Source organism: Bos taurus, chromosome 2 (genome assembly GCF_002263795.3).
Source record: "Bos taurus isolate L1 Dominette 01449 registration number 42190680 breed Hereford chromosome 2, ARS-UCD2.0, whole genome shotgun sequence".
Classification (NCBI taxonomy): domain Eukaryota; kingdom Metazoa; phylum Chordata; class Mammalia; order Artiodactyla; family Bovidae; genus Bos; species Bos taurus.
The window spans coordinates 118,775,842-118,919,288 of record NC_037329.1 but is presented as its reverse complement, the minus strand read 5'-3'; the positions used below and the strand labels follow the sequence as shown (position 1 = coordinate 118,919,288).

Below are 143,447 nucleotides of genomic sequence, written 5' to 3'. Positions count from 1 at the left end.
GCACAGCAGATGCCCAGGGCCATGGCAGCTCCATAACGCACGTGAGGATTGTAACTCTCTGACAACAATGAAACAACGCTAGGGCACTGTTCAGGGGTCCTGATGAGAAACAGAGACATATTTTAAATCAAGATGGAACAACTTTAATCAATTTTGTGAAAGTTATGGGAAACAAGAGAGTTATATTCATCACAGAAGTTGCCGAATTAAAAATCTCCAACAGAATTCTAATATTGATATTAGAAATCTATCATCAACGTTCAGAGACTGTAAGCAAAGACAGGAAAGTATCAGGTGATCCCTCGACCACAGCTCTGCATCCCAGCATCTGTCATTCCTTGTCTCCTCCAGGGTGGGAAACAGTCATGGGTGGAGGGGGTGGGGGCAAACGCCGCTCTGCATCCTCTCATTACTCCTGCTTACTCTGGGTCTTGCTTCAGAAGACAAATGTCACATACAGAGACTCCAACATGATTCCAAATGATTTAAATCTTCCAGTTATTACTCTGATGGAATATTACATTGGTAAATAGGAGTCAGTTTGAAAAGAATTGATTTTTGTTTTTTGCCTTCAGCAATTATTTTTGTGTTGATAAGAAAAGAGAAGTTGTTCTTTTCTTATCTTCTTCATATTTGCAGCAAATAGAGAAAAGAGGACAACCCTGACAAATGAAGTATCTGATCTCCTCTCTGAAAGACTATCCTGTTAGGATGGTTACTTGTGAGGGGCAACCTGATGCGTATAATAACTGGAAGAGAGTGTAAGGGGGATTCTGAAAGGCTGGTGCTGATGTTGAACTAGGTCTGGTTACACAGGCTGTTCAGCTGTGACAATTCACCAAGCTGTAGGCTAATTATGCGCTCGTTTTTAGATGTATATTATACTTCAATAAAAACTTAAAAAAGAGACTATTCATATATTACATTTCAATAGAAAGTTAAAAAAAGTATCTTGTTGTGAATGAAAGCAGTTATTACATACAGACCAATTCAAACCTATAATTCTATGCTGAAACTGTCCTCTAGCCTCAAACCCCAATGAATGGTAAATTCAAATTTCCAATGAAGTAGAGCCAAATTTATGAAAACGTCTATAAAGGTGAATTTGTGGGGAGAGGCAAGACAGGGGTAGAGGATTAAGAGTACAAACTACCATGTATAAAGTAAATAAGCTATGAAGATACATTCTACAACACAGGGGATATAGCCAATATATTATGGTAACTATATATGGAACACAGTCTTTTAAAATTGTGAATCAGTATGTTGTACATCTAAGACTTATACAATATTATACATCAACCATACCTCAAAAAGGTGGGGTGGGGGGGAAGAACTTTGATGAAAGGGAAGGTTGGATTATTTACTAACTTTATTATTTTAAAAAAAAGTAACTCATACCCAAAAGTTCACTCAAAACAATGTAAAAACCAGTTGGATATCAAACCCAGGAAACTGATTATACCTAGGATTCTTGACATCCAGATCTCTTCACTGACTTTTCAGAGAGTTGGTGGTACAGAGAACACTCCGCCCACTTTGCCCCTTAGCTGCAGCAAGGACAGGACAGTCCAGGGAAAAGTGACTCACAAAGACTTTATCTGAAACGTATCAAAATCTTATTTTATGACTCTCCCCTTGTTAAAAGTATTATGCCTTAAAAAAAAGTATTAACTATTTCATGAGGTTTAGAAAAAAATTTGCCTGTGAACACAAACACAGACCTTTGTTTGGGAGCTTAATCAGAGAGCTTTACTTAGTTTATTACCATAATGACTGAGACAGGCTGTGAGGGCTAGAAACTCAAAAAAGCACATAAAAAAATCCTTATATGTCTCTCAGTCTAATAATAATTATTCCAACTCTGACACATTCTTCAGAAAATTTTTTAAGACAAGGAACGACAAACTCATTAATAAATTAGCTTAGACATTCAACTTCTTCAAGAGCAAAATAAAATAATGCAAGAGTGCTAAGTCGCTTCAGTCGTGTCTGACTCTATGCAACCCTATGGACTGTAGCCTGCCAAGTTCCTCTGTCCATGGGATTCTCCAGGCAAGCATATTGGAGTGGGTTGCCTTTTTCTTCTCCAGGGGATCTTCTTGACCCAGAGACTGAACCTGTGCCTCTTATGCCTCCTGCACTGGCAGGCGAATACTTTACCACTAGCGCCGCCTGGGAAGCCCCCAAATCATAATATTCTAGGTTTACTTTAATTTTTCGATAGGCAGCTCTCAAAGTACAAATGAATTTTTCCAAGCAATGATCGCAATGCAAACATTCACTGAAAGCAAAACTTCCTTATGTTAATCTTTATCCAAACACATACATACATGCTATTATTATTGTTTAGTTGCTAAGTCATGTCCAACTCTTGTGACCCCATTGACTGTAGCCCACCAGGCTCCTCTGTTCATGGGATTTCCCAGGCAAGAACATTAGAGGGGGTTGCCATTTCCTTCTCCAGGGGATCTTCGAGACCCAGGGATGGAACCTGTGTCTCCTGCATTGGCAGGAGGATTCTTTCCACACAGCCATCAGGGAACCCCACACACACATGCTGGTAAATATACAATTTTTAAAACTAAGCTAATAAATGAATAAATGACAAAATGATATCAATATAGTCAATATTTTGCAACATGTAATGAAATTAATGGATATCAGCATCATTATCAGACTGCTAACATCATGAAAAGAAAAACAACTAGACCTTATGCCTTATGCACACTGCCAGCCTCTCCTTAAATTTAAAAAAAAAAAAAAGAGAGAGAGAGAAAAGAAGAAATGAGTGAAAAACTGACTCTGAATTAGACCAAGTCTTTACATGTATCAATTTATAGGAAATACAGAAGAGCAAAAAACATGTTATATTACACAGAGATGCAATGAGGGTGGGGAGGGCTAGGCAAGATATGGAGGAAGAACCTGAAAATTAGTAGAAAATACACTAACTCTTTAATAACAGTTCATAAGACTTTCATTCAGTTGTTTTAGCTAATTCTGACATTCCTTGAATGTTAGTTTTTCTATGTAAACATTTATCTCTTAAGATAACATCATCAAATAATTTCTGTATCTTGTTTTAATGCCTTTGGATCAGTATAATTAAGTATTTAAATGACTAATCCCTAATCAGAAATAAAAGTTCATCTGTCTCCATGAACATTTCCTGCTCTATTTTTTGGCTAGTTTATAAAAGTTTAGAAAGTGAATATGAGATTTAGAGATTAAAAGAGGGGTGATAGTATACACTTTGAATTTTGTTTTCATCTCAATATAAAAAATATATAAAATATTATCAGAAAAATAACTGAAAAAGAAAACAGTTTCATCTCCAAAAGACAGTGTCCCTTGAGATTCTGGATCCTAAGCTACTGCTATTTGCAGTTTTTAAATTAGTTTTTACTGCAGTTTTTTACCATCAATTTAGTATTTAAAGAATTATCCATCTACTACATGTAAAGTACCATAAGGAAAACAAAACCACACAGACCCTGCCTCAAACCTTATGATTTTAGTCCTATCTTTAATATTTCTTTTTTATCATCTTAGTGTATTTTGAAAAACTAAAAATTATTATAGTTTTAGATAAGCTTGTGGTATGTTTCCAAACAGATTAATTGCTTTCAGGTGATGCCAAAATGGAATGAAATCTTCTCAAAGAGGTGAGAAGAAAGTAGATTCATAAGATTTATATAAAGAAATTGCTACTTCACTATAAGAAGTGAAAGTGAAAGTCACTCAGTTGTGTCCGACTCTTTGCGACCCCATGGACTATACAGTCCATGGAATTCTCCAGGCCAGAATACTGGAGTGGGTAGCCTTTCCCTTCTCCAGGGGATCTTCCCAACCCAGGAATCAAACCCAGGTCTCCCACATTGGAGGCAGATTTTTTATCAGCTGAGCCACAAGGGAAGCCCAACAATACTGGAGTGGGTAGCCTATCCCTTCTCCATGGGATCTTCCCAACCCAGGAATCAAACCAGGGTCTCCTGCACTGCAGGCAGATTCTTTACCAACTGAGCTATCAGGGAAGCCCGTGATAAGCAACAAAGCTCTTAAAAATCTCAGAGTGCATTTCTGAACCTAGAGTAACATTCAAAAAGTTACAGCATTATCAGCATGTTTCTGAGCCCTGCCCTTTAAATGAGTAAACTAAGAAATGAAAAATTCACTAGAGGGGGCTCAACAGCAGAACAGGCAGAGATAATATCATCTTTCTTAGGTTAATTGAGAATTGAAGTTAGGTTGGCTGAGACAATCCAATCTGAGGAGTAGAAAAAGAAAAGAATGAAGAAATGCGAACACAGCCTAAGAGACCTGTGGGCATCACAAAACATACAAACATATGCATAATAGGAGTCCCAATGGGAGAAGAAAAAGAGAAGGCTGAAAGAATACTTAAAGAAATAACAGACAGAAACATCCCAAATTTTGATGAAAGACTAGAAACTTAACAAACTCCAAGCAGGATAAACTCAGAGAATGGTACACAAAAAAGACAAAGACTACACTCTAGTAGGAGACAGACAATAATAAGTGATAAAGTAAGTAAAAAGCTGAAGCTCTATGAATAACAAAAAAACTAAATCATGGTAAAGGGCCTTGGAAGAGCCAAGAGAATGGGGCATTTTGCACCATTCATTGGTGCAGTCAGGGCACCTTCAGTGATGAAGTGACATTTAAGCTAAGACAAGAAGGCAGTGAAGAAGTGAGCCAAGTAGCTACCCAGAGGAAGAATACAGGTAGTGGAAACAGCTCATGCAAGTGCCCTGTGGCAGAATGACACCCAGCATGTTCGAGGAGGGGCAAAGACACCAAGAGTTTGACGGTAGTGAAGAGGGAAGAGCAGATGAAAAGAGCGGCAGGTTATAGGAAACGGGCTTTTACTATGAGTGAAATGAAGGGCTATCAGGATTCTAAGCGAAGGAATGATATGATCTGACTTGTTTAAAAACAGTCATTTTGGCTGCTCTACTGAGACAAGAGGTAAAGGTAGAAAAAAGGCCAATTAAGAGGCTACCTCAGAAATCTGGTTAAGATATAATAACCAGATATAATAAGATATAATAACCAGTGACTTGGAAAAGGTTGTAGTCATGAACATAGAGGGGAAAAGTTTGAAATTTGTCACCTGATGTGAAGAGCCAACTCATTAGAAAAGACTCTGATACGAGGGCAGTAGGAGAAGGAGACAACAGAGGACGAGATGGTTGGACGGCATCAATGACTCAATGGACATAAGTTTGAGCAAGCTCAGGGAGATGGTGAAGGACAGGGAAGCCTGGCATGCTGCAGTCCATGGGGTCGCAAAGAGTTGGACACAACTAAGCAACTGAACAACAAAGAGTTATTTTAGTAGAGTGCTGGGGATAAAAATCTGATTGCAAGGTTACAGACTAGGTAGGTAGTAAGAAGGAAAGTGGAGTAAAAGTCGCTCAGTTGTGTCCAACTCTTTGCGACCCCATGGACTATACAGTCCATGGAATTCTCCAGGCCAGAATCCTGGAGTGAGTAGCCTTTCCCTTCTCCAGGGGATCTTCCCAACCCAGGAATCAAACCAGGTTCTCCTGCATTGCAGGCAGATTCTTTATCAACTGAGCTATCAGGTAAGCCCAGTAAGAAGGAAAAAGGATAGGCAATTATCTAAAGTCAAATGATGAAGGAAAGAGACTGAAGGGATAAAGAAAGGTTTTATTTTTCATTAAGTGGTAAACCTGAGCACGTCTGCAAGAAAGAAGTTAAAGCTGAGAAAACGAATATTTAAGGCATGGATTCTATGTGTGAAAAAGATACTTTATTTAGCAAGATTGCAAATAATATCATAAAGAGTTGGGATTAAGAACTTAGGTAGAAGTTAGTTATGGAAAAGAGGGATGACAACATGATCCCAAAGAATAGGATGGATGGAAAGACATTTTAAGAAGTTAAAAGCTGACTGAGCTTTCAGATTGGTTTAAGCCTTTCATGAAAATAAGCGGTAAATTCAGTCATCAGGGGAATATGAGCACAAAGAGTCTAAGGAGAACAGACTAAGTCTAAAACAGCTACTCTTACTAAAGTTCAGTTATTTCACTGATCTCATCAAAAAAGAATGAATAAGAAAGAAATTTTTAAAAAAATGTCAAGATGTTTTTGGGCTGCAGTGCAGGCCCTGTTGAAGCGAGCTAGTCTTACCTCTACCATACCTATATTGTGAGTGAGTGAGTGGAGTCGCTCAGTCGTGTCTTTGCGACCCCATGGACTGCAGCCCACCAGGCTCCTCCGTCCGTGGGATTCTCCAGGCAAGAGCACTGGAGTGGGGTGCCACTGCCTTCACTATCAGTATACTGTTTCCACCCTTTTTGCCCCCCACCTCCCTCCTCTTCTTTCAACCTGGCTTCCTGTCCTCCCTTTGAAATCTTTGAAGACCTGAGAGATTTTCATTTACTCTGTTAGTACTTGGATCTGAAGTTATGTGTCTCTATAGGAGGTTTTCTGAGAGACTGTAATCTTGTATTTAAGAGAGTGTCTGATTAGGAGAATCAGATTGGAGCATCTGATTAGAGAAGGAAATGGCAACCCACTCCAGTATTTTTGCCTGGAAAATTCCATGGACAAAGGAGCTTGGCGGGCTATACAATCCATGGGGTCGCAAAGAGTTGGACACAACTGAGCGACTATCACTCACTCACTCACACTGTTTGCATCCGCCATAGATTATAAATTCTATATAAAGGCAAAACATGCTTATTCTGTTCTTCACTGTATCTCCACAAGCAAATGGAACTCAACAACTGCTTTACACATGAATGAATATGTAATGAACACAATCCACATATTGTCAAAGATTCATTAAGGTGTTAAGTGTTTGAAAGGTATCATGACTGAGAGGTATAGACTATCCAACTAGCCAACCATCTTGGCTGATATTTAAATTGCCTTCCTAGACCTATAAAAGATACTACATTGCCCCTTTAAGTAGAAGACAGATTCTGTTCAACAAAACAAAAGGCATCAGGGATAAAATTCAGTATTTTAGGAAAAAAGGCACCAATTAGGTGTTTTGGTTATAGTCAGATTAGAGTTTGAAACTGACCTTTAAGCTACTTAAGTAAGAATTAATTTATCTGGAGTTCTTGATAAATTAATTTAAGTTAATTAAATAAACTTATCTAGTTCTCTAAATAAAATATTCTACACAAAGTTTCCAGATATTTGAAATCTCAAAAAAATGCATTTCACTTATTCCAGTCACCCAGAACAGAGCTGAATAAAGATGATTTAAGCTCTCAGCTGGTAAAGACTCTGCCTGCAATGCAGGAGACCCCGGTTCAATTCCTGGGTTGAGAAGATCCACTTCCTGGAAAAGGGATAGGCTACCCACTCTAGTATTCTTGGGCTTCTCTGGTGGCTCAGATGGTAAAGAATCTACCTGCAACAAGGAAGACCTGGGTTTGACCCCTAGGTTGGGAAGATGCCCTGGAGAAGGGAAAGGCTACCCACTTCAGTATTCTGGCCTGGAGAATTCCATGGACAGAGGAGCCTGGCAGGCTACAGTCCATGGGGTCGCAAATAGTTGGACACGACTGAGCGACTTTCACTTTCATTTGAAGATTAAATATGTGATAGCCATCACTATATCAATTACCATACCACACAAGAGTTGTGGAGGGCTGAGTTATGAGAGCTACAAGTCTCTATTTTGAACAGAACTACATGCCTGTTCTTTGTAATTCTTGTTTTTTCAGTTGGCCCTATTCGCTATTACCAAAGAGCCATCCACCTTTTAATCTGTTACTCTATTTTGGAGAAGAGACGGAAATGTGTTTGTTAAAACTGTCTCAAGAGTGAATTTATCACTGAATATTCTTTTGTACTGCTTAGATTTACTACCATGGGCAAATGGTTTTTTTCATTCAAGACAGGGGAAAGACAAGTTTTTGTGTGTGTTTAGTGTAAAAAAGATTTGAAGTGGTGACTTACAGACAGTCTTCTACCTAATGTGCATGAGGTTTTAGAGCACAGATTTAGTTATTTGTCAATTAGATTCATCTACTCTTTTATTTAGTATTATTATTTTGCTTTCTCTCTGATTGTCAGCTATGCTTCTGATAACTCAAAGTTGTTGTTAACTACAACAATAAGTAGTTGTTCTAACTTCTTATGGTCCCTAGCCATTAAGCTAATTAAAAATATAAATATAAAATAAAAACATTCTAGGAACCAATTTTAACTATTTTTAGTTAAGGTTTAAAAAAAGAAATGAGTCAATGTGGGTAGAAGGGTTAGTATTGACACAGAATTATATAATAATAATGGTCGGTATTTTTATAACATACTCAATGAATATTTTTAAAAACTTATCTGTAAACACAAATTGATGAAGGTTTACTTCATACATGTCTTTTCATTAAATATAATGGTGCTATTTCCAATCTGACATTACTTGTTTTGCAGATACCTACCTGCCTGCATGAGCACAGAAGCCAAACTGTGGTTCAGAATAAAGCACTATTATAAGGTATTTCCATATTCCTGAAAAGAAATTCTGGCACATTAAAATTTATTTGATTGTTCTTGAGGATTATTTTGTCTTCACCCAAAATTATTAGTAAATATTTTTTTCTAAAATATTTAAGTTTGAGTTAAAATAAAGCAGCAAATATTGAATAAAATCTGAAGTGCTCAGTAGAACTGAACAAAATATTTTCTGGTAACTTTCACACAAGCTAAGGAACATAAATTTGAAATGGCATAAATGCTATTGTCAACAGAGAAGTAATTAAATAACTTAAAAATATGAGTGATGTATGATGATCTTTTATCTATTTCTGTGTAGCATGTGGGATCTTTAGTTCCCCAACCAGGGATTGAACCTGCACTCCCTGCACTGGAAGCGTGGACTCTTAACCACTGGACCAATAGGCAAGTCCCCTATTACATAATCTTTTAAAGGGAAGCTCTGAAAATGCCGAAGTTCTAATACAAAGCTAGTCTTTTAGTTTAAGGATGCTTAGATAGCATAGCTGTTAAGACTTCTACACTAATTTTCTAAAATAAGGCAGAAATATATTTTCATTACCTATCATACACTTTTCCCAATATATCCATAGGGGGGGAAAAAAACCCCAAAAAACTGCCAATGAATCAACTGCCAAATCCAGAGGTCATCTTTTTAAAAATAAGCAATGAAAAAGTCTCTTCTAAAACTTATACGGTGCTGGTGCTAAGTCGCTTCAGTCGTGTCCGACTCTGTGCGACCCCATAGACGGCAGCCCACCAGGCTCCCCCATCCCTGGGATTCTCCAGGCAAGAACACCGGAGTGGGTTGCCATTTCCTTCTCCAATGCATGAAAGTGAAAAGTGAAAGTGAAGTCGCTCAGTCGTGTCCGACTCTTTGTGACCCCATGGACTGCAGCGTACCAGGCTCCTCCATCCATGGGATTTTCCAGGCAAGAGTACTGGAGAGGGGTATACGCATGTACAATTCAAACCTTCCTGTGTTCTTCTATATAAGGTTGCAATCAGAGCAAATTAATTATGTTCCACAACAAAGGCATGAAAGCTACATAAGACACATGTTTCACTGGTAGAAATTAAAACTCTGGAAATCACTTTAAGGCTCACTGGGCAGAATCTCCACAGAATTAAAGCTCCAGTATCTCTAGACTGTATCTTATTTTTTCTCAATTAGGAAAAACAGCCTAGGGTTAATTGAAAACGAAACTATCTTAAGCTATAATGACAGAGTTTATCATAGTCCCCCAAATTAAAGACAGCTCTTAAGAATATAACTTGAATAAGGATCATGAATTGGTTCAACATATTTAACTGGTGATTTTATGAATTATAATAAATGCTGCTACTCTCTAAAAACGAGTGTATCGAAGATGAAACAACCTCCTTGGCACGCTTACAGCTACACAACACATTTGTATGATTTGAAGCACCAGTGCTGGAGGCTCAGAATAAGTCAACGGGAGGAGGACTCCCACCACAGCAGCAAGCAGGTCTCCTGAGTAGATCATATGACACGCTTAGGAGAGTAACCCGCAAATAAGAGGTAAGTACCCATAGATAAATATAGAGTTAATCTAAAGGCTTTTCCTTTTCTTTCTTACAAAACTCTGCTACCATAATTTTTTATTTCTACTCAGTGCTTGAAAAACCAAAATGAAAAATTTACAAATGTTAAAGGGAAGATTTTAATGTGGGATTTGTAAGGCTTTATGAAAAAATGATTTAATCTTCCTCCTAGCCTCCTCTCCTTGCCTCAGAAACTGGGAAGGTTAAGAAAAAAAGAAATTACTACTTAAAAAAATAACTGGTTCAAACTTGGCATAAAGTGATAAATTTGGAAAATATCTGTACAGAAACATGCTTTCTTTGAAAGATGAAACAAGTAAAAACAGTTATTTGGATCCTAGGAATACTTTCTCCTCTTCTTTCAAACTATAAAGGAGTTCTAGAAACCCCAGTTTTTTAGAATGAGTTATAAAAATGTTTTATAAAAATGGCATTTATATGAGTATTAAAATAAACTTGATCCGACCAAATCTAATTACAAATAAGGATTCCTATGCTGGTAAATCATGGTGGGGCGGGGGGGTGGGGGTGGGGGCTTGGAGTGTTTCTGGGTAGAAGGCCAGTGTGTATGAAAAGTTCTGTTTGGTGTTTGGATGTTTCTAATCTTCTGTACATATTCTAAAGTAAAGGTAAAATGACAATCAAGGGTCAGGAAGCACCTAGGTTTTCATTATACCACTGAAAAAAATTAATGTATCTCCCACTTCACTAATTGGAACATATCAGGCATATATATGATTTTAGAACTGGTTGTATTGTCACAAATGCACAAGAGACCTATGGAGAAGGGAGGGGCTACTAATAAATTCAACTGCTTTTTTAAACTGGGTTTTATTAAGAAATAAAGAAAATAATGCAATTGATATATTTTATATCTAGGGAGAACTCTTTGGCATTCAAATTCAAACTCGATTCTGCCACAACAAGAAAAAAAAAGGGAGAGAGAGAAACCAAAAAATAGCCTTTCTTCCCCACAGCTATCAGTTTCTTTCACTAAGCCTTCCGAAACCTGAGCCTCTGCAGAACACTAACCACTCGGGCCTCACCTACAGACATGGACAGATGTACTTACACTTTCATTTTATAGAACTTGAAATTCTCTTTTTAAGGAAGGAGTCAACTTTGGCCTTGAGTGTTTGGCATGGGTACAAAGCCTTAAAAAAGCAGATGACCAGCTTAGCTACTGACCATGCTGATCAGTGTCTGGAATCAGATCAAATCAAAGAAAAACAGCGAATGGCTTTCTCTTTTAGAATATTCGAGCAACGCACAAGTCCTGGGCATGTTTTGCTGAGCTCATTTGACCACTTAATCTCTTCTAACTGGTCTGGATTACAGACAGAATCAATAACAGAGAAAATGAAACAGACTGGTGAGGAACAGGGAAATAAACCGCGATGGGCAGCTCTTCTGATACTCATGGTGATAATACCCACAATTGGTGGCAACATCCTTGTTATTCTGGCTGTTTCACTGGAGAAAAAGTTGCAGTATGCTACCAATTATTTCCTAATGTCCCTGGCAGTGGCCGACTTGCTGGTTGGATTGTTTGTGATGCCGATTGCCCTCTTAACAATAATGTTTGGTAAGTATTTCACTTTGTTCTTGCCATCAAACCACAGAACTATGATATACTATTAGAGAAATGGATACTCATTCAGGGTTTAAATATGAATTTGGACTATTTAAAGATACAGGGAGTAAAGAGTCCCTCATTTTTCATCATTTTCTATGGTTGATAATCAGTTTTAAAGAGCAAAAAATAATTTCTTAAACAATTCTATTCCCTCTCAGTCACCTAAAACAATCATTAAGAAGTCATCCAAGTTAGCAATATTCATATATTCTGAATGTATTACCTAAAACTTATTGTGAAGAAGAGACGACTCTATACTTTATCCCATTACTAGTACTTTTTTTTCTTGATAAAGCAATAGCTAGAACACTACTGTGACAGTTAATGTGCTGGGTTAATTATTAATAATGAGATCTCTGAATCACTAAATGCTGAAATAAATCTCTAAACTCAAATTTCAATTGGAATTGTTCTGAAAAGTCTTGCTATAGCTCTTTATAGTTTGTGTACTTAAACTGAAGTGTTACACATGTGTTGTGTTAACAAAAAATTATGTTTAGTTGCTAAGGAATGGTCTGGCTCAGAAAATCCCAAGAGATGATCCATCTGTTTAATTTTTATAATTTCTGACCATTCATGTCCTTGATGTATGTTAGAGGAATAAGACCTCTAAGTTATTAAAATAAATGACCAAATCTGAGTTATTACAAGAATTTAAAACATAATTAGAACTAAAATTTTAGTTTGTCATAATAAAACAGAAAACGATATTAAAATGATGCAAGTAGTTTATGATTCATGCATAACATCTCTAGTTATATAATTTGGGTAAATACAATTCTGATGATGAATTATGAAGGCTTTCAAGAATCAGCATTAAAAGGGTATATAACTTATTTAATGCTTGACATAAATTGATAGTCCATTCATTAATTGCTGAAGAAGATGATTATTTACAGCAAATAGAGCTTTTTAGAGTTGCTTATATGGTGAAGATAAAAATATTTCAGGTTATAGAAGTAAAATTTATTAACTAGAATTAGATTGCATGTTTCATTGTATTCAGGTTAAATGTTACATTTTTATAAGTAATTATAGAAAGGTATCTAATATTAATACTTGATCCCTCAAATACAATTACATGGTGACAGGCTAAAACTTTCCATTCTTAGCTAGGTGTTAAATTCTTTGGTGGGACAAATAGTAATGTCTTTTCTGCTTTAAAAGACTCTCTCTTCATTAGTATTCTCTATCTATCCCCTCTCTGGTAAGTTTGTAAAAATCCAGTGCAACACACAACCAGGGAAATGATTGAGAAATCTACTCTATAGGTCAGCCTAAACAATCTTAATTCTGAATAAAGTTTAAAAGAAGTAAATGAGGATTATATAGGAACATTTATGCATATTTGGTAAAGATTGTACAGACACCAATTCAAATTCTTATCTCCATGTGCACAACAGTTTAATGTGTGAAGTTACTCTTTAAACTGTGCTGTTAGGCATACGGAAAATGTTAAAATGCTCATCCCAACTACAAAACAAAATTTAATTGACATGTTACACTGAATAAATGAGATTGAAATGTATTTTAACTTTAAAATCCATGAGTTTATAAGTATCAATCATCTATTGGTATTTGCAAAACACTGTTGTAGACACTTAACCAACAGTTAGACAGTTAAGGAATCTTAAAAGGCAAAGTTTCATGACATTAAAGTAAGCTGATAAACAAAATATAAGAGCAGGTAACAGTGATAATCCCATGTATTTCACAGGAAAACAGCAGGCATACAGCAGCTGAAAACTAAGTTTATATTTAAATATTTGGGGCCCAAGATATTCTTAGCTATAAGAGCAAAAAATCCAACATATTTTAACATACAATATGTAGAACATCTTCCTATCTATGTTCAAAAAATTATTATGTATACACACTTTTAACTTCATTTTGTTCTTTCAAATGTAAATTTTTAATTACAAAATAAACTTTCATAGCCCAAAACATTTCTGCTATCAGTAACTAAGCTGCATAGAAAGGTTAGTAGATTTTTAAAAACAAGCTAAATTGAGAACCACTATTTATTACTGCATTAATTCATTATTGAAAACATTCTACTTCTACGAGAAAATGCATGTTGCCCTCTTAAAAGCTTCAAAAGGATGCATTCATAAACTTGGAACTGCGTATATTATAAATGGGGACCTGAGTTCAAATACTGTTGAGTTTTTAAATGACCTTTCATGTGTTAACTAAATCAATGCATTTATAAGAATTTCTGTAACTTTAAAATGCAGGGGTAGATTTTGTGCATTTTTCTTTCATTATAGGAAAAATCTTCAGAATTTCTGAAGTCTGTACAAACAAAAGTATCCCTGGTTATTGAAATTAAAAAAAATTAACTACCACTATTAGTGATAAGAGTTATTTCAGTTATCTTAGGGAAATTTAAAGAAAGTAACACTGAAACTTTATATTCTAACAAAATTAAATTAAAAAAAAAAAGGACAGCACTGACAATTTTAAAGTGGCTTTTACACTGAGTAACATTTTATCGAAGCAATAATTTGCATATTTGATTATACAGTATTTGAATTTCTATTTTACCAAGATTATGATGACTGATATAACATGGTTTTTCAAATAAATTGTGCTACATTAACTTTTCTGTCACTTCTTCCTCCTTGGGAGCATTGGACTTAACCTTTACTTTCTAGTTTTTTCACTGTCTTGTCTATAATTCTTAAAAACTATGATCATGAATTAGTAGCGTATAATTTAAGGCTTGAAGATGCTTAGGTTAGACATATTTGAGTAGAACGCAAAGGAAAAAAGAGTATCATATGCCAGTATAAAAAAGACAGGTTATTTACAGTTTAAGAATGTCTCTGAACTTTCCCTTCTCCCATTAAACAAATTATTTAAAATGTAAAGGGACACATTTGGTCATCCATTGGTCATTACTGGCTTCTTTATAACAAATTTAAAACAATGTTTCATGATCTGTAAGTTGAAACAGTATCTGTGGTGCAGCTGAAAGTGGGCATATAAAATGGCTGAAATATGGGGGTTCATTTGAAGCAAGATACCATATGCTTTGAATCCTGGTTCTCTTGTATTGGCTTAGGCAAGTCACTTAACAACATATCAGAGCTCAAGCACCCCGTGTGTAAAATGGCTATGCTGAATCTTCCACTGCCACTATCCTGTGAAATTGTCAAGTAGGTCCCAGCACATATTATACACTAATATTTGGCAAGTATTTGTACAACATGCAAAAGGTTTATATACTTAAATACAATATTTAGTTTAGATATGAGTTTGACCAGAGATGAAATAAATGTATAGCAGTAAAAGAGAAAAAAATCAGTTATTCATTTATACAGTGAAAAAACAAGGGAGCAAAGCAATTAAAGGCACTTCTTTCTGAAAAATGGAAATTTTAAAAAACCAATGTAAAATTTTCACAAGTATTAAATCACTCGAAACATTTATAACACTATATTAGACATTTAACCCTATGATCCTTCATATGCTCAAATACAGTGAAAAAACAACAATAACAAAAACAAAGAAGCTTTGTAATAAAAATTTAAGCACTGATCTAGCTGTCTTTTCCAGAAGATAAATATAGAAACAAGAATTTCTGAGATTTAAAAAAAAAAAACATACTTGAAAACTATGTCCTTTCTGGACATTAGGGCAATTTAGGACTTGTCCTGCTCCAGTATCTTCAAGAACTACATACCTCAATGAACAGAGTCCCCTTGGAATGGCTTTAAAAATAGTCTTTAAATCTTCAAGAGGGAAATCTTTTATGTCCCAGATTCAGAGATTAATGTCAATTACTTTCCAAACTAACAGCATAACTCAGCTTTTCAAACTAAAAACTTGCCCCAAGGATAAGCAAGTTTCAGATGAAAATTAGTCTATGTCATCAAGAAGCCAAGTTTGTGGTTTAAAAATTCAGGTTTCTATACCAGTTAAAAAGAAAGCCAAACAAACAACTCACCCAAAAGAAAACAAAACAAAAAAGGCATGGCAATGCACACAGGTTATTTATGCTTCTTAGCCATATTTGATATAAATAGTTAAAATTCAACTTTAGTAAAAGCATACTTTCATGACAAATTTAGTTAAGAGTTGAACAGTTAAATATGTTCTCATGCCCTTTTTCTGAAGTAGAGTTTTCATTTTAATTGGATGCATTTTGCTACCGAAGGCAAGAAGACAAACACTGATTTTATACTGATGATACAGCTCATTGTTTATAAGTGGGAGGGTTTTAATGGCTGGATTAGTTGGCTAGTTTCTGCCAAACAATAAGAGTAATAAGAACTAACATTTATTGGGTGCTTTCTGTATGCCAGACGTTGTTCTAAACACTTTACACGCATCACTGTATTTAATCCTCAAAGCAGCTCTATAAAATGGTATTATTGTCATCCTCATTTTACAAGGGAAGACATAGGAATAAATAAATGATATTATCTGAACCTAGGAGAACTAATTCTAGAATTCACACTCTTAACCTCTTTTACTCTGCTTTCTCAAATGAAATGAGAAATTGTATCAACCAAAACTGTTGTATTTGGCAAGCAGGCAACATTTTATCTTAAATAACTTGATCTTAACAGGAGGGCCACAGAATTTTATCTAGAGACAAGGCAGAACCCAATATTATTTTAAGTTATATTTCATACTAAATGATACATACTATATAATTTAAATGTTTTTTCTTCTGTAACAGTTTTTATTAAAAAAAATAGAGCCTCAGGAATTAATTTAGTTTAAGTATCTGATAACTTATTTCCCTTAGATTCTTAGATACACTTTTCTGTTTATGTAAATCTTAACTTCCATTTGAAATAATACATTACATTCTTATGGAAATAAGTTAGACATAATACATTGCAACAAATAAATGAAATTATAAATCTTTAAAACCTTTCCAGTTACTCTGAGTAGTAACAAACTTTTCTGACCTCAAGCCTGTCAAATTCATACTAACTGAGAAAACAATTTTAGAATGAAAATATCTGGACTAGGAAAAGTCCTTTTATAAACTGAGAATGTCTAGAGCTGTTTTTAACTTGCATAAATTATTATATTACATGAATTCTACTTAAGCAATTATTTTGGCTTTGTATAAAAGATTCCTATAATATAATCCAATCATCTGTTACTTTTGTTAGTTTCATAAAAACAGCCTACTCACTAATATCTCATGAAACCTGGAATCATAAAGGTTAAACAAAAAGATCTATCACTCTTAATCCTAAATCTCAGTCTCTTTCTTTCTTAAAGAAAATTCTCTATCACGCTTCAACATTTCTACTGTTATTGATTAAGAAAGCACTGACTAAAGCAAAATATTCTAATGATCTGCATTAATTTTAGTAACCCCTTTCTGCTCCAAAATTGTAGAGTTTATAAATTCTTTTTGCTGGAAAACAAAGCTAACAAGGCTTCTAGGCTTAGCTAAAATCAAGACTAAAGAGCGTTCCCTCTTAGTTCACAATCAGAAGTATGTAGGTCAAACAATTCAATTCCAGAGATATGTACTTTTAATATGAGAGTTCTATTGTGGCCTGCTGCTCGCGGCTACTAGATTTCTGACCACAATTTTCCAGACGAGAACTGAAAAGAATACAATCCAAAATTAGAATAGCTAAATAGGCAAATGTAAATTATTAGCAACCCATTTAAAAGATGATAGAGAGCAGGCATTTTACAAGAGGAAGCCTAAGACATAAGACCTTAATTAACTGCCTTTTAAAATCTTTAACTATGATTAGAATCTCTGGCTGTAGCTCTAGATTTAAGTATTTTCCTGTTTGCTGCTCAGTTCTAAACCTGAACTTCAGGAGAGTTTAAAATGCAGCCTCACTTTTAAATAGTTTCCACTGCAAAACTCAGTCATAGATGATTCTTTTCACTCTATTTAGGCCATTAATTTCCTTAAGCTCAGGTCAAAGAATACACTGCTGCCTTTGACTGTTCAAGGTCCTTTCCTGCTAATTAAAAAGAAAACTGAACACCACAGCTAAGAGGGAGAAAATCTAACTGATTAGATTCTTCCTAAACACAAGTATCTCTGCCATATTTTATTTCTTTTGTTTATTTTGAGCAGTCTCCCATTAAGTTTTTTATGTGGAATTCTGAGTGCCTATCCTATGCCAGCAAACTCAATAAACAACCTTTTCAAGAAAGCAGGGCTTCTCAAACACTAATCTGCATACAAATCACCTAAGGTTATTTCCTTCACCTGCAGTCTGATTCAGCAGGTAGGGAGCCTGCAGTTCTAAAAAGTTCCCAGGTGATGTTGATACTTGCAGATCTGAAGAGCGTATCTTGAGTAGCAAGGTCCTAAAGAACACTTTCAATTAACATTTACATTTTAGTAAATTTTGATAAATAAATGCTCCCCCTCACACTTAAAGACTTAATTATACCTGATTTTACCCATCTGCAAAATCAGGATATAATCTCTAAGGTCCCTTCCAGCTCAGTGATTAAATTTTATTATCTCCATCCCTTATCCCCACCCCAATTCAATGAAGTAGGAAAAGCCTGATTAAAGTAATTTACTTAAAAGTATGAATTACTCCCTCCATCTGATGCTTTAAAGCCTTTTTAAAGAATCTGCTGAAGATGCAACCAAGTACAAAGGAATCATTTATTCTTTTTCAATAAAAAAAAAACTCAATACTGATTTAAAAAATATTTTAATATTCCTGTTGGGAATGCCACATACCAACTGCGGAAGCAGAAGGCACCAATGGGAATATTTGTCAACTTTGCTAGCTTTTTTGGTGAAATATCCAAGTATTTTTCACTGAGATCCTACTTGATTCTTAAAAAAAAAAAAAGAAATTCAAGTCTATCTAAAACATCTTTCCCTAAATTATAGTCTTTATTTTGGTGGGGTGGGGCTGGGGTGGGGTCTAACCTCTCTCCACCCCTAAGACTTCCTGAATTTAAACAGTTTACAACTAAAGGGTCTCTTGGTGCTCTGAAATCCTGAGGTAATCTTCGTTCCCCCTCCAATTACCTCAATTATTTTATACCTGTCAAAGGCAGATACACTTGCAAAAACCAAGAAAAGTAGTTTACATTTCGTCAGTGGACATACAACAATTAAACCATAAAAAGGGTTTAGATAATCTCATATGTATGGCATTTGTTCTACACAGAAGCAATGTGCCTTTATAGAAAGTTCTAAAATTTATGTGTTTATAAAATGGATTCAAACTGAAATACTCTAGGGAAAATGCTATAATAAATTTTAGTTGTTTTAAAACTGCAAAAAAATATAGTAGTGAGTATATATGTACAATGTATAGTCTATCAAATTCATATATGTATGGATACTCTTCTAAGTAAGTTTATTGGAAAACTACATAGAATATTCAATAGCATATCCTAAACCTGAAATTTTTTAAAAAATTTAATATTCTAAAGTGTTTAAGACTGTATGAGGTATAGGTATGAGGTATAAATGCTTTTTAAATACTCTGTTAAATTAATCACCATGCCTAATAATGAGATGTTCTTTTTAAACCAAAAATCTGTATTACATCTCAAGTGCTTAGAGTGAAGGATGGACTTTTGGAAGGGTAACAATCCACTTTTCTCTGGAATAACCTAAAGCCATTCCTACTGCAAACTTTATTTCAGAACTCCTTCTGTCAAAAGGAAAACTCAAGTCATTCCACTTAGTTATTTCACCAAACTAGAGTTTGCTATCAACAAGGCTCATGCTGCTCCTGCTAGTTAATGCTAGAAATGAGCCCAAATCCCAAGCCTGAGACTCCCATGCTAATATTATTTTTGCCACATTACACTGCTTCCTCTATCTGGCAAAAGGTGTTGTTGTTGTTTTTAAATAGCAGCTTAAAAATAAATTTTATCAGAATAGCAAAATTAAGCTGTAACACTATATACATTTCTAAAAAATTACAAAAGAAATAGACAAAGAGTAAAGGTCAAAATCATGCTAAAAATGCTAAACTGATTTAGAAAGAGTTGTAATTACTATACAAAACAAAATCTATTTAAAAGGTGCCATCTACAGAAATGTATATATTGTCAACTTTATTATCTGAAGTTTTCTTGGAAGTTAAGTTGTAAAATTTCAGATGAATATTGAAAAAGGTTAAAAAATATTTATCAGTTAAAAAAGAAACTGCAGGAGAATATGTTTTTGTTTTTTCCTTTCTTTCAGAGGCTATGTGGCCCCTCCCACTTGTTCTATGCCCTGCCTGGTTATTTCTTGATGTTCTTTTTTCTACTGCATCCATTCTGCATCTCTGCGCCATTTCAGTGGATCGTTACATAGCCATCAAAAAGCCAATCCAGGCCAATCAATATAACTCACGAGCTACAGCATTCATCAAGATTATCGTGGTGTGGTTAATTTCAATAGGTATGTGGGGAATGCCAGGGTGTGGGGTGGGGTATACATGCCTTTGGTTCCTTTTGGCTAGGAGATTATCAGGCCTGGTAGACAGTGATACATCAAAACAAACTCCTCATAACATTACACTCATCATATAGCTTCTAAACCATTGTATCACAAAAAAGGTGAAAAAGCAGAAAAGTTCATGGCTTGTTGTTGACATGCAGGAAGACTAAATCTGAAAAGGTTTTCATATTTGTCAACCAATCATTAAGGCCTAGGTAGCATACAGAATCTTGAAATGTTATTAAAGTAACACCAAAAAATGCCATGCATCTTAAATAACACCTAAGAAAATAAATAGGAAATGAGAAAAAAGAATCAAAACATTTTATGTCAATATCAAAGTTCATATAGTCACCTTGGAAATTAATACGTATATAGACTAGACACATCAGTGTCTGTTTAAGTGTTTTGAACATGTTTATAAATTTTTTTTTTGGCTATACTGCATGGCATGTGAGATCTTAGATCGCCAACCAAGGGATTGAACCTGTACTCCTTGCAGTGGAAGTGTGGGGTCTTAACCACTGGACCACCAAGGAAGTCCTTGAATGTGTTTAATTAGAAATGTTAAGAGAGATATAAATGATATTCAGAAATAATTTCTGGAAAAAATTATATTTCTTAACTGTTTTATGCCCCTGTGCCCATCTTTAATACTCAAAGATAGCTGCTATATTAGAGTATCTGAGAATGAAGTAAAGCATAAATGGTAACTCAAATCTTTTATAAGCTAATATCACAAACACAAACAGATTCACAACAGTTACAATGATCATTAACAGATTGACCACTATGTTCACTTCTCCCAGTACGGAAAATTCAAAGAGGAAAAAAATCAAGAGAGACTTGAAATAATCGAGAGACTTGAAATGCTAGAAAGAAATCAAGTAAAGATGTGACTTCTTTCTCTAATGAGAAAAAAAAAGACACTGGGGATTAGGGGAAAAAAGAAAGCAAGACATTGAAAATGACCTACATATTCTTGGAATACAGATACCAAGACCAACTCTCTTTTGAAAACTTTGGAGGTTAAAGTAAGGAGTGTTACTACTCTGGCTTGGGAAGACATTAAGAGTCAAGGAGAAGTCTATTTATCTGCAAGCAGTGAGAAAAAGCTAATTTTGGGGAAAGAGGCTGATTGATAGAACAGAAGAGGCCCCTAAAAAAGAAGCTATGGAAAGGGCATTAGAGATAATGGGTGACAACTGCCAAAATTTAAAGTGGAGAGAAAGAAAACTGAAGTTCATGTCAAAAACCCCATATCTTTTTGGTAAGCTCAGGGCAAAGAGAGGAAAGGAAAGGGAAACAGTGTGTGTTGCAGTAGGGTGGAAGCGAGGGGTGGAATGGGGGACAGGGCAAAGGTAGAGGGAAAATAGGAGAAACGGCTCCTTAAGAATTAAAACATGTGAAACTGAAATATATATTCAAGCCAATATAGAGCCTGTTGGTAGAAGCTGTACCTCGATTAAGCCTGGATGACATGAATTTACATTGATAAAACTGATCAAATTTATAGAGTGCTTATATGTTAGACACTAAGAATACAAAAATAAGAAAAAGAATCTTTTCACTCAGGAAGATGGTCTCATAGTAAGTACTAAGTATACAGAAGAAAAGAATAAAAAGATGACCTCAGATTTACAGCTTACAAGGGATCTTACAAACCTATTTTTTCCTTCTATAGATGAGAAAAGAAACCTAGAGGATTTAAATAGTTGGCTTAAAGACCTATGGTTTTTAGCACAAAGGCCAAGATCAATGCCATTTTCATTTTATCACACTCTATGCTGTAGAACCAATGACAATTTAACAAATTTGTAAAAGAAAAGGCAGATAATGATGTTAGTTCAGTTTTTAAACTCTGAAAGTGCTGAAAAGAGCTCACTTTCTTCTTCTGGATTTACAGTTATCCCAGGTAATACCTGACAACAGTAAGGTTGAAAGGAGAGTAACAGGGTAAGGTATACAAAATACCAGAGAAGACAAAGGTTACTGACCAACAAGCTGGTTGAGAAGATAACATGAGCCTTGATGGGAGTTAATGGAATGTGGGAAAAAGAGAAGGATGAACTAGAGGTCAAGATAACTGTGAAAAGAAGTTCTACAGTAATGAAGAGCAGCAGGACAAGAAAGGGAAATAACCGTTCATGATTTTAGATATGGGATAATTTTAAGTGGGCTTATGGATGGCTTCTTGGACTGCAAGGAGATCCAACCAGTCCATTCTGAAGGAGATCAGCCTTGGGATTTCTTTAGAAGGAATGATGCTAAGGCTGAAACTCCAGTACTTTGGCCACCTTATGCGAAGAGTTGACTCATTGGAAAAGACTCCGATGCTGGGAGGGATTGGGGGCAGGAGGAGAAGGGGACAACAGAGGATGAGATGGCTGGATGGCATCACTGACTTGATGGACATGAGTCTGAGTGAACTCTGGGAGTTGGTAATGGACAGGGAGCCCCGGCGTGCTGCGATTCATGAGGTTGCAAAGAGTCGGACACGACTGAGCGACTGAACTGAACTGATGGATGGCTTCAGGAATGCAAACAAATAACTGGAGGTGAAGAGTTCAAGAAATATAACCTTAGGCATTAGAAGAGTCATCAATGGGATGAAATTATGGAAGATGATAGAATGGAACAGGGGATAGAAAACTATAGCAAAGGGCTAAACCCATTAAGGAAGACAGACAATATATCCTGGAGGTTGGTAGAGGATCCAGATGGAGAACAGTGTAAGTAGCTTACACAGGCTTTGAAAGAGATGTGCTTTTGAGGGGGTGGGGGTATAGTGGGGAGAACAGTGTAATGGTTACTGGAAGTAATAGGACAGAAGGACCAGCGAAAGTTTTCTGCAAAGGGCAAGATAGTAAATGTTTTGGTCTTACAGATTCTGTATGATTTCTGTCAAAACTACTCAGCTCAGCAGCAGGAGAACAAAAGCAGCCACAGACCATATATTAACAACGGGTATGGCTGTGTTCCAACACAATTTTATTTACAAAAATGGAAGACAGGCCAGATTTGGCCACTGAGCCACAGTTTGTTGACCCCTAGTGTAGAACAGAAAGTATACAGATGATCTTTCTGGTGATGTACCTGAGAAAAAGCAGACAAGGCAGCAGCCTTCATTAGAAAGGGTTTGAGGAATACATTCTTGTCAAGGTCTCCATGCTACAATAAAAAGGCGATGTAGATGACAGGAATATGTTCAGATTCAGAGAAGTGAATCCTTCTATGATACCTCAAGAATCCTAGAGATGTCTAAAGATCAATTAACTCAGACTTACTTTAAAATATCTGCTGTTTCAAAGGGAAAAGATTAGGGCCAACCCTTGTGTTCTCTTCCTAATAAGCTATTTTACTAATAAGCAAGATCATATTTAAATACCTACTTCATAATATTTAAAGTATAAGAAAATTAGCATGAAATGTATTGCTTTCATTTCTAATGGAGGAAAATGCAATCCTGAAAATAAATTTCATGACCACAAACTCTTAAGTAACATTTAATAAAAAACAATGAACCCTTAGTTTTCCCTAAGAAGTCAGAAAGAAGAAGTTAAAAGACATTCACAAATATCAAAAGATAAACTGTCTGTTAAATGAAACTGTGTAAGCTCAGAGATTAAAAAATAGGTATCAACTCAGAACTAAGATACTGCATGAATGTATTCTTAAGTCTTTTGAGCTCAATCACATGGGATATTAAGATAAAAGCAGCTTCTCTCCTATATTCCTTTCCTTAACCCGGGATAGCTCAAGAAACAAAAATAGATACTGTGAAGTGGAGAATAAATGAAGACATTCTCTATGTCATGGGTACAATATAGTTTCAGCGACGCTTTAATTATACAATTGAAACCACTAACGTGTCTCTTTAAAAACAGCAGGTTTGCCTACTTAGATTCTGTTTGTCAAATCTTCCATTGATTAAGTGCTTTGATTCTGCCTTCGGGTACCAGGAATTAACATATACTAACAGTGAAATGTCAGTAAGACAAACTTTAAAAGGATCTAATCAAAGGTCATAACTCAGTTTATCTTGTTTTCCTTAGGCATTGCCCTTCCAGTTCCTATTAAAGGGATAGAAACTGATGTGGCTAACCCAAACAACATCACCTGCGGGCTGACAAAGGATCGTTTTGGCAGTTTCATGCTCTTTGGCTCACTGGCTTCCTTCTTCACACCTCTGGCCATCATGATTGTCACCTACTTTCTCACTATCCATGCTTTACAGAAGAAAGCTTACTTGGTCAAAAACAAGCCACCTCAACGCCTAACATGGTTGACTGTGTCCACAGTTTTCCAAAGGGATGAAACACCTTGCTCATCACCAGAAAAAGTGGCAATGCTGGATGGCTTTCACAAGGACAAAACTCTGCCCAATGCAAGTGCTGACATACTTATGCGAAGAATGTCCACAGTAGGGAAAAAGTCAGTGCAGACCATTTCCAATGAACAGAGAGCCTCAAAGGTTCTCGGGATTGTATTTTTCCTCTTTTTACTTATGTGGTGCCCCTTTTTTATTACAAATGTAACTTTAGTTTTATGTGACTCATGCAACCAGACGACTCTCAACATGCTCCTGGAGATATTTGTGTGGATAGGCTATGTTTCCTCAGGAGTGAATCCTCTGGTCTACACTCTCTTCAACAAGACATTTCGGGATGCATTTGGCCGGTACCTCACCTGCAATTACCGAGCCCCCACATCAGTAAAAGCCCTTGGAAAATGCTCCAGTAATATCTACTTCCAGAATCCAATGGCAGAGAATTCTATATTTTTTATGAAACATGGAATGCGAAATGGCATTAATCCTGCCATGTACCAGAGTCCAATGAGGCTCCGAGGTTCAACCGTTCAGTCTTCATCCATCATTTTACTAGATACACTTCTCCTCACCGAAAATGAAGGTGACAAAACTGAAGAGCAAATCAGTTACGTATAGTAGAAATGGCACAATTTTAATATAATGATGAGTAAGATGATGAAGAAAATATAAATATACCAGAATTATATAAAGAACTTTATATCATGTATCAAAAATCATCTCTTAATAAATTAAGAATTATGTATTAAGATTATCCAATTTTCTTTATTTGGGCAAAACTATTCTACTACTAATAAAAAATCATTTTTGTAGAGTTGAAAATTAAAACAATCCAGCACACTGGTTAAATGTTAAGACAGTCAAATGAAATAAAATTAATAAATCAATAAACTTGTGGTTTAGAAAAATACAATGTCACCATACAAAAAAACAATGCTACCATAAGAATTTATTTAGTTCCTAACTGCATGTTAAGCTATGCCAAGAATGAAATAAACAAAACAAACAAGCATTAACCTTGTCTTCAAGGCAGAACAACAGTGATATGAGGTCTAAAAATAAGAGTATCAAATAATGATCACATCTGAAGATAAGCTAAGACTGCCATTTACAGTTTGGCTTAGTTAAATGTGGGCTTCCCTGGTGCTTCCCATGGTAAACAATCTGCCTGCAATGCAGGAGACCCAGGTTCAATCCCTGGGTTGGGAGGATCCCCTGGAGGAGGGCATGGCAACCCACTCCAGTATTCTTGCCTGGAGAATACCATGGACAAAGGAGCCTGGTGGGCTATAGACCACCGGGCCACAGACATGACTGAGTAACTAACACTTTCACTTTCACTTTAGTTAAATGCAGCCACAATTTTGCACTGATCAGGAAACTGTCTTGATGAAAGGGGGTCGGGAAGAGACTATCTGGATATCACACAAAAGAACTGGATCTTGGAATTACAGCTCTTTGTTAAATGGCTCATACCAGGCATTTACTGAGCAGAGGCAGGTTTCCTAGAGGAAGAAAAAGCAAATGAAAACAGTCTTGGGTACATGAACCTTGTGTTTCTCAAAGAGCATGTGTAAACTAGAGGCATGGGACTTTAATCCAGGAACCTAAACTTTAATGAATTTGTAAATAAGATCATGGCTGCCCAAGCTTGCTCAAAGAGTTGGTTGAACTTCTGGCACAGAATTTTTTATTCATCGGTTTGTCATTTTAACTTGCACTGCCAGACGTGGAACAAATCCAGTCTGTGTCATTTACTAGTTATTAATAATTTGAGAACTTGGTTTTAACTGCAGCACCTTAGACAAGTTGATTACGTTTAATTTTCTTCATCCATGAAGTTTTAGATAAAAGCATTCCTAACATCTTTTATAGTTTCTACTTCTTATAAGAATCATATTATGAAGGAAACACACACACAACAAAACCCTGAATGGCCTTTTAGAAATAAAAAACACATAATTCATTAGCTGGATCTGAGAATTCTTAGCAAAGCCTAAAAGCAGCTCAGGGAAGACATCTGCTGCTGAAACTGGGAATTGAGCACATGTGTGAGCTACAGTAAATACAAGAGCAGAAATGAATTTTGTTAATTAGAGATCAAAGCATGCTCAGGTTAAAAAAGGGAGAAAAAAAACAGTTTTCATGAAAACTCAACTTCCTGTGTGGCAGAATATACACACGAGGTGACTGAGTTACATGATATAAAATATAAAGTGACTAATAGGAAGAATTAGTAGCCGATAATGAATAAATAAAGGAAGAGACCTTGATGAGTAAGATTCTTTATAAGTTACTAAGGGTAACCAATAGTTACTAAGGGTACACCTAAAAGAATATATTTCTCATATGAAAATTATCTTTTCATAAAAAAACCCTCCCTGAAAGGCAAAAGTAAAACCATTAATTTTTGTTTTTAAATTGTGTCTAAGCTTAGAGCAAAAATAAGGAAAGGTTAGCATCACAGATTGGCTACAATGATATGCCAAAGACAACAGGAAGGAAACAGTACTACACAGCTTCTATTCTGCTTCCATCTTTTGTCTCAAGAGAATGATTTTTAGACCAGAAAAAGTAATGTTAAAACTGATCAAAATGTAAAATAGGTGAAGAGACTGGCTACCTTAAATGGGTTCAAGTCTCTAAGCTAAATGACTCACATCCCTGAAACAGAACCTGTGAATATAATTATAGAACCATCGCTGACAAATCTGAGGAAAAACAGAAAATGGCAAAGGTACAAAAGGACTGTAAGTGGCAAATATCCTAACGTTCAAAAAGAGAAAAAAGGGATGGGAATCAAGAAATTTAAACTGTGGAGTCTGTTGTAGATCTTCTGAAAAAACGTGGAATAGCTTAATACAAATAGGTTTTATCAGATCTTAGAAAAGAAATCAATGAACACCTGATACTTCTATGAATCTACTAAAATCAGTAATAACCAATTAACCACATACTCTGTTTTAGAGGTACCAGACTAGTTGTTTTGTCACTAAGTTGTATCCAACTCTTTTGCGACCCCATGTACTGTAGCCCTCCAGGCTCCTCTGTGCATGGAATTTCCCAGGCAAGAAAACCAGATCTGTATAAATACCACAGGATTTAGTGAAATCTCTCCAGTGTTTTTGTGAACAAGCTGGACAAATGAGGGTTAGAGGATAATACACTGAAGGAGATTAGTATTTTGTTAAACAACCTCCTTCAACAAACTGACTGGTGAAAGGAGAAACCTATTAGCATGCTTATATGGATCTGAGCTTTGCTGTTTTAGCCAACATTTTTATCCAAAATAGGAAAAAAGTATTTAGTGTCTACACTAAATGGCTAACTTTCTATCTTGCATCTTAGAGAAGGTCCTCTAACCAGTTCAATGGATGCTGAACGAATATTTGTTGGAAAAAATATATATGTATAAATATTATTTGTTGAATTACATTACAATCTTTACAACAAAGGTTTATTCCAGGAACTTGGGGTAGAAAATCTGTACCAGAGATTAAAAGAACACGAAACTCATCTTACTTGTTCCTTCAGATTCCCATCCCTACATTATGGTGCAATTTCATCACAATATCCAAAAAAAGAATATCCAATATCCAGCCAAAAAAAGAGCTGAAAGAAGTACTTTTAATCTTCCTGTGTTGCACTTTAAAGTACCTTAGTGAAAAGAAACTATGTGAGATCAGACAGCAGAACTATTTTAAGAGGTGTTATTGCACCTACTGCCACTATTACAATTGCTACTACCCACACCCACTTGACTAGCACTTACTAGTGCCAGATACCATTCTAAGGGCTTTAGATATATTAACTCACTTAGTTGTCAAAAAACAGTCTTAGATACTATTACTCTACCTCTTTTACAGAATTTTACAGATGAGGAGTCTGAAATTCAAAGAGGCTAAGTAACAAGCTCTAAGTCACTCAGACTTTGAGTGACTCAGTAAGTGGCAGAGCCAAGATTCAATTCTGGCAGGTTGGTTTCAGAGTGTGTCCCCCGGATCACAACCATACTATAATGCCACGGGCATCTCCACATCTGCAAATTGTTCACTCTTCTGCATTTTAACGAAGCCTATTACTTTTCAGTCTCATTAAAGAGCTTCAAGAACTCTACAAGCCTGTGTGAAAGACAGCATCCCATTTGAATTACCAAATGAGAAGAGGACTGCTACTTCTCAAATAGCATCCCAATCTCTCAAAACATACTGGCTTCTTTTTCAGAGGAACAACACTAACTTTATTATTAAATGGTCCACATTCTGAACCTAGATAGATTTCTCAGAGTCAGTTACTGTGTAACTACCAATTACAAATAGAAATGGAATATAAACAGAATCAAAACTTAGAAATTACCTGAAGAGAATGAACCCAAGTGATTCTACTGCTGCCCTCCTGACGTCATCATTAACATCGCTTACCTAGGAAAAATTTCAAAGGATGATTATATACTACATGCATTCTATTACTACAGTCATTGTATTGCATGCATTCTATTACTAGAATAAACTGATATGAGTGGCCCACATCATTTAAATGTAAATTAGATCTCATTTGTATATTACCCTAGCTATCTTCCTATTCACAGTTTCACTTTCAGCAGTTTCAGTTACCCACAATCAACTGTGGTCTGAATTTATTTATCTGGAATGGAAATTTCCAGAAATAAACAACTCACAAGTTTTAAACTGCATGCATTCTCAGTATCGAGATGAATTCTCATGCTGTCCCACTCTGTCCCAACTGGGATATAACCCTTTGGTCAGTGTATCCAAGCTGTATTTGTTATTCACACACCAGTCACTTAGTTACCCACTCATTTATCAGATCCACAGGGTTTTACAGTGCTTATATTCAAACAGGGTTTCCTGGTAGCTCAGCTGGTAAAGAATCTGCCTGCAATGCAAGAGACCCTGGTTCGATTCCTGGGTTGGGAAGATCCCATGAAGAAAGGATAGGCTACCCACTCTAGTATTCTTGGGCTTCCCAGGTGGCTCAGCTGGTAAAGAATCCACCTGGGTTCGATCCCTGGGTTGGGAAAATCCCCTGGAGGAGGGCATAGCAATCCACTCCAGTATTCTTGCTTGGAGAATTCCTAGGGACAGAGGGGTCTAGTGGGCTGCAGTTCATAGGATCACAAATAACCTCTAGTTTACTTAATAATGGTTACTTAAAAGTTTATTATTGTTTACTTAATAATGGCTAAGTTTATTTAGTTCTTACATTATTTAATTTACTTAATAATGGTTTACTTAATAAAGGTTATATTAGTTTACTTAATACTGGCCCCAAAGCACAGAAGTAGTGATACTGGCAATTCAAGTATTCTCTTACTATGCCTAATTTATAAATTAAACTTTATTACAAGTATGGATATATATCTGTATATGAAAAAACATAGTATGTTTCAGTACTATCCATGGTTTCAGGCATTCATTGGTTGTTTAAGAACATATATCCATGTATAAGGCAGGCAGACTACTATATTCCTCTATTAGAATGTCTTACCCAAATTTAGAAAGATTCATCTGAGAATTTCTTCATTTCAAGACTTAAAATCCTTTACAGCTTGGTGAAGTTTAAGATTCAGGGATAGTTTTAAAGATTATTTCAGCTGTACTATAGCATTTGTGGCCCACACCAAAAATCTAATCGTTTCTTCATTGTTGTTTAAAAAAAAATATGCCCTAAACTTAAGCAAAAGACAAACATCTAGAACATACCACATGTTGCACTGATAAATAATAAATTGCTAATAAATACTGTGTGATGTGAACATCTCTAGGAAGAAAAAAATATTAACAGTATTAAACCCTTTCTTGCATGGGAAGGTGACCTTGGGTCTACCTTCTCCCAGCACCAAGATGGTAGAAACATCCTGCGTGAAGACATAGGGAATGTCCACTGTGTCATCAGACAACATTATTGGAAAACTACACCTGAATTGGGTGACTATGAGTGGAAAAAGCCTACTGGAAAACATGGACATTGGCTCTCCTGTGCAGTGTGTCTCCTGTCACAGAGCATGTCCCTCAGGGTTACCTGGAAGCTAACTTCACAGGTAAAAAGAAGTTGTCTCTATTGTTCATCAGATTTCCCTACCCTGGGGTGGCTGCACACATTCACATGGTCTTGTTTCTTACTAACGAGGGTTTCCCTCGGAACAGAGTTCCAGAAGTTGCCCTGAATGACTTTAAGGACTTCTACTCAAATAAGACACACCATTATCTGGAAAAGCTAAGTGACCCTGGTGCTCAGTTATGGCTGACTGTATTCAATGGAAGAGAATATGAATCTGAGACCACTGGTGGTGATTATGTGGTGTGGGTGTTACAGTCATCAACACATTGAGGGTCCATCTGCAAACTTTCCCTTTCATCTCTATACAACAAAGGATTAGAATACTTACAGCAACATGTAGCAGGCGTCGGATAGCTTTGTTGTTACCTGAGCCACAATAAGCCATGGCTACAGTATACATTCCAGATCGTCGAAGAATTGGATCCTAAGAAATAATTCAACATCATCAACTTATTTCAAATAGTAACTTCTTACAGGCTTAGTTGCATCCATAAGGGGAGCTGGTTTTAGGCAGAAAATGAACTAAAAGAGAACCATTTTGTGGTTGGTAGTTTTCTAAATGAATGGGAAAATTAAAGGCTCTAACACAGGAATAACTAACTACTTTTAATTCCCAGTATTCTGTACAACATACCTATGCTGCCTCACACTTTTTAGTATGTATAAACTCAAGCCAACTGCCTTATGTCTTTCATTTGTCAAACAAAGAAGCTTGCTATTCTAATTTGCTTTTTACCTTATCACTTAATTCTTGGGCACTGAGCTATGAGTGGAAGAGATATGGAGTTTGACAGCTGAGCAAAATAATTAGTAGTTTTATCAATGAACTGTAGCAGTGGATTTTTTTTTTATCAGATTACAGAGGACAGTACTGTTTACCACTGTCTACTTACTATATGCAATACAGTAAAAATCGTTTCACTGTTGTAAAAACAAGACACACACACACACACACACACACATCTTGTTTTTTGTTTTTACAACAGTAAAACCATTTTTACTATATTGTATATGGTAGGTAGACAAGACAGGGGCTTTCCTCGTGACTCAGTTGGTAAAGAATCTGCCTGCAGTGCAGGAGACCTGGGTTTGATCCCCAGGTCAGGAAGATCCCCTGGAGAAGGAAATGGCAACCCACTCTAGTACTCTTGCCTGGAGAATTCCATGGATAGAGGAGCTGGGCAGGCTATAGTCCATGGGATCGTGAAGAGTCAGACACGATTGTGTGACTTTCACTTTCCAGTTTTTCAAAAACAAGACAAAAGGCAAAGGAAAAAAAAACTCATCCAAATAAAAAAGTCCAGAGATGGGCACTGTTTTGTGATGAAAAAACAATGAAGTAAACTTTGTATCCTATTAAATGTTTATGAAATCATGCCCAAAACATTATTTCTAAAATAAATCAACTTACAATTTCTAAAGATCTTTTCTAAATCTGCTTATTTGAAAACCACTGAAGTCTTAATCTCAAATTAGCTCTGCTCACCTCTTCTAATCAGTGTTTTTCTTGCCTAAATTTTATTAGGCTTTATATATCTTTCGAGAAGTTTCATCAATAAATGTACCTAGGAGTTCTGATGGGAATAGAGATAATTTCTAGTCAAGGTTAAGTGTTTCTGTAAATGTTAGATATAATAACTGAAGGGTGAGGAAAAGGAGGGAGAAAAGGATGAATAATATGTGATCTCACCTTATCACGGCAGAGAGATTCAATGAGAGCATCAGCCTCTTCCATCCTCCCGTACATCACTAACGCAATGCCAACTGCAAGACCACGGAGAATCTTCTCATGTTGAGTTTCCTGTGCATAGCCAACCATGTCCTCAATAGCCTGGGCATTTTTAGAGCCCAACATAACCAAACCTAGGGCCAGGCCAGCTGCTTCGCCTAGTGAGTAGGAAGCAAAACATTAAATAATAAGAGTTAAGTATGTAAATAAAACATATTCTACTGGAAGTGCTAACTATTAACAGCTATCAAAATAACCACCAGCTTCTGTAGCATTTTTTCCAAGCCATCAGATATAAAGGAGGATAGTTTATATGGAAGTCCATCCATATATTTATAGCTATTTTCCTTTTAGATTGTGATAGGATATACCATGAAATCCTGCAGTGATTTCAAATGAGATACTATGGCAATATTTTTTTTTCATTATCACCAAGCAGTATAGATAGTCCCAAGATACAAGGAGATCACTCTAATAAATTTCTATTTGCAAAAGTCAGTAATCAGACATACACACAAGATATACTATTTTTAGAAGCCTATATATCATAAAACATATTTTTATACAATGAATTTAATAAATGTGGCAAAAATTAACGCCCTTTACAAGTAGAGAAATCTATTAGATTTTTAAGAGACCACAAAATACAAGCAGAAAACAAATGTTACAGTTACATTACTTAATCCTACAGTATGTCATCTTTGGAAAGAATCACTTACCTGTCACAGCATCATCCTGATAGAGGTTTGTTTTTAGCAAATCATACACATCCTGGCGTGCGGTCCCCATGGCAGCCAAACCAAGGCCTAGACTGCCACCATGTCTAACGATCTAGAGAAAAAGCATGGGCTCCATTTATCTGGTACACAGTACTTAAAATCCAACCTTTCATTTTACTTTCAAAATATATTGTGCTGTTGGCATGGAGAGCATTTGGCCTAGTGGATATTATCAAAGGATACAGAGGGTCAGTGGTAACCTCACAATTTCAGTTTCGAAAGAATGCTGCCTGCTGATATAAACTAATGGGGAGTTAAGGAAATGAAAACAAAGTGGAGACAGTACAGCTCTCTTTTAATAAGTTTACACAAGAAGGGAGGAGACAGATGACAACAACTAAGAGAGAGAAGCAACTGCAAGAAAAGAGTCTTTTTAGGATAGGTGAATATGCTTATGAACTGAGGGAGGAAGCACAGAGGAGAAGGAACCTAATGGAACATGGTTATGAAGAAAGTGGGAGAAAATGGTGTCAAGAGCAAAAGTTTGTCTTTATTTGGAGAATATTTGTGTGATGATCTGTTACTTTTGAATGTACAGTATCCTTTTATTAGTGACAGTACCCCAGTCCTGCTTGGGGAATTTTCCTCCCTACTGGTTCAAATCTTGGTGAGACTGTCATTGAAAATAAACTCTCATATTCCCCTGGGGAAAGTGTGGGCCTGTGACTCTAGACAGGCCAATCAGATGCTCCTCTGGAATTTTAATCTTTCTTAAGTGGAAGGACCCAAGGACCAAAAACATTTCAAGTTTATTCATCCTGACAGCAGAGTCCCGACGAGACCATTCCATTAGTTCCTATTACCAAGATTCCCAGAATCACCCTGCTTTAACCTTTGTGAGAACTAGTTCACCAGCTTTTCCTTTAATTATATAAGCTAGTTCCAATAAACTCCTTGTTTAAGCTGGTCAGCAGAGGTTTTTGTTGATGGTAATCAAAAAGCTTTATCTGGTAAGAAAATTTTTACCTGAGATCACCAGAAATTTAAGGCAGTGATATCTATAAATTATGTAAGATTTGTGGATAGGGGCATATTAGCTGAGACAGACCATCCTACTTATCTCAGTCTTTTCGCTAAAGTAGGACAAAGTTTTCTGGCTCACTGAGCTATTCTCCCGATAGCTTTCTAATAGAGACTACCCTAACATAAAACTTTAAAAAGTCTAAAATCCTGTCATGGCTCCTCAAAATAAAAACAGGGATGCTTAATAAGTTTTTCTAAAAGAGTTACATTTAAAAATCACCAAAAAGATTACACAAGCAAGAATTCTGACTCCCAAAAGAGTACAGGCAATTTTGGAGGGGCTTTGGTTTCCTATAAAATAACAGAAAATCACTTATGTAACATAACAAGACTCTAAAGTGTCTTACAATGCATACAATGTACATTTTATAAATATCTGATACTTAATTTCACTTTTCACACATAAGGTTTAAGGGACTACAAACACAATTTTAGCTTACAGAGGAGGAGAGGAAATTACCTTTAAAAGATAATATTCTATGAAAACAGTACTTTAGATCTGGGAATGTAGATTTGGGAATCCTACAAGATTTCTTCTATTCACTGAAATAATTTGGCAAATATAATGTTTCCCTCATTCTTAAGTAATGGGAATTTAGTTGTGCATTATAATACTTACGTCATTGCTGGCATTCTTAAGCTGGTTAAGCAGATAGTCAATTATATCACCACCATGATTGGCATGAATGAGACCTAATGCATAGAGACCTCCACCTTCCTGATAGGCTGACCCTGGAGAGGTGTCCTTGGGAAGGTATGTTGCCATTAACTGTAATGCTTCCTTCTCATGACCCTGTAAATGTGAGCCACCACAGAGGTGTCAGTAAAAGAAAGTGAGAGAAACATTTTCTATGACTATTGCTTTTTCTCCAGAGTGAAGGAGGAAGTGGAGTTCTCTTCTAAGCAACTTTATCACTCACAGAAGACAGATTTAAGTGATCCTAAATCACATCTTAGTTAGAAACAAATGCTTCCATTCCCCTCCTCTTTGTTTCATAACATTTCCCCAAATTTATCTTAGACTCTGCAAATAATTATTTCAATTCATCTTTTAAGAAAGGGCTTACTCTTCACACACAAAAGATTTCTACTTATTAAAAAAAAAACCCACACATTTCTTATTTACTTCATCCTTCCCTGTATAAGGACTGATCTAATATAACAAAAGGTACTTGTCAATGCATTATAGTAAACATGTTTCTCTATTTTTTGTTGTTGTTGCACTACGTGGCATGTGGGATCTTAATTCCCTGGTCTGTCCACTGAATTGGATGCTCCGAGTCTCAAGCACTGGACTGCCAGGGAAGTCCCGATTTTTTTGTTCCTTAACTCGAGAAAAATTGTTTCTGTTCTGATGCCTGCTCACAGAGACCAGTATATATTACCTTATGAATCACACCCAAACTGGCTGTAGCTGTAAATTTTGCCCAATTAGTGGCTCTGGCTAACCATTCCAAGTTATCTCTGTAAGAAAACAAAATTTAGCAATATTATTAAAATGAATTTCATAAAGCTTTTTATAATACTAAAGTCAAAGCTCTAACATTTTTACCTTGAACTGTTAAAAATCATTTTACTTTATGGATTTCAAGTTACTGATGATTCTGTTTTACCTCTTAAGGCCTCTTAATATTCTAAGGACTTTCTAAAAACACATATGTAATTATACTATGAGCAAAAGCAAAATTGTATCAAACTTCAGAGGTTAATATATTTCATTAAAAAATCTGTATTCAAGGCAACTAATGAAGAAAATTAATTTTACCTCAAAACACGTAGATAAATGCAATTAAAAAAATTTATAAAATAGCAAAAGTAGAATTTAAAATTTAGGACTGACAAGCAGGTAAAGTTCCTCACATCCATGTAATAGTGACAACAGAGTCTCTGTCAGAGACACTTTTAAACTGAAGTGGGAGCCTACGAGTACATTTACCTAAGAAACTGGTCACTGGTAGTGCCGCAGTGCATAAAAGAGTTTGCTATGACAGTTGCTGTATGACAGACAGAATTCCTTACTGCATCCTAAAAAACAAACACAGATATTTATCATTTGTATTCATACAAATGCAAGCTTGCATGTAAACACACAATAAGAAGCACTATTTTGTAGTGAAAACATGAGTAAACTGAATCAGCATTTAAAATATGAATCTTGGAAATTTCTTTATAAAGATTAAATAGCTAGCTTATTAAAAAACAGCAAATCAAAAGTTTTATTTGTGGTCTTAACTTGAGGTCAATAGATTTCAAGTAAGAATTTAATAGTAGATATTCTAATTGTTAGTTTCTAAATAGTTTGCCATTTCTCTCTGATATCCTGCTCAAGGTCTCCAAGAATGGATGTAACTTGAGGAACAATGGTGTACCTCTTCTGGCACTGTACCTCTGGCAGCACCAGAGCAATTCTGTTTAATTCAACTGCACTATAAAGATAAACATCAGAAAACTGTCATAGATGCAAATTTTTCTCTTGCACACTTGTAAAAATTATTTTAAAAATCCAGAGAAGAATGATTACATACACCTCAATCAAACAACTTCATATTAATGAAATAATATATGACTATGTAAAATGACTTTGGGAAAGGATTTGGGTAAATAACACAGGCAAGGCAGGAAGATTTTTCACAGTATGTATCTTTTCATACTAAAATTTTTTTGGAACCAGATGAATAGATTATCTGTTCAAAAATTAAAGTGAACGATTATCAGGATGAATATCTCAGCAAAGGTTACAATACCAAGGTTAAGAACCCCTGTTCTCAAGGAGTCTGCAGTTCACTGGGAAAAACAAACACACAACCTGTATTAATGCTCTGATTGTGCTATCTGTCCAAATGCCACATGTACACATTCAAATAAAAGTTAGCTATTACCATATGTAAAGTAGATAGCCAATAGGAATTTGCTATATGTCTCAGGAAACTCAAACGGGGGCTCTATATCAACCTAGAGGAATGGGATGGGGAGGGAGGTTCAAAAGAGAGGGGATATATGTATACCTTGAAGAAGGAAATGGCAACCCACTCCAGTATTCTTGCCTGGAGAATCCCATGGACAGAGAAGCCTGGCAGGCTACAGTCCATGGGGTCGCAAGAGTCGGACACAACTTAGCAACTAAAACCAAACCATATGTATACCTATGGCTGATTCATATTGAGGTTTGACAGAAAACAACAAAATTCTGTAGAGCAATTATCCTTCAATTAAAAAATAAACAAATTAAAAAAAAAAAAAAAACACTAAACTTCCCAGTGACAGACTAACACAAAAAACAGTTCAATCAGTATTAATTCCCTTTCTTCTTCAGTAAGATCAAGTGTCTCTCCCATTGTTTTTTCAAAAATGTATTTCCTTCACAAAATGCAACAAATTATTCAATAAGAAGTATTAAGTACTTATAATCAACAAAGAAATAAATATAAGAAAAAAGCCTCCATTACAGATAAATTTTCTACCTTTGTGTTTTTTAGAATCATGAGATCTGTATTATTGTTTCGTATTAAAAACTGTAGATGTAACTCAATAGCCATTTCACCACTTAGAATTTTAATCATTTTCAAAGTCTGGTCCTTGGGCTCTGGACTCTGCCAAAACAAACAAGAATGAAAATTATTATATTACTGAAATCCAGTAAGCTAATTTCAATAGCCTTAAACCAGTGAAATTCAGTCATACACATAAAAAAACTTAAGCACGCTTCCAATACAAAAAATTTTTAAAAAATCTGTAAGAGTAATGATGATATGCAGGAAGAACTATTTTATACTTAGTCAACTCATAGTTTAGGTGAGAAACTCTCTCTTCAAAATTCAGAAAAAGCACTTTTAATCAACACATATATATGATCTCATGAATTATACCAAGCCACCAACACAACTTGTTCCAACCACAAGAAGAGTTGAAATTTATATACCTGATAACCAGAAACCAAAAATTCTGATGTAGGACACATTACATCCAACAGACTACTGCTCTAATCCTTGCCTCACTCGTAAGTACACTATGAATATTAAAAATAAAGACAACTAAATTGTCCTCTGTCTCTACAAGTTGCCATTTATTTGTTAGAGGCCATAGTTTTTTTCTCACGCTATGACATATAATTCAGAGTTATTCTGAACAGAGTTCATTCTTTGGTATGGATCTGGGGACTTGATTTCTTCTAAGGCAAGTGTTTTCTGGGATCAATCTTTTGCTTTTTGCCTGTGCTGTGCAGCTTGTGGGATTTTAGTTCCCCACTCAAGCAGGGAATGAACTCAGGCCCTCAGCAGTGAAAGCGCCAAGGCCTAACCTTGGACCACCAAGGAATTTCCTGAGATTAATTTTTAAAATTTTACTTTTTATACAAAGTCTATTTTTATAAAATAACTTTGATATCAAACTTATTAATAAACCTCCATAAAAACAGGTATGTAACACTTTTAAGTAATTTACAATATAGTGTGGAAATCTATGTTTAAATGGAAACCTCAACTTCAAAAAGCACACTTACCACTTCTGGCGTCTTTCCTACAAGTACACTACCTGTCTTTTCTTCCGTTTCCATCGAGTCACTAAAACGAAGAGAACCAACAGTTATCAGTATGATAAATCTTTTCTGAATGGTATGTGTGGGTGACTTTTTCTCTTTCCTTTTAATCAAACGGAAGATCTGAACCATGTCCATAAGAAGTATTTTGCAAGGAAAAAACACTAAATAACTTTTAAAGTACTGCTGTTAAGAAACAGAAAAGACTGTAAAATAAGATGGAGGCACTTCAGTTACCAAATTTCCGCCAGATAATTTCATAAAACACGCAAAGCAACTAACTAGGTTAGCAAATAAAAAGGACAATAAATACAACGAAACCAGGGGACAAAGTATCTCCCAGATTCCCAAAACAGAGCCACCACCACCGGCCACAAAACCAGTCTGAAGTAAAGCAGTCAGAGCTCCAACAACTCTTAAAACCGACCGGCCAACACTCTCTTCTAGGTCAAAGCAAAACACAAAAGAGAAAATGCTGGGCATAGAATTCAAATTAAGAAAGCAGAAACGAGGGAAAAAGAAGGCCAAAATGAACGTGAGAAAGGAAACAGAGCCAGGAGATCTCACAACATAAGACACCATTCTGTTTAAAACTCCACAACACAACAGAACAGGAAGTTCTAGAAACTATGCTAAACAAGCCTCCTTTGTAAATACTTAGGAAAACTAATTTCAGTACAGATAAACTACAGGTTATAAAAGAATATTACTATAAAAAAATTTACTCGACCCACTAAATGACTTAAGTAAGGTTGTGGGATTCAATTTTAATATACAACAATCAAGTATAATTCTACATATTAGCAATAAGCAATTTAAATTGAATTGAAACTTAAACATAGCACTTACAATAGTATCAAAAGACATAATATACTTAGGAATAACTTTAGGGGAAAATGTACAAAAGTCCTGTACCAAAATCTACAAAATAATGTTGAGAAAAATTTTTTAAAAACCTAGATAAATGAAGATTACTGGATTATAATAATTTTTATCAGTTCTAATAAAAGCATAAAAAAGCTAAGGATGTTTCTACCTGTAAAATATCTAACCAAACACCTAAAATCTAGCCCAACCTACCCTACCTGAGATTTTTAAATTTACTTGATAAGAAAGCATGCAGGACCCACACCCGCCCCATCAGACAACCACTTTCATTGTTTCCAGGAGGGTCCATTTTTTTTTCATTTTCCTTAATGTGCCCAGCAGAGTGCAAAACACAGCAATAGTCTTCTTAAGAGTTTACAATCTATGAAACCTAATGGTATTTATTCTTAGACTATGTTGACTAGAAATACTCTCTCTACTCCCCAAATAAGATAAAGATAGCTGGATTAGTTCTATGCAGAAACAGATAGGCGTACCTTTCTCTCTCTGATCCTGGAACAGTGCCTGTGTTGGTGGACCCAGGCACAGAAGCAAGAGGGGTGCCAACAGTTCGAAGATTCTGGATTACGGATGACAAAAACTGCTGGCTAGCACTTTCATACAAATCAAAACAAATCTGATAGGCCATCAGGAGGTTGTCTTCCTTTACCAGTTTTTCTAAGATATCACTCACGGCCTGAGGATCATCTAAGAAAATTAGGCACTGAAACACAGATAGAGAACAATTACATAGTAATCGAAAATTTTGCTCTGTAAGATACTTAAAGAGTTACAGTCAACAACACGGGAAACCATAAATAAAAGTGAAGGCAAACTGCAGCAAACTAACTATCTAGTCTAATAACAGCATTCCACTTTTCATCCTGGCACCAGAATTTTCCTGAAAGTAGAATCTGCCTCCTATAAGAAAGTCCATACAAGTTATGCTCACGGCTCCTAATACTGTGCCTGGCAATTAGCAATACTTAATAACTGGTTGGTGAATGAATCCTGACTTCTTTAAAACTTACTCATAAATCACTATCAAGTGCTCTTGATAGTGATTTAGAAGCAAACAAAACTTCTAATTTCTGCTTTACCATAAACTGTAGGAGCCATTCATTTATTCATTCATAACGCAGCACTGCATTGTGCTGGGCTAGGACAAGAGGCACTAACATGAACATTCAGAAGCATTTCTCTTACTACTCTTATGATCTGCCACATGTTTTAACAAAAGCCATCCAATAAACCTAGGATATTTAAGAGTTCAATTTAAAATTTGTTTTAAATAGCAAGTAACTCAATTTCAAAATGAACACATTAATCAAAATTATTATAAACTAAGAACAGGAAATTATGGAAACAAAATAAATGACCAATAACACAAGACTGGATAAAAAAGGCAAAGAACACCCACTGAATGACTACTGCATAATCAAGAAAGAGTTCGTACAAGAGTTTGTGAAGAGTTAAAACATGGAAAAAACATTAAACTGAAGGACATATATAATTGATAGTTTGCTTCCAGGTAAGGGAACTTGGAAGCCAAAGGGAGAAGTGGCAGGAAGACTTTTAACTATATACCCCTTGGTCCTTCATGAATTTTGAGTCATGTGAACGTAATATCATCTGTTCAAAAATAAATTTTAAAAACGTAAAATTCAAAAAATATTTTTTCAGGGACAAGGAATAAAATACTAAAATAAATAAAATTACTTCTGGGAAATAAAACTGAAATACACTGAGAAAAGAAGGCAAAGGACTATCGTTTTTCATGTAACTTTTAAAAAAACACGTAAGAAACTATTAAAAACTATTTAGAAGCAAACAAAACTCAAAAAAAAAACTATATAGAGAAAAGTGAAAGGAAATATACTAAAATGTTAGTAGACTTCAAGTGACATAAAGGTGGATATTTTTCTTCCAACTTTTTCTGTGTTTCACACTTGCTTTAAAAAGCATCAAAAGGTATACATAAAATCGATGAGCAACAGAGTTCAGAGAACTATATTCACTATCTTGTAATAGCCTATAATGATTTTTTTTTAAAAAGCATTCAAAAAAGAATGCATTAATCTAAATTTTAAATATGTATAGAGGATAGAAACACATATTGAGAATACATTATAGTGAACAAATAAAAAAATGTGTGATAAAATGCTATGCTCTAAGCAGAATACAGAAATTTACAGTGTGGTAACTGTTGAAAAGCAAACTGAGCATTTCCAGTCAATAAAAATACAATCCAGTCATTGAGAAGAATGACGTAGCTCCATATGTTTTTGGAGGAAAACATCTATGAATCTTTTAACTGGGAAAATGCCCAGGGAAAGGGATAGATACAGATTTCATTTTATATATTTTCTGTACTGTCTTAATTTCTTTTTAATTAGGCAAGGAAATCCATACATTAAAAGAGAGAAAGAAAATACTCAAAGGTCCTGGTTGTGTTTGGGAAATGAAACCAATGATAATTTTTATATGTGAAATTCTTTTAGAATGACATAACATAGGTACTGTTTTTATCTTTATTTTTTCTTCTATTTATTTTTTTTTAACCTCATTTCCAAAAACTTCCTTAAATGCCTGGATTATTTTCAAAATAAAAAAAAGAACACAAGGAATACATTATAACAAAATAGCTTTTTAGTTTTGAGAACTTCAGGTTTTTTAATCAGTAAAGCAGAACATAAATACACAACTTATCTTCACAGGGCTGTTGTAAAGATCAATTGACAGATATATGTATGAAATTACAGTGATGTGATGAGGTACACACATGAGGTAGTGAGGCATTACCCAGCAATACAGTGTAAAATAATACAATGTTATTACCTGACAAACATTGATGAAATCAGGTTTCTCTAAATTCATGTAGATTTTAACTAGGACTCTCAGTACTTTATTCCGAAACTGTTTATTCTGCATTAAAGACATGCAGAGCTTCAAGCTATAAGCCAGCATTCCTGGGACATCATTCTGAAAGACATAATTTGAAGAGACATCATTATCTAGTTACTGAAGCATGTTTATTTAGAAATCAAATTATTTAAATCAATATTCTTTAGTCATTCTAGGCAGCTAAAGCTTTATTTGCTACTTAAATAAAATTTAAAATTTTTAACTATTTTAGATGAAAATCTTAAAAGAAAATTACCTATTTCCCCGTCTTCATGAAAAAATGGGTTGAAAACAAATATTTAGTGCTCATCCAGAATCATCACTATATGAACACAGTATACTATAACAGAGTGGTGCTGTTAATTATTATAAAAAGATCTACACAACTGTCCATATACCAAGCAGACAACCTAGCTAATCCTCAGGATTTATCGCCTATATTCAATGACCAGGAACACAAGACGATAGAACTGTTCTCTAGCTCTGAGTGACTCAAGCTTTGAGTGCCGTCACATCTAACTGGCACTCTCCTGAGGAAGTTTTGACTCCTGATTATTTATGTTTACCTTGTGGTTCTTCAAAGCATGCCTGAATTTTGAGATACCAACCTATAAAAGTTCTTCAGCATAAACAAGAATGCTGAAGAGCTACAGGAGTATTTCTCAAAAATGGAGTTGAGAAATGTAAAATTCAAAAAAATTCACTAATTCAGAAAGACTTCCGTTGTGCATCCCAATATTCATAGCAGTGTTATTAATAATAGCCAAGATATGGAAGCAACTTAAGTATCCATCAACAGATGAATGGATAAAGATATGTGTGTGTACATACATATGCATACACACACACATATATATGCACACACACATATGTATATATACAAGGGAATGCTACTCAGTCATAAAAAAGAATGAAATTTTGCCATTTGCAGCAACATGGATGGATGTGGAGGGCACTATGCCAAGTAAAATAAAGTCAGATAGAGAAAGACAAATACCATATGGTATCACTTATACGTGGAATCTAAAAAACACAACAAAATAGTGAATAAAATAAAAAACAAAAGCAGACTCACAGATATAGGGAACAAACTAGTAGTTATCAGAGGGGACAGGGAAGGGGGAGGGGTGGTAGAAGAGTAGGGGATTAAAAAGGGTTAATACAGGATTATATAAAAAGCATGCAAAACTTTTGAAAAGCTGTAAATTGCTATAGAATTTAAAGAAAGTTAACATTCAATGATAAAATTTATTTTGTAAGCAAGTTGTGACAAATCTGCACACATAATGAAATCAACTTAATAGACTAACATTTTTCAAAAAAATGAAGTACAATTTTTAAAATACCATGATTATATCACAAGCAGAAAAAGTAGGTATTATTTCATCTTATGGGCTTCCCTGGTGGCTCAGACAAAAAGAATCTGCCTGCAATGAGGGAGACCTGGGTTCTGTCCCTGGTTTGGGAAGATCCCCTAGAGGAGGGCATGGCAACCCACTCTAGTATTCTTGCCTGGAGAATCCCCATGGACAGAGGAGCCTGGAGGGATACAGTCCATGGGGTCACAGAGAGTCGGACACAACTGAGTGACTAAGCACAGCACATTTCATCTTAAGTTACATCTATTAATATATGTCGGAGGAGGCGATGGTACCCCACTCCAGTACTTTTGCCTGGAAAATCCCATGGACGGAGGAGCCTGGTAGGCTGCAGTCCATGGGTCGCTAAGAGTCGGACATGACTGAGTGACTTCCCTTTTACTTTTCACTTTCACGCACTGGAGAAGGAAATGGCAACCCACTCCAGCATTCTTGCCTGGAGAATCCCAGGGACGAGGGAGCCTGGTGGGCTTCCGTCTATGGGGTCGCACGAAGTCGGACACGACTGTAGTGACTTAGCAGCATTAATATATGTATATGAGCATTGGGAGACAAAGTAAGATGTACTTCTTACTTTGCTTTACTCTTTTTTTAAACACTTATCACCTCTTTACCTTACAGGGAATAGGTGTCACTGCCGGTTCCCCTAGTGGATTATTCCATTTGAGCAGGAACTTTGTTCCTTGCTTCCCACTGTTATCTCCATTGCCGAGAACAGTGTTGAATGAATAAAAACAAGTATTTTAGTTCTAGTCACCTGAAGACAAGGAGTAACTGCACAAAAATCAAACAGCAAAATAAGGGCCATTCTATGACACTGGGCCATTCATATATTTACACTTATTTAAACAAATCTTACCACTGCTGCTAAATGCTGCCTTAGGCTTTAGGGACCCAGTGGTAAAAGCACCTGTCCTCAAGTAGGTTCTGATCTGGTGGACCTAGTTGGATCTAGGGGTTGTGGAGGATATGGCTGGCAGGGAGTGACAGAAGGATCTGTAAACAAATGACAGGTGAACTGAACTATGAATCTTGAACAGGAATAAAGCAGGTAAGGAAAAGAAAAGGATGTTTTCCGGAGGGACAATGTTTTTGGTAAGGGGAATGAGGCACCGTCCATCTAGAAGAAGAGACAAAGTCAAGATGGCTGGAGTACAGAGAGCTAGCTCGTGGAGAAGGAAAGAGGGTGAGGCAGGCTAAGTGGGCACTTAACAGATCAATCTTCATTTAACTCAGGCTTGCACCTCTCTGACCACATTGGTTGGTGACTTACAATTGTCATAATTATTGCAAAACACCCCCAAACTAGGAAAGTATAGTTTTAGCCGTAATAAAGGGACTACAATAGTAGCTATCATTATAGTCTTCTTTAAAAGGGCAGAGGACTTCTCTGATGGTCCAGTGGTTAAGAATCTGCCTGCTAATGCAAGGGTCACAGGTTCAATCCCTGGCCTGGGAAGATTCCCCGTGCCTTAGGAGAGCCACGGCCACATGCCATACTACTGAAGCCTGCACCCTAGAGCCCATGCGCTATAGTAAGAGAAGCCACGGCAATGAGAAGCCCAAGCACAGCAACTAGAGAAAGCCTAATTAAGACAACTTCCCCATGCAAGACCTCAAAGGAATAAAAGTGGTAAGACAAAAGAGGCTATTCAACAAGCACAGCCAAAATTCCTTTAAAATACATTAAAAATATAAAAAAGCATATTTTAAAATCATAAAAATAAACTTTTTTCAAAAGAGCATTGCATTTTATTCTAAGCTAGAGTTTCTTCTCACTATAATTTTCAGTTTTAATAATTTGCTCTGCTGATTCTTCATCAATAACAATCTCTAAAGTTGCACCCTCTACCTACCGACTCAAGTATAGTCTTCTCAAAGACGTCCAGTCTTCGTGTTTCCAGAGCAATGCCGATAGCTTGCTTATACTTGTGATCATCCAGACATCTTTGAAACATTTTATTCACAATGCCTTCCAATCTCTGGTCAATTGGTTTTTTTTCTCCTTCGGGCAAATCTGCATTTTCCACACATTGTTTGGTGTAGTGATCAATGCACTTTGCTACAGAGAAAATAAAATAACTGATTACTTTGTAAATTGGGCTGATACTACTAGAAAGGACAATACCTACAGTTATCACCATGAAAACTTACGGGATGACTGTGGAGTAATAAGTAAATTTCAAATATTTTAAATGCTAGAAGTTATACCTTCAAACAATACCTCCCTTCATAACAGTTATACTAATTCCATAAGTTGACATTATTTAAAACATTACTATCTTTTTACTGTACTTTGACCAAAATTACATTATTCAACTTGGCCAAGCTGCTTATTTTACAGAGTTGGCTACAAATAGCTGACTGTTTCACTTTTCAAAAAACAAACACTTGCCATTGAGAATATTAACAAAAACCTATTGTAGCAATTATCACGTGGCAATAAATTATCAGTCTTCACATTAATGAAACTATTAGTTCCTTGAAAGTAGAGCCTGCCTTAATCATCTTTGTAGAATAATGGTGAAATGACCTGAAATGTGTCACTGGTCCCAAAGGCAATCCTAAAGAAGATTTCCAAAACCCTTTCCAGCAATCAACTAAAATATTCACTGCCTCAATGTGAGGTAGGGAGAACTTTTCACACATATTTCCCCTCTCCCCTAGAGTATGAAAATTCATGCAGTGGTGCACATGCACTATTTGGCTTTCACATTTCACAATGATTTGGATGAAAGGGGAGGAAGTATCATGTTTACAACTTACACTACTTTACCATCATACCATAAACTTGTTAAGAGCAACCAAAAAGGGAAATTACCCTAAGACTTCTTCCACCTTCATAAGGAAGATAGCCACTCAAGCTAAATGAGATATATAACAGCTGTCCTCTCTATAACTCACTGGCTTGTCACTCTCCATTTCAAAGAGAAAGGTACAAGGACAAGATTAATGAGTTGCAAACTACAGCCTTAGCAAACAGAAATGATTGAACTAGCAGGAAGAACTGCCGATCGACTACAAGGCCCATGTCAATGGGGCTATATTCGGGGGAAGCAGAACACTTTCCTAAACTGGAATATACCAGGTTCAGGATCGATCCAGGAAGAATTAGACAGGTTCAGGTACAGTTAGTAAGAACAAAGTGGCAGTCACAACACAGACCTTAAACAATTTTCATTGCAGAAAATCTTTACCAGGCCCCAACAGGAGCTTTTTGAACCAAATGTAGTTGCGAGGAAACATTACCCCTGTCTCACCAGAGAGGAATCTCAGATTTAATAATGGAGAAAGAAAAATGTTACCTCCTAGTTTCAAATGAGACTCGTGCTCTCACTTACCAGGTATATACTAACTGTAGCCTCATTTCTAGCTAAAGTCTTATTACAATTGGGAGAAAATTTTTAGCCTTGAGTTTTCTGAGTGTACTGTTTATGACATTCATTTAAGGTCCTACGAAGGTGTTCCTAAATTCTATTTTATGTATCTTTTCACAGATCTCACTGATATTATGAAAAAAAAAAAATCCATTCTAATAGTCCCAAGAAAACTAGAAGGGTGAACCCCATTTCTACCTAAAGAAGAGCAAACAGAACTGGTCTACCAATCAACAATCACCTCTTACAAGCTAAGATTAAGATGATACACAGGAAGGAAGCTGCCACCTCATGGACCAACTGTCCTGATTAAAATCATTTGTAAAATGGTAACATTACAAGCACCTGCAGATCAATGCTGGATAAAATTATCAACACTCATCAAAATAAATCCTTCAAATAAAAGAAAAGAGATAAAAGTATTTAACTCCCCATTCCTAACAATGCAGGGGAAGTGTTCTGGTTTCAAATGATATGGTCTATTCTTTAAAATAATCTGTTCTTCCCACAGGATTCACAGATGAAAACTCCAATTTAATGAATCCCCAATAACAATAAAGCTTGAAACATCCTCGCACCATCATGGCAAAAAATTTTTAAATGTGAACACAAAATCTTACTACAAACTTCAGGGACATTTGAAAAGTACCCCTTTGGACTCCCTAGTACAGCATTTCCCAATTTCTGAAAGAGAATACCAATTTTCTCCCTTTAAAAGTGCAGGGGAATAATACAGATCTCCTCTTAATCAGGAATTAAAAAAACTAGCTATACTATACACATTTCCAGAAAACACTCTTGGGCTATCTGTAATTATGACCTAAAGCTTGATATTCCTAAAGACATGTCTGAAGGGTACACAATCTCTTCTTTCATCTATTAGAGCAAGTGTTTTCTAACATTTTTAAAGCTACAAAAGCTCAGAACAAAATCTTACAGAGCTGATTCAACTTGCAAGATGGAGAACCCAGAGGCTTGCCTGTGTGCTACCTTCTCACTTCAAAAATACAGAAAAAAATAAGACAACAACGGTTACTAGTAGAAACAATATGGATTTCGTAGAGATTAAGCCTAGATTTTAAATTCTGACCCTCCTATTTAATAACCATGTGTCTTTATCATCTTGAAACCCAAGTTTTCTCATCTTTACAACAGGGTGAGCTCCCCCTTCACAGGAAAGCTATGAATAAACCATGAAATGAAGAATGACCAAGACAGTGCCTAGCACAGTAGAAATACTGAATAATGTTTGTGCTAGAAACAGTTCTATAAATTGCTATCATTTAATTTCTGTTATTCACAATAACCTGATTAAATTTTTTTGTATAAGCATATGCCCACTGGAAAAGAGATGACCATAACCACCGAGATAACTAACTTTGCCTTAAGTCAGCTGTTTCTGAATAATTTCTTAGTCACTCTTAAAATATTTTGTGAGGTGAGTGCTTTCATTAATAATTACTGTTATTGATGTTACTGTTTATTATGATAAATAACAGCACAGAATTCTAAGGCAGATCTAAAAACTCAAGTCTGCATAAGATTACTGTAGAAAGATTATGAACTTTCATTAAAATGGAACGTGCCAACATCAAAGAGTAATTCAGGGGGGAAAAATGCTATATGTAGGAGAGCAAGAAAGAGGCCAACAATATAAAGCCTTACTAGATGGAAGATAATTACCTATAATAGTTTCCACATATTCAGAGTTATCATTGACATTGAAGAGGTCACCTGCTCCAAGTGCATAATTCAGAGACTCCTCAAAAGCCCCCAGGTGATAAAATACTTTAGATGCCACTAAGGCCGCAAACTGCCGACTCCGGAACCCTTCATCTTCATACAAAACTTCTCTGAAAGAAATTAGGAAGTATAGGCCTAGTTCAAACTGTGGTTCTCTTTAAAAATTCCAAATCTATATACTCAAGTCACAATTTAGTGGCAGCAAATTTCTAAATGAATTTATAAATCACAAGACCCACATCCATGGATAATTAAGGTTGATCTACTTTATTCCAATTAATAGAAACAAATTCTTACATTTTGTCTACAGACTCAGAAATTTCTGCCCAGAAGTCATTGACAACTGCATTCAATTTGTGTAGTGCAAATTCCTGTAGAAGATAAAACCAAAATTCGATTTTGAGACAGGCTTATCATTATATTTCCTTAAAAAAAAAAAGCAAACAAATCAATGGCCAAATTTTAAGTCATATTTACTAAAAGTTTTAATCTATGACAAATATAAAAGTTTACCAACTAACTTACATTTTCTCTTTGGCTTACATACTTCCTTTCTGTTTTCAGTCATAGAACATGAGACTAGCCATATAATGTCACTCCTTATCATACTGAACATTTTTATTCTTTGACAGTATGTGTAAGATTGACTCTAGGTTGCTGGTTTGGATATAAATGAATTCAGGTGCCTAGAGCCAACTAAAGTATATTTAAAATTCTTGTCGTATCAAAAAAGCTTTAAAATATGTGATTTCTGTTGATATAGAAAATTGGAGGGGGGTTGGTTTCTAGGTACCATACTGAGATTTATTTGCCTCAGCTTTGCTAAACTCTAGGGAAAACCAACTGTTGTTGCCAAAACACTGTCTTCTGGGTCTAGATTTCAATGAGTGGTTATAGACTGGGTACGATGCTATTTTAAATGATGGAATATACACAAATATCAATATAGCCAAACAGTTTCAAAGCACAAATATTAAGCCCAGTTAATTTTCTTCAACTCATACCTTAAGCTGTGGTTCTTCTTCATCCAGAAGAGAAATAATTCCAGCTACAAGACAAAAGGTAGACTGTGATTAATTTAGTTGCTCAGCTGTGTCCAACTCTTGTGACCTGATAGACTGTAGCCCGCCAAGCTCCTCTATCTATGGGATTCCCCAAGAAAAAATACTGAAGTGGGTTGCCATCTTCCAAACCCAAGGATCGAACTGGGGTCTCCTGCATTGCAGGCAGATTCTTTACCAACTAAGCCACCAGGGAGGCTATATATTGTGATTATGCAATATATATGCTAAGATAAACTAATGCTTAATGAAAAATATATCACAGTTGGAAAATAAGCATTTTTTGAGGGGTGACTTCATTATAGGAATGATTATTTTTCTTTAAAACCAAAAAGTTTCTATTTCAAAGTTCAAGAGTTAACTGTTATCAAACTCTCACGATACCACATATATCACATTATGTGCCTAATTCAACAGTTTTCAAAGTATGGCTCCTGGATCAATTGGTACAAACATTACCTGGGAACTTGTTAAAAATAAAAATTCTTGGCCCCATTACAGATCTAGTGAATCAAAAATTGTGGGGGTGGGGTCCAGTAATGGGGCCACAAGCCTTCCTTACAATACTGATATTCATTATAGTTTGAAAATCACTGGCCTAATTGACTGACCAAAATGAGAAACTTGCCTACACAATTTTAGAATAAAATTATTCACACGAAATAAACCAAGAGTCATAAAATTATTTACAGAAGCAGGAATATTTACTTGTCAACTCAATGGAGTAAAATAATTTGACTATTTCAAGATGCTTATATTAAGGCACCTCTGTTGTATTACAAGTAACCTACAAGGTTTCACTAAATGATGAGCAATCTCACTTGTTCTGACATGTTACTGAAGCAAAGCAATCCTCATGCGAGCCTGAGGTGTTGGCACCAACAGTGAAGAGTAGAGGAAATAACTGTTCTCTCCCAAAAATGCACCCTGAAATACAGTCACATATCAAAGGGATTATTAAGGGGGGGAAAAAAGTGGGAAATTATTGTCCTTGAACCATAAAGGAAACTAAAATGTTTCTCAGATGTTTTCCATGTAGGTCCTAAAAATCATTCTGCAACAGTGAGTTGAAACTGTAAGCTGATACAAAAAGTGTCAAGGCAACTTTCCTTAGTAGATGTAGTCATTTCTAAGTGTTAAGTGTAGGTTTGCCAAACAGCTTCAGGAGTCTTTAAAGAGTCATATGGGAAAAGACACAAAATTCAGCGAAGGAAACTATGCCATGGTTCTAGCTAGGGCATATTACTATTCTAAAACTTTAAATGCAAATAAAAGGAACCTCTTGGTGCTATAGGTTGGTATAACAAATTCAGAAGAGAGAGGCTGAATTGAAAGCATGAAGAGAAAACAGATTAAAGAATCCAATGTGGGGGGTGGGGGGAGATTGGGAACTAGTGACAATGAAGAGCTAATAGAGAAGAGTGCCTTAAATCTGGAACAGATGGTAAACAGCAGAACGCTTTATCAAAATACTAAAAATGCTACCCATTCCCTTATCAACAATCAACAGTATGCCTGAACTGCTTTTACCAAAAGACGTGATGAAAATTTTTGTACACTCTCCTGTTTGGTTTCACTTATGACTAACGTGTTACATGGTTGTCCTGGCTTAGAAATGCTGCCATTGTCCATGGAACACAATGAAATCAAATACCTACACTTCATACACAAATATTTCCCATCTTAAAAGCAGGAGAACTCACCTTTAGATGGGGGATGGGTGCACTGGGGAATGGGAAAGGTTTCAGGATGCTAAAAAATCTCCTGTGCCGTAATACGAAGTCAGCAAGTACTATCTAAGTTGCTGTATCAACTTATAGCATTATTTAAAATAGCATATTATTCATAAACATGAAGCTATGCTCCAGAAGACACAGCCTGAAGTTGAAACAGTTGCCTCAAAGAATTTCATTCTAACATCTCCCTTTTAATAACCCCCTATCTCTCTCTCTCCACTCCCTTTCACAGCCAAAACTCTTGAAAAACTTAACAGTACATGCTGACCTTTTATTCACCACTGTGTCTGTAGTGTCCTGCAAGTGCCTAGACCATAAATGAACAAATAAACCGACTAATTCAAACTGGAACCTGTTAGCTTCTCTTTAGCACCAGGGACAGATCCTAAACCACAGCCAGCCAAAGAACAGGAAATCAGGTGACAAAAAGGTTTGGAGCAGAAGCTGATTAAGTAATCCTGTAAATGTAACCAATGAGTAACAAAATAAGTACTATTCTACCATCACTGAGCCTCAGAGCAGGACTTCAGAAATCATCAGGTTTAAATTCTATTAAGTTCCATACAAGTGTTTTCTTTTTAGCCTCTACTTCAAATACTCTAGTGACTGATTTATTGATTCGATTAGTTAACTGATTTCTTCATTCGAGATACACTTTTGAAGTTCTGCCATCTGCTTGGCAGTTCTAGGAATTATGAAAGGTTTCCCGCCCCAAATTCTACCACAGACAGAAAGACAGTAGTCAGGTAAGTAAACAAAGTAATTACAGGACTGTAATGAAGGAAGGGGATGGATCAGGGGGAGAGACCCAGCATGTTTTAATAGGATGATCAGGAAAGACTAAAATGTGATCAGAAACTAAGGACTGAGAAGCTAAGGGAAAACTTGAGGAAGAAGAGTTTAGAAAGGGGGAAGAGAATGTGACAGGGCCCATAGGAAAGAAACTGACATATTCAAGGAACAGAAAGGCCAGTATGATTATGTAAAACCGAAGGAGAGAGTAGTACAAGACAAAGCAGGAATCAAATCATGTAGGTCTTTAAATTTGTATTTTATTATAAACACAACAGAGAGCACTGAAGGATTTTAAGCAAAAGAATATTATGTGATTAAAGTTTAAGAAAGAATACTCTGACTACAACAAGAAGAATAAACTATATGGAGGTAATGTCGGAAAAACAGAATCTTAGGGCTCTCAAAGCAACCCAGGCAAGAGATGAAGGTACTTTGGGCTAAGAAGATGAATCTGAAAAATAATGAGTCCTACATTTACAAGTGGTAAGAAATTTAATGCTAATTTTATCTTTACAGAATTCTGACTGGAAAAGCTTTTACTTATACTGAACTAAAACAAAAGTCTATGTACCGGTGGCATTTCTTCAAGTGTAAAATTATGCCTTCCAGGGTCCCGCCAATTTAAGCAATCTTTAGAAACACAAGTTCCTTAAAAGTGCAAGTCACTGTCTTCTGATCATCAGTTTGTTTACAACAAAACACTTGCGGGACAAGTGTAGAGTAAAGCAGGACGAGAAAAAGGTCTGTGAGCCGGCAAAAAAAAAAAAAAAAAAAAAGGCACCAAGACTGTGGACAACTTTGTGCAGATCGATCTGTAGTGAGGGGCTTAAAAATCTCCACTTGAAAACTGACTTCGGAGCTGATACCACTGCAAACGTCATTCCACGAATCCACGCGCTCAAGGGTTAAGTAGAGGAAACCCGCCCGCACACCCAGGAGTTCCTTCTTCAAGGTAGCAGAGTTACCGCGCATCCAGCCTCAAAACCTTAGGCTGATTCTCAGTACACAGGAAAAGTTCTCGGGGTGCCTAATTAAAATATCCTTGGAATAAACTCAGAAACGACCTGCCCCAGCCCTCGTTTAATTTAGATTTCACTCCAAAGAAGATAAGAGCTGGGTCAGGTCGGGAAGTAGTGTGTAGCATGGGCTGCCTTACTGTCCGGCTGCACAGAGGGAACCATCCCACCCTAACCACCCGCGAGAAAGGGCTGGGATCGGACGGCCCCACACGCTCAACCTCGGGAGGGAGGGAATTAAGGAAAAGCCGTTGGGGTCGCAGACCGGCCCGGGAAGCCCCTAGGGTGCGGGCACGGGTCGGGGGGAGTGGCTGGGGAGGGACGACGAGCCGGTCCACTCAGCGCGATTTTCCCCCCGAGCCGGAGGTGGTCGCGGGGCCCCCCTCGGAGAGGCCGGGCCGCACGGCCAGCTCCCGCCCGGAGGTGGGCTTCGGACAGCGAGGCGCGCCGCGCCTCCGCCGAGGTGCCCAGTCACCGGCCCTGACTCAGCTAAAAGCCGGCGTGGCGGCTCCTCCCTGGCGGCGCCGGCGGCGGCCCCACTCACCGGCCGAAGTGATCATGGCTGCGCCCCGCACTCGCCCGCCCGCTCGCTCGCCGCCCGGGCCGCGCCGTGTATCTGTCAGCTCAGGGCCCGCTCGCTTCGCCGAGCCTCCTGGCTCCCCCCGGTGCCCTGCTCGAGTCAGTCGCCGCCTCAGGCCGCCGGCTCACTTCTCACCCAGGACCCTGCCCGCCCCGGAGCTGCCCGCGACGCCGCCTGCCGCCCGGCGCGAATTCTGCCCCCTGGGCCAGTGTCTCCCCGGGCCGCCGCTGCCGCCCCGCCTCGCGCGGGATGGGGGTGCACGAAGAGCTCCATGGTCTTCTCTAACCCTCCTCGAGGCCACAGCTCCCACGGGGACAGGAACTCGCGTCCGCACCTGGGGTCAGGCTTCAGAATAGCCACCCCTAGGAAAAGGACCCCACCGTCACCCGCCATTGATGAGAAAAGGGAGGTTGAGGGGAGGTTGCTCGCGGTGTTGGCAGCGCCACCTGCTGCCTGGGCGGTCTCCCTGCAGCGCCCCCCAGCCAAGCCTTTGAGGGTCTGGGTAGTGCAAAGAGCATTTTCTTAGAAAAGTGATTTTCAAAATTTTTAAAAAGTGGAGCCCAGCTTTAAAAGAAATTCTCACATCAGTGCTCTATTATCGTATCACAGTGAATGCCTAAGTAATCACTGGTTTATCATAAAGTTGAACAAGGAAAGTTTTAATTTACATTTGGAATAGTGAATATTGTAAATGGTTTAAAAATCAGAAATATACAAAGATATACAGTGAAAAGTGTTCCAAAGGAAAAAAAATGTCGTTGTTGCCTTCCCTCTGCCCAGTTCCTCTCAGCCTCCATAGCAGCGGGTTCCTGTTTTTTAGTATATCTAATTTGAAATGGCAGTTATGATCGCCATCCGCGGTTTTATTCCAGCTTTAGTAGACAATTTACTTCAATAGTCAGTACTGAGAAAGTCTTGACAAACATGAGTGACAAATGGTGGCATTTTAAAGCTTCTAGCCTCGCACTATCAAGCTAGTCTTCAACAGGCTAGTTATTACTAAAGCTTATTTCTGAGGCCTTTTCAAAACAGTTTAACCTAGTTCCACAAACCATTGTTTCTCACTGGAAATAAAATTTGATTGATGACACACTTGAGTGTCATCAACTAAAAAAAATTAGTATTCTTAAAGCTATGTGTTAAAATATATTAAATGTAATTATTAAACACTTTTGAAGAATCTAGCTCAGATTAAAAGGCACTGCCCTCAGAAGTGTGCATGAAAAACAAACAGGCTGAGTACTGATCAGTACTCTGACTGATCACTCACATAAAGACTCTTGTGTGCCCCAAAGTCCTAAAAGAATCAGATACAAACGCTAACAGGTAGTGGAAATGAGTGAAGCACGTCTAGTGTAAGAAAACACCGGCTCAGCAGGATAGTGCATGGAAACTGATACTAGTGTGTGAGGGGCAGTAGGGGGTAGCGGCGACTGGGACAAAGTGAAGAGTGATGCCCCGATTCAGGGCTTTCCTGATGGCTCTGTGGGTAAAGAATCCACCTGCAATACAGGAGACACAGGAGACACAGGTTCAATCTCTGGGTCAAGAAGATCCCCTGGAGGAGGAAAATGGCAACCCACTCCAGTATTCTTGCCTCAAAACTCCCATGGACAGAGGAGTCTGGCAAGCTGCAGTCCAAAGGTCGAAAAGAGTTGGACTGAGCGATTGCGAATGCTTGCCCACCCCATTTAAAGAGAGCAGTGGCTGCTTGCTCCTACTGTGGTGGTCGGCCAAGATGCGGGCTACTGTCATGAGGGCTTATGACTTTTTTCCAAGAAAAACCAGAAACCAGAATTTTTTGTGAAATCCTTGGAATTTTTAAAGTTGGTAACTTGGGTGAAATGGGTGAAGAGGGTAGAAAGGTATAAACTTATATTTATAAGAAAAATAAATTTCCCCTCTTTCTTTTTTCGCTGCAGCAGCTCCCAACAGCCTTGACTTCCTGCTCACCATCTCACAATTCTGCGGGCCATTCTTCACAGCCAGCCTAGAGCACTACTCAAAACAAGGAAGACAGGGACTGTCTCCTCCGAGCTCCTCCAGGACTTTCACCCAACCCTGCTTACCCTCCACCTGCATGCCCCACTCCTCTGCCCTGTGGGCCACACTCCTGCCATCCTGAGCAGCTGTGCAGCTGTGCACCTTGTCTCTGACCGCCCTTCTACCTTCAAGGCCTTCTCCCTCTCATACCCAGCTAATCAGACTTGTCCTGAGTTCCGGTCAAGCCACACCTCCTCCAGGAAGCCTTCCATGACCACCTTACGATGTGTCCCCTTACAGCCTTTACCCCACACAGCTATAATCTTATCTCCTTGCCTATGTTCCAAGTAGACAAGGAACTACTCAAGGGCACAGCCACATCTCATTCATCTGTGTCCCCTATGGTAACTAGCACAGGGTCACGCAGGTAACAGATGATCAATAAATGTTTATTAGACCAATGGCACAAGGGTGGAACTCAGACCTATATCTTAGAAACCCCTGCCTCTCCAAGACTCTAAAGTGATTTCTTTTCAAAGGACACAGCAAGACCACAGAAAGGATTCTTACCCAGTGCTCTGTTCATAAAAACAATCTCCCTCCAGATTTAGGGGTAACACAAAAGATCTCAAAGCCCCAACGAGGTCAGTTGTTGTCTCACACTCGTATGGGCTGGGCCGGGGTCTCTGTCAGAGTGAAAGGAGGAAACCATGATTCTGATTTTTATTTGCACATATACCCATCTTGGTGCTTCCCTGAAGCTCAGTGGGTAAAGAATCCGCCTGCAATGCAGGAGATCCCCGTTGGATCCCTGGTTTGGGAAGATTCCCTGGAGAAGGGAAAGGCTACCCACATTCCAGTATTCTGGCCTGGAGAATTCCATGGACTGTATAGTCCATGGGGTCGCAAAGAGTCCGACACTACCGAGCGACTTTCACTTTCACTTTCATACCCACCTGGAGCAGGATTCAGTCCGAAGCGTAGTGGGAGCATCTCCGTGGCCCGCGCAGCGCCCTCTAGTGGTTGCAGCGCCTCCCAGAAGGCGGAGAAAATGGGAAGGGGCGAGCTCTCCAAAGCGAGCACCGTCTATCCGCTGCCCCAGCCTCCCATCCGCCCCCGCCCAGTCCGTAAGCCTTCTGGCATTTAAATCCTGGGTCTTCGGAGGGCCCGGTCCTCCTGTGAAGAACTGGATTTGATTGCTTTCCACCTCCCCACCCCCCGCTACTTTTTTAAAAATTTGGGGATTTTTGAAAAAAAAATTTTTTTTTTGGCCTCCGTTTGGCATGCGGGATCGTAGTTCCCCAACCACGGATGGAAGCCCTGCCCCCTCTAGTGGAAGCCCTGGGAGTTTTTCTTTAAAAAAAAAAAAAAATTATTGATTAATTGAGTTTTACAACAGGTATTTTAAGCGAATTGAATCTACGTATTTGATTTTTACAACAGATATTTTAAGCGAATTGAATCTACTTATTTATTTTTGGCCTTGTCACCTGGAATGCGGGATCTTGGTTCTCCCGCCGGGGATTTAAAACACCACCAAAGGACACCATCCACTCCAATCAAGGGCAGGGGCAGAACTCAAGGGATAGCTCCTCTACTTAGACGTATTAGACACATATACTTAAGCGTTGTCCGATGACTGAATTGGGTGTCGGTTTTTAAATTTCAATGAAATAAAATTTTAATTTAATTTAAAATCAATTCCTGGGTTACACTAGCCACCTTTCAAGTGGCCCCCTGGGGCTGCCAAAGACAAGTGCTGGTGGCTGAGGTGAGGGTGGCAGATCCACTTTTCTTTTTTAAAAATTTATTTATTTTAATTGGAGGCTAATTACTTTACAGTATTGTGGTGGTTTTTGCCATACATTGACATGAATCAGCCACGGGTGTACATATGTTCCCCATCCTGAACCCCCCTCCCACCTCGCTCCCATCCCATCCCTCAGGGTCATCCCAGTGCACCAGCCCTGAGCACCCTGTCTCATGCATTGAACCTGGACTGACAGTCTATTTCACATATGGTAATATACATGTTTCAGTGCTATTCTTTCAAATCATCCCACCCTCGCCTTCTCCCACAGAGTCCAAAAGTCTGTTCTTTACATGTGTCTCTTCTGCTGTCTTGCATATAGGGTCATTGTTACCATCTTTCTAAATTCCATATATATTGTTAATATACTGTATTGGTGTTTTTCTTTCTGACTTACTTTGCTCTGCATAATAGGCTCCAGTTTCATCCACCTCATTAGAACTGATTCAAATGCATACTTTTTAATGGCTGAGTAACATTCTATTGTGTATATGTACCACAGCTTCCTTATCCATTCGTCTGCCAGTGGACATCTAGGTTGCTTCCATGTCCTGGCTATTGTAAACAGTGCTGCGATGAACACTGGAGTACATGTCAGACCCACTTTTCATGGGAGTGATCTTGATCTCCACAGAGGTGATGAGCTCAGCAAACACAGGCAAATTTTCAGAAGACCTCCGTGCACGTGCCCTTTGCCTGGCTCTGCCTCTCTGTCTCTTTCTGTGTCCCTGTCTCTGTCTTTCTCTTTCCCTTCCTCTCTCTTTCTTCCTTTCTCCTTTCTCCCTCTTTTCCAGCCATGTGTCTTTAATCACTGACTGCCAGGGATTGCTTCCTAAGCTGCCGAGTGATAAGGTGCAAAGGGCCGCTGTCGGTTCCAGGACACCAGGGATCAGATCCCTGTTGCACAGTAGTTCTGCTGTATAGAGGGTGGGTCCACCTACGTGGCAGCCGGGCTCGTGCCGGGAGGTGCTGTCATCAAGGGCTTGGCAGAGGACAGCGGGCAGTAAAACTGGTCACGTGGCTACTGGTTGCTTCACGTATAGCCCGCAGGCCACATGCTTTTTGACAGAAAGCACTTATTCATGGAGCAGAAACGGGAAATGCAGATGGGGACTTGGGCCTCCAGGGGGTAGGTGCTCCGTTGGAGGGAAATGCCCGGCTGGGGCTGGAATTGGCCTGGATGGACTAAAGCATGAGAGAACCCTGGAAGCCATTGAAGATGTTAGGGTCTCTTTCCTCGAAGGACAGTGACCAGGAAGGCAATGCCTATCTTGGGAAACTGGAAGTCTGCCATGGACGAGCTGATGCTGGAAGCCACTGTCCCCTCGTGGGGTGGGGGAAGGGTGTAGGGAGAGGGCATGGTGGGTATAGGGTCCGGAGTAGGGGCTAGGGTGGCTGAGAGAGTGAAAGGTCTAAGAGGACGAGCCAGCTCTGGGCTAGTGGCCAGGGGTGGGAGGAGTCACAATGTGCCCTCAGGAGAGGTCTCCTGCACTCTGGCTGTTCTATCCGAGGGCTACTAGCCCCAGGTGGCCGCTTGAAATGTGGCTTGTGCAACCCAGGAACTGATTTTAAATTAAATTACAATTTTTTTCCATTGAAATTTAAAAACGGACACCCAGTTCAGTCACTGGACAATTTGTAAGTGTATGTGGAACAATCTGAAGATGTAAATCTATTTTTGCAACTGTAAATTTAATAAAATCTAAATATAGAGTAAGTGTTTTGAATAAAACTTATCTGAAGTGTAAAATTCTCACTGGGATTTCAAAGACGCAAAATGTCTCATTAAAATGTATTAAAAATGCGGTTGGAATGATACTATTTTGGACATACTGAGCTAAATAAAATGTTATTAAAATGATTTCCCCTGTTTCTTTTTATCTTTTTTACAATATGGCTACTAGAAAAGCTAAAGCTACAGGTGTGCCTGTAGGTTCTCCTGAGACGAGCTGGTCTAGACTCACCCAAAGGCCGAAGTCCCTCTGCCCTTGGATTCGGGCCAGGCCCCTTGCCTTACTTCATAGTCATGGCTGCTCCTTGGTGATGGCACAGGCAGGGCCAGACCAGACCAGGGGCAAAAGTTGAACACAATACCCACCTCTCTCTGGGGTTAAGGGGCTGGGAGTGACCGCCATGGCAGCTAGGAGTTCTGGAGAGCACAGTGCCCCGGACGGGGCAGGGTCAGGGTGGTCAGGCTGGAGGCCTTCTGGTGTTGGGGTAGTGATCTGAGGCCACACCCTGCTCTGCGAAGACCTTGTCAACCAGTGAGGAAGAGAAAGAACTCCTGTGACAAGACAAAGGCCCAGTTTCTGCCACTGGGACTCTTTATGAGGGCTTGGTCACAAGGACTAAGCACAGCACCTAATTACTCCAAATAAATGCAGAGCAGGACAGTCACAAGCATGATTTAAGACTTAAAATCTGAATTTCTGTCTTGGAAATGCACTGGTCTGCACTTGCAGCAGGAGGCCTGGCTGGGACTGGGCAGCTCAGGGAGGAAGCCAGACAAGATTCACGCTCTTGTCAAAGCCCTGGTCCCACGAAAGCCTCAGCGCCCAGCCAGTCACATCCCATGGTCCCTCGGAGTCGAATTCCAAGATCTCTGTGAACCACAGCGTGGCTTGGTCTCTGCCTCTGCTCCATATTGTATATATGTGTTAGTAGGTCAGTCGTGTCTGACTCTTTGCCACCCCATGACTGTAGCCCACCAGCTCCTCTGTCCATGGAATTCTCCAGGCAAGAATACTGGAGTGGGTAGCCACACCCTTCTCCAGGGGCTCCTCCCAACCCAGGGATCAAACCCATGTCTCCTGCAATGCAGGCGAATTCTTTACCACAGAGCCACTAGGGAAGCCCCTGCTCCAATTAGGCAGCCCCAGATTGAAGGCAACCAGAGGGTTCCGGCCCAGGGACCAAAGGCTTCAGGGATACATGTGGGATTCTGGGCGTCACTCCTGCCTTGTACCCTGTTTCCCCCTGAACTTTCCACATGTAATAATGTGGCAGGCTGCCCAGGGCAGCTTCCACTTCTGTCCCAATCCTTGAGCCACTTACACACAAAACCATGTCACGAGGGGGTTATACAGGCCTCGAATACAAAATAAGCGGCTTCCTCCTAAACAACTGGCTTCCTCCGCTGTGTGGGCTGTGTTTGCCTCCCAAACAGGACAAAGTGCAGCCTCCTGACCACAGGAACAGCCCTGCAGCGGGGATCTGCTACAGCATGGATGGCTTTCAGGTTAACGTGGCCACCATCAACCTTCTCCAGGCACGTGGGGTCCTAGGTGGTCTGTCCCGGCTGAGAGGGGCTTGTTTAGACCACAGGTTTGGGGGCCTCAGCCCCTGGCCCCTTTGCAACTTTGCCTTAAGCCTGTGGTTTGATCACCAAGGGACCCCTGTGCAGAGTCCTCTTGTAGACAAAGGCTTTGAGAGGAAACCGTGACGCACATAGTATAAAGGGCTCTCTCAGACTCCGTTAGGCTGTCTCGGCTTGTTAAACATTCGCGTGTGCAGACACACACCCTAATAAGTACCAAGTTAAATGCTATCTTTTAAAGAAAAGGCAGTCTCTTTTAAATGTTTACTGATACTTTCCAGCTGCCGGTTTTCCAATCCCAACAAATGTGTTCGCGGACATGTCACCCTGCCCAGGACTGGGGGATTTTCAGACCAGATGATTCCAGAGGCCCTGCTATTCGCCCTGATGCCCTGCTCTCAAAGGTCCCTTCAAGAAACATTTTATGAGAATAAAGGGGAAGATCCATTTTGTTTTTGATTAGACAGCAATGAGGTCTGATTTTATCAGCTATTAGGAATTCTTGATTCAAGTCAGAACCACGGCCATATTAGAAAGATTAGCCCCCAAGAGTCCACACTGGGACCTGACCGGAGGCCCCTTGCTGATGGCTCCTGGTACCATTGTTCTAATTGCCCCCTCAGACAGGCCCACCCCAACCTTTGCACCTTGCGAAGAGACTCACCATCAAGGGCATCCCTCTGGTACCCAACTCTACTGTCTGCTAGAAGACAGCAACCATACTTCCTGAAAGGATGGGGCCTGTCTTAGCAATTTCTCGAGATGGCAGAGAAGGCAGGCCAGGGCTTCCAAGCAGGAACTGTGGGGTGGGAAGAGGAGGAGACCCTGCCCAAAGGAAGCAAAGGTGGGTCTCAGTCCCATTTAACATTTGGGAGGCAGAACCCAAAGCTCAGTAAAGAAAGACCTGCTCTCTTCAACTATTCACAGCAAATACTGAAGGTAATGAAAAAATCATGTGTAAACCACCCTTTGGGCTTCCCCAGTGGCTCAGCGGTAAAGAATCCACCTACAATGCAGAAGATGGAGGAGACCTGGGTTCGATCCCTGGGTCTGGAAGATCTCCTGGAGAAGGGAATGGTATCCACTCCAGTATTCTTGCCTGGGAAATCTCATGGACAGAGGAGCCTGGTGGGCTACGGTCCATGGGGTTGCAGAGGGTCAGATATGACTGAAGCGACTGAACATCACCAAATCACCCTTCACACCAGAGGCTTGCAGACTCACTTGCGGGTCTCATTAGTGGCAGACTCTTTTTTGCAGTGCGTGGGCTCAGCTGCCATCTTACTTTGGATTGAACCCACATCCCCTACATTAGAAGGTGGATTCTTAACCACTAGACTGCCAGGGAAATCCCTACAAAAGATTTTTAAACACGGCAGAGGCTGCTGTCGTGTGACTTCTGCCTTAGACAATTTCCCAACTTAAATAAAGCTCCCACCTCCCCCACTAGATTAAAAAAACTTCAATCAAATTATTACAAAGAGGTTAACAGAGAAATAGAAATATGTAGCAGCTTCAAAATTACCAGCCTTCCCATTTTATTTAATTCCTTTTTATTTTTTAAAGTTTTTATCGTTAACGAAATGACTTTGGAAATAATGTACATTTCCCTGACACCAGTGCTACAGTTTTCAGAGTCACAGTAAGATACACAGAATTACATCCATACTTAATATGAATGCCAACATTTCAAGCAGTAATTTCTGTTACATGGCAAACAAAATTCAAGAAAGCAATCATCAGGGACTTCCCTGGCAGTCCAGTGGTAAAGTCTCCGCCTTGAAGTGCAGGGGGTGTGGGTTCGATCCCTGGTCTGGAAACTAAGATCCCACATGCCATGTGGTTTGGCAAAAAAAAAAAAAAAAAATTCCAGGATAGCATATGAGAATAGTTGCTGCTTCAGAAAAGGGTTTCTGGCATAATCAATGATGAGGCTGCCGAAGACTGTTCCAATACCAGCACTGGAACCAGCCACTCCTGTTGTTGCACAAGTGCACCAATAAAAGTGGCCGCAGTCTCAGCATCTCTGCTGACTGCACTGGTCTGAACTCCCTCTGGATTAACTGAGACACACCATTCTGGGCCCCACTAAATACCGCAGAGCCCTCTGCAGTCCTAGCCTTCAGTCGAGATAATACTGATGCAGAAATTGGTCTGCCTGCAACTCTGGATCCAGCTTGCAGTGGCGGTGCAGGCAAACAGCTTGCCTGGCTGGAGGACGTGGGTGACAGGGGGACATGGGCTGCTCTCCCGCTTCCTCTCTTCCCAGGAGGTGGCCACGGTTGAAGGAATGGGGCCCCTTGTTTTAAAACAAAACCAGCAGTTCACTGATCCATCCTTGTGTATGGGGAAGTCCTTCCTGTCATCCTACCTGCCCTCACATTGATAAGGACTGTGTGTGTGCTCAGTCATGCAGTCGTGTCCAACTCTTTTTGACCCTCTGGCTGTACCCTGCCAGCCTCCTCTGTTCATGGACTTTTTCCAGGCAAGAATACTGGAGTGGGTTGCCGTGTCCTCCTCCAGGGCATCTTCCTGACCCAGGGATAGCACCTGCCTCTTCTGCATTGGCAGGCAGAGTCTTTACCGCTAGTGTCACCTGGGAAGTCGAATATGGATTAGGCTCCCTGTTAGAATAAACAGGAGGCCTGGAGCAGAAAGCGCTCCTCCTTAACATCAAAGAGCTCCTGGGCAGCAGAAGGTTTCCCATTCCATGTTTGGTTGCCATCATAGCAAGAGCTGAAATAACTAACACAAGTTATGTAGCATCTTGTAGAGTGCTGGGCAAATAGCAGTCACAGCTGCATGTCTGCTGAGTGAATCATGCATGGATGAATGAATGCATTTAGCTGCTTCCCACAGATAGTGCTTTCTACTTGGGAAAATCAGAGCTCTCCTTGCCATTCTAAAGACTGGATTTCTCCAGGGGCAGGTGAGAAGGACAAGGGAGGTAATACAGAGTTTTCTCTCTGAGTAACCACAGATGGTCTTCCTGACTTTTAAAGGAACATCATTGACTCCGATGGACTCATAAGCAGAGCAAAAAGGATTCTGGAACTTGGTACCTCTGGGCTTCATCAGCTTTGATCTTGTGTTAGGACCAGATCTGAGATCCAAAACAAATCCTATGCTCTTGTAATTCCTACCCCTAACTTTCCTTCTGTTTGGTGACATGGTCAGTTCCCAGCATCTTTATTCTCAAAGAACTTGGCACAGAAAGTCAATGTCAACGTGGAGAATAAAGATGCGCAAAACTGCTTATACTCTGGGGCTGCATCATGGGCCATCTTCGCTCTGGCCCCAGAGGCCCCCAGGATGGCAGTGCATCTTTATTCTGCCTTGCTCTGGGAGCCAAAGCCCCAGGAAATCCAATTCTCTCTGCTCTGGGGACTCTTCCTAGAATTTGACTGGGAGGAGACAGTCTCACCCAGCGTTTCTCAAAGTTGCCACAACTGGCATTTTTTAATGGAACAATTTTGCACCATTGGAGATTGTCCTGTACATTATGAGGTGCCCACTAAATTCCAGGGGTGCCCCACAGTCACAGTGACTCTCCCAATACACACACACAACACAGTTTCCAATGCTGCCTGGAGCAGTAGCCTGGCCCCTGGTTGAGAGCCACTGGGCTGGTAGCACTCCTACGTGTTTGAAAACTAGAAGCCCCAAAGGTTGAGTGACAGGTCCAGGGCTCCTCTCTCAGATCTGATGATTTCTGGTCCAGCTGCTCTTGAAATGATGGATGCTCATGCAAACAACGACAGGATGCCACAGCACCACAGGACCTCAAAGCCCATAGCTGTCTGTTTCAATGGCATAGAGAAACCGAGGCACAAAGAGAAATAATAACCCCACTGTGACCAGAGAATGAGCAGATGCAAGGTGGGGTGCAGGTTCCCAGAGGATACATTTTCCTAGGCCCTACTTAGCTTCGTAAGTCTCACTGCCTGGCTGGTAACATGTCAATGCAACAGCCCCCGGCAGGTGGGACCTTGTAGTTACCATCATCCCAAGGTCAACACGGAGGCAGGGGGAACTCAGTGAGAAGAGCCAGCTCCAAGTCTGCAGGTTAGAGCTGGGGCAGCCAGGAGTCCAGCCTTCATCTCAAGTCTCCGGCGGGCTCAGTGGGAGCAGAGGCAATTCTGTCACAGGGTTCTGACCCCTCTCCGGGATCCTCGCAATCTCCATTGGGATATACAGCCGTCAGTACCAGCTCCTCCTCAGAGTCCCGGAGGTCACCTGGAACATAAGAGAAGGAATCACCCAGTCAGAGGACAAAGTTTCTGAGTGGGTACGCTGGGAATGAAAGCAAAGAAGTCGGCCCCAGTAACTATCTACTTTAAAAACCCAACAAAATGCATAGCGAAAACCTTAAAAAGGTACATACCCTTTGACCCAGCAATTCCACTTCTAGGATTTTATCCTAAGGAAATAATTAGGAATAATTAGAATTCCCAGTGGTGGTGGCTCAGCGGTCAAGAATCTGCCTGCAGGGCAGGAGACAGGAGACTGAGCTCAATCCCTAGGTCAGGAAGATCCCCTGGAGGAGGGCACGGCAACCCATTCCAGTATTCTAGCCTGGAGAATCCCAAAGAGAGAGGAGCCTGGCAGGTTACAGTCCATGGGGTTGCAAAGAGTCGGACACGACTAAAGCGATATAGCAGCAGCATAGCACCAGCAGCAGTGGAACTGCTCCAGCCATCTTGCTACCAGCCTACCGATGAAACGGCACGGACAGCCCGGCAGAGAGAAGGAAAGAGCCTGAGTCCTTGATGGGGTCACTGGGCCCCTGAATCAATGAGCCCTGAAGCTGATTCCATCTCTAGACTGTCTTTTAGGTGAAATAATGAATTCCTTGGCTGTTGATACTGGTTTGCATCATGGTTTCTTCACCCGGAGCTGAGAGCACCCTAATTGATATGAGGTCTGACAAAGGGATTGGCTGAGTAAACTATCGCTTACTCAGTCATATGATGGGATTCAGGCATTAAAAATGATGTATCAAATTCCCTAAGACTAAACACATGCACAAACGCAAGTAGAATTAGGGATATCTAATTCTACTTGCATTTGTGTATGAATAAGGCCTGTGGATTGTTTCAGTGTCCATATCCAGGTTGTCGATATTATCCTATAGTTTTGCTAGAAGTTACCATGGGGGGAAACTGGGCAAGATGTACATAGAAACTCTTTACATGGTCTCTTCCAACTGTGTGTGAATCTACGATTATCTCAAAGAAAAAAGGAGATGAGAGATGCTGACGTGTAATTGTTGCTGTGGAATACTGCACAGTCACACTATGCTATTGATGAAGAAAGCAGACTCTAAAACAGTATATGTATGTATGTATAATCTACTATTTATGATCTGCATTATAAACGTATACATATGGTCTGTACATGCAATTTGCATCTTAATGTATTCACTTCTACATGAGACTAAACAATCTGTTCTATGCTACAGAGGGAAGTGATCCAAGATATACATAAAGTTGTTTATGATTCCTTCACTTTCTTTCCCTTTCGTTTCCAGATACATCCAAAATGATGATGCAGAGATTGAAGTCAACATTTTTGTAATTAAATATTTTAAATATGTGATGCATTTTGCAGATGATTTATCTATTATATAGAAGTGAATTTATTAAAATGTAAATAGTACAAGGTGCTATAAATAGGTAGCTAGGGAGACAGAGTAGTCTATCCAAATTATGGTTATCTTTGAGTGAGGGAATTAAACGAATGATTTTTAATATTTGTGTTTCTCCTTTTGTATTTTTTAAGCTTTCGATTGTGTGGGCAGAATTCTGAGACAACAAGTTTCCCACTCCTTGGGGCACTTATGCTGCATAATCCCCTCCTTTGTGTGCGGGTGGGACCTGTGAATATGATGAGATAGTCAGGCCACTGATTTCGGTTTGTGCCAAAGGTGACGGGTTGTCCCTCGTGTAATTACATTATGTTACACGAGGCTGGAGATTCTCTTGCTGATGGAAGGAGCAGCCGCCATGAGTGAGAGAGCCTGGGAGAGGAGGCAATTTCAGGGCCTCTTGGGGTGACAGCCTGCGGAGGCAGGGACCCCAGCGCCCCAGCAGGGTGCAGTTCCCTCTTAGCTGGGCTCTGCCTCTGGTCTCTCCCTGCTCCTGCAGTCCAGCCCCCTCTTTAACATCCTAATCTGCACACCTTTGCTCAGAAGTCGCCAGTGGCTCCCTATTCCTGAGAGACCTGGGCCCAGGGCCCTGATTTGGTTCTGACTCTCTTCTTCAGCCTTGGCCCTCACCAGTCCTCTTATGCGTCTCACACCCCGGCCCTCTGGGCAGGGGTCCCTTTTCTGAGCTTGACATCATGCTGTCAAGCCTTGGTTCATAGTGCTCCCTCTCCAAAGCTTTCCCATTTCCGTCTAAGAAAATCCCCCAACCCTTAGCTCAAAAGTCACTTGTTCTGGGGAACCTCCCAAGATCCTTGGGGGGGTGGGCAGGGGTGCGGGGGTGGGGCAAGGCAGGGAACAATGCTTTTGGCTCCAGGTGCCCCACCAGGCAAGTCTGACATCTGCCTTACGGCCCCGCCCACACGGCCTTCCTTAGGCGGAGACTTCTGGGGCTAGAGCCCCCACCCCACCCCACCCTGCTACTCCCCGCCTTCCTGGATGTTGGTCCACTCCATCCCTCCTGTCCCTGTGTGCACCTGACTGTAACCCCAACCCCCCCACCCCCCCCCCCCGCCCCCGCCTCAGGGTCCAGGAGTCCAAGAAGGCGACACACTCACCCTGAGCTGGACCACTGCGGGAGCTGGTATCTGGGTTCTTCCCCCGGCTCCAGGGACCCCAGGAAAAGCACGCCAGCAGTGCTGGAAGGCCTGGTCTCTCCCAGGCTCCTTCTGCTAGAAAGAACACAAAGTCTCAGAGGCCATGGGTCAGATGATTCCTGATGCAACTGAGAGAATTTTCAGTTCAGCAACCAAAGTTTCAGCTGTCAACTGCCCTAGTTTCAACTAACTAAAAAAAAAAAGAAAAGAAAAAAAAAGATTCTAATTTGCAAAAGGGGGTAGGGTTTTCAAACTTAACTTTAAAAACCCAGTTGTTTTTATATATATTGATATTACTTCATTTCATTTTCACAGAAACCCTATGTAGGTACCATATTGGAGAAACAACAGTAACCAAAACGATGTGAAGTTAATTATAATTATATAGCACAAAAGAAAAAATTCAAGGACCCATAAACCTCCTCCCTCGATTTTTTAGTTCAAACAAGTTTTTAAAATTTTATTGAAGTATAGTTGATTTACAATGTTGTGCTAATTTATGCTGTGCCACAAAGTGACTCAGTTATACATTTAAAAAATATATTCTTTTCCATTTCTGTTTATCAAAGGATATTGAATATAGCTCCCAGTGCTATACAGTAGGACTTTGCTGTGTGTCCCTCCTATACATAATAATTTTAACCCCAAGCTCTCAATCCTTTCCTTCTGCATGACCCTTCCTCCTTGGCAAACAGAAGTCTGCTCTCTATGTCTGTGAGTCTGTTTGTTTCATAGATATGCTCTTTTGTGTCATATTTTAAATTCCACATATAAGTGATATCATATGATATTTCTGACTTTCTTCATTCGCTCAGTAAGATAATCTCTAAGTCTATCCATGTTGCTGAGAATGACATTATTTCATTCTTCTTTATGGCTGAGTAATATTTCATTATATATATATATAAAATGACATTATTTCATACTTTGTTATGGCTGAGTAATATTTCATTATATATATAATGACATTATTTCATACTTTGTTATGGCTGAGTCATATTTCATTGTATATATATAATGGCATTATTTCATTCTTTGTTATGGCTGAGTAATATTTCATTATATATATATATATATAAATGTCATTATTTTATTGTTACGCTGAGTAACATTTCATTGTGTATGTATCTCATCTTCTTTGTCTCTCCATCTGTCAATGGACACTCAGGTTGTTCCCACATTTGGCTATTGTAAACAGTGCTGCTGTGAACGTAGGGGTGGTGTACCTTTTTGAATTATGGCTTCCCTTGGATATATGACCAGGAGTGGGACTGCCGGATCGCGTGGAGACTCTATTTTTAGTTTTTTGAGGAACCTCCATGCTGTTTTCCATCGTGGCTGCTCCACTTTACATTCCTACGAACCGTGTAGCGAGCGGTTCCCATTTCTTCAAACCCTCTTCAACATTTATTATTTGTATTTTTTAATGATGGCCATTCAACTATTCTTGAAAAAGCCATCAAACTATTTCTTAATAGGAATAGAATTAATCATTTTTGATAATCATACACAAAATAATTACATGTTGATTCGAGTTTCCTTATTATAGTATCACCTCAGTTATCTGGGGATCCCTAGCCATCTGCAATCAGGTCAACTGGAACAAAGTTTTAAAAAAGGACTCCAGAGAGCCAAAACACAGAAAATCCTTATTTATGATTCTTTATGTGGGGCCCATTTACTCTTAATTTGTACCCAATTTAATAAGAGTGGGTCCTTAGTTTTGCAACCAAAAGACAGCTGTATTAAGCATACACCGAGTAAACAACCACTAGCAAGAGGCAGGTAGCCTAAAAGTCTAAGAATAGCCACCAGACAGTGAGGGAAGAGACTGGAAAACTTTGCTATCACTAGCAAAACCTTAGCAGCATGAATCCACGGCATAGCCTACCACAAAAACCTGAAAGGAATTTCTGGACAATGAGTTATAATTACACCCATGACCTTCAGTCATTAATGAAAGGTTTCATGTTCAATACTTTTTGATGAAAGTATAATTGACTTTAATCCAATAGAGAATGATTCCCTCACAAACTTTTAAAAGATTTTAAGTGTTCCTGTTTAAAAGGAGGCAAGGATTCTGTGTGCTGAGCAGGGTGTCGGGAAATGGGAATACAGTGGTGATTCACACGGGAAAGTGACGAAACCACCATGGTAAGAGCTTGGAGAGCAGAAGCGGGTCCTGGGGTTTGATTTGTGAAGGGGAGTGGGTCAGGGAAGGCTTTCTGGAGGAGAAGTCCACTTCTGAATGGTGAGAGGAAAAGGAGGATGGAAGAAAACGCTTTTCATGCAATTGCAATGTTAAAAAAAAAAGTAGAGGCCAGAGCAAGCTTGGCTCTGGGGAATTAAAAAGTTGTTCCCTGGGAATAGTAGATAGCTAAGAAACTAAGGGCTCAGATAATTTTCTAGGCACAAACTCACTAAGGAACAGAAAATTTTCCCCATGGGGCCAGGTCAGCAAAGGTGCTGGCAGCAACAATCTGAATGACAATCCACCTCGGGATATTCTTATGTCTTTCTGGATGCTAGACACTGTGTTTCAAATTTAGCTGGCTTTCTCACAGACTCAACAGAACAGATGTGGGAAGGGGTGGGAGAGGTTAGGACAGGCTCTACAGCTGAAAGGGATGGTCTTCACCTAGGCTGGCCAAGTTGGCAGGGAAGCCTGTGACATCAGGGGTACCAGGTTTCCTGCTGGAAAAGGAGACCCATCCCCACCCCTGTTAAGTCTGGCATCACCCAGTTGCTGGGTTAACACACGAATGCCCAGGGAGGCAGAATACAGCCTCTATCTTAAGAAACTGTAGCAAGAAGGGTTGGTAGAGGCTGGAAGGCTTGGGGGTGGCAGATGCTGGAGAGAGGAGTAGGCGAAGGATGCTAGAAGTGCAAAGATCGCTCTGGCACTTCCTAGCTTTGCCAGGTCCAGTTGTACTTAGCGTCCGTATTTTAATCTCGGGGCCCTGGAAAGCTTCTGTAAGACCTCGTGTACCAGAATGGAGGAGATTCTCACCCTTTCGCTGATGGCAGCAGTCACCGGGGCTGGGAAAAGACCCCCACTCCCCTCCCCTCTCCTTAGGAGGAAGAGAGACAGATACTGCGGTGGGCAGTCAAGAAGGACTGGGAAAGCCTGTGCCTCAGTCCCTTACATCCTTTTCCCCCAACTTCCAAGTGCCCCGCATTTATTCCTTGCCTTGTTCCTTTGACCCCACGGCGCTTCACCATCGCACCCGTAGCGCATTCCGCATCCCTAGCAGCGCGCGTCCTAGAAGCTCCCAGCACCAGAAACACCCTAGTCCCAGTCCTGTGCTCCTCCCACCTTTAAACTGGCGTTTCGCAAGGCTTTCCCGTCTCCTCGCCCTCCTTCTCCTCCCAGAAACTTCTAGATCTTTGTCCAGCGCCGTCCAGCCCTCTCTCTACCAACCTCCCCTGCCTTCTGCTTGGCTTTCCTAAGCCCCTGTATTTCGCATACACTCAGGGTCTGCCTGGCACAGACTCGGCCCCTTGCCCAGGGCCCGCTCCGCCCTCGTTGGGAGGTCTAGGGCTAGGCACCGCCTCTCTCCCGGCCTCAGTTTACCTCGGGTACCAATAGGCGGGGGCGGGGGGCGCTGTCCTAAAGAGCTCCCACCCAGTGCGATGTCCAGCTGCCGCCCGCCCATGCCCCGCGGGCCTCGCGCCCCCCTCACCTGGCTGCCAGGGCCCGGCGGCTTGCAGGGCCCTGCAGGCGGCCGCCTGAACCGCCAGGCTGGAACCCGGCTGGCCAGGGCGGTAGGCTGCCGCCTGCACTGGGCCTCCCGCCTGGCGGCCGAACACAGTGCGCAGCAGCGCCTCCAGCAGCCGCAGCTCCGGGGCCACCGCGTCCTCCGGCTCCGCCTCGGCCACCAGCACCCCGACAAGCGCCGCGCCGGCCCGCCGCCGGCCTCGCACATCCCGCAGCATCTCCCGCAGGTGGCGCCGCGGCCCCCGGGCGGCCAGCGACGACGCGCGGCACAGCACGAAGACGAGCGGCGAGCGGATGGCGCGCGCCCCGGTCGCGTGCCTTTTCGGCGCCCTCGGCGCCCCGGGCCCCGCGCCCTCGGCGGCCCCGCCGCCCGGCTTGCCGGCGGCTTGTTGGGGCGGGAACATCGCTCGGGCGAAGTCCCACAGCAGCGCGCGACTCTGCTCGCGCTCCCATAGCTCGCCCACCAGCAGCACCTGCCCGCGGCCGCCCGCCGCCTCCACCAGCGCCTGGAAGGGCGGCTCGCCCGGGCTCTCGGGCCGGGCGGCCAGCGCCTCCAGCTCCCTCTCCATGCTCGCGGCCGCCCGACCTCTGCGGCCGCTGCGGCCCTGCCGGGCCAACTGCCCGCCTCTCGGGGCGGCAGCGCCCGGCCGGGGAGGACACGCCTCCAGGGCTGCGCCTTGCCCGACCCCCGGCCCTCGGGCCGGATTGCCCAGCTTCAGCCGGGAACTGGGCGGGGGCTTTCTCCCCACCAGCTCTCTAAGGGTGGCGCCTCCCGAGGTCCCCCGGGTGGCAGACAAGGGGAAACTGAGCGGTTCATTCAACATTTACTGAACACCTACTAGGTGCACTGGAGAAGGGAACGGCCACCCTCTCCAGGATTCTTGCCTGGAGAATTCCACGGACAGAGGAGCCTGGTGGGCTACAGTCCACGGGGTCACAAAGAGTCAGACACGGCTGAGCAGCTCACACTTGTGCTAAGTGCACAGGAGTCGAAGGTGGGGTAAGACAGAAAATTATCATGTGAACAAATGTACCTTCACAAGCAAGACTGGTCTGAGACCTGGAGCAGATATTTCTGAGGCATTCTCGTGGTGTGGGGACAGAAGTTTTGGAGGTGGGACTGTCCCTGACTGCCGCTTTGGAATTTGGGGAGGGTGTGTGTGTGTGTGGGCACCAGAGGTGAGAAAAGAAGGGAAGCAGGAGTCTCTTCCTTTATTTCGGTCCTTGACTCACTTTGGGGGCCTTCAGCCTTGAACAAAAACGTATTGAGGGCTCATCGTTTCAGTAAATCCTATGACCTGCAGGGCCCTGGAAGTAAAGGCAGATAGTGTTGCTCCCTGTGGAGCAGGAAGTCTGGGGGGATGGGATGCTGTTTTGATCTATGTGTGTGTTGGGGACGTGGGGATGGGCTGGAAGACAAGAGAATGTCAGTAGGCCAGGTCAGCAATAGGAATAAATTCCCTTTCATTCTGAGGGTCTAAGTCAGCTTTGTCCAACAGAACATTCTGTGATGATGAAAGTGTTTTATATATTACCTGTACTGTCCAGTGATGGCTTCCGAAGTGGTTCGGCGGTCAAGAATCTGCCCGCAATGCCGGAGATGCAGGTTCGATCCCTGGGTTGGGAAGATCCCCTGGAGGAGGAAATGGCAACCCACTCCAGTATTCTTGCCTGGTCAATCTTGTAGAGAGAGGAGCCTGGTGGGCTCCAGTCCATGGGGTTGCAGAAGTGTCGGACAGTGCTAAGCAACTAAACAACAGCTGTCCAGTGCAATAGCTACTAGCCATATGTGGCTATTATGGAGCACTGGAAATCAGTAGCCCTGGCTAGTGCTATTGAGAAACTGAATTTTAGATTTTATTTCATTTTAATTAAGTGTAAATAGCCACACGAAATGAGTGGCTAGGGCATTGGGCAGCGCTGGTCAAGGCTCTTTACCTGCCCTCTATGAGACAGTATAGACCAAAGACCCTTTTAAGCCAAGAACACGTTAGTATTCCATTCTCTCCTCCACCATATAACCCCCAAACTGCTCTTGTAGTTACCCTGTTTCCTGCCCCCTGTAGTTATGTTGAAACACCTCTTCCTGGAGAGTTTGTGTGTCTATTCAATTAAAACAAAGCTTTCTTGAGCTCAAGCCGTGAGGATTCCATGGACAGAGGAGCCCTGCCCTACGTCTGATCATCCAGCAGTGATTTCAGCCAGTGTTTCGGGAAGGACCCAATATCATTGTTGGGGTCTTAGTTAATATGAGCTCTTGCTTCTCTACACCATTTTTGCCCAGGAGATCCAGGGACTTTGGTGGGAAAAGCACAAGATATGGAGCAGGAATCCCCGCGCTGGAATCAGGTTGTGCTCCAGCACCAGCTCAGTGATTCAGTCAACAATTTGGATTTATCAAGCATCTCTACCATGCACTGTGCCCAGTGCTGGGAAGACAGCTGTGAACAGGCGAAATTACAACCTTTGTGGAGCTGCAGATCTAGTGGAGGTTTCGAGAGAAAGACCGTAAACAAATACATGTATAAATATCAGCTTCAGATGGTGATTGGTACAATGAAAAAATGCAGGGCTGACAAGATGGTAATGTGCCTGAGATGTCGGCACACTCCCGTGAATACAGACCTGAAGGTGCTATGGAAGCGAGAGGGAGGTTGAAGAAGACCGAGAGACAAACCTAAAACCATGAAATGTGCCCTCCCCCACCCTACCTTCCTGGCGGCCGCAGCAGGGGAGGCCACATGTGTGGGAGAGACACAGAAACCCTTTCCAGATGAGAGCTGGGTGCCCTGGAGAGGGATAGGCTGAGTGATCGATCGCCTTGTGATGTGTTCTTTTCACCCCACAGAGGCCTCCATGGATCATTGCCCAATTCCAGCCTCTCCCCACCCCGCCTCCCATGGCACTGAAAACAGCCCCAGATGGTAACATCAGGCTGAGGGCAGAAGTACAGACAAGCAGACCTGCAGCCTAGCAGTCCCTTCTTTCCCCTGGCGGGAACAGGGCATTCCAACCACAAGGCCTGGCTCATGAAAAGAGTCGTGCGGGGAGAATGTGCCCACAAGTCCCCTGATGGGGGTGGAGCGTGGTGGCACATGGGGAGTTGCCAAATTCCCACTGTCATGCCAGAGGCCATTCCTATGCCCACTCATATTCCTTGAGCTCACTAGGAGGGAGCTCAAGATAAACCCTAAATTTCAGTCCCTTTCATATTTACCCGCTGCCAGCCAAGATAGCTGATATCTGGTGAACAGGAACTCACTGAGAAAATTAATCAGATTTCTGGAAAGTATAAGCTAATGCAGATTTAATCAATACATGAAATCAGATTCATTTTAGCTGCTAATGACACGGACTACACATAACTGTATAAACACAATGAACATTTATTTCTCTCTGTTGTAGAAGTTTAAAGATGGATAGTTCATGGCTGATGTTGTAGCTCTGTTTTACTGGGTCTTTGAAGACACAGGTTTCATTCTGGATCACTATTCCTCCATCTTGTCCTCATGATTCAAACTGGCAGCGAAAGCTCCAGCCATTACCTCTATGCTCCAGGCAACAGGGTAGCGGAGGGGTGAGGAAGGAACAAAAATCAATTGCCTTCAGATTTCTAAACAGTAACACTGGATTTAAGAAAATAGTTGAATGATATTTTTAAAGTATCAAAGAGAAAGAACTTGGAACCTAGATTTTGATCTTTAGCTAGATTATCAGCTATATAAAGGGTATAACCCCTTTATCATATACAGCCCCTCTTTGAAATCACTGTTAGAGGAAGCCTTCCAACAAGAAGAGAAATATAGGTGTGCTCAACAATAGGGAGAAAAAGTGATTAAATACTTATTTAAATTACTCTTGTCTAAGTAAATTGTTCTGTGCAATGCTGGCAAAGTACAGCCTGGGTGGGTATAAGCTGGGAGGTGGCAGAGTGGGTGGGAGCCCTATCAAGAACGTGGAAGGGAAATTGACTCCATTGGGTTACCTTTTTGAGAAAGAGAGGGAAACTTATCAGCTGACTGGAGAGGAACTCTCAAATGTGCTGGTGTTTTTATACTTTCACTGGTCTAAAATCAATATGCTCTGTCTCTTCAGCTATTTGTTCTCTGCTCAAAATTTCCAGGTAACAGTTCCAAACTTCCCAGCGGTGGGATGGAGGCCAGATTGGAGAGGGGGCGGGGCGTTCAACAAAGGTCAGAGTCCAGGGCCAGTGAAGTTTATCTTTACCTGTGTTATTTACCTGGCAAAGGTTCAGGTCTTAAATTAACAGGAAATTACGAAGGCCTTAGAGAAAGCGGTAGGCTGCCAAGAGTATTTCTTCCTTCCCTCTGTTCATGCCCTAAAAATCATGAAACAAACAGGCTTGCTCTTATGTCTCTGGTTTAGCAATGGAGACATAAAGTGAAACTAGGATTTCTGAAACAATTTGCTTCTTTATATTTGCTCAGCTTCCCGGTGGCTCAGTGGTACTGAATTCACCTGCAATGCAGGAGATGCAGGAGACCTGGGTTCTATCCCTGAGTCAGGAAAATCCCCTGGAGGAGGGCATGACAACCCACTCCACTATTCTTGCCTGGAAAATCCCATGGACAGAGGAGCCTGGTGGGCTACAGTCCATGGGGTCACAAAGAGTCAGACACGACTGAAGCGACTTAGCACACGTATTTGCTCAAGTAGAGCTTGGGAGGAGGAGTGATAGAAAAGTGCTGATTTAGAAATCAAGGAGTAATGTTGATTGAGTTGCTGGCACCTCTTTCTCTTCTCTTCTCCCTCTTTTTCATCCCAGTCTTTTCTTCCTTCCTCCTTCCCCTCCCTCCCTTGTGCTAGAAGCTCATCTCCTCATTGCTGGGGAAGAAAAGGATTCTTTTCCTCCATTCTAGATTCTTTGGCTGGTGTAATAATTAAGTTGACAGATGACAAATTAATAGGAGAAAAACAAATTACGTGCATACTGGAGCCCCACAAAGACAGAAGATACAAAGGCAGTTGGCCAATTGAGGCTTTGCTGCCATCCTGAGCTGAGGAAAGGGTTAGGGGTCTGGGGTGCCAGAGGAGGATGAGGGCCATTCATAGGAAGATGGGAAGAGCAGATGGTTGGCATCAGATATTACCCAGGCCGGTAAGTCTCTCAGATTAGAAAAAAGTTATCTCTGGTAAGAGCTGTCTTTTTGATACAAGCTTCCTTTCAAAAATCTCTTAGGCTTCCCTGATGGCTCAGACAGTAAAGAATCTGCCTGCTAAGCAGATTCAATCCCTGGGTCAGGAAGATCCTGGGTCAGAAGGACAATGGCAACCCACTCCACTATTTTTGCCTGGAGAATCACCTGGACAGAGGAGCCTGGTGGGCTACAGTCCATGGGGTCACAAGAAGTTGGACACAACTGAGCGACTAACGTGTTCACTTTTCAGGCAGTTAAAGAAGAGGTAAAAAGGTTTTCCTAAGTTTTCAAGGTCTTAATCGCCTTCAGTTCAAAATAATCCACACACCAAAGTGGCACACTTTCGGGTGGCATGTTATGCTCCCCTTTGTGTTCTCCCTGGCCAGCACTGGTTCCCATTAGGGCACTGGGAGTACAGATCTCTGGGACAGCAGGTGTTCTTCTGGGGGTTAAGCATCTCAGCCTTACCTGAACTCTAGGGTCTAATGAAGGTTCATTAAGAAGCCTGGGAGAGGACGCTGAACCAGAAACCCTGACTTAAGCCCCTGTAGTGCTCCCGAGGGGCCCACGATGGTACAGCGGTGTCAGGGGGAGTGGTGGGCAGGCCCTCAGGGCACACCTGCACTATCTGGGTGGATGGGGGAAGGGCACAGAGGCACCCCCTCCATCAGCAGAAACCTAGCCACATTTCTGCCATTCTACCCCATCCCAGCCCCACACATCCACTGAGGGGCTCATGATAGAAGACCCGAGAGCAACAGCTGAAAGGACATCTGGGTGAAGGGTGCACGCTAGCCCACCCTGCTTAATTAGCATCCAGGAGCAGCTGACAGGCTCCCTGAGCAGGGCTTGCACGTCTGCATCTTTAGCACAGCGTTGGCAAAAAGCAGCCTCGACCTGCACCCTCAAAGAGGGTATCTGCACCCGCTGCCGGGGCCATGGCTTCCAGGCGGCTCCAGGAGGCTGTGTCCACATCTGAGGCTCGGTGGGGCAGGGAGTGAACAACAGCTGAACTGTGCTGTAAGAACTTCAAAGCCACTCAACTTGGTCTTCCTTTAAAAATCCACCTAGTCAGACTCTGTAGGATTTCAATACCTTTAGACCATGAAATTCTTGCACCCTGGATATGTTCCAGTGTCTCCTAGTTTACAGTCTATGGGAACTTGAATAGAGTTTGTATCCTGCTGTTGTGTGAAAATTGTATAAATCTTAATCATGTTGAATTGGTTCATGATGCTTTTTAGGTCTACTATATCCTTCTACTTCTCTGTATATTCTATTAATTTTTGAGAGTTTGATATTGAAATTCCAATTAAAAAATCTTAATTTATCTACTCAAAAATAATTGTAATATATAGTGGAACTGTATGTAACTTTGTTCTATATTTTCCAAGTCTCATTTAAATGTATTGCCATACTTTTATAATTGAAAAAAATAAAAGAATGAGAAAAAAAATCCACCTGGTTGTATCAACTTGGAGCTTGAGCCTGAGTCTCTCCAGATCCAGCTTTATGGTAGGATGATGCTGGTCACGAGTGGCCAGGAAGCTCTAACGGTACCAGGGGAGCTCTAAAAGTAGAATGAGACCATACCTCTCCAGGACATCATGAATGTACAGATTTCAGCAACCAGGCACACTTTCCCTGCCAGGCACCTCGAGATCAGAGGGGATGAAAGGACAGTATTCACAGGCGTCATCTCCATTCCTCAGTTAAGACTCAGAGCAAGCTCCACTTTACAGAATATCAAATAGAAGGTCAGCTGTGTCCATGGGGTGGACCTGAGGGCCAGCACTCACCACGGACTTCCTGCTCCTCTACCTATACGTCTCATTCTGTGCATTTTCAGCCTCCCCTTAGTCCCCTAATTGATAAGATCTAGGACATATGTGTTTGAGCATATGGACATCAGTGACTTCATGATCAATGTTCACAGGGGGACTGGTGTAAGATAAGCTGACCACTAAATATGAATCTTATTGTAACATTTCTTGCTCAGACCAGATCCTGGCTGGAACTTCTCTTTCCCAGAGGGATGGATCAAGGATTCAAAAAGATGGGCTCAGTGAGTGCATGGAAACATGTGTTCCATTGACAGATCTGTGTGTTCGATGGGACCCCTTGTTCCCTATGAAAACACATGGAAGAGATGCCTTTCTGGTCTTGGAATTAAGCACGTGATTGTTTCTAAACTCACAGACATCCTGAGTAAAACAGCTGGTCTTGTTTCTTTCTTTGTATGGGCTACTAGGAAGCTCAAACTGTGGCTCGTAACTAGCAACTGTGTAGAACTTTCATTACAAGCATTTTGTGTATCAACCTTATCCCTGGCTTCACATTATTTCTCCTAAGCTAATTCTCTCTTCTTCCCAATAGCATCTGTGACTTCTTAAAAAATATTTTATTAATGTATTTCGCAAGCAAGCTTAAATTTTTTTTCTCTATTTTTTAGTCAGAGCAGGATCAAAATAAAGATACACATAAAATATCTCAAATGTTTTCACTTGGGCTTATCCTGAACTCTGTGCCATTCTCTAATCTGGGAAGCTCAGGGGTTTTATTGAGATGAAAGTTTCTATTTCAGCCTTTGAGAATAATCATTGTGTTACCATTTCTGTGATTCCTGCAGTAGAAAGAATTTTTACCCACTTGCAGTCTTTCAAAACTCCTCTTCTTCCATCTGATGTTTACTTGACATGTGACATAATAGTTATGAACTTATCTTTATTGCTTGGATAGTGGAATGGGATTCAGAAACTCATGTCCTCATGGAGCCTTATAATCCTCAGGAAGAATTCTAAGAATTTTGAGTTTTTAAGCACTTTTCCCCGCTCTGGTCATGGATCTGGTAGATTAACATCAGAAAGTCACTAGCTTGTCTGCGAGGCAAACTTAAGAAGAACAAAATGCAGTCACTAAAGCTTCATTAGAGCCTCCACTGGCCTCCATCTCTCTCAGGCAGCAACACAGACAACAGGGACCTGAAAACCCAGTGTGTGCTTACAGAGGAATGTATGTATTCATTACGGTGTAATTCTGAAGGCAGCGGTCAGTCCTCTTCTCAGCATATTTCTTGCAGAAAAAGAACGGACAATAAAGACAATAAAAAAAGAAAAAAAAATCACCCGCTATTCTATTATTAACAGGTAGGGGGTTAACCTTCAAGGTTTTTAACAAAATCTTGATTATATTTAACACATATTTATTGATGGCCTAGAATATGTAAATCCCTGTGTCATGCCCTAGAATATGACAATATTCAAAACCAGACACAATCCCTGGTCCATGACTCCTGCTGCTGCTGCTAAGTCGCTTCAGTCATGTCCGACTCTGTGCGACCGCATAGATGGCAGCCCACCAGGCTCCCCCGTCCCTGGGATTCTCCAGGCAAGAACACTGGAGTGGGTTGCCATGACTCCTACCATAGGTCTGCTCTACCATTAACTATTCATGCAGATGGCACCACGCAGTGTTCGAGTACCTGCTTTTCTCCCTGGACCATATATTGTGGATATCTTTCCATGTCAACATCTATAGACGGACACTGTCATTTCAAAAGGCTAAATAGTGTCACGTATATGTAATTTGTTGTTGTTTAGTCGCTAAATCGTGTCTGACTCTTTTGTGACCCCATGCACTATAGTCCGCCAAGCTCCTCTATCCATGGGAATTCCCAGGCAAGAATACTGGAGTGGGTTGCCATTTCCTTCTCCAGGGGATATTCCTGACCTGGGGATTGAACTCATGTCTCCTGCATTGGCAGATGGATTCTTTACCACTGAGCTACCTCGGAAGTCCCATATATATGATTAACCGTGCGTATGTACATGTTCAGTTGCTTCAGTTATGTTCAACTCTTCTTGCAACCTCATGGATTGTAGCCCTCCAGGCCCCTCAGTCCATGGGATTCTCCAGGCAAGAATACTGGAGTGGGCTGCCATACCCTCCTCCAGGGGATCTTCCTGACCTAGGGATCCAACTGGCGTCTCCTGCATTACAGGCAAGTTCTTTACCATCTGAGCCACCGGGGAAGCCCATGATTAACCATACTTTATTTCAATCAGTACCCTAATGTTGGGGATTTTTCAGTTTAGTTGCTCAGTCATGTCCGACTCTTTGCGACCTCATGAACCACAGCACGCCAGGGCTCCCTGTCCATCACCAACTCCTGGAGTTTACCCAAACTCATACCCATTGAGTCAGTGATGCCATCCAACCATCTCATTCTCTGTCGTCCTCTTCTCCTCCTGCCCTCAATCTTTCCCAGCATCAGGGTCTTTTCAAATGAGGCAGCTCTTTGCATCAGGTGGCCAAAGTATTGGAGTTTCAGCTTCAACATCAGTCCTTCCAATGAACACCCAGGACTGATCTCCTTTAGGATGGACTGGTTGGATCTCCTTGCAGTCCAAGGGATTCTCAAGAGTCTTCTCCAACACCACAGTTCAAAAGCATCAATTCTTCTCTGCTCAGATTTCTTTATAGTCCAACTCTCACATTCATACATGACTACTGGAAAAACCATAACCTTGACCAGATGGACCTTTGTTGACAAAGTAATGTCTCTGCTTTTTAATAAGCTGTCTAGGTTGGTTATACCTTTCCTTCCAAGGAGTAAGCATCTTTTAATTTCATGGCTGCAATCACCATCTGCAGTGATTTTTGAGCCAAAAAAAAAAAAAAAATAGTCAGCCACTGTTTCCACTGTTTCCCCATCTATTTCCCATGAAGTGATGGGACTGGATGCCATGATCTTAGTTTTCTGAATGTTGAGCTTTAAGCCAACTTTTTCACTGTCCTCTTTCACTTTCATCAAGAGGCTCTTTAGTTTTTCACTTTCTGCCATAAGGGTGGTGTCATTTGCATATCTGAGCTTATTGATATTTCTCCTTGCAATCTTGATTCCAGTTTGTGCTTCTTCTAGTCCAGCGTTTCTCATGATGTACTCTACATATAAGTTAAATAAGTAGGGTGACAATATACAGCCTTGACGTACTCCTTTTCCTATTTGGAACCAATCTGTTGTTCCATGTCCAGTTCTAACTGTTGCTTCCTGACCGGCATACAGGTTTCTCAAGAGGCAGGTCAGGTGGTCTGGTATTCCCATCTCTTGAAGAATTTTCCACAGTTTATCCACACAGTCAAAGGCTTTGGCATAGTCAGTAAAACAGAAATAGATGTTTTTCTAGAACTCTCTTGCTTTTTCCATGATCCAGCAGATGTTGGCAATTTGATCTCTGGTTCCTCTGCCTTATCTAAAACCAGCCTGAACATCTGGAAGTTCACGATTCACATATTGCTGAAGCCTGGCTTGGAGAATTTTGAGCATTACTGTACTAGCGTGTGAGATGAGTGCAATTGTGTGGTAGTTTGAATTGGGGACTTTTATGCCATTATAATGGAGAAGACAATGGCACCCCAGTCCAGTACTCTTGCCTGGAAAATCCCATGGACGGAGGAGCCTGGTAGGCTGCAGTTCATGGGGTCGCTGGAGTCAGACACGACTGAGCGACTTCACTTTCACTTTTCACTTTCATGCATTGGAGAAGGAAATGGCAACCCACTCCAGTGTTCTTTCCTGGAGAATCCCAGGGATGGGGAAGCCTGGTGGGCTGCCGTCTATGGGGTCGCACAGAGTCGGACACGACTGAAGCAACTTAGCAGCAGCAGCAGCAGCATGCCATTATAAAAAGCACCTCTGTGCACAGCCTGACACATACAGATCTTGTGCACTGGTCTTATGATTTGAAAATCCTCTCAATCATCATTTTAAAGATGCTCTTAAACCATCCTCAGATATACCAGTGTGGAAAATTGGCTCCAAGTCACCCATAATCATTCTGGCTTTCCTAGTTCAATGACTTCTGCCTGTTCTCAGGTAATAATTTTGTATAGGAAGCTTGACTTGTTTGCATTCAAGTCGAGCTGACTGGAACTGCTTGGGACATGATTGAGGAGAGTCTGCCTTCATCCTTGTAATGGCCTTACTTTCTCCAGTGACAGCATCATTTCATATTGGTCTTAGAGATAATGATTGCACTGCCTTGTCACTTCTGGTGGTGGAAGGAACCATGCGTGCTTGGTTGCTTCAGTCGTGTTCAACTCTGCGATTTTACGGACCGTAGCCTGCCAGGCTCCTGTGTTGATGGGATTCTCCAGGCATGAACACTAGAGTGGGTTGCCACGCCCTCCTCCAGGGGATCTTCCTGACCCAGGGATTGAACCTGCATCTCCTGTTTCTCATACATTACAGGTGGATTCTATACAGCTGAGCCACTGGGGAAGCCCAGAAGGAAACATATCCTTTTCCATTTACAGTTCGTTTGAGAACTAGCACCTCCTTCCTGCAATATCCTGGTGCTCATTAAGTGTACCTGATAGATGAATGCATGAATGAATAGCTTCTGTGACTGGAAAAATGCTGTGACTGAGGGACAGACAGTTCACATGTAGGAGGTAGCATGCAGGTGGTGGTAGGCAGGCTTGAGATCATAACATGGGTAAGTTAAAGATGAATGTTCCAGTTTCTAGAAAAAACAAAACAAAACACTAGAAACAACACCAAGAAGTTTGGCTAAAAAAATAGATGAAATAAATGGCAGACTAAATATACTCAGGGAAGAGATGAATAGAAAAAAAGGACAGATGGGATAAACAGAAAACTAAACCAATACGGTAAACTGAAATCTAACCATATTAATAATTATTTACATCAATGAACGAAATACTTTTATGTGAAAAATAGAGATTGTCAGATTGTATTAAAAAAAAACATGTAGCACTTTCACTATGATAGACTCATCCCCCAGCTTCAATCAATTTCAAAGGGTTGAAAACACACAGGTACAGTATCTGAGGTATTTAATTAGTCATCAATAAAATATCTAGGAATTCCTCAAATATATGGGACACTTTCTAAGTAGCCCGTGGGGCAAATGAAAACAAGTAAAGTTAGGAAATATTTTTAATTGAGTAAAAGTAAAAATAAAACACCAAAATGTGTGAGGTATGACTAAATCAGTATGTAGAAAGTTTTTTTTGTTATAGCTATGGATTGTATGTCCCTCTTTCCCCTCAATTTTTTTTTTTTGGCTGTTGTTCTGTTTTTTGTTTTCTTTCAAAGTTCTATTAAAAAATAATTTTATTTATTTATTTATGGTTGTGCTGGGTCTTCACTGCTTTGGTGGGCTTTCTCTAGTTATGGCAAGCAGGGGCTATTCGTTGCGGAGCGCAAGCTTCTCATTGCAGTGGCTTCTCTTGTTGCAGAGCATGGGCTCTAGGCACACAGGCTTCAACCAGTGCAGCTTGCAGGCTGCGTACTTGTGGCGCGTGGGCTCTAGAGCGCAGGATCAGTAGTTGTAGCACATGGACTATGTTGCTCTGCATTATGCAGGATTCTCCTGGACCAGGAATTGAACCTGCGTCTCCTGCATTGGCAGGCAGATTCTTTTCCACTATGCCACCAGGGAAGTCCCTGTTTTTTGTTTTTAAATATTTGTTTAGTTGTTACCAGTTGCAGTATGCAAGATCTTTTAACTGCAGCATTATTTTTTGGTTTTTTTTTTTTTTTTTTTCCAAATTCAAACTCTTAGTTGCAGCATATGGGATCTAGTTCCCTGATCAAACCTGGGATCAAACCTGGGGCCCCCTGGCATAGGAAGCACAGAGTCTCAGCCACTGGACCACCTGGGAAGCCCTCCCATCAACTTTTTGAATGAGACAGCATTGCTGTTTTCTGTCTCTGTCTCACTGTTATTTGTCAGGTGTGTATCAGAGAGCTAATTAGTCTTTGTACTTCACAGAATTAGTCTAAAAACACATGGCAGTTGCACCAATGAAGGTCTCTGACCAGGATTTCTGGCCCTCGGGGAGTACACCCTGGCCATAATTGGCTTCTGTGCAGTGAGAATCAGGCCTCACTTTTTCCTGGACAGCCACCCTGACTCATTTCTGTCTTTGTTCCTCAGGCCATGACAGTGAAGGTGTCAGGCAGCTTGTTCTTGGGGCCTCAAACATGGAGAGAGAAGTATACTGCAAGCTTGAAGATGGTATTGGGGATCCTGTGCAAAAGGGTGTGTATGTTTAAGGATGTTCATGGTAGTACTGTTTTTAAGAGTGAAAGACTGGGAAAATGTGTATCTTCATCAGTGAAAGTGAAAGTGTCTGTTGCTCAGTTATGTCCAATTCTTTGCATCCCCATGGACTGTAACCCACCAGGCTCCTCTGTCCATGGAATTCTCCAGGCAAGAATACTGGAGTGGATTGCTATTCCCTTCTCCAAGGGATCTTTCCCATCCAGGGATCAAACCCAGGTCTCCTGCATTGTTAGGCAGATTCTTTACTGTCTGAGCCAACACGCACATTATTATATCCATCAGTAGGTGACGTGTTAAAAAAGGAAAAAACCAATACTGAGAATGTACATGTTGATCATCTCCTCAGCATTCCATGCTTCCTTACTGAAAGTGAAAGTCACTCAGTCATGTCAGACTCTTTGCGACCTGGAATTCTCCAGGTCAGAATAATGGAGTGGGTAACCTTTCCCTTCTCCAGGGGATCCTCCCAACCCAGGTCTCCTGCATTGCAAGTGGATTCTTTACCAGCTTAGCCACAAGGGAAGCCCAAGAACACTGGAGTGGGTAGCCTATCCCTTCTCTAGTAGATCTTCCTGAACCAGGAATTGAACCAGGGTCTCCTGCGAAGCAGGCGGATTCTTTACCAACTGGGCTATTAGGGAAGCCCTTACTAAATAAGCTTCTTTACTAAAACAACCTAATTTTCACTCAGATCATATGCCTTCTCTCATGCAATCTACTCACTTCAGGGGAAGCTAATTCAACCCGAATCTGTAGGTGGCCCCTGGGAGGTCTAAGACAATCAGCACATTCCACTCCCCTGGTCTCCATCACTGGTGGTTTGTGACTCAAAGGGGTCCAATTAGAGTAAATTATAGGACTGCTGCTTGGAATGCTGGGAAAGGCACAGGCTTGTGGGCCCTTTCTGGATGTTGACAAAGACATATTGCAACTGTCAGGGAGGCAACCTTTTCCCTGCACCCTCTTAGGGTTTTTCGACTGGGCTTGAGATGTAAACTGACATGAGACAGATTAACAAGAGGAAAACATACAAATTTCTAAGAATGTTATATGACATTGGAACCCTTATAAGGAAATGAACACCCCCCAAAAACAGAAAAACATATATGCTTTTATATTAGTTTAAAAAAGACAGGCAATTGTGGAAAAGTTACTGAACTGTGTGGGGAGGCTAAAGGAAGGTAAGAATTATTTTAACAAAGCCTGTTTGTATAGAATTCTCTCAGTCCCAACTGTCAGTTTTGTCCTTGATAAGAATATTACTTTCTTTCTGGTACTTGGAAGGCTTCTTTCATATGGGAGTTTTTAATTTCCTATTTTCAGGAAGGAAAGGGGAGATTAGGATGCCATTCTTGCATCATCTGTGCTTTAAGTGTTTTTAGCTCAAAACAAATATGGCACATTTATGGGTAAAATACGCTGTCACCCTTCATGGTCCTGGGTGTGTCAGGCCATGGGACCTTCCTGGGACAGACTCCTTCCCCATACTCTCTGCCTGCCTCTTGTTTGTAGAAAAGCTGTAGTCACCTAGGCCTCCCCTGAGTCACAAGAGCCTGGCTCAAGAATTAATGATTCAAAGAATGTGAACATGTAGTGGCAAAAATAGCCAGTTGAGCCAGGAGAGCTGGTAAGAATTTAAACAGAGAATCAGCCATATTCAAACTGAGCAGAACACAGCAGGGCTCCTCCCAAGTACAAAACTGAGCAGTTAATGATTAGGATAATAAGAGTATATATGTAAGTGGGCAACTAAAATTGTTAGCAAGGAGATATTATAGACTATGTTGACAGCTTCCACTCCAAACTTGTGAGAATGTGGTGCCCTATGTCCGCACAGGTTCATTGAGCATTAGCTGCCCCAGACTCCTTGTCTGGTACCTTACAATGAACACTGCACTTTCCTGCACCACAGCCTCATGGTGGTAGATTGCCTTTACTGTGCGCAGGCAAGTAGACTCAAGTTTGATTTGGTAACAGGTGCTATTGGCAGCCGTCTTACAACCTCAAGGAGTCTTAGTACGAAGCTAACTTCATGGAAGGCAGAGTGGAGAAAAAGAAAGAAATGGGATCTTTGGATTAAGCCCACCCCAGAGCCTGCTTGATCAGTAGACTCTACAGATCATGAGCCACTGTTTCCCTTATTGGCTAAGCCAGATGCAGCTAGGTCCCCCTTCCCCATCTGTGAGTCCGACAGGCATCATAGCCAGTATTCGCTGATTAGCACTGGGAGCCAGCAATATGCGGAACCTGCAGAGGCTCATTTGATCAGTTAAGGAACAGTCAGATGACAGCACCTCATGTAGCTGTTAAAAATGATGTATTGCATGGAACAATTTCCAAGAGAAGTGACAAGAGCGGGTGGCAAATATAGGCATGAAATCTTATATAATCAGGGGAAAAAATGTCCATTTTAACCAAGTGATCTCTTTGGCGGCATTGGGAAAGGGCGTAACAGGAGAGAGGAATCTTGTTTGCCTCAGTTATTTCAGCTTAAACCCCATCTGAGGCTAGAGGGAGATTAGGGCACCCCCTCCTGGGGGTCACCTGGTCAGAGGGTAAGAGGGTGAAGGTCAGAGGAGAAGCTCAGGGGAAGAGACCTACTCTTGGAAATGCCAACGTGGGGGCAGCCCAGACTGGATATCAAGCCTTAAAACACCCGATACTTACTGACCCAACAGTTGCCCCAGGGCGGATCTGCTCTGTCCAGGAGGCACTGAGGCCCGAACCTCCTGGTTGTGGGGGTAAAGGGAGCTGGGCTTCTGGAAAGTGGAGAGCTGGCTCATTTCAAGGCTTGTCCTCCTCCCTGGATTTGAGCTTCTGGTGAGTGACAGCCGTCTTGTTTTGAGTTCCCAGTTATCCAGGATTAACATGTGCACTGGTGCAGGGCAACTCTGAACAGAGGGGCCCAGGCCTAGGCGAGGGTGGGGCACAAAGATCAAAAGTGAGGGTTTCACACCTGCGAAGCTCTGAGAAACTGGTCTCCCTCCCTTCGTGGTCAGGCCTGACTTGATAGCTGGAAGTTCTGCTTCCTGGCAGTTTCAGAAGCATCTCCTTTACACGCAGATATCATTTTTAAGGAGCCCTTTGCGCAGGAAAGTCTTGATCTGCTTAAGGGCTCTCAGTGAGAATACACTTGAAAAGAGAAATCCAATACTGAGGAATTTGCATATTTAGAAAGCTTCCCACAGAAGGCCGAGCCTTGGAGCCTGTGAATGAAGTCTTTCTATGTTTGTTGTACCATGTGAAGGATACAGAAGGGAGGAGAGAAAGGAGTGCAGGGCATCAGGCGGCTGAGCCGGTGGGGGCGGCGCGTGTGCCAAGAGTGCGGAGGACTCTGGGATGTGTGTGGAGTCACCTCCCCCTGCAGGTTTCCAGGGAGCTGCTTTGCATGAGATAAACACGCAACCTTGTTCTCAATGCCAAGGGCCGCCACTGTTTGGTGCTCTGCAGCCTCCTCTTCCCTGGAGGACCGGGCCTGGTGGGGAGGGGCAGGGCAGCCCAGTGGGCAACGCTGGGGAGGGGCAGACTCTAGCCGTTTGGTGTTTCTAAGAGATTCAGCCCCACACTCAGAGGGGCTCCTTTCCCATCCCTTCTCACTTCCCTGGGGTCCTGTGGGAACCAAGGGGCGGTCAGGAGACCTGACTCTTGTCGTTTGCTCCCTTTGGCCCCACCCCATGCTCGTCTTCTTCCAGCTCTGGAGAGGCTGAGTGAGAAAGCCTTGAGGAGGAAGGAGGCTTTGAAGCCTCAGTTCAGTTCATTTGCTCAGTCGTGTCCAACTCTTTGAGACCCCATGGACTGCAGCAGGCCCGGCTTCCCTGTCCATCACCAACTCCAGGAGCTTGCTCAAACTCAGGGCCAGGAATTGGTCCCAGTAAGGGTCCTCATTGTGGGTTCTTAGCTGGAGGAAGCAGGAGGCTCCCCCTAGAGGTCACAGTGAGAAAGATGCGGGTGTTTTAGCAACACCCTCCTCCACTTCCACCCCACCCCAGGGCCTGTTGGGTGTATCCTCTTGGAAAGATGAAAGACCCTCTGAGGTTGCTGTCCCAATTCTTGTTTCAACTCCTGAGTGTGCACTTGGGGTCAAGTTGCTGAGGTGTCTACATGTGTAAAAGCAACAGTCAGAACTGGACATGGAACAATGGACTGGTTCCAAACTGGGAAAGGAATAGGTCAAGGCTGTATATTGTCACCCTGCTTATTTAACTTCTGTGCAGAGTATATCAAGCGAAATGCCAGGCTGGATGAAGCACAAGCTGCAATCAAGATTGCCGGGAGAAATATCAATAACCTCAGATGTGCAGATGACACCAGCCTTACAGAATACGAATTAAAGAGCCTCCTGATGAAAGTGAAATCTAGGAGAATGAAAAAGCTGGCTTTAGTTTTAAACTAAACATTCAAAAAAACTAAGATCATGGCGTCTGGTCACATCACTTTATGGCAAATACATGGTGAAACAATGGAAACAATGACAGACTTTATCTTCTTGGGTTCCAAAATCACTGCAGATGGTGACTGCAGCCATGAAATTAAAAGACGCTTGCTCCTTGAAAGAAAAGTTATAACCAACCTAGACAGCATATTAAAAAGCAGAGACATTACTTTGCCAACAAAGGTCTGTCTAATCAAAGCTATGGTTTTTCCAGTAGTCAAGTATGGATGTGAGAGTTGGACTATAAAGAAAGCTGAGTGCTGAAGAATTGATGCTTTTGAACTGTGGTGTTACAGAAAACTCTTGAGAGTCCCTTGGACTGCAGGGAGATCCAACCAGTCCATCCTAAAGGAAATCAGTCCTGAATATTCATTGGAAGGACTGATGCTGAAGCTGAAACTCCAATACTTTGGCCATGATGCGAAGAACTGACTCATTTGAGAAGATCCTAATACTGGGAAAGATTGAGGGCAGGAAGAGAAGGGGCAACAGAGGATGAGATGGTTGGATGGCCTCACTGACTCATCAGACACACATCTGAGCAAACTCAGGGAAGTAGTGAAGGACAGGGAAGCCTGGTGTGCTGCAGTCCATGGAGTCGCAAAGAGTCATAGTGATTGAACAACAAAACTACATGTGTAACCTCAGATACTCCTAGAAGACACTGATATGATGGGATGCCATTCCCAAAGGTCCAAAATATACCCCAAATGATCCGTCATCCCTGGAGGATGAGACAGTCAGCATTATCCAACTCCCAGGGCTCAGCCAAGGGCCTGCTGGGAGCCCCAGGCTCTTTGAGCAACTGTAGTCTCTGGAACCTTCCATATACACTATGTCTCTGAAGATGGCTCATCAGCACATTAAAATCACCTCCAACCACACCTGCAGATAAAACCACACCCCAGTGCCATTCTCCAGCAGACTGCAATCCAAACACCATTTTGGGGGTATAATCAGATTCCCCAGAACATGGTAAAAGCAGTTCACTAGAGCACTGGAGGTGGGCATGCAAGAGAAGGGCAGAAAAATGGAGTGAGGTGGAGGAGAAGGGCATATAGGAGAATCCAGTGAGGGTGTTCAGCGTTTTCATGGAATCAGGCATCCCAGACTCTTCACCCTGAGTCCAGCGGAAGACAGGTGGGCCTTCCTGTGTGTCTCTTTTATGTACTCAACTGGGGTTGGTCACCCCAGACTTGTATAGACTTTTAGTTCTCTCTCTTGGAGGAGTCTGAGCTTGGCTTTCTTGCTTCAACCCTGCAGCTGGGACCAAGCGGTCCTCTTTCTTGGAGAGCTTCCTCCTTGTCAGCCAGCAATGCTACACGTCTAGCGAGGAGGTGCCTCAAGGCTCTTGGTCCCACTCCTTCTGTTAGTTCATGGCTCAGTTCCTCCTGGCTTTGGCCAGGAATGCATCTTGGGATGCTGACAAGGGCACTTTGTTGATTCAAATCCCTGCTTCGAGTCTCTATGGTTGTGCGAGGTGTGATCACGTATATAATCTGCGTATTATTTATGTATATGCTGTTTCTACATATACAGAAGAGGAGTTTCCTGGGGACACAGGATTTGCCTGAATTTCCTGGTAAAGCCACAACTTGCAACGGCAGTGTGAAAAGCTGTCCTTGCTCCACTGGGTTACAACTTGCCTTGCCTGACACGACAGTGAGCCCGAGACCCTAGGCAGGAGTTGGAAGAGGCTGTACTTAGGCGTTTCTCATGAATTTTATGGATGGATTTGTCAGTTCAGTTTTCTGGATCATAGTTACTAACGATCTGTACCTATAACCCACCATGCTTCATGACCAGTGGGACAGTGTTGTCCTCTGGAGGTGGCAATGGGATGGATAAAGGCCACAGTAGTATCTGAAAGCTCAGCACCTTTCACTTGGTCCTAGGCTCCTGGAACCAATGAGCTGGGTGGACCAGACAGGCAAGTGCTGGAGGATGGGGCTTTCTGGACTTGGTTCCACCTTTTCCTTCTTCTACTCTCATTCCCACCCTTGGATGGATTGCTCCAGTGGGACAGACCTGATTTTCCCAAGAAGAACCAACCCGTGGTCTGGAGACCATATTCAGAGTTGAGGTCTGAGTCCAGCCTGTTGAAGATGCTAAATCCTCAAGTCTAGCCTCAACCACGCTGTCTACAAGCTCACAGCCATGACAACCTTAGTTATTGCACTATGTTTACAAATATATTTGGTTCTACTTCTCTCTAGTTCTAAACTTCAAAAGCACCTCTTGGAGCTACCTTGGCTACCCCGGTGGCTCAGTGCTAAAGAATCTGCCTGCAGTGCAGGAGGCGAGGAGACGCAGGTTCGATCTTTGGGTCAGGAAGATCCCCTGGAGGAGGGCATGGCAACCCACTGCAGTATTCTTGCCTGGAGATTCCCATGGACAGAGGAGGCTGGTGGGCTACAGTCCATAGGGTTACAGAGTTGGACACGACTGAAGTGACTTGGCACTCACAGAGCTATCGCTTGAAATTGGCAGTAATTAAAATACATCTGACCCTTGAACAACATGAGGGGTTATCTGAGTTAATTTATAGTTGGCTGCTCTATCTGCGCTTGCTCGGCATCCTCACATTCAATCAGCCATGAGCCATGTAGTACTGCAGCATTTACTGTTGAAAAATATCTGTGTACAAGTGGATTTGTGTAGTTCAAACCTGAATTGTTCAAGGGTCAACTCTAGTTCAATCCCATGATTACATTTACAAACCACTCTGAATACAATGACCCAAGCCAAATCTGTTTGTTCAAAAATGGTCCTAATGGTGGCAGGCCTATTCACTCACGAGATTCTTTTATGTTCTGGGAAGGATTCGAGAGAGGAAAACACCTGGTCTCTGCCTCCAGGACCTAACGGGGGGAGGGGAGAGTGGTGGTGTGGGGGAGATGGACAACAAGGCCACACAGCAGGATGATGGGGGACTCTCGGAACGTGGCTGTTCTCATGGGGGAGGGCTTCCCATTCTTTAAGAGTGATGCCTGTGGTCCATGATAAGTACTGTGAGACCCAAGGCTAGACCAGCACAGCAGAGTATCTGGGGTGAACCCAGTGGTGCTGATTGCCAAGGAGGATGCTGTTGGCGTTTTGGGGTGGGATAATTATTTATTGTGTGGGACTGTCCCGTGCATTGTGTTGTTGGCCGTCACCACTAGTGGCCCATAGTATCCCCTAATTACTGTGACAGTCAGCACTGACTCTACATTTCCCTGGGTGGAAGGGGAGTAATGCGAGGTCACCACTGCTGGGGGGAATCTGACCACCAGGGGTCTGGGGCTCAAAGCAGCTGGAAATCCTCAGCTCCCCGCTACTTCCATGTTGGTGAAACGGTGGAGGTGGAAGGGAAAGAGGCAGGAGTGGGAGGCCAGCACCAAGGCCCTGGTCGCAGGTCCAAACCTACCTGGCATCAGTATCTGCTGTTTGTAGCTGCCTAGCACGCACTTCCATTTCCTTTGGTTAAAGGTTACCAAAACGCTGTTTGGTCTCTTCCCTGCTCTCAGCCCTCGTAGTTTCTGTGGAGCTGACCCTCAGTTCCAAAGGTGGTTGTGTAGGGCTAGCCTGGCCAATCAGAGCACCGCATTGCCCTGGCTAGAGTGCAGTTCCAGGAGGGACCCAGACCTAATCAGAGCCCGATCAGGGGCCTTCTGCTTCGGGGACAGGCTGCCTTTCCCAGCCAGACTTGACTTCAGAGGTGGTGGGGTTGGGGGTGGCTATGGCTGGTGCACCTTGAAGGATGAACTTGCCTGAACACGGAACTGACACAACAATGCAGACGGAGAGAAACGGGCTCTGGGGGCACGGCCTACACCCAGGGAACAAACCACATCTGGACTGAACTCTCTCTTGACTTTTACTGGAGTCCGTACACGCTCCTTTTGCTCAGGCCACTTGGGGTTAGGTTGTCTGACATTTACAACCAAAGGGGGCCTGATTAATATGCCAGAAAAAGGAGCTAAATGTCTTCAGAGAATTGGGCTGACCGGACGCAGCAGTCTCGGGGTCCCTGGTCTCCCCACCGTGTCTGTGGGTCCCTTTTCTGCAGGCCAGATGGCAGCAGGACCCCACCCCACCCCAGCAGAAACCAGCATTCTTCTTCCCAAAAGCTGACTGCCCAGAGAAGGATCCTGGCAACCCAGGGCACCCTCTCCAAGTCTCCCAGTGTCTACTCAGGAAGGGAAATCCTGGGATTGGGAGGTGGTGGGTGGGCTCTGGGATTCCTGGCAACCTGCCTTCCCCTTCCTCCCACCCCGCCCCCCCCCCACACCTTCTTGCTCAATCCCACCTGTGCTGTTGCAGGCGGACCTGCCTCCCCCAGGGCTGTCCTGCTGGTTCAAGCCTGGCCCCTTCTTAGAGGCGAGCGGGTCACCCAGGTGCTCTGTGCACTCACTCACTTGAGTTAGGGGTTGTCCTCACCCCTGCTGCTACTCACCCCTTCCTGTTTGGGTAACAGGCTTCAGTGCATTCTCAACTCCCAACTTCCACCATCTGCATTCCCCTGGGCCCCCTCCCCACTGAGGGGGCAGGGCACAAAATTAACCACCTCCCTCCCAGGAGCCCTTAACCGATGAGTGTATAAATAATACCCAACTTCCCCTCCAGGGCGGGGTGACTCTGAGGTATGTGTTCTGTTCCCTAGCACTGTGTTAGAAGGATACAGCTTCATCTGCCCCCAGTGGCCACTGTACCTGTTCCACACCTGTCTCCCCTATTGGTGTTTCCTGGGATAACCTTGAACTAAGACTTCTGCCTCAGCCGGTCCAGGAACTAGATGTCCAGACCCAGCAGGCACTGGCTGGGGGCAGGTACATCACCCGACAAACCACAAGGCTGCGAGCCACGCCTCGACAGGCTCTGAACTTCCCCCATCCCAGGCGAAGCTGAATGAAGCCATTTCCCAGGGACAGAGTTTTCTGGTGGTGGATACTAGTGCCCGTTGACTAGTTACCTTAGGTATTGAATTAAGTTGCCTAATTCCTGCATTTAAAATAGGAAAATCTGAAATCGTTTCTTCTGTGAGTGTGTGCAGACAAAGTTGCCTCCCTTGGGTCCGTGGCCCCCAAAAGGAAGGGTAGGATTCCACCTTGGTTTACCTTGGGGTGGGGGGGCTCACAAAGTCACCAAGGCCCTCACATTTCCCTACCCATTTGCCGAGACCAACTTTTGTGTCTCTAGGTAAAACACACTAAAGAAACAGAACTCCTTTTTTTGATTTTTTTTTGGTTTTGTTCTATTTTGGTGACAAGAGAGATCCTTGATGGAAAACTGGATCTGTAAGAAAAATAAGGACAGAGCCATTAGCTTAGACAACACTCTGTGACCCCAGAGTTCTGGTGGCTTTCCAGTTTTATGGCCTCAGGGTGAGGGTTTAGCAGCTAAGATCCTCCTGTGGGAAAATAAATAATTTAGGATTAAAATTTCTTCCATTCATCACCTTCCCTCTTCCTTTTGTCTGAACTCACAGAGACTTTGTTTTTTTCCCTTCAGGCTGTAACGAGCTTATGCAAAATGCCTGGCAGGAACTGGGCTTGGGCCATTGTTGGCACCTTCTGTTTCCTCTCCCTGTCCCCAGCACTTAAGATGGAGCCTCTCTCCCCTGAAATGGAAGGCCGTGGTGGTTTTACTACACTCAGCGCCCAAAAGGAGAGGGGAAAGCAGCTGATTGATTTTAGTGCTGCGTCATTCACTGGTGGGATGCAGCGAGAGAGGCTCACCAAGTTTTTGGAAAGAAAGTTCTGTAAACGTCTTTCCCTTGAGAGGAGGCTTTGCCACTGTCATCATATGGTTCCTCACTCTAGGGTAAGAAGGACACCCAACTGCCCATCTCCCTCTCAGAAGGTCGAAGAGCTGAGTCTCTGAAGCTCTGGATGACTCAGCAAATGCCCGTAATTCATCCCTCCTCCACCCACCAACATACGCATGTGCATTGATTCACGGGTCCTCAGGGTGGCTTTCAGTGGCTGAAATACTGAAGTCAGAGAGGTCTCCAGGCCAACAGGTCTGCACTTGGCCGTTCATCCTGCACTGCCTAACATATCACCTTCTTTAAACGCTCTTGCCCGCCATAGTCGGTGCTGCTGTCTGCTTCTCCCATATCCACTCTCACGTCTTCTTTCCTGGCAGGGGCCTCCTTTGGCTGGATACGCCCCTCCTTGTCCCCACTAGTCCATAGGGGCAGGGTGTGGGGGACATCTAGACCGGTCTAATCCAGTCACGAAAATTCACCCTGCTATGCTATTAATTTGCTTAAGAAGGAGCAGGAGACCCAGTGCAGGGGCTTGTCACCCCCAATGAGGGAGCAAGTATTCCAGGAGAGGGGCACCCTGGGAACAGATTTTTAACTCAAGAAGAGACCCAAGGGGAGGTGGCCTTTTCCCTTGCTTCTGGCTGTCAGGGTGTGCATGCGTGCTGTCGCTTCAGTTGTGTCTGACTCTTTGTGACCCTTTGGACTGTAGCCCGCCAGGCTCCTCTGTCTATGGGACTCTTCAGGCAAGAATACAGGAGTGGGTTGCCACGCCCTTCTCCACGGGTTCTCCCCAACCCAGGGATGGAACCTGCATCTCTTAGGTCTCCTGCATTGGCAGGGGGGTTCTTTACTATCAGCGCCACCTAGCTTTTTAAGGTATGAGGATACAATTCTGAGAGCTCCTCTAGCCATCTGCCCAGGAGGGGAACTAGCCAGCCCCGTGCTAAGGGTGTCAGAGCCGGAAGCTGGAAAAGTCCCCAGGTGTCTGATGACACCGCTGAGTTAACCAGCTCTGACACTTGCCCGCTGTCCTGTTGTTATGTGAGATAATCTCCTTAATATCATTTTGAACTGGATTCTCTGAAATTGGCAGCACCAAGTAACCTAACTCATAATCCACTTGTAAATCAAGTCGTAAAAGGCCACGACTGAGCGACTGAACTGACTGAACTGAAAAGGCCTTGTGGGCATTTGGAAACCTACCAGTTCCCACTTTCGTCTTACAGTTGAGTTAAAAAGAGAGGCGTCAGAGCAATGCCATTGGTAGAACACTTCCCAGATTTACTGGGAAGCACCTTAACCACATGAGAGAGGTAGGTAAGCTTCGTTCAACTGTCAAGCTAAGGAAATTTTCTCTCGAAGCAGTGAAAACTCTTTGCACGTGAAAGGGTCTGCATGGAGAGCAGCTGCTGAGCAACAAGATGCCTGGCAAGTGGGGGCTCTGTGAGCACCAGGGTCGGCTCATCCAATCAAGAGGCAATGAGACCCGAACCCCAGTGCTGGTTCAGGGTCCTCCCACTGTTCGCTACATGAATGGGGATGGGTCCTGGCACCAGGTTGGGGAAGCGCACATCTGTCTGTCCACATTTGTCAGGGAATAGGGGAACAAGCAGAGAGAAGCAGCTGGAGCCTTACCACCAGAGGTCACAGCTCACCAGCTCCTCCCACTGAGATACATCTCTGTGACCTTGTGGACACTTGTTGACCTGAGCCTGCCTGCTTTCCTTACCTCTGGAAGCCTCCTGAGATCCCAGGTGCTCACCTAGACCCAGAGAAGACCAGGAACAGGTGTCTACTCCGCAGGGTCTCCCTTCACTATCAGACTTCTCCACGTTGGCCCTCTGCTCTATCCATCTTCCCTACATCAGCTATTGCTAATGACCCTTATGTTCACAGCTAAGACCCATCCTTTCCTGCGAGCTCCCTCTATCCTTCTACCTACTTGACATCTCCACTTGGTTGTCCAGCAAAAATAACAGTAAAACAGAACTCTTGATTTCTGTCCCTTGTGCCTTCATCCTCTTGGAGTCAATTTTGAGGCTTCCCTTTTCCTCATTGTTTCATCCAGTCTACCAGCCAGACTTGCTGGTTCAATCCCCACACTGTCCACTGAAGCCAAGTGAAATCGCTCAGTTGTGTCTGACTCTTTTCAACCCCATGGACTGTAACCTACAGGCTTCTCCATCCATGGAATTTTCCAGGCAAGAGGACTGGAGTGGGTTGCCATTTCCTTCTCCATGGGATCTTCCTGACCCAGGGATAGAACCCGGGTCTCCTGCATTGCAGGCAGATGCTTTGCCGTCTGAGCCACCAGGGAAGCCCACACTGTACCTGTTCATTTTCCCTCTACACCCATCACCCTGGTCCAAGCACCGTCTTTGCCTGTCTAGACCAGTGCAAATGAGTCCTACCTGGTCTTCCTCCTCCATTCCCATTCTTTACCCAATAGATACTGTGATTGTTTTGAATCAAAACCAGGAGCTTGAGATATTCCCATTTGAGAGGAGGATGCATGAGTTAATATTGGGTTGGCCAAAACGTTTGAGGTTTTTCGTACTATTACGGAAAATTTCCAATGATCTTTTTGGTCAACCCAGGTGACACTAGTGGTAAAGTCCCCGCCTGCCAATGCAGGAGACATAGAGACTTGGATTCGATTCCTGGGTTGGGAAGACCCCCCTGGAGGAGGAAATGGCAACCGACTTCAGTATTCTTGCCTGGAGAATCCCAAGCACAGAGAAGTCTGGCAGGCTGCAGTCCATAGGGTCACACAGAGTTGGACATGACTGAAGCAACTCAGCATGCACGCAATAAATGTAAAGTGTCCAGAGGTGTGCTTATGTAAGGATTTGCTGTTGCTCTGTAGCAGGGGCTGTCCACCACATCTAGAACACAATGGAAACTCCAAGACCTTGCCTGACCTTGGTCTCCCCTAAAGTGGCATCCTGACCCCTTAGCTCTTAGCCATACTGGCTTCTCTGGCCCTAAAACTTAACATTAAGCATCTTTCCTGTTTCAGGGATGTAGGGTTTGCTGTTCCTTCTGCACAGAATGCTCTTCCCTCAGATCCGCATGGTCTGGCTCCTTCTGCCAAAGGTACCTGAGTTCAGAGGGGTCTTCACAGAACAGCCAGGCTCTGGCAGCGGCCCCTCCTGCTCAGCCCACCTCTCTCTGCTTTTTATCAGAGCCACTTTATTTCCTTGACAACATTTACCACCAAATCAAGTGATCCTGTTTATTCACTGACTTGTCCACAGTCTGCCTGCATCTACTGGAATGTAGGCTCCCCGAGGAGAGCTCTTGTCTGGCTTGGTTTACTCCTATAGCACAAGGTAGGTGCCCAGGAAATATCTAATGAATGAATGCATTATTTAATTACCAAATACTCCCCACTGTGTGGACTCTGCCACCTTCTAGCTTGGATGGCAGGTAAGTATGTGGGCCTCCATCTGAATTTTCACCTCTGATCTCTTTGCCTGGGGACTTTGGCTGGCCTAGATCCACAGATTTTACCAGACCTCAGAGTCGCGAGTCTAGCCCTGGCCTGTTGGTGGACTTGGCTGTCCATGCCCTACTGTGTCATCACATCTCACAGCACCTGATGTGGTGCTGGGCACATGGTCAGTACTAATGTGTGACAGCCCAGCTGACCCACTTGCATACCTACATGGGGAGGGGTGTTGGGCGGACACTGGGGAGCCAGGTGGGAGATACCATGGCCACCAGTGGCTATTAGTTCTGGGCTTCCAGAAAATGCTTCCCTGCCTCCTACTGGTGGTGCGTGCATCCAACCCTCAGAACCCTCAGCATCCACTGAATGACGGGGGAGTTTACATCACAGCCTGGCCCTGACAGAAGCCAAGTTTGGAAATGAGGTCATTTAAAACACATGTGATGCCAGTGAGCGTGGATCTCAACACTGGTTCCCAAATTGTCACCAGAAGAGCAATTTGACAGAAGCAGAGGGTCTGGTGAGAAAGCACCCTCTCCTCACAATCACCAGGCATGGGCTCTGGGGCTTGGAAAGGGCTCTGTCTCAGGCCACTACATGGGCGGGGGCGCTGGCATAGTCTGCCTCTTCTCCAGGGAAATCATGGGACCGAGGACAGAGGGTCTGTCTGTCCCTGGGAGGACCCACCTGTCCTAACTCTGTGTTGGGAAAGGGGCCTGCCCTAGGGAGACAGAGGAGTCACCACTCAGAACAGAAGAAAGAGGCAGAACTGTGTGATGTTGGCACACTGCGTGGTTTGAAAGTGATGGCAGTGATGCTGGGGTCCCCAAACAAGCCCCACCTGCCAACTGGACCCCTGCCAGCAACATACACACAGCTTTAGGGCCGGAGTGGAGCCTGGATTCGGTCTCTGGGGAGCCTTGTTAACTTTGCCACCAATGCAAACTCTCAGTAGTCCCAGGGAGGTGACCTAGTCCAGGCAGGGCAGGTTTCCAATTCACTCCTTCCTCCCTTCTCTGCCTCTCCGTTCTCCCTGCAGTCTGCGCCCCCCTTCACTTCCCCTCCTCCTGTCTCTCCTCCCATCATCTCCCCATCCCCCAGGGCTCAGGGCTGGACATACCCGTCGTGGACCCCAGACTCTCTGAGTGGCACTGGACATTGCAGTCAATAATATGGAATCACTACCTATTCCTGTGGTCTTTCAACTCTCTGGTTAAAGAAGGTCTCGGTGTGGAGCTGGCTAGTCTTAACACCCAGCACTAATCAAGTATCTTTGAACACACAGGACACTGACATCAAAGCTGAGATTTTTTTCAGGCACCCCGTCAGCCAGAATTCCAGGACATTTCATTTTTACAGTGTTTATATTTCCCGTGATCTTTTAATGACAAAACGTAGGATTTTGCATTTATGGCCCATTTGAAGATAATCTGGAAAACTCAGTAGTGGCCACAGGACTGGAAAAGGTCAGTTTTCATCCCAATCCCAAAGAAAGGCAATGCCAAAGAATGCTCAAACTACCACGCAATTGCACTCATCTCACACGCTAGTAAAGTAATGCTCAAAATTCTCCAAGCCAGGCTTCAGCAATATGTGAACTGTGAACTTCCAGATGTTCAAGCTGGTTTTAGACAAGGCAGAGGAACCAGAGATCAAATTGCCAACATCCACTGGATCATTGAAAAAGCAAGAGAGTTCCAGAAAAACATCTATTTCTGCTTTATCATTTCAGTTCAGTCGCTCAGTCGTGTCCGACTCTTTGCGACCTCATGAATCGCAGCACGCCAGGCCTCCCTGTCTGTCACCAACTCCCGGAGTTCACTCAAACTCATGTCCATCAAGTCAGTGATGCCATCCAGCCATCTCATCCTCTGTCGTCCCCTTCTCCTCCTGCCCCCAATCCCTCCCAGCATCATAGTGTTTTCCAGTGAGTCAACTCTTCGAATGAGGTGGCCAAAGTATGCCTTTGACTGTGTAGATCACAATAAACTGTGGAAAATTCTTCAAGAGATGGGAATACCAGACCACCTGACCTGCCTCTTGAGAAACCTGTATGCAGGTCAGGAAGCAGCAGTTAGAACTGGACATGGAACAACAGACTGGTTCCAAATAGGAAAAGGAGTATGTCAAGGCTGAATATTGTCACCCTGCTTATTTAACTCCTATGCAGAGTACATCATGGGAAATGCTGGGCTGGATGAAGCACAAACTGGAATCAAGATTGCCAGGAGAAATATCAATAAGCTCAGATATGCAGATGACACCACCCTTACGGCAGAAAGTGAAGAAGAACTAAAGAGCCTCTTGATGAAAGTGGAAGAGGAGAGTGAAAAAGCTGGCTTAAAATTCAACATTCAGGAAACTAAGATCATAGCATCTGGTCCTATCAATTCATGGCAAATAGATGGGGAAACAGTGGAAACAGTGTCAGACTTTATTTTTTTGGGCTCCAAAATCACTGCAGATGGTGATTGCAGCCATGAAATTTAAAAGATGCTTGCTCCTTAGAAGGAAAGTTATGACCACCTAGACAATATATTAAAAAGCAGAGACTTTGCCTACAAAGGTCTGTCTAGTCAAAGCTATGGTTTTTCCAGTAGTCATGTATGGATGTGAGAGTTGGACTATAAAGAAAGCTGAGTGGTGAAGAATTGATGCTTTTGAACTGTGGTGTTGGAGAAGATTCTTGAGAGTCCCTTGGAATACAAGGAGATCCAACCAGTCCATCCTAAAGGAAATAAGTCCTCAATATTCATTGGAAGGACTGATGCTGAAGCTCAAACTCCAATACTTTGGCCACCTGATATGAAGAACTGCTGCTGTTGCTGCTAAATAGCTTCAGTCGTGTCTGACTCTGTGCGACCCCATAGACAACAGCCTACCAGGTTCCTCTGTTCATGGGATTTTCCAGGCAAGAGTACTGGAGTGGGTTGCCATTGCCTTCTCCGTACAAAGAACTGACTCATCTGAAAAGACCCTGATGCTGGGAAAGATTGAAGGCAGGAAGAGAGGGGGATGACAGAGGATGAGATGGTTGGATGGCATCACCAACTCAGTGGACATGAATTTGAGTAAACTCCGCGAGTTGGTGATGGACAGGGAAGCCTGACGTGCTGCAGTCCATGGGGTCGCAAAGAGTCGTACACGACTGAGTGACTGAATTGAACTGGAGATAATTGCATTTAAGCTAAAAAGGAAGCTAATTTAAAGAAAATAAGTGATCAGCTGTAAAACATAGCTTGACTATATTCTGACTTCTAGTTTACAAATTTCTTATCTACTGATGTTAACAATTTTAGGTTTTAATAAAACTATAGTGTCTGTGGCAATCATTGTGTAATGCATAGAATCGCTATGTTGTGCGCCATAACTAATGGAGCATTGTAGGTTAATACTACTCTAAAAATATTTAAAAAATAAATTATATTATAGCTTTCAAAGGTCAATAAAATTTGGGGACTACTGAGTTAAAAAAGGATGATGATGATGTAGCCGCTACGTTGAGGTCTTCTTTGTGGCAGACACTGCACTGTGTTTAACATGCGTTTTTTTCACCGAGTCCCCCCACTTAACGTGGGCTGTACTATTATTATCAGCACTTAGCAAGAAAATGAAGCATCAGGAGTTAAAAACCTTGTCCAGGCCCAAGAAATACTGGGGGTAGAATGAGGATCTGATCCCAAGGTTTCCTGCCCAAGCTCACACCCATAGGTGCTGCCAGGAGGAGATTCTAAGATGAAACGCTTTAGCTCAGGCACCATCTTCAAACGCCAGTCACTACCACCTTACCCAGGGCCTCCCAAGTGGTGTTAGTGATAAAGAACCAGCCTGCCAGTGCAGGAGATGTAAGAGACGCTGGTTCAGTTCTTGGGTTGGGAAGATCCCCTGGAGGAGGGCATGGCAATCCACTCCAGTATTCTTGCCTGGAGAATCCCATGGGCAGAGGAGCCTGGCAGGTTTTGGTCCATAGCGTCGCAAAGAGTCAGACATGACTGAAATGACTCAGCACAGCACACTGTCTACCCAGCCGGTGGCCAGCCCGGGAGGGCCGTACATCCCTTAGTTCATCCTCACAACCACTGCCCTTGAACGTGCTGTTATTCTCCCCACTTTAGAGATGATACCGACTCTCACAGAAGTTAAGTAATATGGGCCCGAACACCCAGCGACCTGGGAGTGGAGGCCAGACTAGAACCGTGGGCTCTAACTCCAAAACCAGCATCTTCCCAACCATCTCCAAGATGATAACAGTAACAAGACTCCTGGCCATCTCTCTGCCCTCCAAGCACCCCGTCTCATGCTCCCAACCATCTCAAGAGGAAGGTTCTATGACGTTTCCTGTTTACAGATGAGGAAACCGGGGATCCTCAGCTGCTATGGAATTTTGCAAAGCTTAAGGTGCTTCTCTGCTCTTTTATGAATGGTCCCATGATCAGGCAGCAGAGCCTTTGAGGAGATGGCGAGCTCTCCCTGGAGCTTATTTTCTGGGTTGGGCTTTTGAGCATCTATTCCCACCACACACCCTGCTGTGGCTGCTAGAGGTCTGGGGCTGGTTGCCAGCGAGGAAGGATGTGGGAAGGGACAGTTAGGGAGTTTGGGATGGACATGTACACACTGCTATATTTAAAATGGATAACCAATGAGGACCTACTGGATAGCACAGGGAACTCTGCTCAGTGTTATGTGGCAGCCTGGGTGGGAGGGGAGTCTGGGGGAGAATGGATACATGTATATGTGTGGCTGAGTCCCTTTGCTGTTCACCTGAAACTAACCACCTGAAAGTAACTATTGTTAATCAACTATACTCCAATATAAAATAAAAAGTTTTTTAAAAAAAAGAAAAAAAAAGCTCCCATTACTGCCTCCCCTTCTCCTCCCCCTCATCACTTATTAAGCTTTCATGGCACATGGATTTGACAATGGGGATAATTATAGGCAGGAGGAGAAGGGGATGACAGAGGATGAGATGGTTGGATGGCATCACCGACTCAATGGACATTGGTTTGAGCAAGCTCAGAGAGCTGGTGATGGACAGGGAGGCCTGGCATGCTGCAGTCCGTGGGGTTGCAAAGAGTTGGACACGCCTGAGTGACTGAACTGATAATTAAAGGTTGCCGGGAGCCATCTCCCGGCATATTGCATATTGAGTGCAGCACTTTCACAGCATCATCTTTCAGGATCTGGAATAGCTTAACTGGAATTCTATCACTGCCGGGAGCCAGCGTGAGGAACTCTGCCCGTGGCAAAGGTCATGAGGAAGGAGGCTCGGCATACGCAAAGGCGGGATCGAGCCTCAGGAGTTCCCCTGGAAATTCTCGAGCATCTACCCCCAAAACCAGAGTCTGCCTATTTTCTGCTTTGTGCTCTCACCTACACCTCTGACTTTATGGGGGGCTGTCCCCCACTACCTCTCTCTGAAAAAAGAGTTAACTTACAGCTCCAGTTAATAATTCCTGGGTGTGATAGTGTTTCAACCTACAAACTCTTTTGGAAGTCCTCTAGCCTGCCTGAATAGGTTTTTCCGGCCACATGTGATTGCTCAGAGCCTCCCAACTGTGAGAGGCATGAGATGTTCTAAACTGTCTAAATACAGATTCCTTTGAGCAGTTAAAAGATTGATTAGAAATTGTATTGGTGAAGGGTTTGTCACTTGTTGGGCCAATGTTTGCTGCTAAGTCTCCATATCCCTTACCTACTGTGTCCCTGGCAGTGTATTGACTACATTCAGGAATCTAAGTAGTAGCTTTAATGTTTGTAACCTGGGACCCTTGAGTTAATTCTTTTTCTCGTTATAGCCCACCACACCTTTGCTCTGTAGGAATGCAACTTTATCTAATGCTTTTGGAGGGTGGTGCCTGACTCATCACCTTTAGAGAAAAATAAGTTTTCTGAAGAAAGGGTCTTAAAATGTTAACAGGCCTCCAGGCCAGAAGATGATGCAAATCACCTAAACTTTTGCATATGATAAATTTGCAGGAAGAAAGCCTGGCTTGCTGCCTGACTCTACCCCTTCCCCCATTATCCTCTATGCATAACTTAAGGTATAAAAACTACTTTGGCAAATAAAGTGCGGGCCTTGTTCACCAAAACTTGGTCTTCCCATGACGTTCTTTCTCTCACCTTCTGGCTGAATTATTCAGCCTCTTTTCTCCACTGAATTTCCTCACTGAGCTATCCTTATTCTATTACTCTTTATATCTTTAATTAACATTTAAATAAGCTGTTGTTTCCTGATTCCTTCCTTCTCCGTTCCTCTCTCCTTTTCACTCTTTAGCTCTTTCTCTATCTTTAGATCTTTCTCTATTTTCTTTCCTTTTTTCTTTTCCCCCCTTTTTTTTGAAAAGAATGTATTTTTAATATGTAAATATGACAAACAGAATATATAAAGAAGCTCTCTAAATCAATAGAAATGTGGAAGAAATATATAAACTGGTATTTCATTGATAAAAAAAACAGAATTATCCTGGTAAACCTCACAAGGAATAAGTGGAACAGAGTTGAAAACCAGTATGAGGCATCAGTGCACCCTCCACATATCAGGAGATAGTTAAACATATATGATACCAGATGATGCCAATTACTGGTGATGTAAAGCAATGAGAATATCGATATAATGGTAACTGGAGAGTACTTGAATAATAATTTTGGAATAACATCTGGAATTATATAAAAAATTACTTATTTCCCATCTATGACCCTAGAATATGTATTATAGGGTATATAACCAAAAGAAAATAGAGAAAGATCTAAAGATAGAGAAAGAGCTAAAGAGTGAAAAGGAGAGAGGAACGGAGAAGGAAGGAATCAGGAAACAACAGCTTATTTAAATGTTAATTAAAGATATAAAGAGTAATAGAATAAGGATAGCTCAGTGAGGAAATTCAGTGGAGAAAAGAGGCTGAAATAAGGATAGCTCAGTGAGGAAATTCAGTGGAGAAAAGAGGCTGAATAATTCAGCCAGAAGGTGAGAGAAAGAACGTCATGGGGAGACCAAGTTTTGGTGAACAAGGCCCGTACTTTATTTGCCAAAGTAGTTTTTATACCTTAAGTTATGCATAGAGGATAATGGGGGAAGGGGTAGAGTCAGGCAGCAAGCCAGGCTTTCTTCCTGCAAATTTATCATATGCAAAAGTTTAGGTGATTTGCATCATCTTCTGGCCTGGAGGCCTGTTAACATTTTAAGACCCTTTCTTCAGAAAACTTATTTTTCTCTAAAGGTGATGAGTCAGGCACCACCCTCCAAAAGCATTAGATAAAGTTGCATTCCTACAGAGCAAAGGTGTGGTGGGCTATAACGAGAAAAAGAATTAACTCAAGGGTCCCAGGTTACAAACATTAAAGCTACTACTTAGATTCCTGAATGTAGTCAATACACTGCCAGGGACACAGTAGGTAAGGGATATGGAGACTTAGCAGCAAACAATGGCCCAACAAGTGACAAACCCTTCACCAATACAATTTCTAATCAATCTTTTAACTGCTCAAAGGAATCTGTATTTAGACAGTTTAGAACATCTCATGCCTCTCACAGTTGGGAGACTCTGAGCAATCACATGTGGCCGGAAAAACCTATTCAGGCAGGCTAGAGGACTTCCAAAAGAGTTTGTAGGTTGAAACACTATCACACCCAGGAATTATTAACTGGAGCTGTAAGTTAACTCTTTTTTCAGAGAGAGGTAGTGGGGGACAGCCCCCCATAAAGTCAGAGGTGTAGTGAGAGCACAAAGCAGAAAATAGGCAGACTCTGGTTTTGGGGGTAGATGCTCGAGAATTTCCAAGGGGACTCCTGAGGCTCGATCCCGCCTTTGCGTATGCTGAGCCTCCTTCCTCATGACCTTTGCCACGGGCAGAGTTCCTCACGCTGGCTCCCGGCAGTGATAGAATTCCAGTTGAGCTATTCCAGATCCTGAAAGATGATGCTGTGAAAGTGCTGCACTCAATATGCAATATGCTGGGAGATGGCTCCCGGCAAAAGGTGCTCTCAGTGCCTGCTCAGATCCTCTTTGTGCGCTTGCATATCCACTGCCCAGTCCTGTGAATTATGAACGCTGTCTACTGATGGCCTAGAGCTGCCTGCTTCCCCAGGAACTTGTCCTCACCCAAACGGGAGCCACTTTTTCACAAAGACACACACTCCCAACCTCTCCCAGTAGCTAACGACTGACTCACAGAAGAGCAAGAAAGGCCAACCCTCTTGCCCCAAGGCTAGACCCCCTCTGGGTGTCATTCAACCTCCAGGCCTGCCTGGACCAGGCTAAGTGGACTTCAGCTGAGACCTCATCCTTGCTTTGCTCCGTCCCCTCCCTCTCTGGCCTCCCCTCACTCTTTTTCCTTCACTAAATCCTGTGCACCCAAATCCTTGTCTCAGGCTCTGCTACTAGGGAGCCCAGCCTGAGACAGGGGAGGATCCAAGATGTTGCATAAGGCAGGCTCCCTGCCCTCAGTGATCTTGTACTAGAAGGTGGAGACAGGCCACCTATGTACGTAAAAATCATCCACAGTACAGGATGGAATAGGCTGGAGAGAACAGTGGTTTAAAAGATGGGAGAAGGTTTCTGTGGAACACGAAGTTCACAGAGGACAAGAAGGGCTGGAAACAGTGGGAACCACAGGGAGAAAGTTTGAAGGAAAAGCTCCAAGAGGTGTAGGACCCCCGGCTCACCTCTCCTGTCTCCTCCTAGCTGGGGTCTGTGAGGAGAGGAACCACCCGAGGTCAGCAGGGAACAGGGAAATCTCTGTTTTGACGATCCCAACAATGGGTTTAGCGTTGTCCATGAGTGTCCGGGGCTGCCCGAGAGAGCCACGCCAGTAGGCCCTGAGGCCAGAAATGAGTCTCTCACTCTCAAGTTTCCCCTGAAAGACTGGGGGTCTTGGTGCCCCCATAAAGACCTCCTCCTTTCAGAGAAGGGACAGGCGCTTCACCATGCTACAGGGCTGGCGAGTCGATGGGCTCTAGGATCACTCTGCAGAGGGCCACGGGCATGAAAGGGGTCCACATACCTGCCGGACTGCGGGCCTGGGGACTTGTTTACAAAGATTCAAGGATGTAGTAGGCAGCTCCTAGGGCTCCCAGAGCCACAGCAACAGTTCCGAGGGCTCGGAGCACGCGAATTACGATGAGTGGAATGTTTTCTTGAAGGTCTTCTGCAGAGCAAAGCAGAGAACCCATGGGTTGGGGGCAGCTGGGCTTTAGTGCTCGTCCGTAGGCAGGGGAAAGGAAACCATGAGGATGACAGGAACACCCACCTCCCCGCTAAAGGTCCTCCTCTCAAGGGAACACAGTTCCTTTCGCCTCTTTCAGTAACGCTCTACCACAAGACTCCCTCCAGGATCCGGGGATGGGCTGGCCTGGGATGCCAGCTCCCCTGGGCACTCAGAGAGAAGATGACAAGGTGTTTAAGGCCACCGTGTGCCAGGCCCTGTGCTAAACACCTCCCTCCCACCCAGTGTCCTCTTCAGGCCTCACAACCCCGCTGTGGAGGAGTCCTGCCGCATAGGTCTGTTCTGGAGATTAGGCAACTGAAGAAGCCACATATTACACCCCCACAAAGCGGGTGGGAAGGGAAACTGCACGAGGCTGCTAGTAAGTATGAACAAAGTGAAAGTGACTTGACTGACTCTTTGCGACCCCATGGACTTTAGCCTACCAGGCTCCTCCGCCCATGGGATTTTCCAGGCAAGAGTACTGGAGTGGGCTGCCATTTCCTTCTCCAGAGGATCTTCCCAACACAGGGATCGAACCCAGGTCTCCTGCACTGCAGGCAGACGTGGAAGGCACTCAGAAAAAGCAGTAGCCATTTGGACAAAGACCCTACTAAAGCAGAGATTCTTACTTAATATTTAAGCACTTAAAATTTTTTAATTTAATTTAAAAAAATCAAAATTTTAATGTATTTAAAGCCAGAGCCAACACTCCACTCTGCATAGAAATGGAAAGGTTACAGAAGCAGGTGTGAACTTGAGCAGACTTAGGTGCACACCTGACACAGGCCAGACTGGACCTCGGCCCCTCCCCTTCACATTCCTATTTCTGAGCCTCGCTTGTACCTTTTCCTCCACCCGGGATCCTTTCCCTTTAAAATAGGCCATGTGTATGTGTGTGCGTGTGCATGTATGCGTGTGCTCAAGAGCATCCTAAAATCCTTCCAGATTCAGCTCAGATATGACTGATAACACAGCATCTACGTGGACCCCAGCTCAGGAGCGAAGCTCTTTGAACATCTCTTTTGGGACACAGATCCCTTCCTGGTTTGCATCGGAGTTTCTAGATGCACATCTTAGCTTATCATGTAGAAAATGAAAGTGAAAGTCTTTCAGTCATGTGCGACTCTTTGCGACCCCATGGACTATACAGTCCATGGAATTCTCCAGGCCAGAATACAGGAGTGGGTAGCCGTTCCCTTCTCCAGGGGATCTTCCCAACCCAGGGATCTAACCCAGGTCTCCCAAATTGCAGGCGAATGCTTTACCAGCTTAGCCACCAGGGAAGCCCATGACCTGCTGAGGCTAAGGGCAATTTCATAAACAGAAAGATCAGTGAAGAACTGGTCCCTGGGGCAAAGGAAGCAGGCAGCTAGGGCCCTGGCCTTGTGGGGAGGAAAGGCAGGCCTTCCCCCTTGGTCTGGTGGCCACGGAAGGAGCGCGAATCAGATACCATGTGGATGGCACAATTTTTAAGAGTAAAGCTCCCTGTTCTGGTTTCCCTCACCGTGCCTAGCATCCTATGCAGAGGAGGTTTTCCTACTTGGTGGTTTGTGAATCCATGGCGCTCCCTGGCACCAGATGGATGAATGTACTGAATGGAAAGACAGCTGATCATGGCAATGGTGGGGGCGGGGGCAGGCCCTTCCTAGCCAGGACTTACCAGGTAGCAGAGCATTTTAGCTCTGGTGTGCTCTCCCAACACACCTGGGTATCTGTTCGCCTCGCTTCACAAGGCTGAGAGATGATGATTTTCAAGAATGTACAAGACAGGGGAGTTGGCGGGGGAGGGGCTGGGAAGAGGAGTAGAATGGAGATGGGGGTGGGTGGGTTCTGCTTTAGGGTGGGTGATGCCCAGATGGAAGATGTATCCTGTTGGACATGTGTAAGATCTGAGTATAAGTGGGGCTTCCCTGGCTTCCAGAGCTGGGGGGAGGTGGAGGTCCTGCTCTAGCCCTTGTACGTAGCCCTGATGCTGCTGCTGTTAAGTCGCTTCAGTCGTGTCCGACTCTGTGTGACCCCATAGACAGCAGGCCACCAGGCTCCCCCGTCCCTGGGATTCTCCAGGCAAGAACACTGGAGAGGGTTGCCATTTCCTTCTCTAATGCATGAAAGTGAAAAGTGAAAGTGAACTCGCTCAGTTGTGTCTGACTCTTGGCGACCCCATGGACTGCAGCACACCAGGCTTCTCTGTCCATGGGATTTTCCAGGCAAGAGTACTGGAGTGGGGTGCCATTGCCTTCTCCGTACGTAGCCCTGCGCCACTGCAAAAGCTACTGGAGAAGTTCCCTGGACAGATGTCTTCCCACCAGGGGAAGCGGCAGCCACCTGGGGGCTTCATGGGAGAGGAAGAGAAGGGTGAGGCAGTGGGGGCCACTGGGTCAGGGACAGACCCCTGTGGGGCTGCCAGGAATAGCCTGAGACCTGCTGAAGGAGGGGGAGGACTTCTTCTCACCAAGGGGTACGTGACTTACATTCACATGTATCTCTAAATTCTGGGGGAAGTTCACATGCGGGTCAAGAACAGGAAGCTTTTGGCTGTGGCACAGGCCACAGAAGGAGGCAGTGGCCTGACAGAGCGTTTAATCACCGAGCTTCTGAGTGACAGGGAGCTTGCGATGGAGGGGCTGTGGGAGAGTGTGCTCTGAAGCAAAGAAGAATGAACCCCAAAGGAGAAAATTGGCACCTCTCTGTGCAGGTGGGTCCAGGCAGAAAAGGCCAGAAGCCCCACCCGAGGAAGCAGCTTTCCTCTGGGCCTTGGAGTCCCCAGAGGAGGCTGAGTGCATGTGTGCGTGCTGAGTTGCTTTAGTCGTGTCTGACTCTTTGCGACCCTGGGGACCACAGCCTGCCAGGCTCCTCTGTCCATAGGACTGTAAGTACGAGGTGAGCCCAAGATCCAGCACCCCCCCAGGGGCTGCAGAACCTGTAAAAGGTGAGGAGGTTTGGGAATCCTCTCCCTGACATGGTCGGCCAGGCCCGAGGCAGAAGGACATCGAAGATGCGGCTGTGGCAGAGGCCCAGACGACGCCAGCAAGCAGAGCTGCCGGGGCAAATGGAACAGGAACAGAATGCGCGCGGGCCCACTCGAATCAGAGGCCCTGCTGGACAGAGAAGGAGAGAGGTGAGGGGCCCACTGCTGCAGGAGGTGTCCATGCGAGGAGCAGTGGCCTATGTAGAGGAGAGAGGAACGACTGCTTGGGGAAATAATGCATGCTACCTGGGAATAACACAGAGAACACCCATGTAATAGCTCACACCTGGACAGTGCTCTGTATGGCATTATCCATCGCATCTCATTGTCAGCAGTCCTGGGGTGGGGAATATTGTTATCCTCAGCTTACAAATAAGGAAACCGAGGCTCAAAGAATATCAAATATGTGCCCCGATAGTAAGGAGATGGAAGAATCAGGCTTCAGCTCAGGATTACTAACTCGCAATTTGGGGCTCTTTCCACGGAATTTGAGGGAAGGAGGACTGCACATCCTAGGAGAGGTGGCATTGACATTCCTGCAACCAGAGCGGCCATGTTCCGTTTTTCTGGAGCTCACAGATTTATCCAGAAGACAACCACTCCAGTGGACCGTCTTTGAGATCCTTTCCCAAGCTCATCTTCCATTACTGTCCTGAGCTGCAGGTCCCAGAGGAACTTGGAGACAGCGCCCTCTGCTGTTTAGCAAGAGGACTCCCGGATGGATCATTCCCTCCTGTAACTACTTCCGCCTTGGCTCCCTCTTCCTTTTTTTTATTTTTTAAAATAATATTTGGCTGCACCGGGTCTTAGTTGCAGCATGAAGGATCTTTGATCATTGTTGTGGCATGTGAGATCTTTAGTTGCGGCATGTGAACTCTTAGTTGAGGCATGTGGGATCTAGTTCCCTGGTCAAGGATCGAACCCAGGCCCCCCATGTTGGGAGCTCAGAATCTTTACCACTGGATCACCAGGGAATTCCCTGTCTTGGCTTCTTGACTGAACTGCCAACCCTAAAGCCCAGGAAGCCAGTGATCAACACCCATTCTACTTAGACTTGCCCACGACAGAAACTTTTCCTGGAAAGGGGAGGGACGGGATTCTAAAGATGAGACTTATCTTTTTTCTTTTAAAAAACTGGGAAAAAACAAACAAACAAACCGGACACACAATTTCCATTCTAAAGTTTACCCCTTTGAAGTGTTCAGTGGCTTTCAATATATTCATGAATGTATGCAATCATCATCACTAATTCCAAACTTTTCCATCCTCCCCCAAGCCCATTAGCAGCCCTGCATATTCTCCACTCCCTGCGGTTCTGGGCAATAGATTTGTCTATTGTGGACATTTCATAAATGGAATCACACAATATGTGGGCTTTTTCGAGACTGCCTTCTCTCCTTAGTCTAATGTGTCTGAGGTTCATCTGTGTGGCAGCATGTATCAGCATCGCTCGTGTCTTTGATTTTGGCTGCACTGGGTCTTGGTTGTCATGCGAGGGCTTCTGTAGTTGTGTGTGGGCTCCAGAGCAATGCAGGTTCAGTAGTTGTGGCACCTGGGCTTAGTTGCCCCAAGACATGTGGGATCTTAGTTTCCCTGACCAGGATGGGACCTGTGTCCTCTGCATTGGAATTTCAATTCTTAACGGCTGGACCACCAGGGAAATCCCCATCATCGCTTCTTATTGCCAACTAGTATTTCATTGCATGGATGTACCATATGTTGTTTATCCATTTATCATTTGATGGTCACTGAGCTGTTTCCACTTTTCGGCTATAATGAATAATGCTGCTGTTTTAGTTCTGGTGTGGATGTATGTCTTTAATTCTCTTAGGTATATACTCAGATCAGGAATTGCTGGATCAGATGGCAATTTCATGTTTAACCGTTTGAGGAACTCCCAGACAGTTTTCCACAGCAGTTTAACCATTTTACATTCCCACCATCAGTGTGAGAAGGTTTTGACTTCCCCACAGCCTCACTGAGGCTTGAAATTGTCCATCTTCTTGATTACAGACATTCTTCTGGAAGACTTGTATTTTCTTGAGCTACAGTATTCTCTACATATGAAAAGATTTGTATTTTAGAATATGGCATCTTTTATTTAAAGGTCCTCATCCCTTATCACCAACCTTCCTTCCCACTCTGGCTCCAAGGGAGACAATTCCTTTGGCAGAAGAAGAGTGGGCATCCACTGTAACCATGGATGAGCCTCACCAGTTCCCACTTTGCCTCCGCCACAAACAGAATACCAATCTGAGGGTGAGCCACATGCATTCATGAAAAGATGTGCAAATAGAAAGTCTTGTGTTCTACAGATCAGTTCTCAAGGCCATAATCCAGAAAGATTTATCTCAGTGTGACGGTCATCAGTTCAGTCGCTTAGTCGTGTCTGACTCTTTGTGACCCCTTGGACTGCAGCATGCCAGGCTTCCCTGTCCATCACCATCTCCCGGAGTTTACTCAAACTCATATCCATCAAGTCGGTGATGCCATCCAACCAACTCATCCTCTGTCGTCCCCTTCTCCTCCCACCTTCAATCTTTCCCAGCATCAGGGTCTTTTCAAATGAGTCAGCTCTTCGCATCAGGTGGCCAAAGTATTGGAGTTTCAGCTTCAGCATCAGTCCTTCCAATGAACACCCAGGACTGATCTCCTTTAGGATGGACTGGTTGGATCTCCTTGCAGTCCAAGGGACTCTCAAGAGTCTTCTCCAACACCACAGTTCAAAAGCATCAATTCTTCAGCACTCAGCTTTCTTTATAGTCCAACTCTCATATCCATACATGACTACTGGAAAAACCATAGCTTTGACTAGATGGACCTTTGTTGGCAAAGTAATGTTTCTGATCATAACATATACAATATTTAGTATCATACTCAAAACATTTCCACATGTTAATGGATTGATCCCTAGCCACAGAAATGTTGTTGTCACAGCCATACTTGGATTTAGGACTCACTCTTACTCCTCTCATTTATTTTATGTCCACACAATCTGAGAGGGAATGCTGTGGTCCTGGGAGTTTGGTGGGCTCAGGACCACAGTCACGGGCACTGGCTCAAGGTAGATCCAGAAGCTCAGAAAGGATGTTCTTCCTCCTGGGCAGACCACCAAACCTTCCAGGATTGGAAGATCATTGCTGCAGTTGAGGGAGGATTCTAAAGTCAGAATAGACCGAAGTTCCCCTCTTAGTGCTACCAGCAGCTGCATGAGGGGCAGCTGTTACACTTGCTTGAGCCTCAGTTTCCCCATCCATAAAATGGAGATGATACTAGTATCTCCTTTATAAGACTGTGAAATAAGATCACTTGGCTGAGTCGAATGTCAGGTATGCGGTGAGTGCTCAGTGATAAATGTTAGCTATTACCATTATTAGTAGCATGGTATTAACCAGACCACCTCCTGAACTCTGTTCAAGTTCTCTCGACACAATCCCATGCTCATTCAGACTCTGGCTACCCAAGAAGACGGGGGACAACTTTTCCTGGACAGCCATTCTATTTTCAGACAGAGCTAATTGTTGGATACTTTTTAAAGTTGAGCAGAAATCTACCTTCTACAGTGCCTTCCATGGATGAGTTGCCAGATTTAGCAAATAAAAATATAGGATGCCCGTGCAATATTCAGGACACACTTATTATTTATCTGAAATTTGACAGGGAGGCCTGTATTTTATCCAGCAACCCTATCCATGGGCCCTTAGTCGGACATCTGAGAACAACATAGAACAAATCTACTCATACTTTCCAGCTGACAGACAGACAACCTTCAATTCCCTCAACGGAGTCTCCTACACCAGAAGGCTCTTGCCTCCCCCGATTCCTCTCAGCTCCCCAACCTGGACTATCTTCCTTGGACTAGATTGTTAGGCATCTTTTACGCACACAAACAGCCTGATGAGGACAGAGTAAAGCAGCATGACCGCCTTCCTTGTCCTTCACTGGATTCTTCTATTAATGCAGCCTTGGTGTTTATTTGGGTATGTATGGCTCCCAAGGAGCTAATACTACCCACCGAGCCACGGCCAATGTTACTCTGTCTGAATACCCTGTGGCTGTCTTTAGAGAGACTCAACATGGTGAGGAATGACAAAACCCAGGAATCCTGGGCTCTTGGGTAAAAAAATGAACCCCAAACCCTTCACCCTCGCCCTCACCCACACACTCCCCACTGCACAGCTCCAGAATACACATTATCAGTACATCACGACCCAATCAGAAGAGTTATCAGCCTCTGGGGCAGCCCTGGGATCCATCAGCAGAAAGCCTAGAACCACTTGAGTAAGACGGCCGCCCACCTGCTTTCCTGGACCGAGAGGATGCTTTGGAGTTGGGGTCTGGAGACACGACGTCCTGAGCTGAGTGGCTGTGGCTGACTTCTGGAGCTGGGAGGGCTCGGCGTGCAGGTTGCGAGGGGGTAGAGTTGCTGCTGGGCTGTGAGGTGCACCCCGAGCTGGGCTGCTGCGGGGTGGGCCCTGGGCTGGGGGGCGGTGGGGCAGGTGCTGGGTTGGGCGTCAGGGGGGCCGACCCCGAGCTGGGCAGCTGCGAGGTGGGCTTGGGGCTGGGTGGTCGCGGGCTGGATCCAGAGACGGGCTGCTGGGAACTCGACTCTGAGCTCTGCTGCTGGGGGGTGGATTCGGAGCTGGCGTGCCGGGAGGTGGAGCCCCGGCGCCTGGTTTCTGACTTCTTCCTCTTGCCCTTCTTCATGGTGGATCCTCCTGACCTAAGCGTGCACCTACATGGAGCTGCCTAATGTCCCGGCTCCCTCGCTGAGGGGCCGTGTGCCCCTGCCCTGGGGGAAGGCTCTGGCGTCCGTCTGGGCTAAGGCCCTGAAGCGAAGAGTCACCCACCCGCCTCCTGTGAGGTCACAAAAGACAGGGTGGCTCCCATGGCAGGGGCTCTGGGGACAGTCTTCTCTGCTGACACCTGCCTGCTGCCCTCCGTCCTCCTTGGTTCCTGGAGGTGCCCACAGACCTGGGCACCTGGTTAAGCCTGGCCTTGGAGCCTGTGGCAACTTAGACCTCAGGATTCTGCAAACTGAGACCCTCCTTTGGGCACCTGCCTGCTGGTTGTGTCCCTGGGTCTCTGTGCGCTATTCCTCTCCAAGACACCCTGGCTGAGACGCTTCCTCTATCACTGGTTTTCATGTAACCCCCACCCACTCCAAACAAACAAACCACTTCACCATGCATTTTGTGAATTTTTGGTAACTGAAGATTTGCGGGTCCATGGAAGATCTACAGCCTTTTACTGTCTTGCTGTCTGCTTCCCCACACCAGATTATCCCGTTTGGAGTGGCTTCCCCCTTCTCCCAAAGTCTGCTCTCCTCACTGTGGGAAAGGACTTGGGGGGTTCCCCAATTTTGATAAGAAACATTGCAATGGGGAAAAGAATTTCCACAAAAACATAACAGGTGTTTGGAAAAATAAACTTTTCTGAAACTCATTACACTGACAATAGCAGTTGCTGTTGTTCAGTCGCTAAGTTGTGTCTGACGCTTTGTGACCCCATGGACTGTAGCACACCAAGCTTTCCTGTCCTTCACCGTCTCCTGGAGTTTGCTCAAACTTATGTCCATTGAGTTGGTGATGCCATCGAACCATCTCATCCTCTGTCGTCCCCTTTTCCTCTTGCCCTCAATCTTTCCCAGCATCAGGGCCTTTTCCAATGAGTTGGCTCTTTGCATCAGGTGGCCAAAGCATTGGAGTTTCAGCTTTAGCAACAGTCCTTTCAATGAATATTCAGGGTTGATTTCCTTTAGGATTGACGGGTTTGATCTCCTTACTGTCCAAGGGACTCTCAAGAGTCTTCTCCAACACCACAGTTCAAAGGCATCAATTCTTCAGCACTCAGCCTTCTTCATGGTCCACTCTCAGACCTCTGCATGACTACTGGAAAAACCATAGCTTTGACTCTACGGAACTTTGTCGGCAAAGTGATGTCTCTGCTTTTTTAATATGCTGTCTAGGTTTGTCATAGCTTTCCATCCAAGGAATAAGCATCTTTTAATTTCATGGCTGCAGTCACCAACCACAGTGATTTTGGAGCCCAAGAAGATAAAATCTGTCACTGTTTCCACTTTTACCCTATCTGTCATGAAGTGATGGGACTGGATGCTATGATCTTAGTTTTTTGAATGTTGAGTTTTAAGCCAACATTTTCACTCTCTTCTTTCACCCTCATCAGGAGGCTCTTTAGTTCTTCTCCACTTTCTGCCATTGGAGTGGTATCATCTGCATAACTGTGCTTGTTGATATTTCTCCCACCAATCTTGATTCCAGCTTGTGATTCATCCAGCCCAGCACTTCACATGAGATACTCTGCATAGAAGTTAAATAAGCAGGGTGATAATATTCAGCCTTGACGTACTCCTTTCCTGAGTTTGAACCAGTGCATTGTTCCATGTCTAGTTCTCACTGCTGCTTCTTGATCTGCATACAGGTTTCTCAGGAGGCAGGTATGGTGGTCAGGTAATCTCATCTCTTTAAGAACTTTCCACAGTTTGTTTTGATTCACACAGTCTGACAATAGCAGACCATCTCTCGGACTCCCAACTCGTCGTGCCAATTAGGAGACTATGACTCTTTCTTGAAGTTAACAATGTGATCTTCATTTTAGGACAGAAGAGGAAACAGGATTTTAAAAAGACAACCTTAAACTTCACGCTTGGACTGCAACACAGAACATGTTCACAGTAGGACACTCCGCCCTTAATGCGTCACTAGGTGAGTGAGTTTTCGCCTGTTAACCTTGAGAGTCTGGGGGCTGATAATCCTGCTCCAGGATACAGTTTAGGGTAGAACTTTTACGGTTTAGGGAGAACCCCCATGTAAGGCCAGACCTGACATGAAATATAAAATGACAGGAAATATTTTAAGGATTCTAGAGCCTGAAAATATCTTAATGATTCTCTTCTTGCAAAAGAGAAACTGAGGTTCAGAGAAGTTAAATTACCTTCCCAAGGTCACACAGCCAGTTGGAGGCATCAATAAGTCCCGTTCAAGGCTCTTTCTCTTAGGGAGTCAGATAATTATACAAGCCTTAAAATTAATGAATTTTTAAATTCCTTGATAGGATTGATGAAAACAAAGGCACGAAGGATTAGAAATGAAAGGAAGCTCAGATCAATAAAGCTGGGTTGAATCTGGTTGACCCTTGGCGTGAGGAGGTTCACGGAACAGGTGAGTCTGCAAGAAGGTGGTAATTCCCTGAAGTCAAGAGCAATGGATCTCTCAGCAGGGGATTCAGTTTAGAATCAGAGAGACTGGAGACCTGAGTTGGGAAACCTGTCCTGATTTAGCAGTCAGGTCAGGAACTCCTAAGGCATTTATCTCTGCGCAATTTGATATTCAGGCAACCGATGGGCTTTTGACTGAGGGCCTCGACTTGGTTTATACCATCATTTCTCAATCTCAGCCCTGTTGACATTTTAGGTCAGAAAATTCTTTGTTGGGAGGCTGTCCTTCACTGGAAGTGGTTTAAGAACATCCGTGGCTTCTGCCCGTGAGATGACAGTAGCCACCACCCTTCAACCCAAGTGGTGACAACCCAGAATGTCTACCAACATTGCTAAATGTCCCTGGAATGTGGTGTGTGTGTGAGAGAGACAGGGGGAGGGGGAGGGGGAGAGAGAGAGAGAGACTGAGCATGAGAAATTGCCCCTGGTTGAGAACCACTGGTTTAAGTGAATTAGAGATGGGTAGACACATATGGGTGGGCTTCCTACGTCACTCAGTGGTAAAGAATCCGCCTGCCAATCAGGAGACCTGGGTTTGCTCCCTGGGCTGAGAAGTTCCCCTGGAGAAGGAAATGGCAACCCACTCCAGTATTCTTGCCTGGAGAATCCCATAGGCAGAGGAGGCTGGCGGGCTACAGTTGCAGAGAGTCAGACACGACTTAGCAACTGAACAGTGACAGCGAACGGACACATGTGGGTAGCATTTTCTGGTAGCAATGAAAGAAACATTCCATTTCACATCAAAAAGCCAAAGAGAGCACAGAAAACAAATGCCTGTACCCCAGGAGAGTGATGAAGGGAACACAGAGGGTCAGGCTTTGGGAGGAGTGAGGAGTCTTCCTATGGCCATGGAGAAAACAGCAAGGAGGTCCCAAGAAGCAGGATGATGGCACCTGTGGAGTAAGAGGTTGCCCCAGAAGGATGGGGAAGGATAGCACTACTGCTAAAACATCTTCCACTCTGCCTGTGGGCATGAGCACACATTCCAAGCCCAGAAGCCTGACTCTACAACACATGATTCTGTAACTCAATGAGTCACAACTCATTGTCCCTGGCTCGTAGGCCATCTCGCTGCTACCCACGTCTAGTTCCAGCTGTTGGTGAGCCCAGGAGGTCGAGGAACACTTTCTTGCATTTGTGGAAGCATTTTCCCCCTACTTGAGCCCTTCTCCCTCTCAGAGCACTTCCCAACATCAAGATCCACCTCAAGTGGACATCTCATAAAGCCTTTCTTGGGATCCCCAATGAGAAGTGATCTCTCTCGCTCTGAGTCCCAGGTCACATTCTGTGTGGTGTGAGAACGATTTCTATGCTTGTCTTCTTTTGAGTTCCCCACTCCCGAGCTGTGGAGACCAAGGAGGGCCAGAGTCCAGAGAAGGGCCTCAACAAGCTGCTTGAGGGTGACGGTAGGAGGACAAAGAACACAGGGAATCACTGACTGCAGGGCGGGCATGGCTGATAGGCGACAAGGCTCCTGGGAACTGCATCACCAAGAGCTTGTTTTCAAAGATGGAGTGGGATTTTCTGGACTTGCCTGAGGATCCCCACTGGAACAATCCCTAGGCAAGAGGCTTTCCTAAGCAGGCAGGCTGGCCATGGGAAAACCTCATGGACTATTTAGGAGAGGGAGGAGAATGGGCCTAAAGGGATGCAGCTAGGTGGTCGGGACGAGGTCCTGAGCAGAAGGTCCCTGACGCTGCTGGCCCTGACGCTGGTGCATCTGGGGCACCCAGATCAGGCAGTCACCATTTGTCCCGAAACTAGCATCTTAGAGCTGGAGGGTACCATAGATGCCAACTGAGCCTTCACCCCCACATGTCAGGAGGGCAGCTAATCAGCAAGAGGGGACAACTAGCTCTGGTCACCAGCAGAAGGGTCAGAGAAGGCAATGGCACCCCACTCCAGTACTCTTGCCTGGAAAATCCCATGGACAGAGGAGCCTGGTAGGCTGCAGTCCATGGGGTCGCTAAGAGTCGTACACAACTTCACTTTCACTTTCACTTTTTCACTTTCATGCATTGGAGAAGGAAATGGCAACCCACTCCAGTGTTCTTGCCTGGAGAATCCCAGGGATGGGGGAGCCTGGTGGGCTGCCGTCTATGGGGTCGCACAGAGTCGGACACGACTGAAGTGACTTAGCAGCAGCAGAGGGGTGGCATAGCCTCCAGTAATGGAGCCTTGACTACCTGCCCAGAGCACCTCCTTCTTCTGGACTGATGCCCCTGGAGGGATTCTAGGAGGCAGAGGCATTAGATGCTCATTTAAGAGCCCAGAGCCCTCAGACCCATGGATTAACCCATAGGTCTGGAACCCTCCATAGGGTCTTGAGGGCTGGAGGTAAGAATCCCGAAGTGGGGGAAGGAGGAGGGTTACTAGGCTAACACAGGGCCTTCCTTATTGGATTGTTGTGAGGATTAGTCGTGAAAAGCCCTTAGAACAGTGCCTGGCTCACCATCGGCATGTTTTCATTGTAGTTGCGATTCCTTGGAGGAGAAGACTAAAGAATCAAGTTAAGAAATAGTGGATTTGGAGAGGAGAGGGTGGGCTCGGGAACTGAAGACTCCCAAACGAGTACCTTAGAAAAGTGCAATTGGCAGCAGCGAGCAAGGGGGAAGAGGGTCCGGTGGATTGGTGGGAGGTTTAACTACAAATCATTTCCAACACTTTTTGACCAGGGATTGCCTCAGCGAGCGAGACATCTGGTGTGAGAAACCCAGTTCATCTTTACCCCAAACGAAGCAAGTGGAGGCATTAGGAGAGGGACCACGACATCAGGAATTTGTCTACCACTTGGGCTTCCCTGGGCTTCCGTGGGCTTCCCTTGTGGCTCAGTCAGTAAAGAATCTGCCTGCGATGCAGGAGACCCGGGTTGGATTCCTGGGTTGGGAAGATCCCCTGGAAAAGGAAATGGCAACCCACGCCAGTATTATTGCCTGGAGAATCCCATGGACAGAGAAGCCTGGTAGGTTCCCAGTCCATGGGGTTGCAAGAGTCAGACAGGACTTAGTGACTAAAATCATCCCCACCAAGGGCTTCCCTGGTGGCTCAGATGGTAAAGAATCCGCCTGCAATGCAGGCGACCCGGGCTCGATCCCTGAGTCGGGAAGATCCCCTGGAGAAGGCAACGGCTATCCACTCCAGTATTCTTGCCTGGAGAATCCCATGGACAGACCATGGGGTCGCAAAGAGTCGGACACGACTGAGCGTCTAAGACTTTCCCTTCTGGGACCAGCAGGGTGGGGACTTCCTCTGTATTTGCACTTTCCCACCCCGCGGGCGCCCCTGGCCACCCGGCGTTCCCGCCCCCTGCCCTCCCTCGGGCCCCTCACCATCCGTCTGGGTGGCCCGATCCACGAGGCGGACGCAACCCGGCGACGCGACCTTGTGCGCTCCTCCGGCGGCGCGCTGGACGTCCAGGGTGCCCTCCGCGCGGCGGGGGCAGAACACGGCCGTGTGCACCTCGGCGTCCGGGCTGTGCGGGGCGAAGGCGCCGCAGAGCAGGCTCTCCATGCGGCGGCGCGCCTCGGCCTCCTCTTCGCGCCGCGGCTGCACGATGAGGCCGAAGAGCGCGGCGGGCCGGCTGCGCTCCCGGGCGCTCACCTGCTGCAGAAGCAGCTGCAACCGCGGGAGCTGGGAGCGCAGCGCGGACGCGCGGCACAGCACGAGGAGCAGCCGCGCGCCGGGCTCGGGCGCCGCCCGCTGCGGTCCAGGGTCCCGGCAGCCCGGCGCCGCGTCCTCCGCCGGCCCCGAGCCCGGGGTCCCCGCCGGCGCCGCCTTGCACTGGCGCTCTGGCGCGTCCCTGGCCTTGCACGGCTCGCACGGCTGCTTCTGCGAGCAGCGCTTGGACTTGGCGGCCGGGCAATCGGCGCCCTGCTTCCACGAGCTGTCCCCGGAGCGCTTGAGCCTCCCCCTGGCGCAGTTGCTGGAGTTGCTGTGGCCGCTCGTGGCTCGGATGGAGGACGGTCGGGAGGGCGGATCGGTCGGGTCCTGCTCCAGAATGTTCTGCAGGGTCACACAGCACTCATCCTGCTTCCAGAGTTCGCCCAACAGCACCACCTGGCCGTGGCCCTCGATGCACTGGGTGGGGGCCTGCTGCTGCGGCTCGGCCTTGCCCTCTCCCAGGGCCCTGGAGGGCTGGGCCCCAGGCTCCATGGCCAGTCCGGCTCCCTTGCCCCTCTGGGCCGGGGCCTCCGATGGCCAAGGGAAATACTGCCCTTCCCTGGGGCATGTCACAATACCCCTGCCCCCTACCTCTTCCCGTGTGGCCAAGGGCCTCTGCCAGCTGTTCCTTGGAAATCTTCTAATACAGGGAACTTGCTGCGGGCGCCGCTGGCACGCTGGCTGTGATTAGTTTCGCAATCATTTTGTGTGTCTTTGGCGTCAAACGAACAAGTCCGTTTATCCCATGGATGGATCATTATGTCCAAGGCTCCAAGTAAAATGGATTTCTGTGCATTTAATAAAGCGGTGGGCCTAGATGCTCACTGCGCCTGGAACGTTTGAAAAGCAGTGAGGAGCAGAGAGGCTGGCTCTATCTAGGTGGCTGCACCCTAGGAGGCAGGTCCTGCTCAGGTTCAGTCTGACTGCTTGCTCTCCAGTCTTCTATGTTATGCGTCTGAAAAATCGTCTTTCCTGCCTGTGTTTCTCCTTTACCCGGCGCACAGAACACTTCACTGATGACACTTCTGGCCGCCAAATGAATTATGTGCTTTTCTCCACCTACCTCAAGCAGTTCTGTATCCTACAGGTTTACTGGATTCTGACACTACCAGGTCTCACAGGTGGTGTCCCACAAGACTGACCCCTGCTTCCCCTCTGCTGATCCAAAGTCCAAGTGGTTACCTATGCTTCTGACTGTAAATAGGGGGTTCCCTTGACCCCCTCCTTGGGTTTGATGAATTTGCTTGAGTGGCTCACAGGACTCAGAAAAACAGTTTACTTATTGTTCGCAGTTTATCACAAAAGGATATGATACAGGATACAGATGAAGGGACTTCTCTGGTGGTCCAGTGGCTAAAACGCCATGCTCACAATAGAGGGAGCTTGGATTCCGTCCCTGGTCGGGGAACTAGACCCTACATACCACAACTAAGTGTTCTCATGCTGCAACTAAAGAACTCGTATGCCGCAACTAAGAAGTCTGCTTGTCGCAATGAAGGTCCTGCGAGTGGCAACTAAGACCCAACGCAGCCAAAATAAATAAATATTAAAAAAAAGGATACAGATGAGCATCCAGCTGGAAAATGTGTGTGTGTGTTGGGGGGCAACACACAGGGCAAGGTGTGTGTGTTGGGGGGGAGGGGCATAGAGTTTCCATGTCCTCTCTGGATGCACCACTCTCCCCCACTTGTGTTTACCAACCTGGAAACTCTCCAAATCCCATACTACCTGGGTTTGTGGGGCAGCCTCCTCATGCAGGCAAGATTAGTGATTAACTCCGTTTCCAACCCCTTGGCCCTCTCTGGAGAATGGGACTAGGGGATGAGCTGAAAATTCCAAGCTTCTAATCATGGCATCACCAACTCGATGGACATGAGTTTGAGCAAGCTCTGGGAGTTGTTGATGGACAGGGAAGCCTGGCATGCTGCAGTCCATGGGGTCACAAAGAGTCAGACACAACTGAGTGACTGAACTGAATCATGGCTAGTTTTCCTGGTGACCAGCTCATGTCCACAAAGCCTACCCAGAGTGACCTCAGTAGAGCAAAAGACACTCCTATGACCCAGGAAATTCCAAGGGATCTAGAAGCTCAGTCCCAGGAACCAAGGTCAAAGATCAACTATTGGAACAAAAGATGCTCCTTGTGTTCTTAGCACTTAGGAAATTACAAAGGGTTCAGGAGCTCTGTGCCAGGACAGGTGCAGGATAGGTGCAGAGACCAATCTATATATTTCCTGTGATCTCACAGGGCACCAGAGCTCTGTCAAAGTGCTAGGAAAGATCTTCTGGAAAACAAAACAAAAAGCATAAAAAGGCCTTATCTGCCCAGCACATCAGGTGAGCAAAGAGAGCCGTGGAGAGGGAGGACAGAGCTGCCCAGGACAACTGCAGTGACTGGGAATTCTGGTGGGGACACTTTTTTCCATTTATTAATTTGTTTAAGAAAATGAGCTTTCAGTTCAGTTCAGTCGCTCAGTCGTGTCCGACTCTTTGCGACCCCATGAATCGCAGTACCCCAGGCCTCCCTGTCCATCACCAACTCCCAGAGTTCACTCAAACTCATGTCCATCAAGTTGGTGATGCCATCCAGCCATCTCATCCTCTGTTGTCCCCTTCTCCTCCTGCCCCCAATCCCTCCCAGTATCAGAGTATTTTCCAATGAGTCAACTTGTCGCATGAGGTGGCCAAAGTATTGGAGTTTCAGCTTCAGCATCAGTCCTTCCAATGAACACCTAGGACTGATCTCCTTTAGAATGCACTGGTTGGATCTCCTTGCAGTCCAAGGGGCTCTCATGAGCCTTCTCCAACACCACAGTTCAAAAGCATCAATTCTTTGGCGCTCAGCTTTTTTCACAGTCCAACTCTCACATCCGTACATGACCACTGGAAACACCATAGCCTTGACTAGACGGACCTTGGTTGGCAAAGTAATGTCTCTGCTTTTCAATATGCTATCTAGGTTGGTCATAACTTTCCTTCCAAGGAGTAAGCGTCTTTTAATTTCATGGCTGCAGTCACCATCTGCAGTGATTTTGGAGCCCAGAAAAATAAAATCTGACACTGTTTCCACTGTTTCTCCATCTATTTGCCATGAAGTGATGGGACCGGATGCCATGATCTTAGTTTTCTGAATGTTGAGCTTTAAGCCAACTTTTTCACTCTCCACTTTCACTTTCATCAAGAGGCTTTTTAGTTCCTCTTCACTTTCTGCCATAAGGGTGGTGTCATCTGCATATCTGAGGTTATTGATATTTCTCTCAGCAATCTTGATTCCAGCTTGTGTTTCTTCCAGTCCAGCGTTTCTCATGATGTACTCTGCATATAAGTTAAATAAACAGGGTGATAATATACAGCCTTGACGAACTCCTTTTCCTATTTGGAACCAGTCTGTTGTTCCATGTCCAGTTCTAACTTGCTTCCTGACCTGCATATAGGTTTCTCAAGAGGCAGGTCATTCTCTGCCTTTTTCAGAGGTGGTCTGGTATTCCCATCTCTTTCTGAATTTTCCACAGTTTATTGTGATCCACACAGTCAAAGGCTTTGGCATAGTCAATAAAGCAGAAGTAGATGCTTTTCTGGAACTCTCTTGCTTTTTTGATGATCCCGTGGATGTTGGCAATTTGATCTTTGGTTCCTCTGCCTTTTCTAAAACCAGCTTGAACATCTGGAAGTTCATGGTTCACATATTGCTGAAGCCTGGCTTGGAGAATTTTGAGCATTATTTTACTAGCGTATGAGATAAATGCAATTGTGTGGTAGTTTGAGCATTCTTTGGCATTGCCTTTCTTTGGGATTGGAATGAAAACTGACCTTTTCCAGTCCTGTGGCCACTGCTGAGTTCCAAATTTGCTGGCATATTGAGTGCAGCACTTTCACAGCATCATCTTTCAGGATATGAAATAGCTTAACTGGAATTCCATCACCTCCACTAGCTTTGTTCATAGTGATGCTTCCTAAGGCCCACTTGACTTCACATTCCAGGATGTCTGGCTCTAGGTGAGTGATCACACCATCGTGATTATCTGGGTCGTGAAGCTCTTTTTCGTACAGTTCTTCTGTGTATTCTTGCCACCTCTTCTTAATATCTTCTGCTTCTGTTAGGTCCATACCATTTCTGTCCTTTATCGAGCCCATCTTTGCATGAAATGTTCCCTTTGTATCTCTTGATTTCTTGAAGAGATCTCTAGCCTTTCCCATTCTGTTATTTTCCTCTATTTCTTTGCACTGATCTCTGAGGAAAGCTTTCTTATCTCTCCTTGCTATTCTTTGGAACTTTGCATTCAGATGCTTATATCTTTCCTTTTCTCCTTTGCTTTTCGCTTCTCTTCTTTTCACAGCTATTTGTAAGGCCTCCTCAGACAGCCATTTTGCTTTTTTACATTTCTTCTCAATGGGGATGGTCTTGATCCCTGTCTCCTGTACAATGTCACGAACCTCCATCCATCAGATCAGATCAGATCAGTCACTCAGTCGTGTCCCACTCTTTGCGACCCCATGAATCGCAGCACGCCAGGCCTCCCTGTCCATCACCAACTCCCGGAGTTCACCCAGACTCATGTCCATCGAGTCAGTGATGCCATCCAACCATCTCATCCTCTGTCCTCCCCTTCTCCTCTTGCCCCCAATCCCTCCCAGCATCACAGTCCTTTCCAATGAGTCAACTCTTCTCATGAGGTGGCCAAAGTACTGGAGCTTCAGCTTTAGCATCATTCCTTCCAAAGTAATCCCAGGGCTGATCTCCTTTAGAACGGACTGGTTGGTTCTCCTTGCAGTCCAAGGGACTCTCAAGAGTCTTCTCCAACACCACAGTTCAAAAGCATCAATTCTTCGGCACTCAGCCTTCTTCACAGTCCAACTCTCACATCCATACATGACCACAGGAAAAACCATAGCCTTGACTAGACGAACCTTTGTTGGCAAAGTAATGTCTCTGCTTTTGAATATGCTATCTAGGTTGGTCATAACTTTCCTTCCGAGGAGTAAGCGTCTTTTAATTTCATGGCTGCAGTCACCATCTGCAGTGATTTTGGAGCCCAGAAAAATAAAATCTGACACTGTTTCCACTGTTTCCTCATCTATTTAAATCAAAGACTCTGGAAAGTAAGCTGCTAACCAGAAAACTTTGAGCTGGCGTCCTGCTGAACGTTTCCAGGAGCCCCAGGCCAGGAGGCTCTGGGGGGCTAGGTGAAGGTCGAAGGCACAAGTGTACTCACAGGCCACTGACTGGAACTAGTGACGTGATCACGTTGGCTGCAGGGAAGGCTGAGATATGTGACCTCTGCTTGGGTGGCCAAAGTGAAAGTGTTAGTCGCTCAGTTGTGTCAACTTTGTGACCCCATAGACTGTAGCCTACCAAGCTCCCCTGTCCCTGGGATTTCCCAGGCCAGATTGCTGGAGTAGGTAGCCATCCCGTCTTCCAGGGGATCTTCCTGACCCAAGGATCAAACCCGGGTCTCCTGCATTGCAGGCAGGCAGGAACCCAGTTACTCCTTTGGCATGTCTATTACAAAAGGGAAGAAGGGGTGAGCAGATATTGAGGAACATTTAACAGATCCTTCTTTGTGTCTAATAATTGCCCCCCTTAATTGACATCCCTATGTGCTGAGTGCTTTACACATGTGATCTTTAGTGCAACCCAGCAATGGAGAGGGCACCATTTCCAAGTTACAGATGTAGAAACAGGTTCAGAAGGTTGGGCAACTTGTCCATATTCAATCAGCTAGTGAGTGCAGGTCTGGGATTTAAATCCAGGTTTAAATGGTTGCAAGTTATAGGTGGCTGCCAGGACACAGTGAATACCCCAGCATCCTGAGGCCAAGAGGTGGAGCTGATCCTCTGTCATATTGGCTTCTGGAGTCATACTGATCCTCTGTAGTTCTGACTGGGGAGGATGGCGGAGAGGGAGGGGGTGGGGGAGAGCAGAGCACCTAGAGCACCTAAACCCCACTTGTTTAGGCTCTCAGGTTGCAAAGGATTCTGGATGCACAGTTTTCAGGGCTCAGTGAGAAAAAGTCAGAAATTCCTGTTTGAATCAATGACTAATCCCTCCTTTGAAAGGTGGGCAACTTTCTGGCTAAAGAAATTATAAAATAAAATGTCATCATAAAGGGCTTCCCAGGTAAAGAAGCTGCCTGTCAATGCTGGAGACCTCAGAGAGGCAGGTTCAATCTCTGGGTCAGGAAGATCCCCTGGAGAAGGAAATGACAGCCCACATCAGTATTCTTGCCTGAATCCCATGGACAGAGGAGCCTGGCGGGCTATAGTCCATGGGCTCTCAAAGAGTCAGACACAGCTAACGTGATTTAGCACAAGCATGTCATCATAAAGGGACATTAAGAGGAAAAGACTCCAGGAGGAGGGAAGAATAGCTGTGTTACCATTTCAGATCTCATCAAAGCTCTTATTTCTAGCTTTGGAAAATCAGGAAGTTCTTGCTCAGATAAAAGGTTGGATCCAGAGATTTGTAAACTGAGGAGTGAGAGGCACAGAGATGGTGGATTCCTGGGGCTCCTATCCTTTTGGGTCACTTGCTGTTGTATCTAGTTGTCATATCGGGATTTTCTGTAAAATTTCATTTGAGGGAAGAATTCTGCTGATAATGCTTGGAAACTTTTGAGCTAGACCAAACTGAATAATGTTATTACTCAGTAATTTCTATTTATTATTTTGAAAAATTATTTAAAAGTAGGCAGTATAGGAACGTGGCTAGGTTAAAAAGTGGGCTTCCTAGGTGGCGCCAGTAGTAAAGAACTCACCTGCCAATGCAGGAGATCTAAGGGTTCGATCCCTAGTTTGGGAAGATCACTTGAAGAAGGGAACAGCTACCCACTCCAGTATTCTTGCCTGGAGAATTTCATGGACAAGGAGCCTGGCGGACTATGGACCATAGGATCGCAAAGAGCTGGACGCGACTGAAGCGACTGAGCACAAGCACAGCACACAGGTTGAAAACTAGACATTGTGGCTGCTGTTTTGCTTTCTTGGATCACTCTCTCTGGGGGGAACCAGCTGCCACGTTGTGAGGACACTGGAGCAGCCCTTTGGGGGGCCCACATGCAAGGAACTGAGGCCTCCTGCTCACAGCCGCTAAGGGAAACATCTTGGAAACTTTCAATACTGGCCGATATTTCATATGTTTGGTGCCTGGGGTGATACCTTGACTTCACCCTAATGGAAGACCCCCCTCTAGACTGCTCAGTTAAACTGCTCACTAATTTCTGATCCTTAGAAAAGGTAGATGATGATGCGTTATGATACTAAATTTTAGGGTCATTTGTTCCTCAGTAATTAAATTACTAATATAATCACCCTCCCTAATCCCTGCTCCAACCATTGTAGGAACTCTTCTTCATAAAGAAACAGACTCTTGGAGATTATATAATTATTCGAGGTCTACTGTAAACAGGATAATGGCCCCCAAAAGGTGCCAATGTCTTAATCCACGCAACCTGTGAATATGTCAGCTTACTTGGTAAAAATGAATTAAGGTTTCAGATGGAATTGTGAGTGCTAATCCTTTATCTTGGGGTACTGGGCTCGCTTCCCGGAGGGGCTGTCATGGCCACCTGCAGGCTGAACCCCACTTTGGGGCAGAGTCTGCCTGTTCGAGGAAGCCCGAGGCGATTTGGGGAGGGGTCAGGAGGTGACGTGGGGGTCTGGGGCCCCAGTGCGCGAAGCTGGAGCTTGTGAACGTGATGCTCTTCTTCAAGATGGAGACTCCTTCCTCCACTCTTGCTTTGCGTTTCGAGGGTGGATTTGTGGTTCCAGAGATTTAGGGCAAAAAAAGATGCTCCAGTAAAGAACAAACTCTTAGATGAAAATTCTCTCTGGGGGCACTTCAGGGTGAAAAGGTCTGAGTTGTTACTTGCATAGGGTCTGAGTTGTTATTTAGTTGGCTGTCAGCTTTCAAGTTGATCAGCTCTTGGGGCCTCAATGGTCTCTGCCACCCTCTCTGGGTGGAACAAACTGCCCCAAATCTTTTCCTGATCTAATTTGTTTTGACTTTTAGGTCCTGTCTAGCCACTTCCTAGAAATTTTTGTGTCTCAAACTTAGTCTGTCACTAAATTTGTCTCCCCATTAAAACAAAAAGACTTTCTTCAAACTTTTTTTTTTTTTAATACACATCTCTTTTCAGATTTGAAGCCCAGAGTAGAAGACTCTGGACCTTTTCTGTCCAAAGTTCCCCTAGGGGTTGGTCCCTCCCTGTTGGATGACCCACCCTCTTTTCCCTACTTAACAATGCCCCAACCGTGGTTTAACCATCTTGCATTTGGTGTCTGGTTTTCCCTGCTGCTAGTTTCAGGACTGCACTTTGCTGGCTCCTCTTCTTGTCTCTGACGCTTGAAGTGACTCCTTCCTGTCTTCACCAGTTGGAATCCTCAGTACTGGCATCAGATTGCCTCTTTCAAGAATCTGATAAGGATACTTGCTTAGCTCCTAAGAGCGTCCCTGGTGGCTCAGACAGTAAAGTGTCTGTCTACAATGCGAGAGACCTGGGTTCGATCCCTGGGTTGGGAAGATTGCCTGGAGAAGGAAATGGCAACCCACTTCAGTACTCTTGCCTTGAAAATCCCATGGATGGAGGAGCTTGGTGCAGGCTACTGTCCATGGGGTCGTAAAGAGTCGGGCACGACTGAGCGACTTCACTTAGCTCCTAAACTCTGCCTTGAGGTCCTGTTTCTAATTCCATTTATTCAGCCATTGCTGTTGAGTGCTTACCTGTTTTGTACCATATCCTGTACTAGGTGCTGGGTTGGCATGAATGGAGGGGGTGTTTTGTTCATTGGACCCAACTTTGGGATATGCCTTTTTGGAACAACAGAATGGCTTCCCTGATGTTCAGTGGGTAAAGAATCTGCCTGCAATGCAAGGGACACAAGAGATGTGGGTTCGATTCATGGGTCAGGAACATTCCCTGGAGGTGGAAATGACAACCCACTCCAATATTCTAGTCTGAAAAAACCCATGGACAGAGCAGCCTGGTGGGCTACAGTTCATGAGGTTGCAAAGAGTTGGAAATGACTGAGTGACTGAACACAATCCTTGATCTTAAAATAGGGAGATTATCCTGGATTATTTCAGGCAGGCCCAATATAGCCACTGTGTGCATGGTAAGTCTCTTCAGTCATGTCTGACTCTTTGTGACCCTATGAACTATAGCCTGCCAGGCTCCTATGTCCATGAGCTTCTCCAGGCAAGAATACTGGAGAGGGTTGCTATTTCCTTCTCCAGGGAATCTTCCTGACCTAGGGATTGATCCCATGTCTCCTGCAGCTCCTGCATTGCAGGTGGATTATTTACTGCTGAGCCACTTGGGAAGCCGCAATATAACCACAAGGTCCTCAATAGGGAGGCAGGAGGGGTGAGTCACAGGGAGATATAACCGCAGAAGAGTGTCAGAGTGCTGGCTTTAAGTATGGAGGAAAGGGGCCATGAGCCGAGGAATGTAGGCAGCCTTTAGAAGCTGTTTAAAAGAGAAGGAAAGTGTCTTAGCCAGCTTAGGCTGCTATAACAAAATACCACAGACTGGCTGGCGGAGAACAGACATTTATGTCTTGCGGTTCGGGAGGCTAAGAAGTCCAAGATTTGGTACCTGCTGCCTGGATCTCAGGTGGTGGAAGAGACAAGGGGTCTTTCTGTTTTTTTTGTTGTTGTTGTTTATTTGGCCACACCCCACAAGATCTTAGTTCCCTGACCAAGGATCAAACCTGCACCTCCTACCTTGGAAGCACAGAGTCTTAACCATTGGTTTTGTTTAGTCATTAAGTCATGCCCAACTCTTTTGAGACCCCATGGACTGTAGTCCACCAGGCCCCTCTGTCCATGGCATTTCCCAGGCAAGAATACTGCAGTGGGTTGCCATTTCCTTCTCCAGGGCATCTTCCTGACCCAGGGAGCGAACCGCATCTCCTTTATTGGCAGGTGGATTCTTTACTGCTGAGCCACCAGGGAAGCCCTGGGACCAAAAGGAAAAGCCAGAAACGGATTTTCCCCTCCATCCTTCAGAAAGGAAAACAGTTCTGCTTCAGACTTCCAACCTACAGCATTTTAAAATAACAAATTCATGTTGTTTTAAGCTGCTAAGCGTGTGGTAATTTGCAGCAATAAGAAATCGATACAAGATCATATTGCCAGAAAGTGGCAGAGCACAGACTTAAATCTGGTCTTCGGACCCAAGGCCCACTCTCTTCCCCTTCCCACCCCGTCTCCCAGAGAGTGGAGAGACTTAACCTTTTCTGCTGCAGAAGGAGCTCCCATCGCTGATGACTGAGTCACCTGAGCATTCTTGCAGGTGCTGTGCTGCTGGGCGGGTAAAGCCCAGAGGCTAATCTGGCTGCTCTGGAGCCTGTGGATAGAATGCAGGTTGGATCTGTTAAACTAACTAAACAAGGAGACAGCAGACCAATGTGGCTGCAATGCTGTGAGGCCTTTGAAAGCAAACCAGTCTAAGCCTGTAAGTGCCCCAGGGCCATGAAATCCAAACGCTAAGGACAGCCAATCACAAACACCAAGTTGCCTGTAACTGACAGTCAAATCAAATGATTTCCTTTCTTTGCTTCCACACTTTCTCTGTACATCTGATCTTCCCTTGGCTCCTTTGGGCTAGGCCCTCCTAATCATTTCTAGTATGGAGCTGCCCAATTTGAATCAGTTTTGCTCAAATAAACTAAAAAAATTTTAATATGCCTCAGTTTATGCTTTAACAGATCCTGGCAGCACTGCAGTATTCTTGGGCTTCCCTGGTGGCTCAGATGGTAAAGAATCTCCCAGCAATGCGGGGAACCTGGGTTCGATCCTGGGTTGGGAAGATCTCCTGGCGGAGGGCCTGGCAACCCACTCCAGTATTCTTGCCGGGAGAATCCCCATGGACAGAGGATCCTGGCGGGCTACAGGACACAACTGAGGGACTAAGCACAGCACAGCACCACTGCATCATCTTCCCAGAGTGGACAGTCATATCCTTTCCTCCCATGGAAAAGCATTCACCTTTCGGTCATTTGGTCCACATATATTTTGTGAATGCCTGTGATGTACAGGCATCGAGCAAATTCTACAAGGATACAGTGGTGACTGGGATAGATAGGGAAGCTTCTTACCCATTGGGAGATTGCCATCTGCCAGGGTGGGAGAGAAAGACCCGTCTTTGCAATAACCTAGCATGATCACCAACCCCATCTTGCCACCCAGGACATCCATGGCCGTGCAGCTGCTGAGTGAGGAGCTGCAGGAAAGGGATTAGACCCCACAGGCCGGTTCCTGAGCCGGGTCCATGTTGTCTGAGGGCAGCACCTGTTTATTTGTGCTGTAGAATTCAGCCCTGCTTGATCTGATGGCTCAGATGTAAAGAGTCCGCCAACAATGCAAGAGACCTGTGTTTGATCCCTGGGTCTGGAAGATGCCCTGGAGGAGCGCATGGCCACTCATTCCAGTATTCTTGCTTGGAGAATTACAGGCTCCAGAGGAGCCTTGTGGGCTACAGCCCACGGGGTCGCAAATAGTCGGACATGACTGAGCGGCTAGTATATTAATGTGTAGAATTCAGACTGGTACCTGCTACAAATGGCCTGCAGAAAGCAGAAAGGGAGCCCGTGGTGAAGTACCGGAAACTAGGGACGATCAGGGCACTTAGCGCCTGGGGAAAAAAAAGGAATCAGGACACGATAATCAATGCCAGATGTCAAAGAGTCTTACATTACGTCTGCATGGAAAACTAGACTATAAAAGAACACTCAATGCCACGCAAAGATGTTCACGTAATGTTGTTCAATGGAGACATTACGTTGCAAAACAGTCTACCTTATGAGCCTCTCTCCCCTTTCTGGATTAAAAAAATGTACATATTGGGATTTTAAAAGTGTATAAATACACCTCAACATGTTACCCAGAGTGTTAACTGGGTTATGGTGTAGAGTTGCCAGATTTAGCAAATAAAAAATACAAAACATCCAATGAGATTTAAGTTTTAGATAAATGGCAAATATTTGTTTTTAGAACAAGCATGTTCATGCAATTATTTGTTGTTTATCTGAAATCCTAAATTAATGGGAAGTTCTGTAGTTTATCTGGCAGTGCCACATGGGGGAGTTTTCTTTGTTTACTTTTTTTTTTTAATGATAAACACACTTTAATTTTGAAATAAAAAGGAGAACTTACTAGAGTTCTGCTTTGTGTAAGAAAGATGTGTGCAGGGTGGATTCCTGGATTCCCCCCAGAGCTAAGTTCCTTGAGGTAGAACATATTATCTTCACTCACTCAGGCCCAGGCCAGGATAGGAATTCACGACACGGGCTGAATGATGCTGACCCCCAGATGGCGCTGTGGGGCTAAGGGTCCAGATGGCCAGGGATCGCAGCATTAGGGAAGAAAGAGCAACATTACCTCCTTTGGGCCAGGGGGCTTGGAGATCCTTCTGTGCCAGGGGTGCAGGAAGAGCTGGATACAAAACTGGAACTCTGTTTCCAAAGCACACCCCTGGGCCTTTTTCCTCTGCAGAGCCCCCGAACTGCTGTGACTGTGGAAGAGCTGAACCAAGGTATCAGCCACCCATGCCCTCCTGTGTGCCCTGGCCCCTTCCTTCCCACGAGTCCCCAAGCTTCTCCTCATTGATTCAGTTCATATTCCTCCAGGGAATGAAAGGGTATCAGTCTGTGCCCTGAGACACTCAGCTGTCCGTGAGTAGATATCGGGAGAGAGATGGAAAATAGCTCCTGTCCTCAGGGAAGGGAGAATCTAGCTCCCAGGGAGAGAGGAATGAAGGATCTAGGGCCCGAGGATGGAGATGCTCAGAAATTGTAAATTGCTGACATAGCTGAGCTGGTGTCCACGCCTTGGCACAGCATGTGCTGAGCAAAGGAGACGTTCAGTAAACATCCTTTATCTAACCAGCACTCTGAGGCCCTAAGCTGTGCCCAGCACTGGGCTAGGCTCTGGGGATGAAGCCCCTTAGTGCTTCAGGGGATTATATTATGTTTTGGTGGGAGAGAGACAGCAATAAACACGTAGAATAATGCCATGATTTCTTTTGGTGTTAAGCTAGAAGAAAATAACGCAAAGTTATCGGTTTCTATCTAAAGCTTTTTCCTTACTGGTCTAGGCTGATAGTGATGCACACAGAAGCGAAACTGGAGGAGGGGGCAGGGAGAGCTACTTCCAACCCCTGGCACAGCCAACCATGCTTGGGTCCCTCTTGGAGGGGCCTGGAGGAAAATATAGTTCTGGGAATCGCCAGAGTGATGAGATCCAGCTGGCTGGAAAGAAAAAGGTCCAAGAAGGAGGAAATTCAAGTCCCTGGGGCCTCTTTGGGTAGAACAGGCCAGGGGACAGCTCAGGGACAGCCCAGCAGGGAAGGGAGTGGATGCAGAGAATTAGAGAGAGAGAGAGAGAGAGAGAGCCTCAGTAGGGCAGGGATAGGGGAATATGATGGTTAATTTTATGTGTCAGATTGACTGGGCCATCATGCCCAGAAACTTGGTCAAATATTATTCCAGATGTTTCTATGAGGGTTTTTATGGGGGAATGGTGTAATATTCAAGTCAGCAAGTTTTTGAGTAAAATAGATTGCTCTCCCTAACCTAATATGGGTGGGCCACATCCAATCAGTTGAAGGTCTTAAGGGAAAAGACTGAGCTCCCTTGAGCTAGGGGGAATTTGTCAGCAGACTGCTTTTACACTTGAACGGCAGCATCGGTTCTTCCCTGGGTCTCTAGCCTGTTGGCTCACTGCTGATTTTGGACTTGCTAGTGTCTGTGATCACGTGCACTTCATTCTCTAAAATGAATCTGTCTCTCCTTATACACACATCCTATTCAATTTCTCTGGAGAACCCTGACTAATATAGGGAAGCTCGGACCTTGGCTGAGGTTGGCAGACCTGAGAACTCCCTGAGAATTTCAACATTTACCAGGCATCTGCGGTGCGTTGAGCTCCCAGACACTGGGCATGGTGACTTTGAACATGGCTGCACCGGAAAGTCTAGAATTGGATGATGTGGGCCTGTCCCTGACATGGCTTTGGAAGGATATTTAGCCCAGAAGGAAGGAACTGGACCCGCGCAACGAGGTGAGATGGACAGCTCATCCTAGAATTCCTCTTGATGAGACTAATCTTCAGAAAAATACCTTAGAGTTACTCGGGGAAATGAGGCCCCCCTGGAAGCGACCACACCACTGCCCTCCTTCCATTTCTCCCTCAGCATCTTGATCCAGCCCCTGACCTGCCCAGCCTTGCACAGGCCCTGACCCATTCTAGAGGAGAGGAGATTTCTACCCGCTGTCAGGGAGCTTGTATTCAGGGTGGCTCATGAGATGGTTGGATGGCATCACTGACTCAATGGATGGGAGTTTGAGCAAGCTCCCGGGAGTTGGTGATGGACAGGGAGGCCTGAAGTGCTGCAATCCATGCGGTCGCAAAGAGTCGGACACAACTGAGTGACTGAACTGAACTGACATTTGTGGGAATAACATCCAGTGAGTTGCCACACACATGCCCATAACTTAGGAAATCCAACTGAAAAGATCGGGATGAAGAAATTTTTAAAAAGTCTTGTTAATTCATGTCCCTCTTCCCACTCCCATTTTCAAATCAGATCCGCCCCCAGGGCAAGGGCAATTCTGCCTACAGTGCAAGGGGACAAGTTGGTTTTTGCTTTCGAGCTTCAAGTTCTGGCTCATGGTGGTTTAAAAAAGGGGTCTTCGAGGGTGATTTTGGCTACAAGGATTTAAGCTTCTTGCTCTGACTTTTGAACTTTGCACTCATACCACCCCCACCCCCCCACCCCAGCCACAGGAATCCAGGACGTCACAGAACCAGTTCAAGGCTTGTGTGAGAGGCCCTCAGCAGGATTAATGGCCAGATGAGTTTTCTCCTAAGCCTGGGGTCTGGCACAGAGTAGGCAACCAGCAAATGTTTGTCAAGGGGTTTAAACAAGATCGATTCCCAAGCTCGTGGAGTCTGATGGAAGGCGACACAGCTGGGGCCTGGGGTGGCCGGCAGAGAGACCTCAAGGCAGGGGGGTTTGGAGGCAGGCCTGAAGAGAGTTCCGTCTGCGTGCTGGGAAGGGGCTTGGGGCCCACCAGCATTTCCCAGAATGCCTTCTGTTTTCTTCTTGACAAGCGGTGAGACCCTGAGGGAGTTATGGGTTTCTCAGCGCAGTTGTAGTATGAGTGGTCCTCACCACAAGGCCCCAGAGCCAAGTCAGAAAGAAAGCGAGGCAAACCACTGCCTCTCCTCTCCCATCTTCTGTGAAAGTCTCACGCCGCTGTGGGTTGAATGGGGGCCCTCAAAGAGACATCCACCTTATAATTCTGGGGACCCGTAAATATGACCTTATTTGGGAAAAGGGACCTTGCAGACATAATTGAAGATCTTGAGATGAAGAGACCTGTGGGAGCCTTATCTTGATGGACCCTAAATCCGACGCCAAGTGTCTTTATTAGAGACACACAGAGGACAGACACGCAGCAGAGAAGGCGTGGGAAGACAGAGGCTGAGATTGGAGGGTTGCTGCCACGGGCCAGGGGGTGCCTAGAGTCCCCAGAGGCTGGAGGACGCAGGAACACAAACAGCCTTAGCGTTTTTGGAGGGAGTGTGGCCCTGCTGGCACCTTGATTCTGGCTTTCTGGTGAGAGCATACATTTCCGTAGTTTTGAGCCACTGACTCTATGGCAATTTGTTGCAGGAGCCCCAGGAAATGAAAACAGATTCCAACCCCACAGTTCCTGCTCATTCCAGAGGGTTTGTATTTCTAGGATGCTTCGCCCACGCTTGCTTGTTTTGCCGTGTTTTGCCCTGTTTTGTTCCATGTCCACCTGGAAGTGAGGCTTAGTCCCTTTGTTTCATTCCGAGTAACAGGGCACTTGCACGAAGAGTTTCTTGTTTTTAGGAAACTGTCGGTTATGGGGTTGGGGAAAGGAGGGTAGCAGAGGAAGGTTCCAGTCTCCAGGGTGATCCTGGGTAAATAAAATGATCTCTAACCTTTGCAAAGCAAATCATAACATCTCTGCGGTGGCCAGGCCTCAGAGGCAGAATCGTGTCTATGACCGTGTGTGTGTTTATGTGTGTATGAAACAGAGTTTGTATTTGCCTGTTGTATTTGTATTGAGCGGTTCTCCTGTCCGCATCCTAGTTTCCAGGAGAGAAAGGCAAGGCACCCTCCTGGCTAGCGAGCCAAGGGCTTGTCCCTTGGAATGAGGGATGCTGCCCAGAATCTGCTTCTGAGGACAAAGGAGAGCGGAGAAACAGGAGCCTGCACAGAACTCAAGACTTGTTCTTCTGTGTTCTTCGAGGAGTGGCCGAGGTTTCTGGAGGAGCGGGGCAGGCTCTGGCCACACACGGCTTCCGTGACTCCCCACAGACCCAGAGCACAGCTAGGCCTCTCTTCCGTGTGGCTGTCGTGCACCTCCCTCCACTGGGGCCACTCCCGGATGTCCTGTGAGGGCCACCACCGTCTATCCGCTTATACAAGCCAACCCTCCTGCTCATCGTTCCCCAAATCCACCCCATCCCCAGAGCCTGCCAGTTGTAGCTCCTGCTTGTCACTCGACTGTCACCCGGGCAGTTCCCCCATTGCCAACTCTGCCGGCACCGTGTTCCTCCCGCTCAAGGCATTTGTGGTGGTTGCAGTTTGCCTGTGAACTTTGGGAGGGCTGGGACCATGGCTGCTCTTTCATCGGGGTGTCCCTCGTGCCCCAAATAGTGCCTGGTGCTCAGGAAATACTTGTCAAATAATTGAGTGAATGAAGGAACAAACACAGTTTTGAGCCAAAAGAGGGCTGGAAAGGCCAGGGCTCCTGCCCTAGCACAGCCTGAAGTCTACTTAGGAAGAGCCCCAGGGTCCTAGGTGAAAAGAAAGGGGAGAACCCCTGGTGTGGTAGGGGGACCTCCTCTCCCACCCATGCTCAGAGCTGGGGCCAGCCAGAGGCCTCACAGGCCCTGGAGCTTGCAGGGTGGGTCTCTCCATCCCAGGGCTCTTCTACCTGTATTTGCCAGGTATGTTTTCCATTCATTAAACTTTTCCAGGAGTACATCAAGGCTGTATATTGTCACTCTGCTACTCACTCTTGAGAATCCCCTGGACTGCAAGGAGATCCAACCAGTCCATCCTAAAGGAAATCAGTCCTGAATATTCATTGGAAGGACTGATGCTGAAGCTGAAGCTTCAATGCTTTGGCCCCCTGATTCGAAGAACTGACTCATTTGAAAAGACCCTGATGCTGGGAAAGATTGAAGGCAGGAGGAGAAGGGGAAGACAGAGGATGAGATAGTTGGATGGTATCACTGACTCAATGGACATGAGTTTGAGTAAATTCTGGGAGTTGGTGATGGACAGGGAGGCCTGGTGTGCTGCAGTCCATGGGGTCGCAAAGAGTCAAACACAACTGAGCTACTGAACTGAACTGAAACTTTTCCACTGAATGCTGGGTTCATGGTGTCTGTAAATGGTGAGTTTTACCAGGTGCTTAGTGGGGCCGAGGGTGTTCAAGGAACGTGAAATACAGACCCTTCCATCTTTTAGGAAGATATAAGAGGGTTAGTCTATCGTAATTTAGGAAGCCTTTCTAAACTGTGTGGGTGGCAGACCCCCTTGGGTCTTGCAGCAAGCTTGATCACAGCCTTCTCTGTCTGCTCTGCAATTCCCCCCCGACCCCAACATTTTATTTTGAAATTGTCAGATCTACAGACAAGTTGAGTATCGTGAACAGCCTTATACCATCCCCTGGATTCTCCAACGGTTAATGTTTTGCTATATTTGCTTTCTCTTTCTCCCCTTCTCTGTTTATCTTATGTACTTTTATTTTGCTGAACAATTTGAAAGTAAGTTGCTGACTTTTTGACACTTCACTTCTGAATATCTCAACATCTCCTAATAAGGATGTTCTCCCACGAAACCACAATACCATTATCATCACTGTAACAGCATCCAATATACCATCCGTATTCAGATCTCTAGAGTTGTCTACCAACAGCAGTTTAAAAAAATTGTGACATATTTGGCTGCACCAGGTCTTAGTTTCAGCATTCGAGACCTTTAGATGTGCCCTGTGAACTTCTTAGCCGAGGTGCACAAACTCTTAGCTGTGGCACGTGAGATCTAGTTCCCTGATTAGGGATCGAACCCATGCTTCCTGCATTTGGAGCGTGGAGTCTTGGCCACTGGACCCCAGGGAACCTCACAACAAATGTCTTTTATAGCTGGATTTTTTTTCCCTATCCAGGATCCAATCAAAGTTCACATATGATATTTGGTTATGTCCCTTTAGTCTCTCTTAATCTAAAACAGTCTCTCCACTTCCAGCTGTTTTACTGCTATTTGTCTTTGTGACATTGGTTTTTCTGGAGAGTCTCAGCCAGTTGTCTTGTCGGATGTGCCACATGGTGGATTAATCTGGTGATTTACTCGTGGTTAGATTCAGGTTTAGTATTTGGGGCAGGAATACTACCTCGGTGATCATCACATTTCTCATTGCATCACACTGGTGGGCAAACATCGTCGTGTCGAGCACTCTTGGTGATGCTGAATTTGATCACCAAGCCTCTCTCCACTTTGTAATTAGTAAGTGATTTATGGGATTGTCACATGGGCAGAGGATCAACTGAATATCTAGTTCACCCAGTAGTTTAGCAATCGTTGATGAGACTTGCCTGAATCGAGTACTACAAACAAAAGTGCTGGGTTTTCATTCTTTTATTAATTCTATATTTATTAGCTGGCATTTTTCTGTAAGAATCCTCCCCCTTCCCCCACCCCACCGCCCCACCACCCACCTGCCTTTTACTTTTTTCTTCTAAACATCACTGCGGATTTTTAAAACAGTGTTATAATTCAATAATATTGTTATTCATTTTGATGTTCACATTGTCCCACACAGCCTCTAGGTCAGAGCCTGAATCCTTTTGACACAATCACATTTATCTTGTGTACTTTTTTTTGCTTTCTGGCATGGCAAGATATTCCAGGCTCACACTGTACATTTTCAACCCCAGACTTAGAATGAACCATTTCTTCAAAGAGTCCTTGTTCCTGGTTCCCTCAGTAGTGACTGATACATAGGAAACAAGAACTTAGTGTTATGTGTGTTCACTGCTACAGGAGTGCAGTCACTTCTGGGCCCAATAGTGAACGATCCAGGAAAAGTTAAAAAAAAACAAAAATCAAGAACAACATGAGTTCAAACTGATGTTTCCACCCCAAATTTAATCTCATATGGTTTTTCTTTAACTTCTTTTTTTTTAAAATTTATATTTATTTATTTTTGTTTGCCCTGGGTCTTTGTTGCTGCGTGTGGGCTTTCTCTAGCTGCAGCGATGGCGGGCTGTTCTTTCCTGTAGTGAACGGACTTCTCATTGCTGTGGCTTCTCTTGTTGCAGTGACTTCTGTGGAGCACAGCATCTAGGCTCGAGGGTTTCAGTAGCTGTGGCTTGGGGACTCTAGAGACTCTAGGGCTTGGTAGTTGTGGCACCGAGCTCAGTTGCTTCGCAGCATGTGGAATTTTCCCGGACCAGGGATCCAACTCGCGTCCCTTGCCTTGGCAGGCAGATTCCTATCCACTGTGCTGCTAGGAAAGTCCGCCTTTAACTTCTTTTACTTATTATTAGTATCTTTTTTCTCTTACAGTAAAATATGTATTTGTTTAATACTATGTAACTCATAAAAGTTTCAGAGCTACAAGACTAGTATGACAACTAACCATACACCTACTAAGTAAAGTTGACCCTTGAACAACATGGCAGTTAGGGACACCCACTCTCTGCCCCAAATCCGTGTATAACTTGTTGTCAGCCTCTGTGTCTATGTTTCTGCATCTGTAGATTCAAGGGACCGAGGATTGTGTAGTACTGCGATAATACTCAGTGAAAAAAATCTGTATACTGGTGGACCCATGTAGTTCAAACCCATGGTGTTCAAGGGATAGCTGTACAAGAAGTTTTCTGCCTTTGCTTTTCTTCTTAGAACAATTAGAGTACTTGAATCAATTCCTTTTGTGTGGCCATATCAGTTTGTTCCTGTTTGCAGTCCATGATAGAATTGCTTTATCCCATCCTTTTAAAGTTAATTTTTAGACTACGTAAAACATTTATATGGTTCAAAGTTCAAATGATATGAAAAGGTATATAAGACAATTCTCACTGCCATCCCCAGTCCTGCTACATTGCCCCCTCCCACCTCCATCGTTATCCCTTTTCGTTAGTTTCTGTTATACTACCTGTGTTTCTTACACGAAAATAAAACAGAGTCTTATTCTCTCCTTTTCCTTATACAAAAGACAGTATAATATATATCTCCTCTTTTTTCATATTACCCTGAGTTTTGTTACCCATTTAAACAGACCTCTGGTGTTCCCTGTAATTTCTTCCGGTTTTGGAATATTCTGCCTCACGTGGAATCCTTGGAGTGTTGATTTTTGTCTCATCTGTTGATGTTGGATATGCGGGAGGACCAAATGTGATACCCTTGATGCCAGGGCATGGGAATGCCTGCAATCTCCTGGGGCTGGCACGGCCTCCAGCTACTGAGACTGCCGCGAAGGCAGGAGGGCAAATGTCACGCTGACCTCTCCTCTCCAGCATCCAGTCCTCAAGTGTCTCTTGAGAGGTGGCTGGCTTTGGGACTGGGTGGGGAGGAGGGTCTCTAACACTAGAGTTGTGGGGAGAGAAGCAGCTTTTGTGAAAAACACTTGCCTTAGTCAACGTGCCCCCACAAAAAATTGAGGTAAATGTCACAACATAAAATTCAACACGTTAACCATTTCAAAGTGCACATCTAGTGGCTTTCAGAACATCCACAGTGCTTCGTAACCACATTTTCATCACCCCCAGAGGAAACCTCCTACCCATTTAGCAGTCACTCCCTGTCTGCCTTCCCCCATAGCATCTGGCAAGATCATTAATTTGCCTTCTGTCTCTATGGATAACTTGCCTATTCTTGACATTTCAGGTAAATGGAATCATAAAATATATGCCCTTCGTGTCTGGCTTCTTTTACTTTGCATGTTTTCAAGTTTCATCTGTGTCGCAGATGTTTCAGTAATTTATTCTTTTTTTATGACTAAATAGTTTGTGAAAGAAAAATCTTGCCTGCTAAATCAGTAAACAAAGGATGTGGCAACCATCAAGCCATTAAAGGCCCCCGTTTCTCCCCCTCCCCAGTGGTGAGCGCTTAGGGAACTCAGGGTGGAGACTGACAGCCATGCCCTGCCAAGCCCTCAGTCACTGCAGCCCCCTCCGTTGGTGTACCCTGAGGGGGTGTAGGCCGGGCAGAACAGGACACTGGCCTAGGATGGCTAGGGTGCATACCAAAGGAATAGTTTCAGTGAGCCCAGACTCCTGCATCTTCCCATACATAGTGCTAGTCGCTCACTCGTGTCTGACTCTTTGCGACCCCATGGACTGTAAACCTCCAGGCCCCTCTGTCCATAGGATTTCCCAGGCAAGTATACTGGAGTGAGTTGCCCTTCCCTTCTCCAGGGGATCTTCCTGACACAGGGATCAAACCCTGATCTCTTGCATTGCAGTCAGATTCTTTACTGTCTGAGCCACCAAGGAAGTCCATACATAGAAAAGTGCTAAATTCCTTAAGATGTCTGATTTTCTTTAATTACCTTTTGAAGTTCTGACTACCTGGTCTTTATTGCAAAAGCTCCTGTATATCTCAACTCTTCCCTTACCCATTTGGAGCAGTCCCTCCGAGCTATCTGAGATGCCATGTCCCTGGCTTAAGTCCTTGGGTTTGTCTGCCAAAAACCCCCCATAATTTTCAACTTGGCTGCGTATTTTTTTTTTTTTTTCCATTGACAAGTTGTCATATAGATATACTACA

At 43.7% G+C, this 143,447-nt stretch overlaps 4 protein-coding genes and 1 long non-coding RNA gene across 12 annotated transcripts in view; 2 read left to right on the top strand and 3 right to left on the bottom strand.

Moving 5' to 3' along the window:
- PSMD1 (proteasome 26S subunit, non-ATPase 1) overlaps nucleotides 1-54,113 on the bottom strand; it is an 81,434-nt gene extending 27,321 nt beyond the window's left edge. Inside the window, 17 exon segments of one of the 2 annotated variants that reach the window (NM_001101077.2) lie at nucleotides 1-99; nucleotides 28,801-28,865; nucleotides 30,854-30,949; nucleotides 32,216-32,412; nucleotides 32,974-33,085; nucleotides 34,676-34,849; nucleotides 35,442-35,520; nucleotides 35,993-36,081; nucleotides 37,518-37,646; nucleotides 38,555-38,615; nucleotides 39,955-40,181; nucleotides 42,296-42,439; nucleotides 45,597-45,802; nucleotides 48,801-48,970; nucleotides 49,158-49,231; nucleotides 49,865-49,908; nucleotides 54,013-54,113. The exon segment at nucleotides 1-99 is cut by the window's left edge and continues 16 nt beyond it. In NM_001101077.2, the coding sequence (NP_001094547.1) occupies nucleotides 1-99; nucleotides 28,801-28,865; nucleotides 30,854-30,949; nucleotides 32,216-32,412; nucleotides 32,974-33,085; nucleotides 34,676-34,849; nucleotides 35,442-35,520; nucleotides 35,993-36,081; nucleotides 37,518-37,646; nucleotides 38,555-38,615; nucleotides 39,955-40,181; nucleotides 42,296-42,439; nucleotides 45,597-45,802; nucleotides 48,801-48,970; nucleotides 49,158-49,231; nucleotides 49,865-49,908; nucleotides 54,013-54,028 (1,982 nt within the window). In that variant the 5' untranslated portion in view covers nucleotides 54,029-54,113. 2 annotated transcript variants of the gene reach the window in all.
- On the top strand, nucleotides 9,566-25,193 carry HTR2B (5-hydroxytryptamine receptor 2B). 3 transcript variants are annotated; one of them, XM_010802399.4, is made up of 4 exons: nucleotides 9,566-10,048; nucleotides 11,325-11,656; nucleotides 19,875-20,075; nucleotides 24,170-25,193. In XM_010802399.4, the coding sequence occupies exons 2-4, from the start codon at nucleotides 11,431-11,433 to the stop codon at nucleotides 25,060-25,062; spliced, it is 1,320 nt and encodes a 439-aa protein (XP_010800701.1). In that variant the 5' UTR covers nucleotides 9,566-10,048; nucleotides 11,325-11,430; the 3' UTR covers nucleotides 25,063-25,193. The 3 variants fall into 3 exon arrangements, with proteins under 3 accessions (XP_010800701.1, XP_024855168.1, NP_001192377.1); XM_024999400.2 differs by lacking the exon at nucleotides 11,325-11,656 and having other exon boundaries at nucleotides 9,570-10,048; NM_001205448.1 differs by lacking the exon at nucleotides 9,566-10,048 and having other exon boundaries at nucleotides 11,308-11,656; nucleotides 24,170-25,095.
- An 8,565-nt stretch (nucleotides 54,114-62,678) lies between the features above and the next one.
- On the bottom strand, nucleotides 62,679-72,295 carry C2H2orf72 (chromosome 2 C2orf72 homolog). 3 transcript variants are annotated; one of them, XM_024982069.2, is made up of 4 exons: nucleotides 71,642-72,295; nucleotides 67,920-68,033; nucleotides 65,542-65,577; nucleotides 65,342-65,393 (listed from the first exon to the last, which is right to left on the bottom strand). In XM_024982069.2, exons 1-3 carry the CDS (start codon nucleotides 72,243-72,245, stop codon nucleotides 65,573-65,575), a joined length of 723 nt encoding a protein of 240 aa, XP_024837837.2. In that variant the 5' UTR covers nucleotides 72,246-72,295; the 3' UTR covers nucleotides 65,342-65,393; nucleotides 65,542-65,572. The 3 variants fall into 3 exon arrangements, with proteins under 3 accessions (XP_002685723.5, XP_005203097.4, XP_024837837.2); XM_002685677.7 differs by lacking the exon at nucleotides 65,542-65,577 and having other exon boundaries at nucleotides 62,679-65,393; XM_005203040.5 differs by lacking the exon at nucleotides 65,542-65,577 and having other exon boundaries at nucleotides 62,679-65,393; nucleotides 67,920-68,030.
- A 22,271-nt stretch (nucleotides 72,296-94,566) lies between these two features.
- Nucleotides 94,567-115,583, bottom strand: SPATA3 (spermatogenesis associated 3). Of its 3 annotated transcripts, XR_003030178.2 has the most exons (5): nucleotides 115,034-115,583; nucleotides 110,688-110,865; nucleotides 107,564-107,707; nucleotides 107,226-107,378; nucleotides 94,567-94,637 (listed from the first exon to the last, which is right to left on the bottom strand). XR_003030178.2 is itself a non-coding variant. In XM_005203006.4 (4 exons), exons 1-3 carry the CDS (start codon nucleotides 115,440-115,442, stop codon nucleotides 107,602-107,604), a joined length of 690 nt encoding a protein of 229 aa, XP_005203063.1. In that variant the 5' UTR covers nucleotides 115,443-115,582; the 3' UTR covers nucleotides 94,567-94,637; nucleotides 107,564-107,601.
- An 82-nt stretch (nucleotides 115,584-115,665) lies between these two features.
- On the top strand, nucleotides 115,666-121,253 carry LOC132343348 (uncharacterized). Its single transcript, XR_009492126.1, has 3 exons — nucleotides 115,666-117,460; nucleotides 117,810-117,916; nucleotides 120,648-121,253. It is a non-coding gene; the product is annotated as an uncharacterized lncRNA (long non-coding RNA).
- Nucleotides 121,254-143,447: the final 22,194 nt, after the last annotated feature.

Bases quoted from the DNA above. Each gene is read 5' to 3' on its own strand.
- C2H2orf72 (XM_002685677.7), bottom strand. From the start codon at position 72,245: ATGGAGAGGGAGCTGGAGGCGCTGGCCGCCCGGCCCGAGAGCCCGGGC. The intron at 68,034-71,641 runs GTGAGGGGGGCG...TGTTCTTTCTAG, and splicing joins CGCCGGGCCCTGGCAGCCAG to CAGAAGGAGCCTGGGAGAGA. The intron at 65,394-67,919 runs GTGAGTGTGTCG...CTTATGTTCCAG, and splicing joins CCGCAGTGGTCCAGCTCAGG to GTGACCTCCGGGACTCTGAG.
- SPATA3 (XM_005203006.4), bottom strand. From the start codon at position 115,442: ATGAAGAAGGGCAAGAGGAAGAAGTCAGAAACCAGGCGCCGGGGCTCC. The intron at 110,863-115,033 runs GTGGGCGGCCGT...TCTGTCCAGCAG, and splicing joins CTCTCGGTCCAGGAAAGCAG to GGCCTCTGATTCGAGTGGGC. The intron at 107,708-110,687 runs GTTCTGCAGCCC...TTTGCTCTGCAG, and splicing joins AACCTCCTCACCTTTTACAG to AAGACCTTCAAGAAAACATT.
- HTR2B (NM_001205448.1), top strand. From the start codon at position 11,308: ATGGCTTTCTCTTTTAGAATATTCGAGCAACGCACAAGTCCTGGGCAT. The intron at 11,657-19,874 runs GTAAGTATTTCA...CCTTTCTTTCAG, and splicing joins CCTCTTAACAATAATGTTTG to AGGCTATGTGGCCCCTCCCA. The intron at 20,076-24,169 runs GTATGTGGGGAA...TGTTTTCCTTAG, and splicing joins GGTGTGGTTAATTTCAATAG to GCATTGCCCTTCCAGTTCCT.